This window comes from Bos grunniens, chromosome 2, assembly GCF_055505025.1.
Source record: "Bos grunniens cultivar Pamir isolate PY7600 chromosome 2, Bosgru_T2T1.0, whole genome shotgun sequence".
NCBI lineage: Eukaryota > Metazoa > Chordata > Mammalia > Artiodactyla > Bovidae > Bos > Bos grunniens.
This window is the reverse complement of record NC_141166.1, coordinates 121,166,224-121,310,402: the sequence shown is the minus strand read 5'-3', so window position 1 is coordinate 121,310,402 and position 144,179 is coordinate 121,166,224. Positions and strand designations below refer to the sequence as shown.

The window sequence follows — 144,179 nt, the reverse complement described above, 5'->3', positions numbered from 1 at the left end:
TTCAATGATCCAGTGGATATTGGCAATTTGATCTCTGGTTCCTCTGCCTTTTCTAAAACCAGCTTCAACATTTGGAAGTTCACGATTCACATACTGTTGAAGCCTGGCTTGGAGAATTTTGAGCATTACTTTACTAGTGTGTGAGATGAGTGCAATTGTGCAGTAATTTGAGCATTCTTTGGCATTGTCTTACTTAGGGATTGGAATGAAAACTGACCTTTTCCAGTCTTGTGGCCACTGCCCAGTTTTCCAAATTTGCTGGCATATTGAGCACAGCACTTTAACAGCGTCATCTTTTAGGATTTGAAATAGCTCAACTGGAATTCCATCACTTTTGCTAGCTTTGTTCATAGTGATGCTTCCTAAGGCTCACTTGAGTTTTCATTCCAGAATGTCTGACTCTAGGTGAGTAATCACACCATTGTGATTATCTGGGTCATGAAGATCTTTTTTGTATAGTTCTTCTGTGTATTCTTGCCACCTCTTCTTAATATCTTCTGCTTCTGTTAGGTCCATACCACTTCTAACCTTTATTGTGCCCATCTTTGCATGACGTTTCCTTGGTATCTCTAATTTTCTTGAAGAGATCTCTAGTCTTTTCCATTCTATTGTTTTTCTCTATTTCTTTCTCACGGAGGAAGGCTTTCTTATAGCTCCTTACTATTCTTTGGAACTATGCATTCAACTGGGTACATCTTTCCTTTTCTCCTTTACTGTTGGCTTCTTTTCTTTTCACAGCTATTTGTAGGGCCTCCTCAGACAGCCATTTTGCCTTTTTCCATTTCTTTTTCTTAGGGAAGGTCTTGATCCCTGTCTCCTGTACAATGTCACGAACTTCCATCCATAGTTCATCAGGTACTCTGTCTTCAGATCTAGTCCCTTAAATCTATTTCTCAGTTCCACTGTATAATCATAAGGGATTTGATTTAGGTCATACCTGAATGGTCTAGTGGTTTCCCCCTCTTTCTTCAATTTAAGTCTGAATTTGGCAAAAAGGAACTCACGATCTGAGCCACAGTCAGCTCCCAGTCTTGTTTTTGCTGACTGTATAGAGCTTCTCCATCTTTGGCTGCAAATATAATCAATCTGATTTCAGTGTTGGCCATCTGGTGACGTCCATGTGTAGAGTCTTCTCTTGTGTTGTTGGAAGAGGGTGTTTGCTATGACCAGTGCATTTTCTTGGCAAAACTTTGTTAGCTTTTGCCCTGCTTCATTCTGTACTCCAAGGCCAAATTTGCCTGTTCCTCCAGGTGTTCCTTGAATTCCTACTTTTGCATCCCAGTCTCCTATAATGAAAAGGACACCTTTTCTGGGTGTTAGTTCTAGAAAGTCTTGTAGGTCTTCATAGAACCGTTCAGCTTCAGCTTTTTCAGCATTACTGGTTGGGGCATAGACTTGGATTACCATGATATTGAATGGTTTGCCTTGGAAACGAACAGAGATGATTCTGTCATTTTTTGAGATTGTATCCAAGTACTGAATTTCAGACTCTTTTGTTGACTACGATGGCCACTCCATTTCTTCTAATGGATTCTTGCCACAGTGGTAGATATAATGTTCATCTGAGTTAAATTCACCCACTGCAGTCCATTTTAGTTCACTGATTCCTAAATGTTGATGTTCGTTCTTGCCACCTCTTGTTTGACCACTTCCAATTTGCCTTGATTCATGGACCTAACATTCTAGGTTCCTATGCAATATTGCTGTTTACAGCATCAGATCTTGCTTCCATCACCAGTCACATCCGCAACTGTGTGTTGTTTTTGCTTTGGCTTCATCTCTTCATTCTTTCTGGAGTTATTTCTCCACTGATCTCCAGTAGCATATTGGGCACCTACTGACCTGGGGGAGTTCATCTTTCAGTGTCCTATCTTTTCGCCTTTTCATACTGTTCATGGGGTTCTCAAGGCAAGAATACTGAAGTGGTTTGCCATTCCCTTCTCCACTGGACGACATTCTATCAGACCTCTCCGCCATGACCCGTCCATCTTGGGTGGCCCTACATGGCATGGCTCATAGTTTCATTGAGTTTACAAGGCTGTGGTCCATGTGATTAGATTGTTACTTTTCTCTGATGGCTTGCAGTAATTATCTTTTTTTTTTTTTCGGCCTGGCTATTGATTGTGAATCAAAAATGGTGGCTTAGACAGTAAAGACTCTGCCTTCCAATGCAGAAGATCCAGGTTCAATCCCTGTATTGGGAACAGCCCCTGGAGAAGGAAATGGCAACCCACTCCAGTATTCTTGCCTGGATAATTCCAGGCAAGGACAGAGGAGCCTGGCAGGCTACCATCCACAGAGTTGCAAAGAGTCAGACATGACTGAACGACTAACACACACACATTGATTGTGAAGACATCTTTTACTGTTGTAATTATGTAACTATTACTCACCTAATACTATTGTTGGAGAAGGAAATGGCAATCCACTCCAGTATTCTTGCCTAGAGAATCCTGTGGACAGAGGAGCCTGGTGGGCTGCTGTCTATAGGGTTGCATAGAGTTGGACACGACTGAAGTGACTTAGCACGTATGCATGCAATACCATTTTATCATGATGTACCAACAGAAAAATAATAGAAGTCTATTATCACCAAAACTAGGATCTAGTTGAAAAACCTGTAATCACTTTTTAAAATCCAGATGCATATCAAATTATTATCTTGAAATTTTTCAAAAAATAAAAATGCTTAGGTATTGCTTTTTTTCCCCAGAGCTCCAGACATGTTTCTAAAGAGCAGTCTTGTTTAAAAACAACTGTACTATATGATGATCTTTTACTTTTATCTAGTTTGTTTCATTTTTTTGTTTCATATTTAATGCTCCCATTTCATTTAGTTTATGTTTTCCAATTCCTTATCTCTTCTTTTTCCTTTTTTGATGTTCTTTATCAAAACTTTATCAAGTATAGTAGAATAGCTTTTCTATACATATATATAAATATGAAAATATATTTTAGAAAACTTATGAATTTTTGCCTAAGTAAAAAAGATTATGTCGTTTTCATTCCACTTGTTGGACTCAGTATGAATAGAATGCTAGATTTCTAATTAAAAAGTAGATATGCCACAAGCAACAAGGTTTACTGTATAGCACAGGGAGCTCTAGTCAATATCTTGTAATAACTTATGATGGAAAATAATTTCAAAAATAATATATGTATATTTGTATAACTGAACCACCTTGCTATGTGCCTGAAACAATGTACATCAACTATCAGTTCAGTTCCGTTGCTCAGTTGTGTCTGACTCTTTGAGACTCCGTGGACTGTAGCACACCAGGCTTCCCTGTCCATCACCAACTCTCACAGCTTACTTAAACTCATGTCCATAGAGTCAGTGATGCCATCCAACCATTTCATCCTCTGTCATCCCCTTCTCCTCCTGTCTTCAATCTTTCCCAGCATCAGGGTCTTTTCCAAGGAGTCAGTTCTTTGCATCAGGTGGCCTAAGTATTGGAGCTTCAGTTTCAGCATCAGTCCTTCCAATGAATATTTAGGACTGATTTCACTTAGGATTGACTGGTTACATCTCCTTGCAGTCCAAGGGACTCTTGGGAGTCTTCTCCAGCACCAGAGTTCAAAAGCATCAATTCTTTAGTGCTCAGCTTTCCTTATGGTCCAACTCTTACATCCATACATGACTACTGGAAAAATCATAGCTTTTAAACCAAAGGACTATACAGAACTTTGTTGGCAAAGCAATGTCTCTGCTTTTTAATATGCTGTCTAGGTTTATCATAGCTTTTCTTTCAAGGAGCAAGTGTCTTTTAATTTCATGGTTGCAGTCACCATCTGCAGTGATTTTGGAGCCCAAGGAACTAAAGTCTATCACTGTTTCCATTGTTTCCCCATCTATTTGCCATGAAGTGATGGGACTGGATGCCATGACCTTCATTTTTTGAATGTTGAATTTTAAGCCAGCTTTTTCACTCTCCTTCAGTAATATATATATATTTCCCTCCCCAAAAGAGCAAGATATTAGAGAAAGGTATATTCTGAGAATAAGAACAAGCTCTTGAAATACAGAAACAGAATAAAAGATTCAATAACAGATTGGAAAGCAATGTTGAGGATATATCTTAGAAACTAAACAAAACAAAAACAGAAAACATGAAAATAGGAGAGAAAAAATAAGAAAATAATGGAATCAGATGAGGAGTTCCAATATCCCTTAATAAGAGTTCCAAAAACTAATTCAGATAAAATAAACAGGAAATAAATTATTAAATAATAACTAGTATGTGATCAGGACTAGAATGGAAGTCGTTTCAAAGTGCTGACTTTGAGGAAAACATTTAAACTAATAGGTTAGCTCTGTGTTATACTATATTAAGACAAGTTTTAGATATGTAATATTATGGAAATAAATTAACAATAAGTGAAAAGTGAAGTCGCTCAGTCGTGTCCGACTCTTTGCGACCCGTGGACTGTAGCCCACCAAGCTCCTCTGTCCATGGGATTCTCCAGGCAAGAATACTGGAGTGGGTTGCCATTTCCTTCTCCAGGGGATCTTCCCAACCCAGGGATCGAACCCAGGTCTCCCACATTGCAAGCAGACAACTTTAACCTCTATGCCACCAGGGAAGCCCTTAAATATAAGAATACAGTCTCTCAGAAAACCCCCTATAGAGACACAGAACTTCAGATCCAAGTACTAACATCAAAGATTTCAAAGGGAGGAAAGGAAGCCAGGTTGAAAGAAGAAGGGGGAGGAGGTGGGGGGCGGGGGGTGGGCGAAAGGGGTGGCCTTACAGACGTCTCCTGCCACCTACAGATACCCAGGCATTATGGGACTTTTCCCTGGGCCTCCAGAGAAGGGAGGACTGGAACTCGGCCCTACCAGAAGTCAGACCAGACCAGAACCAGAATTCGAGTTCTCTGCCAAGAGGAGGTGATCAGTCTCCAATCTTCAGCTTAGGCTGAGGGCCCTTTGACCAGATTCCTGCGTCCAGGACCAGGGGACTAGAAAAACGGGGAAGGATAGGAAGTGTTAAGGAGAGGAAAGAGAGGGGGAAGGGGAGAGAGGTCAGTAAAGTCTCTTGTTCCTTACCGGTCGGGGCACTCTGGCCAGTTGTCTGCGTCAGGAGGAGATCAGGGACAAAAGGGTCCCAGTTGCGGCCGCTGGGTCTGGTCCATTGGCAGGCAAGCTGGCCCCTGAGTACCCTGAGTGGTCAGGATGTCAGTCTCAGCGAAGAAGAGTCCCCGCCAGAGTTGCCATTTGTTGCAGGAAGGCGGACCCCTTCCAGGGCCCAAAACTGGGGTCTTGTCTAACACTCGGAAATGAATTGTCCGAGGAGACACATGTGCTGACAAAGCAAGAGATTTTATTGGGAAAGGGCGCCCGGGTGGAGAGCAGTAAGGTAAGGGAACCCAGGAGAACTGCTCTGCCGCGTGGCTCGCAGTCTCCAGTTAAATTAACAATAAGAACATAGAAAACTAAGTAAACAAAATCAAATTGGACAATGGGGGGCAGTGAGTTGTATAAGAAAAGAAATTTAATTATAAAATAATATTGCTTACGCTCTCATAATAATATAACACTAAATATATATTTAACCCAAATCTGGCCCAGTTTATAGGGAATGGAATAAGGGAAATTTGGAGAAAGTACTGGAGGAGGTAATGCAAAGTTCCAACTTCCCTGGTAAATTGTTGTGTCAAGAGATAATGTCTCAAATTGGAATAGCAAGATGCAGCTGCAAAAATGTGCTACTGAAAACAGAGATTAAAACCAGAAAAAAAAGTAAAGAGTATAAAGTGAAAGCCTGAGGGAAATGAGAATCAGAAGGTGGGGGGGGGGGGGGGGTGGACCAGATGCCCAGGAAGTTCCTCATAAGCTTTGTACTACTGTTTTACTTTCACTATAGGTATATTCTGATTAAAAACTAATTTGAAAATGCATTGAGCAACAGGTTGGAACTGCTTGGGTCTACTTATATGCCAGTTTTTTTAAAAATAATCTGATTATTATTTTAAAAAATAATAATGATCCATGGTTGGTTAAATCCATGGATGCAGAACCATGGATATGGATGGCTGAGTATGATTTTTGAGCATCTTTGGATTTTGGTATCCATGACAGGCTTGAAACCAATCCCCCCACAGATACCAAGGAATGACTATATAAGTAATAGTGATCATAATGCACTCTGAAAAAATTCAAGCAATAAAGAACAGTCCTACCAAAAATGTAATTTTCTCCCCATCCCCCACTGCCCAAGGTGATGTATCCTCTCCAGTTGTTCAGTGTATATACTTCAGGTCCTTTTTTTTTTTTCCCCACACTTACAAATGTTCACCTAAGTAAAAGAAATATCTTGGGGGTAAGTAGTTGTTATGCTTAATTTTGTGTCAACGTGGTTATGACATGGTATCCAGGTATTTGGTTGAACACTATTCTAGAATAGTGAATAAATTTATTTTCAGTGAATAAATTTTTGAGGTGGGATTAATATTAAATCATTTACTTTGGGTAAATCAGGGGTGGGCCACATCTAATAAGTTGAAGACATTAAGGGAAAACGGACCAAAAGCCCTAAGGGAAGAAGAAAATTTTCCCTCTGAGCCTGTCTTCGAACAGAAATTGAAATTTTTTTCCAGGGTCTTCAGCCTGCCAGGCCACCTTGCAGATTTTGCCTTTGCTTCCATAGTCATTAGGACCTGTTCCTTAAAATACATCTCTCTTTTGATTGATATTTATCATCTCTTGTGTTTATAGACACACATTCTACTGGTTCTGTTTCTCTGGAGAATCTGACGAGTATAAGAGTGTTTTTAGGGATATACTGAGAGTAGAGTTGCAAGCTGAGAGGGATGAGTCTGAACTACGTAATATAGGACATGCTCTAAAGAAATCCTCAGCACAGAAAATGAAAAAGCAGAGATAAACTGACAGGTGTTTTGTGTGAATGCAGCATAGGGAAATGCATAAAGAGGATCATTAAGATGAAACATCTTTGTAATTTTAACAGTAACTTAAGAGATGACATGCTAGTGGTTATGTTCAGTGAACACAGCTGCAATTCTTCTCTCAGTCAAGCCACAAACTGAAGAAAAATTTGGAAGAGAAGCCAAAATAGTAGAAAGTAGTAAGGAGTCACACTAGCTTATTCTTAAATCCCTAAAGACAGAGTTGGTTTCAAATCTTTATTCTATCTTGAATTTGCTGTGTTGTCTTGGACAGGTTATTCAGCTCTCAAATCTTGTGTTCCCACATCTATAAAATGGGGATAATTATACCTCTCTCACAAGGTTATGGAGATAATTACATAAGAGAAGCTATGTGAATGTAAAATCCACATTATGTTGGGCAAGATATCATTAACCAGTAATGAATATTAGTTGCTTCCAGGGAGCACTGCAAAGGACACCAGGTCCTAAGTGACTTTTCTTGGCAGGGGGAGTTCTATTCCTCTCTCATCATCACAGGGGACAGAAGGGGGAGAGGAGAGAGAGGGGTTGGGGGAGGAGGGACCTGATCACCAGGAAATAAACCAGCTGCCATTTACAAAGAGTATGTAGGCAGTGTGTCGACGTTAGTGAGACATAGAACTTAAGCTACAGGGGAAGCTAAGAAAACCTGGAGAAAATACTTTTTTTCTCTAGTCCTCATTTGTCATACGTGCAATGAAGTTAACTTTTTTTAGGACTTCCACAGCTAGCACCAGAATTGCTCTGGGGAGAGAACCACCTTTGATCTGTGTTCTTCTTTCCCCCTTAGTGCAGAGCACCGTGGAAAGCAAGATGTCAGAGGACCGTGAAGCTGCTAAGCATGGGATGAAAAGAGGGGATTTCTCATTTGCTTTTCCCAGCTCTAAATGAAAGGGGGCAAAAGTGGGTAAAGGTCAGAGAGAAGGAGAGAGGAGAGCCAGCAAGACAGAAAACTGGGAAGGTGAGAGGAGTCAATGAAACCCTTGGTGGTAGTGGGTCTAGGGAAGGCCTATCCTACACTGCCCTGTTTTAAGGTATTTGCTTCGCTGCGATGCAAATTCGTATTGCCATTGTTTCTCCATTGGACTTCAGTGTGTGGTGGATGATGAGGGGCTTTCGTCTGTACGCTGGTGCTTTTACTCTCAGGAGCATATATTTTGAAATCCTCAGGGCAGAAGTTGTTGCATGCACCCCATAATCCTCAAGGAACTTCTTGTATTCAGTGAATTCACTTTTTCAACCTTATTTTCATTCCTTTTTTAAAATAAGTATTTTCCTACAATTATTTCTCAGCATACCATGAGAACATACCATGTTCTACCAAACATGCTTTTTTTCATGATAATGAGAGGTATTACCTTCCTTTCCTCCCACCTTCTGCTCCCTACTTAATTCCTACAAAGGTTCATTCAGCTCAATAGCCACTTCTTCCAGGAAACCTTCCTGATTAGTCCAGCCCAGATCCAGCCTCTTTTCTACCCACCCCACTCTCCAACATTAATAGGAACATTTCATGCAAAGATGGGCTCGATCAAGGACAGAAATGGCATGGACCTAACAGAAGCAGAAGATATTAAGAAAAGGTGGCAAGAATACACAGAAGAACTGTACAAAAAAGAGCTTCACGACCCAGATAATCACGATGGTGTGATCACTCACCTAGAGCCAGACATCCTGAAATGTGAAGTCAAGTGGGCCCTAGAAAGCATCACTACGAACAAAGTTAGTGGAGGTGATGGAATTCCAGTTGAGCTATTTCAAATCCTGATGCTGTGAAAGTGCTGCGCTCCATATGCCAAAAAATTTGGAAAACTCAGCAGTGGCCACAGGACTGGAAAAGGTCAGTTTTCATTCCAATCCCAAAGAAAGGCAATGCCAAAGAATGCTCAACCTACCGCACAATTGCACTCATCTCACACGCTAGTAAAGTAATGCTCAAAATTCTCCAAGCCAGGCTTCAGCAATACATGAACCGTGAACTTTCAGATGTTCAAGCTGGTTTTAGAAAAGACAGAGGAACCAGAGATCAAATTGCCAACATCGGCTGGATCATCGAAAAAGCAAGAGAGTTCCAGAAAAACATCTATTTCTGCTTTATTGACTATGCCAAAGCCTTTGACTGTGTGGATCACAATCAACTGTGGAAAATTCTGAAAGAGATGGGAATACCAGAGCACCTGACCTGCCTCTTGAGAAACCTATATGCAGGTCAGGAAGCAACAGTTAGAACTGGACATGGAACAACAGACTGGTTCCAAATAGGAAAAGGAGTACGTCAAGGCTGTATATTGTCACTCTGCTTATTTAACTTATATGCAGAGTACATCATGGGAAACGCTGGGCTGGAAGAAGCACAAGCTAGAATCAAGATTGCCAGGAGAAATCTCAATAACCTCAGATATGCAGATGACACCACCCTGATGGCAGAAAGTGAAGAGGAACTGAAAAGCCTCTTGATGAAAGTGAAAGAGGAGAGTGAAAAAGCTGGCTTAAAGCTCAACATTCAGAAAACTAAGATCATGGCATCTGGTCCCATCACTTCATGGGATAGATGGAGAAACAGTAGAAACAGTGGCTGACTTTATTTTTTGGGGCTCCAAAATCACTGCAGATAATGACTGCAGCCATAATATTAAAAGACACTTACTCCTTGGAAGAAAAGTTATGACCAACCTAGACAGCATATTGAAAAGCAGAGACATTACTTTGCCAACAAAGGTCCGTCTAGTCAAGGCTATGGTTTTTCCAGTGGTCACATATGGATGTGAGAGTTGGACTGTGAAGAAAGCTGAGTGCCGAAGAATTGATGCTTTTGAACTGTTGGAGAAGACTCTTGAGAGTCCCTCAGACTGCAAGGAGATCCAACCAGTCCATTCTAGAGATCAGTCCTGAGTGTTCTTTGGAAGGACTGATGCTAAAGCTGAAACTCCAATACTTTGGCCACCTCATGCAAAGAGTTGACTCATTGGAAAAGACTCTGATGCTGGGAGGGATTGAGGGCAGGAGAAGGGGATGACAGAGGATGAGATGGCTGGGTGGCATCACTGACTCGATGGACATGAGTTTGAGTGAACTTCAGGAGTTGGTGATGGACAGGGAGGCCTGGCGTGCTGCGATTCATGGGGTTGCAAAGAGTCAGACACAACTGAGCAACTGAACTGACTGAATCAATGATTAGTCCCTATTTTTTCAGATGCATTTACCTTAGTCTCTAGGTCACTGCAGGGAAGGGGCCCGTAAACTTAATGAAGTGAAGTGAAAGTCGCTCAGTTGTGTCTGACTCTTTGCGACCCCATGGACTATACAGTCCATTGAATTATCCAGGTAGAATACTGGAGTGGGTAGCCTTTCCCTTCTCCAGTGGATCTTCCCAACCCAGGAATCAAACCCAAGTCTCCCTCATTGCAGAAGGATTCTTTAACAGTGAGCCACAAGGGAAGCCCAAGAATACTGAAGTGGGTAGCCTATCCCTTCTCCAGTGGATCTTCCTGACCCAGGAATTGACCTGGGGTCTCCTGCATTGCAGGTAGATTCTTTACCAACTGAGCTATCGAGAAACCAAAACCATCAGTGTCATTGTTTAATGTTGTAGAGACAAATGACAAGGAAGCTGAGTCTCTCAACTTTTCAGCTATGTTTTAAGAATAACAAAATCTGGTTAATTCTCTTTTTTTTTTTAGATTTTATACTAATTTTGTGTCACAATCCTTTGGCTGATACTCTCAGATTAATCTTCATCATAATGAAAAGCTATAAAACATGTCATTTTGGAAGGTTAGGACTTGGGCTCCAGTGAGAAGAACACATCTATGGTGATTATTTATCAAATATTTATTGAGGTATCTCTCAAATAGGACTACATTTTCATACTAAGTATAGTTTTCTGGACATAACGCTTTTGGCTGAGGGTCTTCAATCACTGCCTCTCACAGTTAACAGCAAGGATGGGTGCATCCATCACATTATTTTATTGATCGTTCTATAAATGTAGAAACAATGATATTTTGAAGCCACAAATTTGTCCATAGAAACACTTGGCTTTGCTCTTTCTTGATCACTCTTGGTTTCATACGATACTATAAAAAAAAAATCAATGATGATGACAAGCTATGCTCCCTCCGGGGCACATTTTGCTTCTACTTTCACTGGTTGAGCATTGTTTGGGGATAGCCCAGCACATTTTACAAGTGCACTACTTGGAAGAAAAATAGTCTTGGCCAACTTCAACAAAAATCACCACAGACTACAACTACATAAATTAAAAAAAGGACAATGTCATGAAAATGAAACACCAGTGCTTTATAGAATATTAAACATCCCTCTCACCAGAGCATATACACCTTTAACCAGAAAAAGGCAGCGTTTTAGAAAGTTGTTGCTATCACTTAGGTATATTGACCATATCAAAGAGTTGGTAATCAGGAAAGGGAAGGGATGCAGAGACAAAGAAGGAACAGTCAACAAACAATAATGCAGCTTTGGGTCAGGGTCCTGGTTCCAAACTCAAGGGATACACATAGTATCTTTGAGCTCTTTACAGGAAAAAAACCTCCAACAAATGGGAGATGTTAGCATTCTACTTCCAAAGAAGATCAGTTTAATAACCTTGAGAAGCTCATCAGCAGATCATTTGAAGTCAGATTAAAAGACTGTAGTCCCTGCACATGCCCTGATCCTTATCAGCAACTATTGCTATAAAATTCCTCACCAAATCCTCCTGGGTGGGGAAACAGTTTTTCAGGGCACAAGCTGGCTATGTCCCCCTTTGCCTGGCAAAGCAATTCTTTTCTACTTCACCCAAAACTCTGAGATTCGATTCAGCACCAGTGCACAGAGGACTGGAGAAGGAAATGGCAACCCACTTCAGTATTCTTGCCTGGAGAAGCTCATGGACAGAGGAGCCTGGCAGGCTACCATCCATGGGACTGCAAAGAGTCAGACACTACTGAAGTGACTAAACATGAGCATCCATAGAGGCCAAGTTTATGGCATCACTTATAGAAAACAAGGGGCTTCCCTGGTAGCTCAGATGGTGAAGAATCTGCCTGCAATGTGGGAGACCCAGGTTTGATCCCCAGGTTGGGAAGATTCCCCTGGATAAGCGAATGGCTACCCATTCCCATATTCTTGCCTGGACAGAAGAGCCCGACAGGGCTACAGTTCATGTGGTCAGAAAGAGTCAGACATGACAGAGCAACTAACACTTTTACTTTCATAGAAAACAAATAAACAATATATATGGTTGTAGAAAAAAGTATTTCTAAGAACTTGTTCTTCCCTGTTCTCTTGGGAAGAAAGCCTCTGCTGTCTAGGACACAGTTGTAATAGTGACCTGTCTACCCACATCTCTACCAGCTGTTACAAACGTTAGAGTAGATTCTTGGATCACTCTGCAATAATTTGTGTGAATACATTTCGAGTTTTTCAAGTAGCCATGTACAGATGTGCTGCTGCTGCTGCTGCTAAGTCGCTTCAGTCATGTCCGACTCTGTGAGACCCCATAGACGGCAGCCCACCAAGCTCCCTCGTCCCTGGGATTCTCCAGGCAAGAACACTGGAGTGAGTTGCCATTTTCTTCTCCAGTGCATGAAAGTGAAAAGTGAAAGTGAAGATGTGACAGCTGGACAATAAAAAAGGCACAGCACTGAAGAATTGATGCCTTTGAACTGTGGTGTTGGTGAAGACTCTTGGGAATCCCTTGGACAGCAAGGAGATACAACCAGTCAATCCTAAAGGAAATCAACTCTGAATATTCATTGGAAGGACCGATGCTGAAGCTTAAGCTCCAATACTTTGGCCACTTGATGTGAAGAGCCTACTCATTGGAAAAGACCCTGATGCTGGGAAAGATTGAGGGCAGGAGGAGAAGGGGACAACAGAGGATGAGATTGTTGGATGGCATCACCAACTCAATGGACATGAGAGTGGACTCTGGGAGATGGTGAAGGACAGGGAAGATTGGCGTGCTATAGTCCATGGGGTCACAAAGAGTTGGACATGACTGACCGTCTGAACAAAACAAGCATTCTTACATTAACTTCAGCCCAGATGAAGAGTTGTGGAACCGCGCACGCTTTAACATACACTGCTTGGATCTTGGACAACATAGGGCCTATGCTCTCCATAGTGAGAAGTGGAAATAACCTTGATGGGTCTCCTGCCAATATTGTTCAGGACCTGAGCCAATCTGGGTTCTGAGGCTGTCAATCATGCCTGCAACAGCACCCTGCACTAGGGAAGGACAGGCTCTAATTTGAAAATTTCCAGTAAAGGAGGTTCGCTACATCAAAACAGGAAAACACTTCAGTGCTGTTGTCTGCTGGTTCAGTTGTGTGGATAAGTTTACATTAAATAAACTGCATTTGATGTAAATTGAGAAAGTCGGACTGGGCAGGTTGTTGCAGATTGAGTCCTTACAATGATTAATTTGGGGGGGGGCATTTCAATACATAGGATCATTTTTATTTTTGGGGTGCAGTGCTAGCAGCATAAGAAGCACCCTGACAGTGTGCTTTATGTTCTATTCTCTTTGGTGTAACAAAAGGTCACTGACTCTATAGTTGCTGGGTTCTGAATTTGAATCTTGGCTCTGCCACTTTAGTTTTGCAACTTTGGGCAAGATACTAAGTTCCAATAAAATTTCCTGTATTGAGGTTTATTAAGGAATCAAAGAAATCCTACTTGGAGATGGCAAGGCACAGCTGTGGTGAGTTCTCATCCTCTCTTCCTTCCTAATATTTCTTTTCCTGATTGACAGCATGACTATGTAGCAAGTCATCCAAACTAGAAGATTCAGGGTCATTTTAAAAAATTCACTCCCTTAGGTTCTTATCCAATTAGTCAGGAAGTCAATTAACTCTGCTCCTAGAAATCTCAGCAATGCCATCTGCTCTATCAGGCCTTTTAATACTTGATGCCTCCTCTATCTAGATTGTTCTTCCTCTTCTATGCCTCTACAGGAGGGTGATATATCCTGCTTTTACAGTGTCACACACCTTTGATCATTCAGTGCTGCACAGGCTTCCTATAGGTAATAACATTGCACACTTCGATCAGACCCTATAGTTCAGCTCTTTCTTCATTCAGATCCTGACTCTAGGAGTTTACCTTTTAACACAAGCTCTGGGTGGAGTCTTGAAGATGGTCATGATCCTTCATGTATCTATTATCTACCCCTGCTCTCTTCTGAGACTCTTAAAGCCTCAACAAAACAGTGCCCACTGCCAGCCTGCACCCTGCTGCTTACCCCTGAGAAAGGAAAAAGAAATCACCCCTTTCACAGGTATCTTAGGTCGGATAAAGTGAAGGCACTATTTTCATTTGACTTAAAGGAGTTTCCTGCAAGTGTGTATAACAAAGGGAGTCATGATAAAAAGAGCACCCATGCTAATGAGGAATGTGGCAGCTTAGAAAAAAATCAAAAGACATTTACAGAGAAAAAAAAATCTCTGAAAGTAGGGAAACCTGAATTATGGATTCAAGAAAGAAAAACATTTCAAATGATTTCTCTTGAAGCATATCTACTCCACCTCCCTACCTTGTGAGTGCAAGTCGCTCAGTCGTGTCCAACGCTTTGCGACTCCATGGACTATACAGTCCACAGAATTCTCCAGGCCAGAATACTGGAGTGGGTAGTATACTTTCCCTTCTCCAGGGGATCTTCCCAACCCAGGGATCAAATCCAGGTCTTCTGCATTGCAGGTAGATTCTTTACCAGCTGAGCCACAAGAGAAGCCCAAGGGAAGCATAAAGGAAGCCATAAGGGAAGTCTCCTTCTTTGGTTCCTCCAAATAGTTTCTGAAAGAGTACAACTATACAAAATAGGAAGTGATGTTGTTGCCTTATTCTTGTTGCTGCCAATTCCTAGAGCCAAGTTCTGAAAGATTGGATGCCATTTATTGAGAGCACAATTAAATACTCCGTGGTGGCAAACTTGGAACTGTCAGGAAAAGAACAGCAGTGCACACAGGCCCTAGGGACCTCTCCACTGTACATGGTCAGGAAATCTGTCCTCTATCGGGTTACACATATTTAGGACCAGACAACAGTGAAGAGATTTATTCAGACATTTCCCAAATACAAAACAGCCTCATGAAGTTACTGCAAGAAAGTGTTCTGGGATTCCGGCAGAGGCACGAATCCTTTTGTAACATCATGACAAGGAAGCTTTCTGTGACACTAGTTACCTGCTGCTTTATTATTCCATCTTTTTTTTTAAGTTCATCTGTGGCCAGAAGTGCTGATGCCAAATAAAGAAACAAGCCCCCTATAAGAAGGTGCAGTTAATTATGAAATTAGATAGAAAAAGAACTAGTTAATTTTCTGAAAATAAAATTTATGAGGAGCTTATCATACATACCAAAAACACAGTAACTGACACTGATGGAGCCCCTAATTCATGCTAGGCTCAAGTAGAGCTAGCTACAGTCCTAATGAAACCAAGAAGGACCCTGGGCTTCCTGAGCACGGAAGCCTTTCAGTCTCCCATTCCTAGTTTGTAGGTAACAGATTCCAGATTTCATGACCTTCCTGATTCTCAAAGGGCAGATTCAAACAGTTGTTAATCAGGGAAGGAAGGGGACACACAGACAAGGGAGAAACAGCCAAGAAATAATAGAGCAGCCTTGGGGCAGGGTCCGGCTTCAGCACTAAGGAATACATATAATAATATCTTTGACTTCTACAAGATCTATAATCTCAGAACCTCCAGAATAAAAACAATAATCACAGAAAACTAACTAAAAATGGTCACATGGATCACAGCGTTATGTAACTCAATGAAATAATAACCTATGCCGTGTTGAGCTATCCAAGATGAAAAGTCATGGTGGAGAGTTCTGACAAAACGTGGAGAAGGGAATGGCAAACCACTTCAGTATTCTTGCCTTGAGAACACCATGAACAGTATGAGAAGGAAATAAGATATGACACTGGAAGATCAGCCCCCCAGGTCAGTACATGGCCAATATACTACTGGGGAAGAGTGGTGAAATAGCTCCGGAAATAATGAAGAGGCTGGGCCAAGGCAGAAATCACACTCAGGGTGGATGTGTCTGGTCGGAAAGTAAAGTCCAATGCTGTAAAGAATAATATTGCATAGGAACCTGGAATATTAAGTCCATGAGTCAAGGCAAATTGGACACGGTCAAGCAGATGACAAGGGTGAATGTTGACATTTTAGAAATCAGTGAAGTAAAATGGACAGGAATGGGTGAATTTGATTCAGATGACCACTATATCTACTACTGTGGGCAAGAATCACATAGAAGATATGGAGTAGCCCTCAGGTTAACAAAAATGTCTGAAATGCAGTACTTGGGTGCAATCTCAGAAATGACAGAATGATCTCTGTTTCCAAGGCAAACCATTCAACATCACAGTAATCCAAGACTTTGCTCCAACCATTAATGCCGAAGAAGCTGAAGTCAAATGGTTTTATGAAGAGCTCCAAGACCTTCTATAACTAACACCAAAAAAGATGTCCTTTTCATCATAGGGGACTGGAATGGAAAGTAGGAAGTCAAGAGATACTAGGAGTGACAGGAAAATTTACACTTGGAGTATAAAATGAAGCAGGGCAAAGGCTAATAGAGTTTTGCCAAGAGAATGCACTGGTCATAGCAAATACCCTCTTCCAACAACACAGGAGATGACTCTCAACATGGACATCATCAAATGGTCAATACTGAAATCAGATTGATTATTTTCTTTGCAGCCAAAGATGAAGAAGCTCTATAAAGTCAGCAAAGATAAGACTGGGAGCTGACTATGGCACAGATCATGAACTCCTTATTGCCAAATTGAGGCTTAAGTGGAAGAAAGTAGGGAAAACCACTAGGCCATTCACATATGACCTAAATCAAATCCCTTCCAGGGGAGGTGACAAATAGATTCAAGGGATCATATCTGATAGAGTGTCTGAAGAGCTTAGATGGGAGTTGGCATATGGTCCCATCACTTCATGGCAAATAGATGGGGAAACAGTGGAAACAGTGTCAGATTTTATCTTTTTGGGCTCCAAAATCACTGCAGATGGTGACTGCAGCCATGAAATTAAAAGATGCTTACTCCTTGGAAGAAAAGTTATGACCAACCTAGACAGCATATTGAAAAGCAGACACAGTACTTTGCCAACAAAGATCCATTTAGTCAAGGCTATGGTTTTTCCAGTGATGTTGGTTTTCCAGTCATGTATGGATGCAAGAGTTGGACTGTGAAGAAAGCTGAGCGCCAAAGAATTAATGCTTTTAAACTGTGGTGTTAGAGAAGACTCTTGAGAGTCCCTTGGACTGCAAGGAGGTCCAACCAGTCCATTCTAAAGGAGATTAGTCCTGGTGTTCTTTGGAAGGAATGATGCTAAAGCTGAAACTCCAGTACTTTGGCCACCTCATGCAAAGAATTGACTCATTGGAAAAGACTCTGATGCTGGGAGGGATTGGGGGCAGGAGAAGGGGACGACAGAGGGTGAGATGGCCTGATGGCATCACTGACTTGATGGACGTGAGTTTGAGTGAACTCTGGGAGTTGGTGATGGACAGAGAGGCCTGGCATGCTGCAATTTATGGGGTCACAAAGAGTTGGGGACGACCGAGCGACTGAACTGAACTGAACTGAACATGGTACACCTTAGGAAACATCACTACGAACAAAGCTAGTGGAAGTGATGAAATTCCAGCTGAGCTATTTCAAATCCTAAAGATGATGCTGTTAAAGTGCTGTGCTCAGTATGTCAGCAATTTGGAAAACTCGGCAGTGGCCACAGGACTGGAAATGGTCAGTTTTCATTCCAATCCCAAGGAAGGGCAATGCCAAAGAATGTTCAAACTATTGCACAATTGCATTCATTTCACATGCTAGCAAAGTAATGCTCAAAATTTTCCAAGCAAGGCTTCAACAATACATGAACCGAGAACTTCCAGATGTACAAGCTGGATTTAGAAAAGCCAGAGGAACCAGAGATCAAATCGTCAACATCAAATTGATCATAGAAATAGCAAGAATTCCAGATGGACATCTACTTCTGCTTCATTGACTACACTAAAGCCTTTGACTCTGTGGATCACAACAAACTGCGGAAAAATTCTTAAAGATACAGGACTACCAGACCACCTTACCTGCCTCCTGAGAAATCTGTTTGCAGGTCAAGAAGCAACAGTTAGAACCAGATATGGGACAATAGACTAGTTTCCAAATTGGGAAAGTAGTACTTCAAGGCCATATATTGTCACTCTGCTTATTTAACCTATATGCAGAGTATATCATGTGAAATGAGATTGTATATTATCACCCTTCTTATTTCACTTATATGCAGAGTATATCATGCAAAATGCCAGGCTGGATGAAGCAAAAACTGGCCTCATGTTTGCAGGGAGAAATATCAATGACCTCAGATACGCAGATGACACTACCCGTATGGCAGAAAGAGAAGAGGAACTAAAGAGTCTCTTGATGAAGGTGAAAGAGAAGAGTGAAAAAGCTGGCTTAAAACTCAACATTCAAAAAACAAAGATCATGGCATCTAGTCCCATCACTTCATGACAAATAGATGGGAAAACAAAGGAAACAGTGAGAGACTTTATTTTGGGAGGCTCTAAAATCACTGCAGGTGGTGACTGCAGACATGAAATTTAAAGAACCTTGCTTCTTGGAAGAAAAGCTATGATAAACCTAGACAGCATATTAAAAAGCAGAGACATTATTACTTTGCTAACAAAGGTCCACCTAGTCAAAGCTATTGTTTTTCCAGTAGTCACACATGGATATGAGTGTTGGACCATAAAGAAGGCTAAGCACTGAAGAATTGATGCTTTTGAACTGTGGTGTTGGAGAAGACTCTTGAGAGTCCTTTGGACTGCAAGGAGATCCAACCAGTCATGTCAAAGGAAATCAATCTTGAATATTCATTGGAAGGACTGATGCTGAAACTGAAGTTCCAGTACTTTGGCCACCTGATGCGATGAGCTGACTCATTAGAAAAGACCCTGATGCTGGCAAAGACTGAAGGTAAGAGGAGAAGGGGACAACAGAGGACAAGATGGTTGGATGGCATCAATGACTCAATCGACATGAGTTTGAGCAAGCTCTGGGAGATGGTGAAGGATAGGGAAGGACTGAGTGACTAAAAAACAACATTGTACAAGAGGTGGTGACCAAAACCATCCCAAGAAACACAAGAATGAAAAACGGTTGTCTGAGGAGGCCTTTCAAACAGCTGAGAAAAGAGTGAAGCAAAAGGCAGAGAAAGGGAAAACTATACCCAACTGAATGCAGAGTTCCAGACAATAGCAAGGAGAGATAAGAAAGCCTTCCTAAGAGATCAATGCAAAGAAACAGAGGAAAAGACTATAATGGGAAAGACTAGACATCTCTTCGAGAAAATTGGAGATAGCAAGGGAACATTTTATGCAAACATGGGCACAATAAAGAACTGAAATGGCAAATACCTAACAGAAACAGAAGAGATTAAGAAGAGGTTGAGATTAAGAAGAGGCAAGAATATACAGAACTGTATAAAAAAAGGTCTTAATGACCCCAAAAACCACGATGGTGTGGTCACTCACCTAGAGCCAAACATCCTCAAATGTGAAGTTAAGTGGGCCTTAGGAAGTATTACTATGAACAAAGCTAATGGAGGTGATGGAATTCCAGCTGAGCTATTTCAAATCATAAAAGATGATGCTCTTAAAGTGCTGCACTCAACATGCCAGCAAGTTTTGAAAACTCAGCAGTGGCCACAGGAGTGAAAAAGGTCAGTTTTCATTCCAATCTCAAAGAAAGGCAATGTCAAACAATGTTCAAACTACTGCATAATTGTACTCATTTCACATGCTATCAAGATAATGCTCAAAATTCAAGCTAGGCTTCAACAGTGTGTGAACTGAGAATTTTCAGATGTTCAAGCTGGATTTAGAAAAGGCAGAGGAACCAGAAATCAAATTGCCAATATCTGTTGGATCATAGAAAAAGCAAGAGAGTTCCAGAAAAACATCTACTTCTGCTTCACTGACTGACTATGCTAAAGCCTTTCACTGTGTGGATCACAACAAACTAAAAAAATTCTTAAAGGCATGGGAATACCAGACCACCTTACCTGCCTCCTAAGAAACCTGCATGCAGATTGAGAAGCAACAGTTAGAACAGGACATGCAACAATGGACTGGTTCAAAATTGGGAAAGGAGTATGTCAAAGCTGTATATTGACACCCTACTTAATTAACTCCTATGCAGAGCACATTGTGAAAAATACTGGGCTGGATGAAGCACAAGCTGGAATCAAGATTGATGAGAGAAATATCAACAGCTTCAGATATGCAGATAATACCATTCTAATGGCAGAAAGCAAAGAGGAACTAAAGAGCCGCCTGATGCAGGTGAAAGAGGAAAGTAAAAAAAGCTGGTTTAAAATTCAACATTCAAAAAACTAAGATTATGACATCTGGTCCCATCACGTCATGTGAAATAGATGGGGAAACAATGCAAACAGTAGCAGGCTTTATTTTCTTGGGCTCCCTAATCACTGCAGATGGTGACTGCAACCATGAAATTTAAAAGATGCTTGTTCCTTGGAAGAAAAGCTATGACAAATCTAGACAGAGTATTAAAAAGCAGAGACATCACTCTGCCAACAAAGGTCCATTTAGTCAAAGGTATGGTTTTTCCAGTAGTCATGTATGGATGTGAGAGTTGGACTATAAGGAAAGTTGAGCACCGAAGAATTGATGCTTTTGAACTGTGGTGTTGGAGAAGACTCTTGAGAGTCCCTTGGACTGCAAGGAGAATCAAACCAGTCCATCCTAAAGGAAATCAACCCTGAATTTTCACTCGAAGGACTGATGCTGAAGCTCTGATACTTTAGCCACCTGATTTGTAGAGGTGACTCATTAGAAGATACCCCGATGCTAGGAGATATAGAACACAGGAGGAGAAAGGGTCGATAGAGGAGAGATGGTTGGATATCATCACCGACTTCATGTACCTGAGTTTGAGAAAACTCCAAGAAATAGTGAAGGATGGAAGTGTCGCATGTTGCAGCTCATGTGGTCCCAAAGAGTTGGTGAGGGCTTAGCTACTCAACAAGAACAAATGAACACAAGAACAAGTGCAGTTAGCATTCTTCATTCCAGAGAAGACCACCTGAGATCAGATTTAAAAAACTAGAGAAACTCATCAAGAGATTGCCCGAGACCAGATTAAAGGAGTGCAGGCCCTGCACACACACTCTCATCTTATCACTAACTCTGCCCTTCAACCACTGCTATAAAAGTCCTTATCAAATTCTCCCAGGTTGGGATACACAGTTTGAGAGCAGGAGCTTGCCGTGTCCCTTTTAGCCTGGCAAAGTAATAAAGCTATTCTTTTCTGCTTAACCCAAAACTCTGTCTCCAAGATTCAATTCAGCATTGGTACACACAGGCTACGTTTTCAGTATCTCTGACAACCTGTATCTCATTACAGCAACCTTAAAAAATAGGTATTACTGTAATGTATATCTTATAGATGAAAAATTTAAACCAGAGAAGTTAAGTAATTTACTCAAGATAAACAGCCCATGTAATTAACTGCCACACTACATGACTGTCTTACTGTGTGACATTGATAAACTTAACTAATCAAATTTTGTCTGCTCCCCATAAGCTAGAAAAACAAAACCTTGTTAAAAGCTTTAGAGTAGCAATCAAATCATAATTCTCTACTGAGCATAAAACTGTAACCAAGTAGGACCCTATGGAGCCTTCCAGGGACAGACTTCTACTCCATATCCTCTGCTCTAGCTTCTCTCTGCAGTATCTATATAAGAGCATCTGATACCCATCCCCTGAGTTGTTTTACAGATGCTGAAACCCTCACCATGTAGCCCCCACCTCCCCAGCCTACTGAAGACTAGGGATTGATAATATTAACCCCTGTGACACACTGCCCTGTTACCTCACTGCCAACATATCAGAGAATTGCCCATGAGCTGATCACATACCCTGGGATGCCCCTCCCTCACCTTGCCTTTAAAAATGTTTCGCTGGGACTTTCCTGGCGGTGCAGTGGTTAAGAATCCACCTTCCGATGCAGGGGACATGAGTTTGATCTTTGGTCTAGGAAGATCCCACATGTTGTAGGGCAACTAGGCCCATGTGCCACAACTGCTAAAGCCCACGTGCCCCAGAGCCAGTACTCCGCAACGGGAAGCCACTGCAATGAGTAGCCTCCACTCACCGCAACTAGAGAAAGCCTGCGTGCAGCAACAAAGACCCAGCATGGCCAAAAATAAATGTTGTAAGTAAGTGAATAAATGCTTTGCTGCAACCTTTTGGGGACTTCAGTGTTTCTGAGCACTAGCTGTCCTGGACTCCTTGCTTGGAGCCCTGCAGTAAATGCTGTAACTCCCTTCACCACAAACCGATGTCAGTAGATTGGTTTACTGCACACAGGCAAGTTGACCAAAGTTTGGTTCTGTCACAAAACTAAAGATTTAATTAACCCAGATTAAAAGATGATACTGTAAAAAATATACCATAAAGACAGAGGAAAGAAAGGTACTATCTTGATGAAAATTGGCGTGGGAAGAAGCCAAGCATGCTCTTAAGGTCTAAAAGAAAGTTTTCCTATTAAAGACAGAAAGAAATGGAAATGGTACAGACAGCCCAAGGATTTTTATTTCAAGTTCTTAAAACTCATGAAAAAATTTATATCTGCAACCCCCTCCCTCAAATAGCAATAAGGTTAAATGTAGAAACAAATTTGACGCAAAATATTTCCTTCACATTGCATTTTAAGGAATGCACATTTCTCAAGTCAAAAAGCCGCTTACCCTCTCTCACAGGAAATTATGCCCAGAAGTGGGAGACATGTGGCTGGCCAGGCGACATAGCTAGGACACAGCCTAGCTGATGCGCACACACCTCCCTGCAAGAGCTAGGACAGAACGCTCAGGCTGGCTTGCGTTGAGAATGCTAAGAGATAACTCATAGTTTCAGAAGCCTGGCTAGCAAGCTCCTTTGATGATGGGCTTCAGCAGAGGGGTGGGGAGGAGGTTCAACTTTACCAGGAGGAGCAAAATGGAAGCTTCAAGTCCCTAGGATGGAAGAAGAAAAATAACCTCAAATATGCTTTGTTCAGAAGATTTACTAAGGGCACAAAAATGTGTCCATCATTGTTAGACTGTGCTTACGGAAGAATGATGACTGTGTTTCCAAGGAGCCTACTCATAGTCTAGGGTGAGACAAACAAGATTTCCAGTAGTCTTTGGCTACAGAGAGCTGCCAAGCTCACCAGCAGTGGAAGCAGAAAAGTATGGTTGCGTGATATGGAGATGTTGCTTCTCAAGACTTAATAGCTTCCATCATGGAAGATGCAGGCTTTGTGTGAAGTGATGGCTCCAAGCACAGGGGGTTGGGGGCTGTGGGGCAGAGGCAGCAGCAGCCACAGCCCATAGGTTGCCAGGCTTATCGTAGGAATTCAGAGAGAAAAAATCAAAGCCACCATATTTTAACAGAAGGAAGACAGCAGCTAGAAGACTTCCAAGCAATCACCTCTCCTTTACTTGCACTAGAGAGACATTTGGGGGACCAAAGTACAACATTAACCATTAACACACATTCTGAATGGTCCCTGAGACTGATGACCTAGAGAAATAGTATCTGTTACCTGTGAGTTTAGAAAACTCTTTCATAGTAAATTACAACTAATAAAAGGGAGTTCTTGAGCTGCGAGTAAGGCATGCTCCTTGTGCACATGTGCTCAGAAGCACACGTGACAATGTATAGTCAAACAGACACACAAATAAGAAAATACCTTAATTACGGACTATAATGATTTCTGCTAATAAAAAAGCCTGCTTAAGGACAGCATATAACAAAGGAAATTGGCCTGTGTTGTTGGGTAAAGTTATCCCATTTGAAAGTCTTATAGTGAAAGAACAGTAGGTAACGTAATTGAATTATTAAAACTGAACAGTACCTAAGAAATCCATCCACTACAGTAAATGTCCTAGAGGTTTCTATAAATATGGAAGGAAAAGAAATGTGCTCTCAATAGATTTATTGAGATTAGCAGTGCTAAGCAGACCAGACTCTTAACAAGCAACATTTGACACATCTTATTACTGTCATTTCATATAATACATGTTGTTATGTAACTAAAGTTTCTTAGCTATTTCCAATTGTAATACTCAGCTGTGGCACAGGGTACTTTATTATTTATCAGTTCTCACAAATCTCCAATGAGCTAATAAGCTAACGCTCTTAAATGCATGCCCGCTGAGAAAAACTTTACAAGTCACAGCACACGATGGCTCAAAGAGAATAGCTACATATTAATAAAACTGATTTAAAGGTGAAAAAACCTCTATATTCAACATGCTTTAAAAATATTTTTAATATTTAGTTAATTTTTGAGACAAATTTTGATAATCCTTAAATTGAAGTAATGATTATTAAATACTGCTATATGAAGATTGAGGAACTGTAACCATATTTTCTCATAAGGATAACAACACAAAGATACTGGAGAAAAAAGAACTGATGAAAATGGAAAGGGAGCTGCTGGCTGCAAACAATAATCTAAGTTTTGTATTTTAAGCTGTTTCAATAATAAAGACTGAAATCTCTTTCAAGTTAAAATATTTTATGCATGTTGTTGTTTAGTCACATCTGACTCTTTTGTGAACCCACGGACTGTAGCCCACCAGGCTCCTCTGTCCATGGGATTCTTGAGGCAAGAATACCAGAGTGGGTTGCCATTTCCTTCTCCAGGAGATCTTCCCGATTCAGGGATTGAACCTGCATCTCTTGGTTGGCAGGCAGAGTCTTTACCACTGAACCACCTGGGAAGCCATTTTATAATTAGCCTCATCTTTATCCTTTACCTTAGCCATAATATAATAAGCATTGTTCTAAGGAGACAAGAAATTTAAGAAGTTTTTTCCAGTAGTCTATGAATGCTTTTTCAATGTACTTTCAGTGTTTAATTCTTAAATTCCAGAAACAAAAAACAAACCAAAAAAACTAAGAATTTCCAAGTTCTTAAAATATCTCTATCAAAGTTCTTAAGAGATTTTGCCAAGAAAAGCCTGCTACATTTAAAACAGTATCATTCCTAACTCCTGCTGAGCATCTGTCAGTAGGTTGTGGATTTCAACCAATTCAACCCACCATGGCCAGGAAACTGACAAAAATGATTTTGAGGTTCTATGCCTACTGAATTTCTGTTCTTTATCCTCCTGATACCTTGGCACACAAGCCATCAATAAAAAATCTTGATCTTCCTGTGTGACTAAGCTTAAAAAGACAAGAAGGACACCACCACGAGAGACTGAACAGCAGATACTCCTAGATGATACATTTTGGAAACCAGAGTTTGCTGGGCTCATCTTTGCAGCATGTCAGAAAACGCCCACATCTTAGAACTTCAGCTTATGCTGGGACATCATATTGGCTGCTTTGCCAGGGTTGCAGACGCTGCCTGGAGATATGTTGTCTAAAGCTCACCACTCAAAGTCAGTGCCAGGCAGCCAGCAGTTGGAAAAGCAAATTCATGGCCTTCCACCAATCAGAATCTCTGACATAGGGCCCAGGAATTGGCTTCAAGGAGCTCTCCAGGTGATTCCCATACTCGCTGAAGCAACAACTTTTGGACCCCTGTGTGCTGGATGTGGAACTTTAGCTAGAGACCAACAGGAGAAATGAAGTCCCTCCACACCAGCAGCAAGGACCTCACCTGGGGAGTTTGCAATGAAGACGGTCCTGCTCAGCCCTCCAATGACTCAGCATGTTAGTTAATAGATCTCCTCTGTTCTCTGAAGGGTACTGCCTTGGGCAATCAGCCCCCACCCCCTCCTCCCTGCCCAGCCTCTCAAATAGTAGCTAGAATGTTCTGGGCTTCTTTTTGATCTTTCTCTTCTCAAAATCCTCATTTACCCAACAACTTGCTTCAGCCAGGTGTCAGGGGTGAGCAGTGGTTTTCCTGAGCTAAGAAGCTATAGAGTTCCTGATAAAAATTCAAAACAGAATGAAACAAAACTGATAAAACTACATGTTATTAGTTTCTGTACTATCAGTAACGAAAAGCAAAGATTTCTGGAGATGCCTGTATTTTAAGCCCAAGAACGAATCATATAGGCACAGGGGGAAACTGGTAGAGAGGATACAGGTTTTGTTGTCCACTCCTGAGAAATCTGTATGCAGGTCAAGAAGCAACAGTTAGAACCGGACACAGAACAATGGACTGGTTTCAAATTGGGAAAGGAGAACGTCAAGACTGTATATGGTCACCCTGCTTATTTAACTTATATACAGAGTATGTCATGAGAAATGTTGGGCTGGATGAAGCACAAGCTGGAATCAAGATTGCTGGGAGAAATATCAATAATCTCAGGTACGGAGATGACACCACTCTTATGGTAGAAAGCGAAGAACTAAAGAGCCTCTTGATGAAAGTGAAAGATAGTTAAAAAGCTGGCTTAAAACTCAACATTTAGAAAATGAAGATCATGGCATCCAGTCCCATCACTTCATGGCAAATAGATGGGGAAACAATGGAAACAGTGGCAGACTTTATTTTGGGGGGCTACAAAATCACTGCAGATGGTGACTGCAGCCATGAAGTTAAGAGATGCTTACTCCTTGGCAGGAAAGTTATGATCAGCCTAGACAGCATATTCAGAGAAGGCAATGGCACCCCACTCCAGCACTCTTGCCTGGAAAATCCCAAGGATGGAGGAGCCTCGTGGGCCGCAGTCCATGGGGTCGCGAAGAGTCAGACAAGACTCACCAACTTCACTTTCACTTTTCACTTTCATGCATTGGAGAAGGAAATGGCAACCCACTCCAGTGTTCTTGCCTGGAGAATCCCAGGGACCGGGGAGCCTCATGGGCTGCCATCCATGGGGTCGTACACAGTCGGACACGACTGCAGCGACTTAGCAGCAGACAGCATATTAAAAAGCAGAGACATTACTTTGCCAACAAAGGTCCATCTAGTCAAGGCTATGGTTTTTCCAGTAGTTATGTATGGATGTGAGAGTTGGACCATAAAGAAAGCTGAGCACCGAAGAATTGATGCTTTTGAACTGTGGTGTTGGAGAACTCTTGAGAGTCCCTTGGACTGCAAGGAGATCCAACCAGTCCATCCTAAAGGAAATCAGTCCTAAATATTCACTGGAAGGACTGATGCTGAAGCTGAAACTCCAATACTCTGGCCACCTGATTAGAAGAACTGACTCATTTGAAAAGACACCGATGCTGGGAAAGATTGAAGGTGAGAGAAGGGGACGACAGAGGATGAGATGGTTGGATGGCCTCACCGACTTGATGCACATGAGTTTGAGCAAGCTTTGGGAGTTGGTGTTGGACAGGGAAGCCTGGCGTGCTACAGTCCATGGGGTCACAAAGAAGTGGACACGACTGAGCAACTGAACTGAACTGAACAGATCAGGTATGAGGGAGGCTGAGCTGGTCAGGTCTCCCTCCTGGATTCCTTACCTTTCTATTTAACAAGAACTGATTGAACAAAGAGTTCACCTCCAAATGGCAATCTAATCATCTCCGTTCACCTAGGTTTGTTACAACCATTTAATAACTCTGGCCAACCATGAGTCAAGTACTCAAGGTGTTTTAGGCTACATTTTGGTGGCTCCAGGAACCCAAACAATGAACTCAGAGGGCATTCCTGGGTTGGGAGTGACTTTGAAGGCCCTGCAGGCACTAGTACTTTGCAACACCCTGAAAAGTCCTGGTATTGTACACGCTTGCCTCCACCTACCCATTCCACCACCAAATCTGGAAATCTGTGACTACAGGATGGGGGTGGTAGCTGGGAAATGAAGTTTTTACAAAGTTTTCTAGGCAATTCTGATACACATGCCTGACTTTGCCAATGGATAATCAGAGATGAGTTGTCTAAGTTTTACTATTGCACATTAAGTTTTTATACATAATTCAATGGTGGCTATGCTGTGATTACTGAGACATGTGATAAACATGTGATAAAATCACATGTTTTCTTTCACATATGTGAAATGTTATTTAATGCCTCAGTTTGATCTATGCATGGTTTGATACAGGTTCTCAACCAAAACATAGGTCTAAGCATGCAAAATCAATAGCTACTGTAATTTTTAATTTTGAAAATCTCAAACTTTACTGGTAACTCTTTTAACCTTGCACCATTAAAATGAAAACACAAATTGAAAACAGCTACATTTATTAAACATTTTTTCATCAGTATGAATACTGGCAATGCACTGAACACTGCAGCAAACAGCCCGCTGGGATGGGCAATCATTTATTTCACCTATACACAGTAAAGTTCGAAAATATGTACTTCTGCCGGTTTAACCCTGGTTTCTATGATTAAAACATTTGAAGGAAATAAACTCAACTATACCTTTTGAATTTCAGCTGTATACAACGCACCTCTACTGATAGGAAATAAGCCTATCTAAAGTGGCGACTGTGGTGAATTTTTACAATAAAAACCGTTTTCTCTTTTTATTTATTGTAGAAACAATATTACCACATAAAGAGAAAATTGAATTTACCCATAGTCACATCACCCTAACTTGCCATTTATGTATTTTTAATCTTTATCCACAAACATAACTTTTACAGTTGTAACTTATGTATTTATACAATTTTGAGAAAATCACTTAAGTCTTAATATACAGGATTTTATGTATATTCCTCTTAAAGAAAATTATACAGTGAAAAACCTACAATATGCAGTTATGTCCATTAATCCCATCATACCCAAGAGCTTCAACCTTCCAGACCCAATTATAATTGCTTTTCCTCCTGCACTTGAGCACATGAGCTAAGACAAGGCTCACACTGGTCTGAGTTCACCATCTGTAAAACAGCACAGGTAAAATATTGCTAGGATTTTCTAAAGTTTTCATCTAGGTTGTTCAGCATATTTTCTTTGTGCAGTCTTTATAAAAACTTAAAATTACATCTGAAACACCCCCATACTAATCGTATCAATAATCTTCGATAATTGTTAACTATTATTCCATTTTTCTTGAGCTTGTTTTTAAGGCAAAGCAGTTAATATACATGATAAATAAAGGGCATCTGTATCTAAGTACACAGGTAGAGTAGATTCTGTGATGGCAGAAATACCAGCCTGGATTTATTCAGACATCGTCTATGTGATCTTGAGCCAATCATTTTGTCCCCTTGCTTTACTTTACTGTAAAATGAAAAATGAATATTTGCACTCTATCTCTTTGGGGCTCTTACGGCAAAAACCAAAATATAAGTAAAACATTTTGAAATCCTCAGATGAAAGGTACTAAATTTTTTAAAGAGTTTATTTTTATTACTATTCATTGACAAATATAATTTATTAACCTGTATACTAAAACTTGTCTGTAGCATTCTGATTAAAAAGCTGTTTCAGTAACAGGTCAGGAGAGTGTGCTGGTTTCATTTGGTGACACGCTGACATCTAGTGGAGATTTATGGTGTGCTACGGAGTACCACACACCCCACAGTAACCACAGTTCCAGTGAGGACAGACAGAAGCCAAAGCACCTTTGGGTCTTTATGCAACGCATCAAGAAAATATACAAACAAATTAAAAAACAGGCATACTTCCTGTGTATTTTTCACTTGATCAATTAAAAATATTGGCAGATTCTCAAGACATCTAGTCAAAAGTAGTAGGAGCATGCAGATGGGGGTGGAAAAAGTCGTTTGTTCAGCACTGCAGTTGAGGGAGGTCTTCCAGGATGTCCCACTAATCCAGAGTTTAAAAGTGACAACCTAATTATGTGCTCACCTGCTCTTTTTTTTTTTTCCCCCAGCAATGAAGGCAAGCAAGACTGGAGAGTGGGCTGGAGAAGAGGAGGAAAGGGACAGGAGGGGAGGGGAGGGAAGGAAAGCATGCGGGAAGCGTTTTCTAGGGTTTTCATTACATTTATGAATTACATTTTGTACCTCTGTGTACCAGAATTTTATTAAATCCAGAGGGAAAATGTCTTCAGCAATGTATGTGTAAGATTTCTGGCTTATCACTGAACATTTATCTAAATATAATAACACTGCACTTACTTTGGAATAAAAATATACAATAAAATGTTTCTACTATTACACCTAGCTTTCATCAACATCTAATCCCATCATTAAAGCATGGCTGTTTCCTTGCCATCCCTTCCAAAGACTACAAGACGTGTACGCCAAGTGGCCTTGAAAGGAAGTAAATTTGACCCTCACATTTTTAACACGCGACTAAATTAAGATAAACAAATACTGACTGGAAAACTGTCACAATCACATCAGATCAGCTTCAGTACAAATGTAAATGTTGTCTCCTCACCCCCGACCCTCCTTAGTGAAAGTGCGAAGATCTGAGTCAAGTTGTTCCTACTGGATCTAAACCCGCCTGCTTCCTGGTTTTCTACTGAGCTTCAACCAGTGGATGACGGTTCTTGACACCATTGCTTAACAGCTTTAGTCCAATGAACAGGAAAGGCTGAAGAGGATGCATTCTGGAAGCTGGAATAAAGAATTTGTTTTACACTGCTGTGTGCTTAGCCTCTGGTTCTGGCAGACCCTTCCACCACACCTCTTCTGGAAAAAAAAAAAAAAGTAAAAACATCTTACTGTTGGCCTGGAGGAAAAATGGAATTAAAAGAAACCTCAAGGATTAGGACATGTGTGATTTTTCTCTAGAGAAGAATGTGCATGAGTTTGTTCCCACCACACCCAGAATGATTCTAAATTCTTTTAACTCCTCTCTTTGTGTCTGAGAATCAGAAGAGTCATCTAGAAATGATTAGACCAGACCACCTCTCAAGTGTAAAATCTAGAAGAATATTATGGCAGCTACATTACTTAAATTATAATTGAACACTCATATAAATATGTATCATCAGTCTGTTAAATTAATAAAAAAAGAAATATACTCACTTATGTCCTTCTTGGCAATTAATAGTAAACTTCAATCTTCAGAGCCCAGAGACAAAAACAAACAAAAAACAACAAAAAAAGATGCGACACAACCTATTAGCACAAGCAAAAACAATGTTCTAATAGTGAAGCTTCATGCTGTATTCAAACATGTAATTATCCATACAATTTGCAACTGTATTGTTTTACTGCTTAAAGTCTTTCCAGATACTTTACACTGCCCAGTGTTTTGCTACTAAACACATTTTCCTCATCACTACATTTCTGCAGTGTTGTTCACTGTTTTTTGTTCTTTTAGATAATTGAGAAAATTCAGGCCCAGCGAAGTAAAAAAAAAAAAAGTTCTACTTATAGAATAAAACAGTACACAGAAAATGTGAGTTTAGTTACTCCATCACAGGCTGATAGGCTGGTAGTTATTTTGGCTCGAGTTCAGAAACTGAAGATCCAGGAGAACTGAAGTAATTTACTATTGGAATGTTTTACTCACAAAGAAACTATCGTAATATATCAATGACCTTTAATTACTCTAAATGATAATACACTGAAAATTTAGAAGTTGTGATCTTTCTATTCTTTCAAAAGTGTCGAAATGTGTCAAGGTGGCAACTCTTGGTAATTAGTTTATATTTTATTCAATGATAAAATGTTATTTGATGACAACATTTTATTAGAAATGATGATTTTAAAGATTCCTAGTCTAGAGGGGACCTGACCTCAGAGCTAAGGTTACTGTCCCTGTGTTAAATAAGCAGATGGCAGTGATTTTTAGGCATGCAACGAGTCACTTGGGTGTGTACATGTCCTCCTAAGGCACTCTTCTAGTTCCACTGTCCCATGTACGCCACTACGCAATAGACAGGAACTAAGCTCCCAGGTGTGTTCAAAGTTCAGACGGTGAAGAAGTGACTCCTAAAGAGATCAGTCCATGGATGTGTTATATGAAATCAATCTAGAAAAGTGGTCAGAGTACCCTTCACGATACATTTATTGTCAGAAAAGAATTTACATTAGAGAATCAATAAAAATACAGAATGCCCCTTTATTTGTGATCTTGGTTTCCCTGGATATGTAGAAAAAAGAGAGACAAGTTTGACTTACAGAATCTGAGGAAACTTTTTATTGATCTCTTTATCCTTTCAGCATTGAGAGAGCAGGCAAAACACTACTTTTAACTCCGGCTCAAACGGGTAAACCTTTTCCCAAAGCTTAAATGAGGTGGGTATTTTCTCCACATCATAGCACCCTCTGCTAAATTAACCATCAACATCCTCCATCCATCAAAACCCCAAACCCAAGGCTGACTGCAGAACGACGGTGCCACTGCTGTCGGCCTGTAGACGGCCCCGTGGGGCGTTCCCGTGTTGCGGGCGACTGGGGCTGCTGGCTCCCCAACACCCAGTCGTCCCCTAATGACCACAGAATTATGTTAAGTCCTCCTTTGAAAATACATGGAGAAAAGACATTTCCAGCTAATTACTGAGAAAGCTCTAACAAGCTGCAAATCAAAAAGAATACAAAATGATTTCTAATTTAAGTAACAAAACACAGGGCTCTAAAGATGCTATTCTTTGCAATCCTCTAGCCAGGCCTTAAATAAGGAAACTGCTGTCTTAGCAAGGTACCCGAGGAGAGGTGTTACCTGGGGCAATCACGTGAAACTGGGGAGAGATGACCCACAAAAGACCTAAAAGCCTCTTTCTTCAGACTCACTTCAGTCACATTCAAAAATCCTCCCCTTGGATGTTAACTAACATGAGCCTAACTAACAGTTAACTTTAAACCTGGAAAGTTTTGTGCCCATGTTTAAACGTGGCCGAATACTTGTTAATCTTCCTAGGAACATCCCTATAATGAAAATAAAAACAAGTGTTGCCATATGCCAAACTGATATAGTACTTATCCACTGATAATGTACTTGCCTATGCTTAGAATGTCACTTTATGAAGGCGCTCACATATAGTTAATATGTAAGCTAAAACACTTGCAAATATTCAAATCCAGCAAAAAAAAAAAAAAGTACAAAGTTGCCCACTCATCACTGAATTATTCTGGATTGAACAGAAGGCTCAATTTCAGTACTGCCAAATGCTCTTAGCCTCACAAGCAATGAACCATCTGTCTTGAAGCACCAAGTATATCAATTCGGATTTAAAATACTGGTGTGCCTAGCAAAGTATCTTAAGCTATCCATCCATTTTCTGATGCTTAAGACTTACCACACAGCCAGCAACAAGGTTATATGCATCAATACTTTGAACTGCTTGTAGTAAAAGAAATTATAAAAATGTCAGACCATCAGAGAGTTATAGCCCCATAAGCAGAAAGTCTTGAAGAAGAGTCAGAAGATTAAGGAAGTTTTCTCAATGAGTCACTATTGCTATTTCTCTGACAAAATATTTTTAAGTTATAGAACGGCTGCCATTGGCAAGAATGATTCTGGTATTTCACTAAAAACAAGTGTATCTGAACCTACTACTGAAATAAATACTGCTTCATCATGGGAGCATACTGATGTCATGACAGAAAGCTGGGCTTCAAAGGAGTCTGGACTTGATTCTGAAAACAGTGGGCAACCACTCAAGTCTAAGAGCAAGGGATGTGCTTACTCTTAAGAAGATTAATGCCAACAGCAGCATGAAGAATGAGTAGGAGTCCTTTGGATGGATGAGAGGATAACTTAAAAGGCTCCTGAAGATAATGGGCCCGAATTAGACCTAGGACTGGAAAGGAGAAAATAGAACCCAAACATGACATCTGTCAGACACAAGGAAAAAAGACAGCAAAGATCAGCTTGTAAAAGTGTAAGATAGTCTAAAGAATATTATATGATTAATTTAGGTTAAAAAGTCACACCCTACTTCAGTTCAGTTCAGTCGCTCAGTCGTGTCCGACTCTTTGCGATCCCATGAATCGCAGCACGCCAGGCCTCCCTGTCCATCACCAACTCCCAGAGTTCACTCAGACTCACGTCCATTGAGTCAGTGATGCCATCCAGCCATCTCATCTTCTGTCATCCCCTTCTCCTCCTGCCCCCAATCCTTCCCAGCATCAGTCTTTTCCAATGAGTCAACTCTTTGCATGAGGTTAGGTTCAGGTAATTAGTAGAGTTGGATTTAAATGTGCAATAATCACACAGCAAAAGCACTGTTCAGCAAGACTCAATAAAGAGAAAAGTTGACAAAGTATCTCTTACTTCCTGACTCTCTAGGCAAAATTGAGTGGTGAGCCAATTGGGTCTGTCACTGACCAGGTTTTCAGAAAAAATAAGCTAAATATGCTCCATTTCTTCTGTATGAATCTTGGGAAGCAGGAAGTCAGGACAGGAGCAGCGAAAGGCAAACAGGGCATGAGACCCGGTCCGTAGCTCATTGCCCCATGGGTTCTCTGGAAATGAAATTTGCCTTTCAAATTCCCTACTACCAAGAGTAAGGTAAAAACAGAAGGCCTGGAACCGGGAGTGTCCTTCCATGGAACCAGGGCGAGAAGTGAGTAACAGGAGTTGGCATCTCTATGTCCTTCTCTCACCACTATGTCTACAAAGTAGACTTGCTCTATTTCCTAGAATCACCTGAATGGGCAAGAAAGGATTTTTGACAAGCCATCTTCCTGAAAGCTCTCTGTGCTTACCTAGGACATCTCTTTTCCTGACTAGGCTTTGATGAGCTCTTTAGGAAATTTATTTTCCTCTACTTCCAGCATTTAAGCAGCACTAGTTATAAATACTTCGGAGAAGGCAATGGCACCCCACTCCAGTACTCTTGCCTGGAAAATCCCATGGATGGAGGAGCCTGGTGGGCTGCAGTCCATGGGGTCGCTAAGAGTCAGACACAACTGAGCGACTTCACTTTCACTTTTCTCTTTCATGAATTGGAGAAGGAAATGGTAACCCACTCCAGTATTCTTGCCTGGAGAATCCCAGGGACAGCAGAGCCTGGTGGGCTGCCATCTATGGGGTCGCACAGAGTCGGACACGACTGAAGCAACTTAGCAGCAGCAGCAGCAGTTATAAATACTTAAATCTGTTGATCTGAATTTTTAAATGTAGTTAAATTTGGTGTCAAGGTAAGATTCTTCAATGACAAGGAAAATCACCTGAAGGGAAGAAAATATTAAGGTGCTTAAGATTCAACTCAGCTAACAGTTGCTAGCCATACTTGAGGAAAAAGAAGAGTCATTCCAGACACTAAGGAAATTTTGATTACTTGTTCACTATATTGCTTATTCACGATTAACATGTAACTATAAAATCACAGGCTCATCTAGACAGACAACTCAGTTAACCATTCGTTTATTCTCTCAAAAATAAACAACCCCTCTCCTGGGCATGGAGGACTCACACAGACACATGCGCTTTGGTCACCCCATCCTCCCTTTCGGCCAACAGCCACTTCCTAATTAATAGAGGTGTGGAAGTCACAGGGAACTTCCCACTATCACATCTACCTCCAGCCTGGACCTATCCCCTTGCCTTCTGCTTGTTCTACTACTATGGGTGGTATGAGATGTCACGTTCCCAGCAAAGAACAGCCACTTCACGTCTATGCTAGATCCCATCTCCTTCTGCCTAAGTAGGACAGCTCGAGTTCAGTGAAGGCCAATACTGCTTTAAGTGGGGATACGCCCCTCAAGAGCTCCTAGTGTTGTCAGGAAGAGAGAGAGATCCAAGGGGAGTGCAGAGAGCTTTGGAAACACCCCGAAAACAGTGCAGACAATCTTCTCTAGGACACTGCTTCTCTGCCCTGCTCACCCATTTCTCCCTGTTCATCTTCCTCATCAACATACAGTATAATTCCCCCCATCTTAAATAAAGGAAACTACCCTCCATTTCTCTATTGCAAAACTGTCAGAAGTCTACAGTTTGTTACCTTCGGCACCTACTCCAACAGAGCTTTTGATCTTGCCACTTTTATTAGTCACTGATGACCACTGCTCATCAGGTGGGAATTAAAATAGCCACATTCTGCATCTTAGTTCGGAGAAGGCAATGGCACCCCACTCCAGTACTCTTGCCTGGAAAATCCCATGGACGGAGGAGCCTGGTGGGCTGCAGTCCATGGGGTCGCTAAGAGTCGGACAGGACTGGGCAACTTCACTTTCACTTTTCTCTTTCATGCACTGGAGAAAGAAATGGCAACCTACTCCAGTGTTCTTGCCTGGAGAATCCCAGGGACAGGGGAGCCTGGTGGGCTGCCGTCTATGGGGTCACACAGAGTTGGACACGGCTGAAGTGACTTAGCAGCAGCAGCAGCATCTTAGGTGGATCCTCAGTCACATCTGAAGCTACAGATCATTCCCATCTCCAGGAAACTCTTCACTTTCTTTTTGGGTCCCCATGCTCTCCTGGGGATGTCCTTCTACTTCCTGGGTTCTTCTGCTGATTCCGTGTGTCCTTGGCTTCTGAAACTGGAGTGCCCAGACTTCTTTCTTCTCTAGCAGCACTCATTTCCTTGATGATCTCATCCAATCCCATAACTGTAAACATCAACTATCCACTCATGAATCCCAAATGTATGTGAATGACCCAGAACTAACTCCCAAATCTCAGATCTGGATATCCGCTACTCTGACGTCTCTCTATGGACATTTCATAGGCACTTTGAATTTAACCTGTTAACATGAAGCTCTTCATCTTTCTACACTCCTGCTCCACCTCCAGACTCATCTTAATTAACTACAATTCCAGCCTTCTGGTTTTCTCAGGTGCTAAACTTTGACTTTTCACACCACAGTTAAGTCTATCAGCAAAACTTATTAGCTACCTTCAACCAGAATCTGATGATTTCCTACTACCTACACTAATGCTACCCAGGTAGATGTCAATCTCTAAGCCAGCTCTAACCCACCAAGTCTTTTCCCTAACAGTAATCAGAAATTCTAAAACATGTCGTAATTTCATCACTGTTTGACTACAACACTCCAGTGGCTTTCATCTCATCTGGAATACCCAGACTCCTTCCAAGGCACTATTAACACACTAAATGGCCCTATGTGACTTGTCAGCAGTCAGTCTTGACTTTGCCTCTTACTCTTCTAGTTGCTCACTCTACCCCAGCTTCTCCGGGGTCTTGCCGTTTTCTGCAAGCATTGAGCATGCTCCTGGCTCCTGGGTCTTTTCATCTGCTATTTCCTTTGCCTGGAATTTCCACACTCCTCCTCCCCCTTATCCTTTACCATCTTCAGCTCTTGGCTGACATTTTTGGCTAAGCCTTCTCTGATAACCCTTTTACAACTGGCCTACACCCTCCCCTTTCTCCCTCATGGCACACATTGCCTGCTTTACTTTTTGACATAGCACTTACCATCATATATATATTATGTAATACAAGGGCTTCGCAGGTGGCACTAGTGGTAAAGAACCTGCTTGTTAATGCAGGAGACATGAGATGTGGATTCAATCCCTGGGTTGGGAAGATCCCCTGAAGAAGGAAATAGCAACTCACTACAGTATTCTTGCTTAGAGAATCCCATGGACAGAGGAGCCTGTCAGCCCACAGGGTCCCTAAGAGTTGAACACGACTTAAGTGACTTAGCACATATTATATACATACAACACTCCCCCGCAAAAAAACCTGTTTGTCACCTTGAACTGGAAAGTAAACAACCTACGATAGGGATTTTCATGTGCTTTGTTCAATGCTAATCCTAAGCACTGAAACCAATGTTGGCCTGAATACACGACCACTAACTTACTGAGTGAAATGAACCTGATCCCTGATTTGTAGGGGCTCATGATCAAGTAAAAGGTAACTAACAAACAAATAAAATGTGTGTCATTAAAAAAAATTACAGAAGAAAAAAAGCTGTCCCACATGACTCAAAATGACCTTTACCATTTGGGGGTTGTGTAGCCAGGGAAAGAGTTTAGCAGTGGGCTAACACGCTCCTAAAAAATAATGTAAGAATCAAGCAAGGGGTGCCACTAATACCCCTGCAACTCCCCGTATCCCTCATAATTACTCTTCTTCATCACTACATAGCGTGAAATGCTCGTACACTGACTTGCTATAAGCATGCCTGTCTCAGTCTTAGAGAATCTCTAACATTCCTCACACACTTGCCCCTTGAGTATCAGGACTTCCCTCGGTGATCAACAGTGCTCAGTAACCTGTTTCTCCCTGGGTTCATTCTCCACTCTGGGTGTGAGATGGGCCTGGAGTGGTAAGCAGACAACATACCTGAATTTGCTCAGCCGACTTACGAAATACTCACGTTGTAAGAAACTGGAATTAACTTCTGGAATCAAGGGATCTTTTACCCAGTCCACACACAGGGCAATAAACGTAGGGCAATAAAGAAAAAAAGCGACTCATTTGATTCTTTATCCTATTCTATTCCTCTTTTCTCACAAAGATAGAAATGGGAAAGAAAAACAAAATGAAAAGATTTGGATAATATTTCAATGACTGACTTTCAACACTCTAAGACTGCCCCTCTCCATACTACTATAAGGGTACACTTGTTCCTTTTCCCTAAATTATTTCTCTTAAGAGAAATTTTTTCGAAAGTTACCATTTTCATTTTTCTTACTAGATTTCCGTAACAGAATTACTGTAAGCAGATACATATATTCCACTGTGTCCTTTGCCTTCTTACCAGTAAAAAGGAGCGGGAGAAATATACCAAATAAGATAGTAATGATAATGGGAAACGATGAACACTTTGTAGGGCAGAGAGCATTTTGGTATAATTAAGGCCTTTTAAAATTACAAGATTAATTCATTCTCCACTTTAAACAAGTAGATACTAAGTAAGTTACGAAAATAACCCATTGCTACTTCTCACACTTCAAGTTAACAGGAATATCCAGTATCTACCAAGTATAAAGCACTGAATCAGCATGACAGGGAATTAAAGGCAACAGGACTGACATGCTTCACATGGATGGTCCCTGAACAACCTTACAGAGATTACACCCATGATATCATATGCATTCATTCAGTAAACATCTATCATGGTACAAGAGATACTGGGCTGAGACACAGAGACAAGGACTACAGATATTATCCTCCAAAAGCTCACTATCGAGAAATATACAAGGTGTTAAACTGAATATTAACAACAAAACGCATACTAGAGATATTGGGTATTCAGAGTAGTTTGAAAAAGAGTAATTATTTTCAAAGCATCAAATAGTATTAAGAACGTTTAACATCATATAGATTAGATAAAACTTACCAAATTATTACACTAATATGTTCATAGCTAAATCAGCTGAGACATTTGTTTTAATTTCTTGTTCAGTAGAAAATGAATACACGTTAACAAAGATATGTTCTCCTCTGCTAAGAGGGAAAATCTATTTGGACAGAAAAAGGATAAACTATTTAAGGATGTATTCATCTCTGCATGTATTACAGTGCCTGAAAGGACCTTCAATAAGCAAACTTAATTTGTAGAATAAACTCGCAATGGAGGCCAGTTGGTATATAGCATAACCACCCCCCGCCCACCCACCCCATCCAAAGGAAAAGAAAGAAAATGAGAAACAGACTGACGGACTAAAGTTACACAACAGTAAAATGGAAAGGTTTCATCAGAAGAGCTGAACTTCAGAAAAACTTCTGCAAAGGTTTCATCAGAAGAGCTGAACTTGAGAAAAACTTCAGGGAACTGGATTTGGGGGAAAACTTGTTTTTTATGTTCTGTGTTAAAAAGACCTGAATAATTAACTGGCTTTAGCCTCATTGGACTTCAGCAAGATAACCTATAGATGTAAACTGAATTTATATTTCTCTAAATGTACTCATCAGTAGAATCTAGGTTCATTCTGTCTGACAAGGTTTTAACGCCACTTAATCACTGTTGGCAACACAGTTTATAAACCAGTCCCCCAAATTCATTTCATAACCACTTTGAAAGGACTATCATTCCACTGTGTAGAAACACCCCATTACACACTGGAGCAGTACCTTTAAATCAGAGAATAACTTGACCCCCCAGAAGTTAACAAACTAGTTACCAAAAACTGATGTCTCAAAAAACACCTGCCTATTAAAATTATGAATTATTTTCTATTATTTGGGCATTACTTGAAAAACTTGGTAATTTAGATAGGAAGCAATGGGTTTATTCATATATTCTATTTATCTAAAGAAATACTGAAACACAAGAGGATAATTATTGTAGAATCATTATCTCAGCCTCTTCAAATAACTTGCAATAGTTTTATGAAAATAATGCTTCAAATCATGCCATAATTCTATCAAAGACCATAACATAAAAGTCAATGAAAATGTGTACGGGATTAACTTGACTACAATCTTGGTTAACAGGTGAAGCCACACGCAGGACTGAAACTGGCTCGAACTTTACTATATAATCATTTTTGTATTGTTACAAGAATATACTTGGGCAAGTAGTGGACTGAGTCCAAGTACACAACACCTCATGGTTCTTGTTAGAAAGAGTAATGTACACACAAGGCCAAGTCAAACCTCTAAATTTTATCCCCATGATACCTGATTAAATTAAAAAAAAAGAGACAATGTCTAGACAACTAATACATCTTATTATTTTGAAAAGGCTCATCATTAAATGATAAAATTTATCAATACAAATTTTTTCATGTGGCGATGTGATGGCATAGGTAAATAAATTTAAAATATCATCACTTATCTCATTTTCCAAATTAAAAAACGGAAACCAGTGATATTGAAAGTATTCTTATGACAAATATCTAAGAAGATAAATAAACGTACCTCATATTCACTGGAATCAATTAATAAAGCGCTATTTTGTAAGGTTCCATTTGAGACTAAAATAGAAGATTAAAATAAGGATTGACTAAAATGCAAAACTGTACTCACAGATTACCTTTCAGAAGTTTTCAATTAATCTATGTATACCTGCTTTTACATATAAACATATATATTCAATATTAACTGTAACACTATGAACAAAAACACTTAAGCCTACTGGTGAAGAATGGGGATTGTACCTCCATTCACATCATGCTGGCTGTTTAATCTGCAGCAAGTATTTAACCTGTTCATCTATTGGTTTTATTCTGTCAACTGAGGATCATCAAAGCACCTCTCTCTGAAAGCTTTTTGGGGTGATACTGAACGAGATGAGGCACCTCAGTGACTAAACGGAGCCCGGCATGTGCTGCACAGGCAGGCCCTGAGGGCACAGAGTGAAGATGAGGACACTCCAGGCTCAGCAGGGTATATGGTGCCAGGGCTGCTCTTGCATACTACTACATTTGAACCTGGAACTTGTAAAACTTGCTCTTAATGAATGAGGGAAAAAACCTAGTTTCACCTCCAGAGCAAAGTTTTATGAGGAAAAAAAAAAATCCCCTATTTGTAGTATACATGGATGGACACCTATGTAACTGGGAAGTGGATCAGAAATAGAAAAGATTTTTACAAATTTAGAATTTTAAGGAATCCAAGTGATGACTTATTTTTCAGTCCACTTGAAACTGTGGCCTGTTCCCTGCAAAAGAAAGCAGAACATGCGTAACAAAATTTTATAAGATTAGAATGACTGAGTTTAAAGACTAAGAGAGAACAGGGAAATAATTAAATTAACTTGTATTTTACAAAAAAAAAATTGAAAGTGTCTTATTTAAGGCCACAAAGGTAGTTCGTGGAAGAGCCACAAATATTTTTATGTCACCAATTCTTTCCACTCTGTCCCAGGTGAGTACTGGACAAAACCTGCAAGTAAGCAGGTTGATGGTAGTAAACAGGCTCATAGCAAATGAAGGAAGTTCAAGAATCGCATCCCCCAAATATCCTGATATTCAGTATGATGAACACTTTTCTGGCATCGAGAGTTTATTAATCTAGGGTACAGGACGTACAATGGTGGAAGTGGGTAAAAACTACTTTCTACCCTTCACCTACATAGAAATCCTCAAGAGCTTACATAAAAAATCCCCATTCTCATCACACTGACTTGACTCCAGTTCATATTATTAGTTACTGCTTTTAATATTCAAGGCTCAGAGGTTTTCACGGGCCTAAGCCTGTTTGGTGTACTTTTGTAACGAGGAGTTATTTGGAGAGTAGGGGTGTTAAGTGAAAGCGTGATTTTATTTTACGCTGGTTTAAGACTTCTACTGACAAGTACTCTAGCAGGAGTCCATCATTCTTTGTAAGGCTATGTACAATTCGAAATGCTTTGCTTTATTATCTTGGAGCAACGTACTTCTATGCTAAGAGTTTCATTCTACACATTTTAAGATGGTACTCTATTTCCAACTTTTGGAATGGATAAGACATATCCCCATATTCCACAAACCTGCAGCATGACCAGGAAATTACCTTAATAACTATCCCAACCAGAGGAAAACATTTATACTCTGCTGACCAATCTAAATATTGAAAAGTAAATTAACTCCTGTAAGAAATCTAGTATTTAATAATTATAACTAGAAAGAAGAAATCCATATAACCTGTAAACCCTTAAAATTCTCTATTTTTTCAACTGAGAATTAATGCTACATCTGCACACTAATCTGGAATACTATTCTACCTTCAGGATAGACGAAAGTTTGTGTTCAACCAGCTATCTCTGCTTGGCAAGTGCCATAATAAGTATGATAATATACACCAAAAAACACCATGAAAACTCAGGAACAGGATAAGTTAAAAAAAAAAAAAATGCATGAAAGACACAGAAGGGATACCGGATTAAAGTTATTTGACAATATTGCCCAATGGTGGACAGAAGTCACCATTTTGGATATCAAATCTTTTAAGCCAGGATTTTATGTTATTTTGATGTCACATCATCAAAGTAGAGCTTTATGTGTTTTTGAGACCAATGGTTAAAAATGTATTTCTGTATATTTAAGCTCATGTATTCTCTCATTAGGACTTAGAGGACAAAAACTCTACACATTTATAAGATTTGAAATGTTTTCCATTTAATAAATGATTTATTTGTACTAGTCCTTCGTAGTCAATCTTCATATTCACATTTTTATTTCAACAACAATCATCTCAGACACGCCTTCTAACAAAACTGACTTAAAATATTACGACAGGAAACTATGCCTTCAGGAGCATGTTTATTGTGTTTGAGATGATACATCAGGTGCTCTCTGAGCTACAAAGGGTAAAAGGAAATCCTCTCGTTACAAACTGACAAAGGTAAAAGGTAAAACATTTTTCACAACAGCATGAACCACATACTCAGAAATAGATCTGGGTTTAATACAAATGACATAATTCCTAATCATCTACGGCTACTTTTATAACTTCATACAGATAATGAATTAGGCTAAAATGCACTATAATATTTGGTAGACTTCAGGACCAGTATCCTTAGTACATCACAAAATACATTTTGATATCCCAAAGAAGCAAGACTTGCAAGTAGGCGTTTTAAACAGAACTAATCTACAGCTACAAAGTTCTACTCTTGATAGCATTTACCTTTTTGGGGAGTCTCCCAGTCTCCAAAGGATAAAAGCAGAGAGTAGAATCAGTATAACATATACACAGAAGTCCGTATTGTAAAGGCTATAAAGATCTGCAGCACAGTGGGAAGATGCCTTCTGCTCCTTCACACTGCATACAAATTATGTGAATTATGTTGCGTATCGCTTGGTCCACTGTCTGGCTATCCTGTCATGTTCTGCTCTGTTGGTCAAATACTGAGTGGCTATGCTTCCAACCAGAGGATCCGCTGGAAAAGTGGAAAGAACATTAGAAGATATTATACAGTGTCTTAACGATTCAGTTCTAGCAGTTTGGAACTGAAATGTTGATTTTTCAGCAGCATCTTGATATATAATAGCTAATTTCTCAAAAAGAAAAATGCTTAAAGTAACATAATCATCTTTATATTTTAATATTCAAATTAGAAAAGCCTCTTTAAAAATAAAGTTAATAATAAAGCTTTTAAAATGTGTGATTTTTTTAAAAAATGTGTGCATCTTTAATATATAAAAACTATTTTTCACCCTTAGCATTTTACTGAAAAGTAAGTGTGCCAGTATTTGTCTTCCTATGGATACTTAAAAATTAATTTTTCCAAATGCAGATCCTATGATGCAAGGCTTTTCAGAATGAAATATTTCTTTTATTCTGTACAATAATATGATTTAAATCATCATCCTTACCTCCATTTGAAAACTTACTTGCCATTTTGTTTTAAATAATATTCTGAGCGGGAAACTGAATCTGAGACGTAAATTTTATTTTGAGCTTGTTTTTCAAGAAGGTCCACTATGTAGATGTGGTACAAAATTTGAAGCATATCAATCAACAGCCAGTAAAATGTAAAAAAGCTCTCTTCCTTCCTGCCTCCAACTATTTAGAAGTTTCTCTTCCTGGCAAATGATTTATAGCATCTCTACCCAGAGACATTATATGTATTTATAAGCATTTAGAATATTATCGTTTTGCCTATTTTTCAGTGCTGTGCTTTTTTAGCTTAATGTATCTTCGAGAGTTTTCTCCATTAATTCACACAGAGCTACCTCTTTAAGCTACATCCTCTGCTAATGGCCATGAAGGTTGTTTACAATCTTTTGCTTTAATAAATGATGCCACAATGAATATCCTTCTACATATCCCTATACTATCTCTCTCTCTCTCTATGGTACATATGCAACTGCTGGGTCTAAAATAACAGTAATAGCCTTTGGTGGTTGATTAAATATTTAGGAAAAAATAAGTCTATTTGTTTACAAGATATCACATGTGAAATCCCACACTTATACATTACTTTTTCAAGTCAGCTACCCACATGAAAGATCGTGTGTGGCAGTTAAGCATTTCTTAAAAGTTACACACTAATGACTTTATCCCTGAATTTTAATAATCATAATCTAGTCTAACTCTCTCATCAGTTATCATTTTAATATCCACTATTACCACATCTAATAAAGCTAACCATAATCCAAAAAGGATGGAAGGGAGAACAAGGAGCCCTTCATTGCTGAGCAGCTGACTGCATGCAAGCACATGACAGCAGGGAAGGAGCAAGAGGAGATGCTGTCAGAAACACTCACATCAGAAGGGGTCTGCACAACTCTGTAATTCAGAAAATAGGGAGTTCATCAATGACAGGGAGAAAATAATTACAGGGTAGTAAGCCATTAACAACGGCTTCCCTTGTAGCTCAGTAGGTAAAGAATCTGCCTGCAGTGCAGGAGACCTGGGTTCGATCCCTGGGTTGGGAAGATCCCCTGGAGAAGGAAATGGCGACCCACTCCAGTATCCTTGCCTGGAAAGTCTCATGGACAGGGGAACCTGGTGGGCTGCGGTCCATGGGGTCACCAAGAGTCGGGCACGACTGAGTGACTAACACTTACTTACACCATTAACAAACTAAAGAAGTTATTGTCAAACTTTTGGTCTATTCTATTTGAAATGGCATTGATAAGCTTCTCAAAAAGTGTTTTTTGCTGATCTTTCTACCAATAGCATTTACTTCTTAAATTCACCTTAGGCCTTAAGCTAACTGAGAAAAATGCACTGATTTTTGGAACCTCACTGAATGTGTTAATAAAAATCTACTTACCAGGGTTGCAGTCTGTCAAAAGAGAACAAATTGACAGCAAAACCTTTGAAATAGTCAAAGCAGGACTCCAGTTGTCTTTAAGGATGTCCAGGCAGATGACTCCCTGACTATTGATGTTGCAGTGATAGATTCTGGTGCGGAAAGTAACCTAAGGGCAGCGACATTAAAAACAGATAAGCTTTATTACCAACCAAAACTCTCACTAGCAAAAATGAAGTGGAACATGTTACAGATCATAGCAAATAGCATATAACTGAAGAGCTAATCAAACACTAGTTTTTGTAATAGCAAAATTAAATTATTTTCTTTAATTCAGTTGCAGGAAGTTTTGTTTTTATCCAGTATAGCAGGAACTACATTGCTTTTAAAACAAAGCGAGGTGCAGAATTGTTTAAATAAATGATACAGTAATTCAATATATGTATGTGCAGGCATGTACACATACACCCCTGTTTAAAAATAGGAAATGAGGGAGAAAAGAAACGTTTTGGTGCCAAAAGTGAGAGAAAGTAGTGACGAATTTTTTAAACATAAAACTAAAGTTACATTAGTAAAAAAAAGGCCATCAACTCATCACTAATCTTTTGCCATGTGTCAAAAAGTACTGCAGAAGGTTGGTGAAATCACCAGTGTTTCTATTTCTCAGACTTTAATTTCCCCAAATGGCTCACTGTCTTGTTAGAATAAGACAGTCAAACAAAACAAGTAAGGTCTTAAACTACTGAATAAAGGAAAACCATTATATCCTTGAAACATGTGGAAAAGAAGAGAATAACTCATAGAAACAATAGTGGCAAATTTCAAAACAATCACAAATTCAGTGGTTAATTCTTAATTTAGAACTGCAAAATAGAAAAGATAGTTCCCGAACCCTTGGAACTGGTAATCTCCCAAGTGGAGTCTGGGAAGAAAATGGGTAAAGCCCTCAAATGTGTATTTCTGATAAGGATGCATAATTAAAAACACTGGTGTAGTGGGGAAGGAGGAGGAAAAGACTACAGTAGTACCCATTTTATCTACACTTTTACCCTCCACAGTTCCAGTTTTAGACCCCTCAGATCAACTGGGATCCAAAGACATTAAATGCAAAAGTTCAGAAATGAACAATTTAGAAGTTTTAAACTGTGCTGTTCTGAGTAGCATGATGAAGTCTTGTACTGTCCTGCCCTGCCTGGGTGTTCAGCACAATCCTGCCAGTCACAGGCTACTAAGTAGCATCCTGGTTATCAGCTCAACGGCTGCAGTACTGCAGTGCTTGCGTTCAAGTCACCCTTACTTTACTTCATAATTGCCCCAAAGCTCAAGAGCAGTGATGCTGGCAATTCAGATCTGGAAAGAGAAGCCATGAAGTTCTTGTGTTGAGTGAAAAGATGAAAGTTTTCAATGTAACAAGGGCAGGAAAACAAATTCTACTCTGAGGTTGCTAAGATCTATGGTAAGAATGAGACTTTTATCCATGAAATTCCAAAAAAAAAAAAAAAGGCAGGGGAGGAGCGGGGGGAACTTGTGCTAGTTTTGCTGTTGTACCTCAAGCCTCAAAAGCTACAGCCACAAGTGCTTAGTTACAATGGGAAAGACATTCAATGTGTACAAGATATTTTGAGAGGGACCACAATCTTGTAACATTTATCATAGTACATTGCTATAGGTATTTATGCATGGGAAAAAAACAGCATTATATAGAGTCTGGTATTATCTGTGATTTCAGGCATCCATTGAGGGTCTTGGAATTCTGCTTCTGAGGATAAGAAAAAACTACTGTATATAATTCTAGAACTGTTCTAACACAGTACATACTAGTTACACAGAACTCCTAAAATGTGGCTGGTAAGAAATAAGATGGGCTAAAAGTATAAAATACACACTAGATTTCAAAGACTCAATACCAGACAGAGAATGTAAAATAGGGCATTCATGATAATTCTACTGATTACATATTGAAATGACAGTATTTTTGGACATGCTGGATTAAGTAAAATGTTATTAAAGTCAATTTCACTATTTCTATCAAAAATGACACATGTAGCCTGCATTATATTTCTACCGGCTCTGCTCTAGAATATGGGAATAACGTATGTTCATATCATTGACAGCTGACTACTCAATAGAGAGCTTACAAAACATGATTAATATTTTGAATACTTTCAGCTTTTAAACAATGAACAGAAAAGAATTAAATTTCTATTATTCTTCAAGAAGAACAACACCTTATCTGAACTTCAAAAATAAGCAGAACTGTAGAGAAGCAATTATACCTAAACCAAGATAACAGCAGAAGTTTTATTCTTTTTCACTTGTCCAACTATAGATCTGAAGAATGCTTCAAAACACTATATAAGATATCTTAGGGAAGAGGAAGGAATCAACATTAAGGGCTAAAAAATAAAAATATTGAGACTTTAACAAAAAAATTAACGTGCTAAGTTAATAAACACTGTATTAACCAAAACAATGATGACAAATCAAATATATGTAACTATGATAGTCCATGGAGAAGGCAATGGCACGCCACTCCAGTATTTTTGCCTGGAAAATCCCATGGACAGAGGAGCCTGTCCTCTGCAGACCCTGGGGACGTGAAGAGTCGGACACACTGAGCAACTTCACTTTCACTTTTCACTTTCATGCATTGGAGATGGAAATGGCAACCCACTCCAGTGTTCTTGCCTGGAGAATCCCAGGGATGGGGGAGCCTGGTGGGCTGCCGTCTATGGGGTCGCACAGAGTCGGACACGACTGAAGCGACTTAGCAGCAGCATGATAGTCCATTTCTATTTTCATTAATAGATGCTAAGAAAAATGTGTTTTCCTTTAACAAATTATCCCTCATGTATAAAAACAATTTCATAAAAACTAAATATTGTAAATTTTTTTCTGCTAATTTTTCTACCATGTTAAAACCAATTTCCAATATGAAAAATGAGGCAAGTAGAAATAAGCATTACTACAGATACAGTCATGAGCTATTCTGCTAAAGTTTTGCTTTCCTGTATCATACAGGAAACTTAAGGACTTAAGGCAAACTAAATACTTAATGATATGCTGGAATTTAACATGTGTCATTCTGAGTATGAATACAATCTTCAGTTTTATTAACATGAGGGTTTTGTCACTGTCTTTGACTGATTATCAAGAGATACTAGACATACTGGAGAACATTAAATAAAACAATTAGTTAAAAATCTTAGATGCTGATGGGACCACTTAGGAAAGCTCTCAAAAACTGACAGCTATAGTTGTGAGCAAATACCTGTAGGTGATAAGGAACCCTGGTATCTGCAATTTGAGGTAAATACCACTAGATGGAACTGTTGTTACCTTATTCAGTGAGGGAATAAAAAAAATTATTTTTACACACACACGTAACAGGCAGGCATGTGAGCACAGGCTCTAAATCGTTACACATACTTTAAATAATGGAAGCAATGTAAGGAACTACATTGAAAAGAAAAACATTTCATGAAAGCTGGCTTAACATTTCTCTACAACATCTTACTGCCTTCTCCGCTTATAAGTCTAACTACAGCATCATTAGACTCACACTTAATACTGATGCTAAAAAATGCTGGCTTGACCATTTTACAGGGAGAAGTCAGAAGAAGAAACTAGTCAAGTAACTGCTATGTTTAAGACTTTAAAAATAATTGTCAGTCATTACAAGACACAACTGAACCCTTTTCGCTGTTATCCACATAATTCATACTTAGCCTCTCTCATTCTCTCATAATTCTCACTCAGCCTCTCTCTTTCTCATTAATGCATCATACTTACAGTGGGCACAAAATAAATATATTAAATAGTATTAGTTCCCTCTTCTTTGTTATAGGTTTCTAGTTTTTGCTTATCTATAAAGATAGGGTATTCAGCAAAAAATTCAAGATACCTAACTCTTATTTCCCAAAGCTGTCAAATTTACCTTTTATCCCAACAGGTTTCTTAAGTAAGGTTCATATGCTATTTTCTCTCATACCATAATTTATTTGCTTATTGATATGCAAAGTGGCATACCTTTATTTACATTTAACACACTCTCCACTGATTGTATACAAAGCTATTTGTAAAACAGAAGTCAATTACCACCACATTTTAAAAATCATTGGTTAGAAGAGTTTCCACATAATCCATGAAAAACAGTAACTTCATCCACACATTAACTCTTATGATAAATGATTCTGGAAAAGAGTAAGTATTAAGAATGCAATTCTAGGTTCTTACCTTTGGTGGCTTAAATGGATAATCGGATGAAAATGTGATATCCAGAAAAAACACACCACCTTCATATACAGAACCTGGTGGACCAAGTATAGTCGATCTCCATTCATAAATGTTATCTCCTTTAGGCCCAGCACTATTCAAAAGAAATTAAAAATCAATGTGTGTATCTGTGATCTATGAATATTAGCATCTTAAACCAGTTAAGTATCAAAGGTAAATTACCAACCTAGAACAGTACGAGATAAATATAAAAGAAATAAGCCTCAACCAACTTGTGCAGGGATGTGTGAATAAACACATTTGCAAATAGTTCTAACTTACAGAAAAATCACAAGAACGAAGAAACTTTATCCAGAATTCCACTTTGCTCATTTGCTTTAGTCAACTCCTTTTCTCTTTCTCCACCCCCTTCTAAATTACACGCACACACATGCACACACACACAAGTGCTTTTTTTCTACGCCATCTGAGAGAAGGTCAATGTATCAGTCCTTTCAGAATATTTATTCTGAAATAAATATTTCAGTATCATTTCCTAAAACAATCTAATACAACTGCAATATAGCTACAACTTCAATAAAAGTAAAATCTGTACAATACCTACAATCTGCAAAATAATGTCAACTGACCCAATTATGCCTTACAAAAACCCTCAATTTTCATCCAGATACAGGATCCCAGTCTTGAGATTGACCATCTATGTCCAGTGTCTTTAGTCTCCTTTAACATAGAGCCTTTCAGCCTTCCTTTGCCTACGACAATATTGGGCATTTTTGAAGAACACAGTTCTTATTTTAATAAAATGCTCATCACTATGAACTTGTCTGGTGTTTCCTTGCGATTATATGCAGGCAGTACATTCCTGGCTAGAAGAGAACGTAAGTGATGCTGCGTTCTTCCCAGGGTGTCATATCCAGAGGCACATTGGTGATGGTAATTTTCATTATCCAGATCAAGTACTACGCGACTGCAACCAAGAGGCAGTCTTTGGAAACTCAGCCTGTGTGCTCAGTTGCTTCAGGTATGTCCAACTCTGTGACCCCATGGACCACAGCCTGCAAGGCTCCTCTGTTCATGGGATTTTTCCCAGCAAGAATACTGGAGTGGATTGCCATGCTCTCCTCTAGGCAATCTTTCTGACCCAGGGATCGAACTCGAGTCTCCTGTGTCTCCTGCATTGCAGGCGGATTCTTTACCGCTTGAACCAACAGGAGGGAAGCCTAAGACTGTGCAAATATACCACTCTTCATCAGCACTTCTATCCTAGATTTAATATCGACTTGTGATTCCTGGCTAAAGTGAACTTTACTATGATAGTGATAAAATCATAATTTTCCAAGGTCAGCATTTCCTTCACATCTGTGCTTGAACCCTCTCTTCTCCTATCTGTATGAACATGTGTATTATTTTGGTGAGGTCTCATGGATTCTTGGAGAAGGCAATGGCACCCCACTCCAGTACTCTTGCCTTGAAAATCCCATGGACGGAGGAGCCTGGTAGGTTCCATGGGGTCACGAAGAGCTGGACACGACTGAGCGACTTCACTTTCACTTTTCACTTTCATGCATTGGAGAAGGAAATGGCAACCCACTCCAGTGTTCTTGCCTGGAGAATCCCAGGGACGGGGGAGCCTAGTGGGCTGCAGGCTATGGGGTTGCACAGAGTCGGACACGACTGAAGCGACTTAGCAGCAGCAGCAGCATGGATTCTTATCTGTTTTCCTAACGATTTAGAATTCTTACTGCATTTAATTATTTTGATGCTCAAATTATCCCAGAATTGGCCAACGGGAACATCTTCAAAATGACCCTTGTATCCTTATCATAGGCCACCATCATTTTGGGGGAAGCATTTTCTTACTTTTTAGCATTACAGTATGTTCCAGGCTCCCATCCTTGGAATCTGCTACTTCTTCAAGGAGCCCTGGTTCCCTTTAGTGCGAATGTATCTCAAGTTCTGAGTGCTAGGTGGTGCTAAATCCCAAGTACATTACACTGTGTTCAACACCATCATTTCATTTATAAACTACAACGACAGATAAATAAAATCTAAACTCACAGTACTTTTCAAATTTACCTTACAGACTTCTGTTTTGCTCTAACCTTACAGACTAACTTAACTTTCTGCCCTAAAGTAGATATAATGTTTTTCTTCTTTTAGCGATTGTCAGTTTAGAAATAATCCGCATGTTTGATTTAAAATAAGTGCAAACCAACATTGATAAAGCAATGACATTAGGACTTTTAAACATACATTAAATGATCTGACCATATCTTAATTCAGAAAAACATACACTATAGACTGTAAACATTAAGCAAGCAATGCTATCAATAATCACTCTGAAAACAGTTCATACAGAAAGAGTGGAGAAAATGTGATGGTACAATCAAAATGTTTATAGTATGTTTCAAAAACCTATTTTTAAGGTAGATATACATGAACTATAAAATCTTACTATTATGGCCTATTTTATGGCCAAAAAAGATGTCCTTTTCATTATAGGGGACTGGAATGCAAAAGTATGAACTCAAGAAACACCTGGGGTAACAGGCAACTTTGGCCTTGGAATACAGAATGAAGCAGGGCAAAGACTAATAGAGTTTTGCCAGGAGAATGCACTGGTCATAGCAAACACCCTCTTCCAACAACACAAGAGAAGATTCTAAACATGGACATCACCAGATGGTCAACACCGAAATCAGACTGATTATATTCTTTGCAGCCAAAGATGGAGAAGCTCTATACAGTCAGCAAAAACAAGACCAGGAGCTGACTGTGGCTCAGATCATGAGCTCCTTATTGCCAAATTCAGACTTAAATTGAAGAAAGTAGGGAAAACCACTAGACCATTCAGGTATGACCTAAATCAAATCCCTTATGATTATACAGTGGAAGTGAGAAATAGATTTAAGGGACTAGATCTGATAGATAAGAGTGCCTGATGAACTATGGATGGAGATTCGTGACATTGTACAGGAGACAGGGATCAAGACCATCCCCATGGAAAAGAAACGCAAAAAAGCAAAATGGCTGTCTGGGGAGGCCTTACAAATAGCTGTGAAAAGAAGAGAAGTGAAAATCAAAGGAGAAAAGGAAAGACATAAGCATCTGAATGAAGAGTTCCAAAGAATAGCAGGGAGAGAAAAGTAACCCTTCCTCAGTGATCAATGCAAAGAAATAGAGGAAAACAATAGAATGCGAAAGACTACAGATCTCCTCAAGAAAATTAGAGATACCAAGGAAACATTTCATGCAAAGATGGGCTCGATAAAGGACAGAAATGGTATGGACCTAACAGAAGGAGAAGATATTAAGAAGAGGTGGCAAGAATACACTGAAGAACTGTACAAAAAAGATCTTCACGACCCAGATAATCACAATGGTGTGATCACTCACCTAGAGCCAGACATCCTGGAATGGGAAGTCAAGTGGGGCTTAGAAAGCATCACTATGAACAAAGCTAGTGGAGGTGATGGAATTTCAGTTGAGCTATTTCAAATCCTGGAAGATGATACTGTGAAAGTGCTGCACTCAGTATGCCAGCAAATTTGGAAAACTCAGCAGTGGCCACAGGACTGGAAAAGGTCAGTTTTCATTCCAATCCCAAAGAAAGGCAAGGCCAAAGAATGCTCAAACTACTGCACTCATCTCACATGCTAGTAAAGTAATGCTCAAAATTCTCCAAGCCAGGCTTCAGCAATACGTGAACTGTGACTTCCAGATGTTCAAGCTGGTTTTAGAAAAGGCAGAGGAACCAGAGATCAAATTGCCAACATCGCTGGATCATCAAAATAGCAAGAGAGTTCCAGACAAACATCTATTTCTGTTTTACTGACTATGCCAATGCCTTCACTGCATGGATCACAATAAACTGAGGAAAATTCTGAAAGAAATGGGAATATCAGACCACCTGACGTGCCTCTTGAGAAACCTATATGCAGGTCAGGAAGTAACAGTTACAACTGGACATGGAACAACAGACCGGTTCCAAATAAGAAAAAGAGTATGTTAAGGCTGTATATTGTCACCCTGCTTATTTAACTTATATGCAGAGTACACCATGAGAAACGCTGGGCTGGAAGAAGTACAAGCTGGAATCAAGATTGCTGGGAGAAATATCAATAACCTCAGATATGCAGATGACACCACACTTATGGCAGAAAGTGAAGAGGAACTAAAAACCTCTTGATGAAAGTGAAAGAGGAGAGTGAGAAAGTTGGCTTAAAGCTCAACATTCAGAAAACGAAGATCATGGTATCTGGTCCCATCACTTCATGGGAAATAGATGGGGAAACAGTGTCAGACTTTATTTTTTTGGGCTCCAATATCACTACACATGGTGACTGCAGCCATGAAATTAAAAGATGCTTACTCCTTGGAAGGAAAGTTATGACCAACCTAGATAGCATATTCAAAGGCAGAGACATTACTTTGCCAACAAAGGTCTGTCTAGTGAAGGCTATGGTTTTTCCTGTGGTCATGTATGGATGTGAGAGTTGGACTGTGAAGAAAGCTGAGCACTGAAGAATTGATGCTTTTGAACTGTGGTGTTGGAGAAGACTCTTGAGAGTCCCTTGGACTGCAAGAAGATCCAACCAGTCCATTCTAAAGGAGATCAGCCCTGGGATTTCTTTGGAAGGAATGATGCTGGGGCTGAAACTCCAGTACTTTGGCCACCTCATGAGAAAAGTTGACTCATTGGAGGGGACTCTGATGCTAGGAGGGATTGGGGGCAGGAGGAGAACGGGACGACAGAGGATGAGATAGTTGGATGGCATCACTGACTCGATGGACATGAGTCTGAGTGAACTCCGGGAGTTGGTGACGGACAGGGAGGCCTGGCGTGCTGCGGTTCATGGGGTTGCAAAGAGTCGGACACGACTGAGCGACTGATAGGATCTGATCTGATCTGAAGTACCAGTTTTGTTTATAAAAAGAAGACATTTTAACCTGATTCAATGACATTTCCTTTTCTAAGTTAATTTTTCCCTTGATGACTCAAAGTAATCATTATAAAACTATAGTGTGAGACTTTTACAGTGTAGCTGCTTTACTAAGCTGCTTCTAAACCATACAAGTTCTCCACACACTGACGACAATAATGACAGTGATAAAAGCAGCAGCTAAGGTTTACTTCATAAGAAGCCAAGCATTTTTCAAAGCACCTAGTACACATCTCACTGAATTCTCCTTACGAATCTATAAAACATACAATTATTATATCACTATTTTTTAGATGAGGAAACTAAAGTTCAGAGAGTTAAATAACTTTCCATATATCCCATAGCTATAAAACATTCTGATAGAATTTGGATGAAATCTGAATAAATCTCTATTGACTTCAATGGTTTTGCTATACATATATTTCTTCTTATAATTTCTGTGCTACTATGTGTAATTTAATCTTCAGTCAAATTTCCCAAATATTTGGGGAGCAATACAAGGAGAGCTATTCTCCAAAGAAACTGAATGAATATCCTCAGTGATACTCTTTGGTTTTTGGCAGAATTATGTTATGCTTGAGATGGCTGGGGATTACTATACTTTAGTGATTCACAGAATTTCAGCATGAAAAGGATCTGGTTGAAGCTCAACCCCTCCATTTACACTTGAAGAAACCAATTCACAGAAAGTAAGTCTTCCATCTCAAATCCTCTCTTCCAGGTGGTAGAAGAGCTGGGACTCCCACAGCAAATTCCTGGTTCTTAAGTTTGCTTTCTTCTCAGTTAGGCTATTTCTGCTACAAGACACTAAGGCTCTGGTTATGACAGCAGGATATGAAATGTGGTTTTCCCCACTGTATTGGTGGAGAAGAAAACAGCAACCCACTCCAGTGTTCTTGGCTAGAGAATCACATGCACAGAGGAGCCTGGTGGGCTGCCATCTATGGGGTCGCACAGAGTCGGACACGACTAAAGGGACTTAGCAGCAGCAGCCACTGTCTTGCATGGCTGTGTTCTAAGAACACCTAGCCTAAGGCACAGGACTTAAAGGAGATGTGGGTTCGATCCCTGGGTTTCGAAGATCCCCTGAAGAAGGAAATGGCAACCTACTCCAGTATTGCCCTGAGAACCTCATGGACAAAGGAGCCTGGTGGGCTACAGTCCATGAGGTCACAAAGAGTCGGATATGACTGAAGCAACTCAGCACAGCACAAGGTAAGTTAGGGCTAAAACTCAGCCCTTGTTGGCTGCCCTATCTGGAATAAGGGCCTCCTTTCCCTCTTCCTTTCTCACAAAGGTGCCACCTGCTAACCAAGATGTAGGTTAGCGGGGAGGTAGATGGAGTCAAGGGTAGGTGGCAGGGGCATGCTGGATATACGACTGACTTCAGTCTAATTCAACCACAACATTTTACAGGCTAGTAGCTGACTTGCCACTGAGGCGTCATAACTGAGTAGAAAAGGGGTGCTAAATGCTGGCAATCTCAAGACAGGTCCTAACGACACCTTTCCACTAGTTCTTAGTCTCTCTTTTCCAAAAAGAACAACACTCCAACAATTCTATACTCCATCCTGGATCATCAGTTTTTCCCTCTCTGGTGAATCATGCCCACAAGAATACTAAGATGCCATTTCCTCAATCTTTGAGCTAACCTTGATTCCTCTACTGCTTCCAGCTCTCATTTCAGTTACCTCTAACAGGCTCTTACCCCACCACCACCACCACCACCACCCCACTGGAACGGCTCTCACCCAAGGTCACCAGTGACCTCATCATGGCTCTAATTGCTCATTTCTCAATCTTCATCTTATAGACACAGTTAGTCACTTCTTCCTCCTTGATGTGCTTTCTCTGCTTCACTGTCCTTCCTGGTTTTCCTCCTAACTTTCTTGGCCCCTCCTTCTCAATCACTAAATGCCATTATCACTATGGCAATCACTATTGCCATTCCTTATCTCCCTAACTTCTAAATATTGCCAGTCCAGAGCTCAGTCCTTAAACTTCTTCTCCTTTCTACCTACATATACTCTTTTGTTGATCTGCTACTTTATGGCTTCCAATAGCAACAGTAAGCTCTGAACCCACCAATTTGTATCCCTAGCCTACATTTCTATACTGATTTTCAGGGCTATAAATCAAAATGCCTACTAAACAGTCTTTATTTTGAAATCTAATATTTTGAATCCAATAATTTTGAAAAGTTTAACATGCCCCAAATTGAATCCCTGATCCCGATTCCTCTTACAAGTTTCCCTACTTTGGCCGATGCTCAGGGCAAACGCCTAGACCTCACCCTTGACAGCACTCATCTCTATCCCACATCTGTAAATTCCATTGATGCTATCTTCAAAACATACCTCAAATTCTACTACTTCTCCCGATCACCTCAACCCTGACTGAAAACACCAGCATCCATTGGCAGGGTAACTCCAGTAGCCTCCTTGTTTCCCTGTGGGACCCTAACCCCACCACGGTAGTCAATCAGCTCACGTAACTGTGGTCAAAACCCTCCCTGATAAGGCTTCCCTTCTTGTTCTGTGTTAAAGTTCTATGACCTAAAGGCACTGTATCATTTGCTGCTATCCTTTTTATCTGCTCCTCGTTTCCTTGTTCAGCTGGCTATACAACTCTTTCTTCAACATATAATGTACATATCCACCTTGGGGCCTCTGCAGCAGTGTCTCTCTGCCTGGAACACTCTTCCTCAAATATGCACATGGTTTGTGCTCCACCACCTTCTTAAGGTCTTTGTTGACTCAAAAACCACCTCTCAGTGAGGCTTTTCTTGGCCACTCTCATCTAAAATGTCACACACAATCTCCACACGTTTCATCCTTCTATTTTTCTCCATAGCATCAGTCTCTAACATGTATTTATCTATTCCTCTCACTTACTATTTATTGGTCTGTCTCCCACTAGAATATAAGCTCCATGAGGCTGCAAGATGTGAACCAGGCTCTTTAACTTTCAGTGGGCTGGGCTTTTTATGCCCTGAAAAGCAGATGTATTTTAATCATTCAAAGTGACTACAGTGTTATGCGATCTGCCCAAGCGGAGATGAAAGGGAGATCTTGGAGCATGTTTAATGGCAGGAGAAAGGGAAAGAAGAAAGTGAAAAAGGAACTTTTTCTTTATACAGGTATCCCCTACTTTTTAAAGATTCACTTTATGCAATTCTTATGCCACTTTATGCCTGCTCTTACGAAAGACCTGCCTGTTTTCATCAACCAAAAGAGACCTTAAGAGGATCTTTGCTTTTGCAAAAAAAGGTGAGAGGTGAAAATAGCGAACAGTCTTCACTTGCATTTAACACGGAGGCGGCACGTCCTGAGCAGTGAGGGCAGCACCAACAGCTGCCTCCCCCAGGAACTACACTCTGAGTCTCAGCATCAAGCTTTCGTAGCTCTGATCTGTGAGTCTGTGGGCATCTGTGCTTTATTTTGATTTATTTTGTGCATTGTGAGCAAGACATGTCCTAAGGTAACTGCTTCTTCACTTGATGTCATTTAGGCTTACCAAAGGTTTCCTAGGAGCACTCTACTTTCAAATAGTGGGGTAAACCTGAATTAATTTCGAAAGAAAAGGTTCATTTACTTAGTAATTTACTGATACAGCGAAAGTAAAATCCATTTCAGTTCTGAGTCGAATTATGCAAAATCAGAGACAAAATTAACAGGAACTTTGTTTACTGAAATCTCACTATTTGCTAACACCAAAAAGAAGATGAATTGTTAAATTCCATAATTAAGGACTTAAATTTGTTTAAATACTATTAAGAAAATGAGAAGTACTTTTATTTTATTGTTTTTCTCCTTTCCTCCCTTTAAATACCATGTTTCCCATAAGTTATTACATCTTCTACACAAAACAAACAAAAGTAAAAAGCAAGTGGAAAGTTAAGCGTGACAAACTCGCACCTGGGAATTTTCTGTTACCAGCTGTTCTTATTGTTAACGACTGACATTATTTTAAACATTAGCAGCAGGAAAACTGATCTTAGCAAAATCCATTTTCTCATCGCTTGAGTATTAATTTAGCAATTACTGTTACTCAAGGGCCATAAACACTAGCCTTTCACAGAACTGGAGTGCCCCATAAGAAATTTCAAATGCTTAACAATAGATTCAATTTTATACATATCCCTTTTTAAAAAAATACAATTCTTTTATCCACATGGCTTTTTAATTCCATACTAAGCCAAATGCAAAGATCTGCACTAAAATCTATATGGTTTCTATCCCTATGGCCATCTAAAAATAAGCTGAATTAAATTCAAGGAGATAAGACTATCAACAATGACATAAGACGGACATAACTATGAAAACTAATATAATGGTGAGCGTCCCATTCTAAACCATTAAACTGATAAATATACCTGCATGTAGTACACATTTAAAATTTAAAAATTACTAATACAAAGTTCTTACTTAAGCATGGGTTTAATTTTATGTCTACAAGAATGAAAGAACTTGAACTAAGACAAAGTGAAAGTGAGGTCGCTCAGTCGTGTCCTACTCTTCGCGACCCCATGGACTGCAGCCTACCAGGCTCCTCTGTCCATAGGATTTTCCAGGCAAGAGTACTGGAGTGGGGTGCCATTTCCTTCTCCAGGGGATCTTCCAATCCAGGGATCAAACCCAGGTCTCCCGCATTGCAGGCAGATGCTTTACCATCTGAGCCACCAGGGAAGAGTGAACTAAGAAAACATGTTCATATAACCTGAATAGACCTATTTGAATAGACCTTATCTACCATGACTAAATTTTAAAACACTACATTGATACATCTATTATAAATACAAATAAAACCAAAGAAGAACTAAATAAATGGAAAATACTCTATGTTCATGGGTAAGAAAACTCAATACTGTCAAGATGTCAGTTCTTTCCATCTACAGATTCAATGCAAACCATCAAAAAATCCCAGCACATTACTCTGTAGATATCAACAAACTGATCATAAAGTTTACATGAGACACAAAGACCCAGGAAAGCCAACACAGTATCAAAGGAGAATGAAGTCAGAGGACTGACACTATCCAACTTCAAGACTTACTATACAGCAACCGTAATCCAGACACTGGGGAACTGGCAAAAGAATAGACAAATGGATCAACTGGACAAAAACAGAAGCCAGAAAACACACCCACATAAAGTCGAGTGACCTTTGACAAAGGAATGAAGGTAATACAATGCAACAGAGATAGTTTTTTCAAAAAATGATGCTACGGACAACTCATCCATATGGTAAAAAAAATAAAATTTGGACACAAACCTTACACCCTTCACAAACATAAACTCAAAATGGATCACAGATCTAATATAAAATGTAAAGACATCATTAGGGAATTCTAAATTAAAACAAGATACCACTACACCCCGATATGAGTGGCCAAAATCCCAAACACTGACAACAACAAATACTGGCGAAGATGTGGCGCGACAGGAACTCTTATTAACTGCTGGTGGGATGCAAAATGGTACAGCCTCTTCAGAAGGCAGTTTGACCAATTTCTTACAAAACTAAGCATATACTCTTACCACACAATCCAGCAACTGTGCACCTTGGTACTTAATGAGCTGAAAACTTGTATCTATACAAAAACCTGCACATGGATGTTTAGAGCAGCTTTATTCATAATGGCCAAAACTTTGAGGCAACCAAGACCGCCTTTAGTCAGTGAAGGGATAAATAAATTGGTATTAATATATTCAGATGGTAGAACATTATTCAGTGTTCAAAAGAAGTAAGCTATCAAGTCATGAAAAAACACAGAGGAAACTTAAATGCATATTCTCAGTGGAAGAAGCCAATCTTCCACTCATAGATGTTGTATGATTCCAAATATATGACATTCTGGAAAAAATCAAAACTATGGAGTTTGTAAGATCAGTGGTGGGTAGGGTTTAATGGGAAGGATGGGATGAACAAGCAGAACACAGAGGACCTTTATTCTGTACTGACTGGGTGTGCACTCAGTCATGTCCGACACTTTGTGACCCCATGGACCCCAAGGACCCCCGCCAGGCTTCTCTGTCCATGGGATTTCCCAGGCAAGAACACTGGAACAGATTGCCATTTCCTTCTCTAGCGATCTTCCCAACCCAGGAATTGAACCCGAGTCTCTTGTGTTTCCTGCATGGGCAGGTGGGTTCTATAACACTACCGCCTCCAATACACGGTGAACACATGTCATTGTACCTTCATCCAAACCCACAGTGAACCCAAGAGTGAACCCTAATGTAAACTAAAGACACTGAGTGATGACCAGGTGTCAAATGTAGGTTCATCAGTAACAAATGTATCAGTGTGTTACGAGATGGTGGTGAGGAAGCTATGTATGTGAGGACAGCAGGTGTTATAGGAACTCTCCATACTTTCTACTCAATTTTGTTATGAACCTAACACTGCTCTAAAAATAAAGTTTATTGATTAAAAAAAATACAAATAAAGTTAAGAACAAGTAAACATTTCCATATTAAAGCAACTTAGTAGCCATTTCTTTAACTGTTGGTTTATGAAAAGTTTCAAACTTAAAAAGGGATGCATACTCTTCAAATCTGTTTTAAAATCAGTTAATTTGGAACTTGGGTCACATTTTAACCATATTAATACAACTAGTAGTTTCAATGCTGGCTCAAAAGTCAGTTTAAACAATTTCCCCATAACTTTAAATGAAGTACTATATGTGTGAAGATCCCAGACTTTTACTAATGAAGACATCATGAATATCTATTATTCCCTCCAAGTTGTTAAGGCAAACACTCACCACCCTTTCTCCTCCTAGTCCCTTCCACTCTGTTGGCTGAAGACTATAGAGTTCTACCTTCCCTGTGACACTGAAGTGGAGTGTGGGGGAGAAGGTAATTTCAGTGATCAATGAGTAACTCACTTTAACAAGGTTATCTATGGCGATCAGGGCTTTGGGATATTCCTGGCATGTAGAAAAAATTTAATTACATTAAGTACATCAAATGCTAAATGGACATGTGTGAAGTAGACCTAGCAACCTTTGTATTGGGAAAGTATGTCCGGAAAGGAAGAGCTGCTGCAACAACAACAGTAACCACGTGCACTGACTGAGAATTTGGATGCCGCTGATACAGCCAAGGGTCACTGCATTAAATGCTGTGTATCTCATTTAAGCCTTGCAACAGTCCTGTGAGATAAGACCCCAGCTCCCCAAATGAGAAAACCAAGGCTCACAGCAGGTAAGCAGCTCTGCCCAAATTCTCCATGGCTAGTATGGAGGCAGACAGAACTCAATCTTAACCATACCTTTATATTTCTTTTCAAACTTCAAACATTTGTTTTATAAGTGAACAGGTGCTACTCCTGACTGCTCTGGGAAGTCATATTTCTCTAGATGGAAAGTAACTATGAGTTTACTATTAGGGAGAAATGATATAAGACAATGGGAGAGGGGAAATGGCTTAGAAAACTAAAATATAGACCTAGCAGTCTGTCAGCAGTTCACAACTATCTTCCCATTCCCCATCCCCAGAAAGTTTGCCTCTTTCTGGTAAATTTAAAGCCTTGGGAAGTCTGCAGCATTATTAAGCCATACTGTGTCTTGCTCAGTATATGAGTTCACTTTGAACCTGAAGTATGTGCTTGAGCTTTTGCAAAAGTTTGCACACTTCACCACAGTTGACTCAATGGAGAAAATGGAAACAAAGTCATTCATTTACTCATTAAAGATTTGAGGGTCTTCTATTCTGTGCTAAGCACTTATGCAGAAAACTAAAGATATAAAGGCCACTGCCTTCAGGGAAATTACTGCCTATCTGGGAATATAGTGAGTAACCAAACTAACGCCCACCTGTGTGCATGCGCGCACACACACACACACAAAGGAACAGAGAATGTGCTACAAAGGACAAGTGTATTTGCTGAGTGACAGGAGGATGTGGCCTAGTTAGGAAGCACAGGGAAGATCTGCAGAGTAACCGACGTTTGAGATGATATTTGAAACGCTCAGTGGGGGTTAACTAGAAAAGGTTAAAGGAAAGAGCTGGGGAACACTAAACAGCATATGTAAATGCCCAGAGGTGTAAGGAGCAAGGTGAAAGGCAGGGCCTGGAAACAAGCCTAGTGTGGTAGACGCAAAGAGAACAGGGGAGAGTGCAGTGAGAGGGGAACTGAAGAGGGAGCAGGACCCTTTGAGCTATATTATAGATCCTGACATCAAAATATTTTAAGCAGGGGCAGGGCTGTCATACTACTATTTACATTTTGAAAACATTCCTCATATTTCTATATGGAAAATGATCTAGAAGAGAACCAGAAAGCCTGTCAGTGGACTACTGTGATAATTCAGGTGAAGATGAAGGCAGACTGGACTAAGGCAGTATTAGAGATAAAGAGAAGACAATGTATTCGAGAGAGATTCAGGAAGGAAAAATCAACCAAACTTGTGTTTTTTGGAATATAGGAGGTAAGGGAGAAGGAGGTATCAAGAACAGTTCAGTTTTCTGGATGTGCAACTGAGATGCATACAGATACTAGGATAGAGACAATGGAAAAGAAGATGGCTTTGGACATGCTAGGATTAAGATGCTTTTGAGATGCACAAGAAATACACAAGAAATAGATGTATCACAATGTCAAAGCCTTGTCTGTGTGAAATATCTACAACTCAGAGTAGATACAAATGTCAGACCTGAGTGCACAGGTGGTAACTAAGGTCCTGAAGATGAGGATAAACCAGAATATGGAAAAATACAGGGATGAGGAGATGACACTTAGAAAGAGAAAACCACATATAAATCATGATAATATACAGCAGACCATGACAGGTATGTAATAGAGTGACAAAAAGAGTAAATGGGAGCAAAGCAAAAGAGATTAATTAATACATGAAGAGCTATGGGGGGAAATGTGGCTTTGAAAGAGAAGACTTCATCTGCTAAGAATATGGAGACCACACCAACTCACAGTGAGGAAAATAAAAACATAATTTGGAAAGATCTGCAAGACATGTTAAATAGGGTGGGTGGGGGAACAAAAAAGAAAACGGAAAGTACAGAGCAATGGATACAAATACTTCTATTACAGGTGTAAACTACAACGGCTATCTGCATGTGCATGTTGGCAATATAAACAGATTCCTTCTGGAAAGATATACAAGAAAATGCTAATATGTTTTCCTCTAAGAAGAATCTGGTGCTCTGTAGTAGAAAGGAAACCTACTTTTCACTGTATACTCTTTTCTATTCTAAATTGTTTCCTATGTACCAAAAAAAAAAAGTTTTGCCTTTTTTTTTTTTTACTTAATTAAAAAAAAATAAGGGGGAAAAGAACAACCCAGTGAGTTTTATGTGACTAAAGTACCAGACCACAGGAGAAAATCTAAACCACGCAGGATTTTAAGCAGGCAGAGTGAATTTGTATGATATGTTTGTTTTCCTCAATCCTAGCACTTGGGCACCTGAGACACCCTAATTCTGGAATAACAAAGATTCAATAAGAGCTTTTAGATGTCTTGAGTAGAATGACTTACCCTTTCTTAAGTAGCATCCTTGCCCCCATTCCTTGTACATTTTAAAGTTTGGAGCAAAGCAAAAGAGAGATTAACGTCCAAAATTAATTTACATTCATTTGTCCAAAGTTTAAGCTTTGCCATTATACTGTAAATCTGTATCATGTTTCAATCATATTTAACAGATCGTCTCATTTTAATTTACCATCCTCTACTGAATACTTTAGGACAGACTATGACTGGGTGAAACACAACTAAGAGATGATAAATGGACCAAGCTCTAGTCTAGTTTATCATGAAGGTTAAATTAAGCACACATCTGTCTTTTAGTTTTTCTGTATGTTTTGTTTTAAAATTTGAGCACCAAGTATGAACTGTTGGTGCTGTACGCTCCATTTTCCTTCAAAACTTTATGAAGCCCACACTGAATCCCTGACCTGCAAAAATCTTTCAAAATTAAATAAATCTATTTCCTGCTTACGTTCTATTTTATGAAAATCTTTTTCCTTAGTGGATAACATAATTATAAAGCTTCATAACATAGGTAGTACATATAGATATAAAACAGTAAGCAAGGTACTTTCAAATTCAGTGCTAATGGCCCATTTTTGTAACATTTACTGAGCAGCCACTATATGCTGGGCACTGTTAGGTACTGAAAATAGTGATGAACAGAAAAGACATGATCTTTGCCCTCACAGAGGCTGTACAAACACGGCACAAATATCACAAAATTATGAACATGAAATGAAAAGAGAAAGTGATGTTGCTCAGTCGTATCCAACTCTTTGCGACCCCATGGACTATAGCCTACCAGGCTCCTCCGTCCATGGGATTTTCCAGACAAGAATACTGGAGCGAGTTGCCATTTCCTTCTCCAGGAGATCTTCCCGACTCAGGGATTGAACCCAGGTCTCCTGCATCGTAGGCAGATGCTTTACCGTCTGAGCTACCAGGGAAGTCTTGAAATATGAAACATGAAATAATGCTGGTTAAATGCAAAGTCATTTACACAAGCAGGTTTTCTCCCAAAAAGAGTACTTAACGAACTAGTCCTTTGTTTTATGTTTTGTCCTAACACATCTAGGGAATGGACTATATTCCTTTCAGTTAACACTGGTTCACTCAAGTAATAAAGGGAGAGGGAGGGGAGGAACATTGTGGACTAAATCTCCCAGGTGATTTTAATAAGCAACATTCTTAAGAACAGAAGCAGAAGATATTAAGATGTGGCAAGAATACACAAAAGAACTGTACAAAAAAGATCTCCACAACCAACATAATCACGATGGTGTGATCACTCACCTAGAGCCAGACATCCGGGAATGTGAAGTCAAGTGGGCCTTAGAAAGCATCGCTACAAACAAAGCTAGTGGAGGTGATGGAATTTCAGTTGAGCTATTTCAAATCCTGAAAGATGATACTGTGAAAGTGCTGCACTCAATATGCCAGCAAACTTGGAAAACTCAGCAGTGGCCACAGGACTGGAAAAGGTCAGTTTTCATTCCAATCCCAAAAAAAGGCAAGGCCAAAGAATGCTCAAACTACTGCACTCATCTCACATGCTAGTAAAGTAATGCTCAAAATTCTCCAAGCCAGGCTTCAGCAATACGTGAACTGTGACTTCCAGACGTTCAAGCTGGTTTTAGAAAAGGCAGAGGAACCAGAGATCAAATAGCTAACATCCGCTGGATCATCAAAAAAACAAGAGAGTTCCAGAAAAATATCTATTTCTGCTTTATTGACTATGCCAAAGCCTTTGACTGTGTGGATCACAATCAACTGTGGAAAATTCTGAAAGAGATGGGAATACCAGACCACCTGACCTGCCTCTTGAGAAACCTATATGCAGGTCAAGAAGCCACAGTTAGAACTGAACATGGAACAACAGACTGGTTCCAAACAGGAAAAGGAGTATGTCAAGGCTGTATATTGTCACTCTGCTTCTTTAACTTATATTCAGGGTACATCATGAGAAATGCTGGGCTGGAAGAAGCACAAGCTGGAATCAAGATTGCCAGGAGAAACATCAATAACCTCAGATATGCAGATGACACCACCCTTATGGAACAAAGTGAAGAGGAATTAAAAAGCCTCTTGATGAAAGTGAAAGAGGAGAGTAAAAAAGTTGGCTTAAAGCTCAACATTCAGAAAATGAAGATCATGGCATCCAGTCCCATCACTTCATTGGAAATAGATGGGGAAACAGTGGAAACAGTGTCAGACTTTATTTTTCTGGGCTCCAAAATCACTGCAAATGGTGACTGCAGCCATGAAATTAAAAGACGCTTACTCCTTGGAAGGAAAGTTATGACCAATCTAGATAGCATATTGAAAAGCAGAGACACTACTTTGCCAACAAAGGTCCGTCTAGTCAAGGCTATGGTTTTTCCAGTGGTCATGTACGGATGTGAGAGTTGGACTGTGAAGAAAGCTGAGCCCCGAAGAATTGATGCTTTTGAACTGTGGCTGCAAGGAGATCCAACCAGTCCATTCTAAAGGAGATCAGTCCAGGGTGTTCTTTGGAAGTAACGATGCTAAAGCTGAAATTCCAGTACTTTGGCCACCTCATGGGAAGAGTTGACTCATTGGAAAAGACTCTGATGCTGGGAGGGATTGGGGGCAGGAAGAGAAGGGGACGACAGAGGATGAGATGGCTGGATGGCATCACCGACTCGATGGACGTGAGTCTGAGTGAACTCCGGGAGTTGGTGATGGACAGGGAGGCCTGGCGTGCTGCGATTCATGGGGGCTGCAAGTCGGACATGACTGAGCGACTGAACTGAACTGAACTGATTACTATATCTGAAGCCATGGGTTGCAACCTTGGCTGCCAAGTGGAATCAACAGTGGACCTTTAAAAATTACTGATCCTTAGGCTGTAGCCCCGAGAGATTTTGACTTAATCAGTGTGAAGTATGGGGTGTGGCCTGAGCTTAAGAGAGATTTAAAGGGTCATCAGGTGATATAAAGTGTAGCCAAAAACATTCTGATACGCAGGAAGAATGGGGAAATACTCAGCTATGACATAATTACCTAGGCTCTGTACTCCTATTGTGCAGACAGATGTTAATAGGCTACAGTAACTTCTTGCCAAAACTCATTATCATCTTGGATCATAGTGAATTTATGAAGGTGATGCTGTTCTGTTGGGCTCAGCCAGGGGCATGATAGCCTCCCTGGACAACTCCTCCATCACCATCTCCAAAAGCTACAATATAACCAGCAAAATGTGTGCTCGTTGCTCAGTCATGTCCAATTCTGCAACCCCATGGACTGCAGCCCACCAGGTTCCTCTGTCCTTTTCCAGGCAAGCAATGTTAGTTGCTCAGTCTTGTCTGACTCTTCGCGATCTCACGAACTGCAGCCTGCCAGACTCCTCTGTCCATGGAATTCTCCAGGCAAGAATACTGGAGTGGGTTGCCATTCCCTTCTCCAGGGGATCCTCCCGACCCAAGGATCAAACCTAGGTCTCCTGCATTCCTGCAAGGATTCTTTACCATCTGAGTTACCAGGGAAGCCCAACCAACAGAATACAACAATTTTTAAAAGTGTGGTCAAATGAGAAACTGTGTCAAAAACATTCTTACTCACACAACACACAAGTAATTTTGCCTATACATTTGTCTCTAAAAAGTAAAATGTTTTACGATAGTTTAAGATACCTGCTCGTCCTGTTCTCTGCTTTCTTAACATTTCCTTCTCCTTCTCTGACTACAAAGCAGAGGCTGACTTATAAGTATCAGGCAGAGCAATCATAGATGGGTAAAATAGTATTCTAAATCCTATTTATATTTAGTAATTTCTCTAAGTTCACTCTGTAACATCTAGAAAATTCCACATAATTTGGGAAAACACATTATTATAATGATTATTAAATCTAGAACACTAACCAGTAACATCACTAGATATTATTATGACCATCAAGCTTTATAAAACACTTTTAAAACAGACCTGCAACTATCATTCAGGGACTTAAGTAACATCATCTAAAAGAATATACACAGTAAAAGATTCACTAAAACAATCAAGAATACATTAATCTATGTGACACAGAACAGTTCTACTAGCATAACACTGCATACTGACACCAGGTTAGAAATGTGAAATTACAAAAGTAGCTGCTGCACAGTAAGCTAAAATCAAATACTCCTTAAGATAAGACGGTATAGAAACCACAATCTTCTACTGATGAACACTGGCCTTCTGTCACCTTGAAAGATCCTTTTTATCCCACTTCCATCTCTTATTATCTGTATATACCCTAAAGTTCAGTCATACATACCCTACTTCTTGATATACATATATACCACAGATATTATTACACATACATTCTCTCTCTCTATATATATATAGCTTTGAGATAACATTTCACAGAAACTACATATAGATTGTTTCTAAGTCTAGAACTGTAGTACTGTATATTTTGCATTTACTGAACGTCATAATTATCTGTCCAACTGTCATCTCAAACTCAACAAGGTCAAAATAATCTTCAAAACACAACCTGGCCCTTGTAAAGACCAAAAATTATAGTACTTGATAGCAAAAGTGTGGGAGGAACAGTCATGCTCACACATTACTGATGGGTGGAGAGAGAAGTGAACTTTTTAAAAGGTCTTTAGCCACAGTGTCAAGAGCCATTTGGTCAAGTAATCCCACTTCTAAGAAGCTGTCCTAAGAGAATAAACAGAGACGTGGACAAAGATTTTTGTATAAGGAGGCACAAAGCAAATTAACAATGAAACGCAAATGTCCAACAAAATGGTTAACAGTTAAATGAAGAGGTTTTCAATGAACTCTAAAATCGTCACTAAAAATCATGATTCTGAAGATTATTTACTGACATGGAGAAATGCCCGTAACAGATTAATGTAGAGAAGCGTCACAAAACTGTATTAGTGGTAATCAAAATGTATAAAAAATAGGTGTATATATCATATTTTAAATAAGTTAGATGAAAACATTAAAAGTGGCTATGTCTACAATGGAATCATAGTTGATTTTTATTATGCGTATTTTTGCTTTTGTGTCTTATCAAATATTCTGTAATAATTATACTGTGATAATCAGAAAATAATGTTATTTTAAAATACAGCACTTTCACTCATTGTTTCAGTTACACAGACTTGAGTTTTAAGCTTCCTTCTTCTCCAGGCCACGTATCCAATCATTCAATGAACCCTTTTAAGCAACTGTTCTGATAACACAAGAATGGAAGGAGCCAACTAATTGTACTGGGAAGGCTCAGAAATCCTCTGGAATCCTTGGAAACATTCCTAACGACTTTGATCATGCCATTTCTCCTACCTCCATGATAATCCCTGCCTCTTTCAATATACTTTATTAGAAATAATTAACAGAAAGGCCTCCCTAATGCTATAGAGACTTCTCCCCGTTGAAGTCATCTAATACTCACTGCTGTTCTGTTTTTTGGTTAGGTTAACACAGATGGGGGATCAACTGGAGGAGAACAGAGAAGCTTGAGGTCAAGGCAGATAAAAACATTAAACAACTCCTGAAGGCACCAAATGGTAACATGCCACACAATAACAGCCTTGAGCTGACAAGACTGAGTGATGTTCAGTACACATTCTCTGCTTCCTAAAACAGGCGAACGAACATTAATTTTCAAACATCTGAAAAAATTAAATTATTCTTGAAAACTGGTATGTTAGAACAAAGACATATGACAACTAAATGCACTGTGGTATCCTGGACTGGATCCTGGCACCAAAAAGAAAAAAAAAAGAGTATTAGTGGAAAAAAATTTGAATAAAGCCTACAGTTCAGTTATTATTAATCTTTTTAGCTTTGACAGATATTACAGAAGCCTTCACAAATATTTTTCATTTCTGATGGCTTTTTCTTGCCTAAGGGATAGGCACCTAATATCAATAGTACTAAGTCAGCGCTAAGGTCTGCCCAGATGAGAGATGAGGTCTTCTGCCTCACATTCCGATGCTCTCCTAAACGACACTGCCTCATGTTCAAGTCTTGGTTGTCATTCAATCCACCGAGTGAAAGCACCAGCCATGGAAAGAATATATAATAAATCTAGTATATAGACAGACAAAACCCATCACAATTTGCACTATTAAGAATCTTTGTGTTTCACGGCACTCACAGAAAACCGTACATCTATTTTAACAACTAGTATTGAGCTATACCAATCACTGATATAAAAGACATTTCATACTAAGCTTCCATTACCGCTCAGTGCTCCTATGAGGAGAGGTGAAGACCTTTGTCTCAAGTGCCATTAAGCACTGTACAATCTACTTTAAAAAGGAGAAAAAAAAATGCCAGTGAATCTCTGAAGCATTACTTTTCACTGTACTTCTTTATAAAGGAGAAGCATCAGAAGGAGCCTCTAAGAGTCTACGTATGAAAATTCAAGTCTCTGTGTTCTTCCAAGGTAAAGACTATTTCACTTACTGCACAGTCCAACTCTTTTGATTAACCTAACAACGTGACAATAAGGAGAATAGTTTTATAAAAATCTCAGAACTGTTTTGTTAAACATTTAAGCTATGATTACTCTGAATATTACAGCTGCTGAAAAGTGACTTCCTTTATCGTCAAGCTAAGTATTTTCCCAGTATTTTACCCTACAGACTACGCGACTGAGCACATGTGCACACACGGAAGCACTGGTGACTGCCCACCCTCACCCTTTACACCACACTTCACACTGAAGAGAGGCTACAATTTCTTCTAACCATGAAAGTTCAGATGTTACAGCGTTTTTATACGTCCCAAAGCAGCTAGTACAATGCTTTCCACGTAACACTTAATAAATGCTTGCTGAGTAAATGTCAAGCATGATAAAAGGCATCATGGCAAAAGACTGATTCTTTACAAAAATATTTTTGTTCCATCCACCAATATTTTATTTTACGAACATCAAAAGTCAGGCACTGTAGACCGTGGTAGAGACAAAAATAAAGAGAAATAAAACATCATACATCTAGATTTACAGAATGGTTATATGCCAAATAGCATAATGTGCAAAACTATGTCTCACGGAAGGTTCAATGTCCCATGGAAGGATGGAGGAGGATGCATCAACTCTGCTTAACTGTGTAGAACAGAAGACGCTATGCATGCCTGAATATAAGGCAATCCACCATCTTCCCAGTACAAAGAGATAAAAAGCTTTTTGCTTCCAATCTAAACACATCAATTTTTAGGAAAGTCAAGGAAACTGTTAAATGATCATTTAAAATAATTACTAGCTTACAGATATTTAAATCACCTAATAAGAAATTAATTTGCAAATAATGCTTTTGCTTTTCTTCACTCTCATATTCAGTTAAAATTTTATTCAACTCTTTGACGCCAGGGTCTTCATCATCACCAGAATCATCTCTAGAATACATGAACTCACTTTTAAGTTATTGAGATACAGCTCTTCTTGATTGTACAACTGACACTGCTCTCAAAAATTTATGCTGGCCAAAAGTACCATCTGTATGACTTTAAATGTTTTTTTTCATTCAACTTAAAAAGGCATATTCACTATATACTCAATGGAACCATTTATTATATTCCTTCTTAAATGTATTAATCAGTTTTCTTGCGTCACTAAGTCGTGTCCAACTCTGGGACTTCATGAACTGCAGCACACCAGGCTTCCCTGTCTTTCACTATCTCCCAGAGTTTGCAAACTCATGTCCATTGAGTCAGTGATGCCATCCAACCATCTCGTCCTCTGTTACCCCCTTCTCCTCTTGCCCTCAATCTCTCCCAGCATCAGAGTCTACTCCAATGAGCTGGCTCTTCACATCAGGTGGCCAAAGTATTGGAACTGCAGCTTCAGCACTAGACCTTCCAATGAATATTCACGGTTGATTTCCTTTAGGACTGGCTGGTTTGATCTTCTTGCTTGTCTGCTGAGTTATAATTTATAACACAATGTCACATTTTGAAGTGGACAACTGGTTAGGTTGCAACATCAACCACAATCACCTTGTAATATCACCACAATCACCATAGGGAACATTTCCACCACCCAAAAAGGTTTCCTCATACTCCTTGCAGTTAATCTCCTCTCCTCACCCCTATCCCCTAAGAACAACTGTTTTGCTTTCTGTTGTCACAGTTTTCCCTTTTCCAGAATGTTGTATCAGTAGTAATAGAGAGTACACAGAACTTTGTGACTGTGTTTACACATTCAGCACAATCTCTTCAGACTCATTCATGTTTTGGTGTGAATCAATAGTTCCTTCTATTATACAGATATATCACAATTTTTATTTACTCATCCAGTTTGTAGACAATGGGTTGTTTTCAGCTTTTGGTTATTAGGACTAAAACCACTATAAATATTCAAAGCACATCTCTGTAAAAACGTTTTCATTTCTTTTAAGTAAATCCCAGTAAGTGATACTGGTGGGTGTACTCGTTTCCTAGAATTGCCATAACAAAGTATCATAAACTGAGTAGCTTAAAGCAACTGAAATGTATTCTCTTCCAGCTCCGGAGGCTGGAAGTGTAAAATCAAGGTGTTGGTCAGGCAATGCTCTCTTGAAGCTGCTAGTAAAACCTAGCAGCTAGAACATGCCCATGTCTTTTACTTAGCTGATGTGTCTGTAATCGTCAGAAGTACCCCCTCTTGCCTCCGTACGCTCCCTGTGTCTCTCCTCTTCTTCGGAGAAGTGCTGGATTCATACTAGACTAAGTCATATTGGATTAAGAACTCCATACTCAAGTAACGTTCAAAATTTTCCAAGCCAGGCTTCAACAGTACGTGGACTGTGAACTTCCAGATGTTCAAGCTGGATTTAGAAAAGGCAAAGGAACCAGAGATCAAATTTCCAACATCTGCTGGATCATCGAAAAAGCAAGAGAGTTCCAGAAAAACAGCTACTTCTGCTTTATTGACTATGCCAAAGCCTTTGACTGTGTGGATCACAACAAACTGGAAAAATCTTCAAGAGATGGGAATACCACACTACCTTACCTGCCTCCTGAGAAACTTGTATGCAGGTCAAGAAGCAACAGTTAAAACTGGACATGGAACAACAGACTGGTTACAATCAGAAAAGGAGTACGCCAAGGCAGTATATTGTCACCCTGCTTATTTAACTTCTGTGCAGAGTACATCATGAGAAATGCTGGACTAGATGAAGCACAAGCTGGAATCAAGATTGCCGGGAGAAATATCAATAACCTCAGATAATGCAGATGACATCACCCTATAGCAGAAAGTAAAGACCTAAAGAGCCTCTTGATGAAAGTCAAAGAGGAGAGTGAAAAAGTTGACTTAAAACTCAGCATTGAGAAAACTAAGATCATGGCATCTGGTCCCATCACTTCATGGGAAGTGATGGGGAAACACTGGAAGCAGTGACGGACTTTATTTTTTGGGGCTTCAAAAATCACTGCAGATGGTGACTGCAGCCATGAAATTAAAAGACGCTTGCTACTTGGAAGAAAAGTTAGGACCAAACTAGACAGCATATTAAAAAACAGAGACATTACTTTGCCAACAAAGGTCCATCTAGTCAAGGCTATCATTTTTCCAATGGCCATGTATGGATGTGAGAGTTGGTCTATAAAGAAACCTGAGCGCCGAAGAATTGATGCTTTTGAACTGTGGTGTTGGAGAAGATTCTTGAGAGTCCCTTGGACTGCAAGGAGATGCAACCAGTCCATCCTAAAGGAGATCAGTCCTGAATATTCACTGGAAGGACTGATGTTGAAGCTGAAATTCCAATTCGTTGGCTAAGTGATGCAAAGAACTGACTCATCTGAAAAGATCCTGATGCTGGGAAAGATTGAAGGCGGGAGGAGAAGGGGACGACAGAGGATGAGATGGTTGGATGGCATCACCGACTCGACGGACATGAGTTTGGGTGAACTCCGAGAGTTGGTAATGGACAGGGAGGCCTGGTGTGCTGCAGTCCATGGGGTCGCAAAGAGTCGGACATGACTGAGCGACTGAACTGAACTGAACTGACTCAAGTGAGGCCTTGTATTAAGCTGCAATGACTACTTCTAAATAAGGTCAGATTCTGATGTACTAAGATTGAGCACTGAGCCATACTTTTGGATGGGGAGGGGTGGGAGTAGGCACAATTCAAACCCCAACAAAGAGTCATACGGTAAGTGTATGTTTATAACAACCAATTGCTAAACTATTACTCAAGTGGGAAGACTAGAGATCTCTTTAAGAAAATTAGAGATATCAAGATTTCATGCAAAAGGGGCACAATAAAGGACAGAAACACTATGGACCTAACCAGCAGAAGATATTAAGAAAAGGTGGTAAGAATACACAGAAGAACTATACAAAAAAAAAAAAGATATAATCACTTAAAAATAGTTAAGGACTCAGATAAACACAATGGTGTAATCACTCACCTAGAGCCAGACATCTTAGAGTGCAAAGTGGGCCTCAGAAAGCATCACTATGAATAAAGCTAAAGGTAGGGGAGGTGATGGAATTCTAGCTGAGCTATTTCAAATCCTAAAAGATAATGCTGTTAAAGTGCTGCACTCAATATGCCAGCAAATTCGGAAAACTCACAAGTGACCACAGGACTGGAAATGGTCCGTTTTCATCCCAGTGCCAAAAATGTTCAAACTACTGCACAACTGCACTCATTTCACATGGAGCAAAGTAATGCTCAAAGTTCTCCAAGCTAGGTTCCAACAACAGTACGTGAACTGAGAACTTTCAGATGTTCAAGCTAGATTTAGAAAAGGCAGAGGAACCAGAGATCAAATTGTGAACATCAAACTGATGATCATATAAAAAGCAAGATAATTCTAGAATAACATCTTCTTCTGCTTCATTGACTACACTAAAGCCTTTGACTCCGTGGATCACAACAAACTGTGGAAAAATTCTTCAAGAGACAGGAGTACCAGACCACCTGATCTGCTTCCTGTGAAACCTGTATGCAGGTGAGGAAGCAACAGTTAGAACCAGACATGGAACAACAGACTGGTACAAAATAGGGAAAGGAGTATGTCAAGACCGTATATTATCACCCTGCTTACTTAACTTCTATGCAGAGCACATCATGCAAAATGCCAGGCTGGATGAAGAACAAGCTGGAATCAAGATTGCTGGGAGAAATATCAACAACCTCAGATATGCAGATGACACTATCCATATGGCAGAAAGCAGAGAAGAACTAAAGAGCTCGTTGATGAAGGTGAAAGAGGAGAGTTTCACTCTGGCTTAAAACTCAACATTAAGAAAACTAAGATCATGGCATCCAGTCCAATCATTTCACGGCAAATAAACAGGGAAACGACGGAAACAGTGACAGACTTTATTTTTCTGGACTCCAAAATCACTGCAGATGGTGACTGCAGCAATGAAATTAAAAGACGCTTCTCCTTGGAAGAAAAGCAATGACAAACCTAGACAGCATATTAAACAGCAGAGATGTTACTTTTCCAGCCAAGGTTCATCTAGTCAAAGCTATGGTTTTTCCAGTAGTCATGTATGTATGTGAGAGTTGGACCATAAAGAAAGCTGAGCACCGAATAATTTATGCTTTTGAACTGTGATGTTGGAGAAGACTCTTGAGAGTCCTTGGACTGCAAGGAGATCAAACCAGTCAATCCTAAAGGAAACCAATCCTGAATATTCATTGAACAGACTGATGATGAAGCTGAATCTCCAATATTTTGGCCACCTGTTGTAAAGAACCGACTCATTAGAAAAGACCCTGATGCTGGGAAAGATTGAAGGCAGGAGGAGAAGGGGACAACAGAGGATGAAATAATTGGGTGGTGTCACTGACTCAACGGACATGAATTTCAGCAACCTCTGGAGATGGTGAAGGACAAGGAAGCCTGGCTTGCTGCAAACCACAGGGTCAGAGAGAGTTGTACATGACTGAGCAACTGAACAACAATCTATGTCTATCTCCATATATATAAATACATATCTCCTTACATCATACAAATCACAGAATAGCAGGTATCTTAGAAATTTTTCACTTGCAGGCTTCACTTTTAACTCCTGAAAATAGTTTTGTCCCTGAAATAATATACACACAAATACTGAAATGAAATAGCTCTTTTGCTACAATAAACACAAATTAAAAGTTCGGAATACTAAGTCGTGATTTTGTCATTTATCTAAATAAAATTTATTTACCTGGAATTATATAAAATACTAGTGTTTTCCTAACCCCTTTCTCTACTTTTCATAAATGACAAATCTCAAACCAGGTATTATTATACATCTAAATTTAGTAAAAATTTCCATGACAATGATAAAGCTGTATTTCTATTACTAAAATCATTTCACCAGTTAGAAGCCACATTTTGTTCCTCTCAGTATCTCCTTTGAAACTTCAACATGAATAAAAATGAAAGACAGTTCTAATACATACTAAAATTTGAGAAGGGCATAAAATAATATTGAGACATGCTACCTCCAAGAGATTTCAGGTAGTCTTACCTAAAATTATGTGAAACATCTGCCTATAAATTACAGTGTTTCTGAATCATAGTTGAGAATAAGGAAGCACACTTAAAAATTATATTGTTTCAATCTCATTTCCTTTGCATGTCCAAATTATGGTGATACACTTGAAATTTTTTCTTTCACATTTTCAGAGACTGAAAAAGAAATACCAGGTAAAGAAGATTGAGAGTTAATAAAGAAATGCACACAAATGAGAAAATTCTAAGATGCAGAGAACATACTGAAAAACAGCAAATGATTCCCCCTCCAATATTTTTTGGAACATCATTATCCTATTTATATTATCTATGTTACAGAGGTTTCCTTTGTTAGGGGTCATCTGAATAAGCTAGTTAAATGGTTTTTTCTGTAGTCTCTACATATGAAAGAATAATATAATCTTTATTAGATAGCAGAAGCCGACTCTGAAGAGAAATAAATGTCACCAATTAAAAATTAATGTTTAATATGTTATTTCATACAATTGCTACTAGATGAATGAGTAGGGTCATGTTCTATTTTTCTTTTCCTTTGAAATGAGGTTTGCTTTAGCTTTTGTAAGATATTACTTCAATAGGAGAATTCATTTTGTCAGAGATGTCTCCCAAGGAAAACTGGATAAGGTACATGCTCGAAGCAGCACTGGAAGCTTCTGCTGCTTCAGAGGCGAAAAACCTCAGAAGACTGATTATCAGCAATGTTGGGTTTCCAGATTTTGCTAATGGACTCCCTTCCCTGGTGCAGGTTTCCCACTGCAGAAAATAACTCTTGGATGGTAAGCACAGGTTACATGGCATTTGCAAAGCTGCATTTGTGAGCCTGGCAAACTCTGAGTTAGAAACAATGGAGTTTTAAAAATCTTTTAAGTCTGGAACCATTTCAAATCTGAAAAGGAGCTGATAGGAGTTAAAGTGTTCCACAATCCTCGTGCTGTATGAGAGGGTGTCTACTTTTTCAAGTAGACATGGTTTAACGTTTCAAGGGAACTATAAGAAAATAATGTGTGTATCTTCCAAAACTAGATAAAGAGGCAAAATATGAGGAAAACTGACTCACTGGAAAAGACCCTGATGTTGGAAAAGACTGAAGGTTCCCTGAGGGGGAGCTGCAGTCAATGGGGTTGCAGAGTCGGACATAACTGAGCAACTGAACTGAACTGATAAAGAAAAAAAGAAACTAATAAGCCTGTAAAAAAACCTTCAATAAATTTAAAAAGGGAGAAAGAAGTACAAGAGGTAATAGTGAGACAGGGACAGGAAAGGACAGAAAAATGGGAAGTCCTAAGTAAACGGTAGAAACAAACCCCAATTCCAATCAATATAAATAATTACTTTTCAGAGATCGTCAAACTGAATTTTCTCTCTCTCTCTCCCACCATACAGAGAAATAAGGTATTTTTAAAAGACAAAACTCAAAAGCTGTAAGGATAAATGCCTCAGGGAATTCCCTGGCATGCCACAACACTCGATGCAGACAAATAAATAATTTGAAAAAAAAAAGTTTTGGACAAGACTAGCAAAATATAAACACCTCTGATGAGACTGAAAAAAAGGGGCACAAACAATAAACATGGAAAAAAAAAAAAAAAACTTAGACAAATGGTCCTACTCCTAGAAAAACATAAATTATTGAAAGAAGCAAACTATGAGAATATAAGAGGTAATCTCCACCTTTCTGTTATGCCAAGCCACTCCAAATATAAAACTACCAGGTCCAAATATTGTTTTACGGAAGAGTTTTATTAAATTTTGAGCACAATATTATTCCAACTTTAAAACTTTTTAAAGAACCAAAAACTTTCTTCTGAGGCCAATATAAACTTGATATTAAAAATAGGCTAATAAAGTAGAATTTTTTTTTAAAGTTAAAAGCTAATCTCACCAATGAACATAGATGCAAAACTCCTCATAACAAACCATCTCCAAAAGTGTTTATATCATGACCAAGTTGGGAATGCAAAGCTAGTATGACATTAGAAAAATATACAAATGTAATTTCTCATATTAACAGATTAGAGAAAAAACACAACTTTTTTTGAAGCATAAAAGCAGATAAGCATTTGATGAAAATTTTAATACCCAATGAAGAGTTTACATAAGAACACCACAAACAAAAATATCATCTTAGAAAATTAGAAAAAAGGATTTCATTAAGTGATATGATCAACAGTAATCTTTCAAACATACACATCAAACATCATTTTTTAATTTTTTAATTGGAGGAAAATTGCCATACAATGTTGTGTTGGTACTGTGCTACAATGTGAATCAGCCATAATTACATATTTATATATATAGCTAAATGCCATTTTTAAAGATTAAAATTTGCAACACTTCAATGTCTCAATTAAGACAGGAAACCCACATATGACCTAGTGGATATTACAGTGAGATAAAGAACTAAAAGGAAAGGGAATTTTTTTTAAAAAAAGAAAGAAAATCATCCTTTAGGGATAATAAAAATGAATAAATATAAAGCTTAAAAAACATAGAAGCAAATTATTAGATTTGATAAAAAGAGTTTAGGTAAGGTTACCAAACACAAGAACAGAAAAAACAATCAACTTAATTTCTAAATGGAAGAACAAGAACAAATTGAAATGTTTAGATGCTATAATTTATAATATCAAAAATACTAAACTCTTAGCAATAAACCTATCAAAAGATGTACAATACTTACATGGACCAAATTATGAAACAGCAGATCAAATAAGTTCTAAATTAATGGGATAGTGTATATATTAATGGACAAAGAGAGTCAACACTTTTAAGAATTCACTTCTGATTTGACAGATTCAACAAAATTTCAATCAAGACCACAAAGAGAATTTTTCAAGAATCTGATAAGCAGATTCTCAAATTATATGGATCAGTCAACAGCTCCTGATGAAGAAGGTATAGATTCTTGCCATACCAGATAAAGATTCATTAGAACTTTAGTAGTTAAAACAGTGGGGATTCCCAGGTAACACTACTGGTAAAGAACCCGCCCGCCCATGCAGGAGACTCAAGAGACGTGGGTTCGAATCCTGGGTCGGGAAGATCCCCTGGAGGAGGGCACGGCAACCTACGTACTCTTGCCCTGCAGGCTACAGTCCACAGGTTTGCCAAGCGTCAGACATGACTGAAGTGACTTAGCACAGCACAGTACAGTTAAAACAGTCTCATGTAGTATCTGTGTAGAGACAGAAAATCTCATCGACAAAAGAGAAAAGCCCAGCCTGGAACCATGCAGAGAATCATGAAATGACAGAGGTGGCACTCCAGTCACTGGAGAGGTTATTCAATAAATGGAACCAGAACAGTTATCCACATGGCGGAAAAAATGCAACTGGACCAAGAACTTACACTATCCAAAGAACCAACTCCAAACAGATTTAAAATAAATACGAAAGAGAAGCCTTTAAAAATAAAATACTGATAGTATATTTATGATATTATACAAGGTAGAGAGTTCTTAACCATGATATAAAAGTTCTAACTATACAAGAGAATGATACAAATGAACTAGGAAAAAAAAAAAGAAAACTGCAAAGCATCAGTACTGATAAGCATATATAGCAAAGAGAATTACAGCACTCTGCTGATGGGACCAGTATATAATGGTGCATGACCAACTTAGCATTATCTTGTACAGACGAATGTACACACACCCTGTCATCCTAATTCTGCTCCTATACACATACATAAACTACTCACACATACCAGAACACACGTTAAACAAGCACTGAATTAAAAGTGTTCATGACAAAACAAAACTGAACACCCAACACTCCCTACTACTAGCAGACTATCAAGGTGCACGTGTGCGTGCTAGGTCACTTCAGTAGTGTCTGACTCTCTGAGACCCTATAGACTGTAGCCCACCAGGCTTCTCCAGGCAAGAATACTGGAGTGAGGTCACCATGCGCTCCTCTGGGGATCTTCCCACCCAGGGATCAAACCAATGTCTCTTGTGTCTCCTGACTTGGCAGACAGCTTCTTAATCATTAGCACCACCTGGGAAGCCCATCAAGGTATTTTCACATAATGAAAAGTACGTAAGACTAAAATGTAATGAACTATAGCTACATGCCATGACTCAAATAAATCTTGACATGTGATTTAAGAGACAAACGGGTTTCACTTTGAGATGGTAACATTTAAGGACTGTACCTAAGAGACAGGCCCACTAAACATCAGCTTTGTAAGACAGTGGGGCATATGGCCGTGAGACCCACAAGGCTATACTGAAATGAAAATCAGGGTTTAAACAGACTCACCAAGGCTATTCCACAGGGCCCAGCACAGAGCAGCTGACTGAAATAACCTGCCTTTCCATAGAAGAGGTCATCTGCTTATCTTGAAAGCTTCTACCTGAGGGCAAGCCTCTAATTTAAGGCACATCTAAGGGCCTACAGAAGTTCTCTCCAAACAGGAAGCCAACAGGCCATCATCTTCACTCTCTTTCTACTGGACTCCAAGTTGTTGGCATCGCCAGTCTACAAGGAACTTGTGCACAAATCTGGTGTCCCTCTCATGCCCTGGTTCTGATGGCCAGCAGGGCTTGGGTTCAACAGATCGTAAGGGTTTCTTAACTGGATTTCATCCCAGGGTTCAGTTCAGAGAAAGCACACAGCAACACTCAGTCTTCCTCTGAATACTTTAAAAGATATACTACCTGAGAATTTAGCTTCCAATTTGCCTGAACCTAGGGGCTGATTCAACCTGCTTATTTAACTTATATGCAGAGCACATCATGAGAAATGCCAGGCTGGATAAAGCACAAGCTGGAATCAAGATTGCCGGGAGAATATTAATAACCTCAGATATGCAGATGACATCACCCTATGGCAGAAAGAGAAGAGGAACTAAAGAGCCTCCTGATGAAGGTGGAAGAGGAGAGTGAAAACACTGGCTTAAAACTCAACATTCAAAAAACTAAGATCACGGCATCCAGTCCCATCACTTCATGGCAAACAGATGCGGAAACAACGGAAGTAGTGAGAGACTATTTTGGGGGCTCCAAAATCACTGCAAATGGTGACTGCAGCTATGAAATTAAAAGACGCTTGCTCCTTGGAAGAAAAACTATGACAAACCTAGACAGCATATTAAAAAGCAGAGACATTACTTTGCCAACAAAAGTCCATTTAGTCAAAGCTATGTTTTTTCCAGGAGTCATATATGAATGTGAGAGCTGGACTATAAAGAAAGTTGAGTGCCAAAGAACTGATATTCTAGAACTGCAGTGTTGGAGAAGACTCTTGAGAGTCCCTTGGACTGCAAGGAGATCCAACCAGTCAATCCTAACAGAAATCAGTCCTGAATACTCATTAAAAGGACTAATGCTGAAGCTGAAACTCCAATATTCTGGCCACCTGATGGGAAGAACTGACTCACTGGCAAAGACCCTGAGGCTGGGAAAGATTGAGGGTGGGAGAAGGGGATGACAGAGGATGAGATGGTTGGATGGCATCACCGACTCGATGGACACGAGTCTGAGCAAGCTCTGGGAGTTGGTGATGGACAGGGAGGCCTGGCGTGCTGCAGTTCATGGGGTCACAAAGAGTCAGACAGGACTGAGCAACTGAACTGACTGAGGTGCTGATTAAGAGCCTTCCTTTTGAGATACTGACACACCCTGAATTACTTGGAGCAACTAAGAACAAAGGCTGCCTGGTACTATCTCAAGGTTTAAAAGACAACTAAGAGGTATGGGAGAGTTTAACAATAAACAATAAAGTTATTCTACTACACTAGGTCACTACTCCTTTAAGAGACGGCTGAATAATCTAAAGCATAGAAACCAACACAAAGTCAAGGAAATGAAGAAACAAAGGAATATATTCCAAACAGAAGAATAAGATAAAATGTCAGAAAAAGACCTTAATGAAACAGAGGTAACTGATTTACCTGATAAAGAGTTCAAAATAGCTGGCATAAAGATGCTCATGGAGGTCAAAACAACTTATAAACAAAGCAGGAATTTCAACAGAGATAGAAAATATAAGAAAATACTATGCAGAAATCAATTTGTAGTTCAGCCACTCAGTCGTTATCTGACTCTTTGTGACTCCATGGACTGCAGCACGCCAGGCTTCCCTGTCTATCACCAGCTCCCGGAGCTTGCTCAAACTCTTGTCCATCGAGTCAGTGATGCCATCCAATCATCTCATCATCTGTCATCCCCTTCTCCTCTTGTCCTCAATCTTTTCCAGCATCAGGGTCTTTTCCAATGAGTCAGCTCTTCCAAGCAGGTGGCCAAAGCACTGAAGCTTCACCTTCAGTATCAGTACTTCCAGTGAATATTCAGAGTAGAGTTCCTTTAGGATTGACTGGTTTGATTTCCTTGATCTCCTTGCTGTGCAGGGATTCTCAGAAGTCTTCTCCAGCACCACGGTTCAAGGCATCAATTCTTTGGTATTCAGCCTTTTTTATGGTTCAACTCTCACATCCATACAGAACTACTGGAAAAGCCATAGTTTTGACTATATGAACCTTTGTAGGCAAAGTAATGTTTCTGCTCTTTAATACACCAAGTTTGTCACAGCTTTCCTTCCAAGGAATAAGCGTCTTTTAATTTCATGGCTGCAGTCACTATTTGCAGTGATTTTGGAGTCCAAGAAAATAAAGTCTCTTACTGTTTCCATTGTTCCCCCATCTATTGCCATGAAGTGGTGGGACTGGGTGCCATGATCTTCGTTTTTTGAATGCTGAATTTCAAGCGTGCTTTTTCACTCTCCTATTTCACCTTCATCAAGAGGCTCTTCAGTTCCTCTTCTCTTTCTGCCATACGGGTGGTGTCATCTGCATATCTGAGGTTATTGATATTTCTCCCAGCAATCTTGATTCCAGCTTGTGCTTCAACCAGCCCAGCGTTTCTCATGATGTACTCTGCATATAAGTTAAATAAGCAGCGTGAGAATATACAGCCCTGATGTACTCCTTTGCCAATTTGAAATCAGTCTGTTGTTTCATATCCCATTCTAACTGGTGCTTCTTGCCCTGCACACAGATTTCGCAGAAGGCAGATCAGGTGGTCTGGTATTCCCATTTCTTTAAGAGTTTCCCACAGTTTATTTTGATCCACACAGTAAAAGGCTTTAGCATAGTCAATGAAACAGCAACAGATGTTTTTATGGAATTCTCTTGCTTTTTCAATGATCCAATAGATGTTCACAATTTGATCTCTGGTTCCTCTGTCTTTTCTAAATCCAGCTTGTACATCCAGAAGTTCTTGGTTCATGTACTGTTGAAGCCTACCTTGGAAGATTTTGAGCTTTGTTACCAGAAATCACAGAGCTGAAGAATACAACTGAACTGAAAAATGCAATAGATGGGTTTCAACAACAGACTAAAGGAGGAGGATGAGTAAACTCAAAAGGAAGCACTGAAATCCATCTAGTCAGAGCAGCAAAAAGAAAAAAAAAAAGGAATACAGAAGAGTGATAATATAAAAGAGTGAGAGTAGCTTATGGGACTTACAGGAGATACTCAAGAGGATTACCATAAATATCACAGGGGTCCAGAAGGGGGAGAGAGAGACAAACGGAGAGAAAACGTTTTTGAAGAAATAATGGCTAACAGAAATGTTTCATTTCTATATATTATCAGGAAGAGGACGTTTTTAAACATTTAATTTAAAATTGCATCAAAAAGCATAAAATACCTAAGAATTAACTAAGGAGGTGAAGAACTGTACAATGAGATCTATAACACTAATGAAACCAACTGAAGAAACAAACAGGAAGGTATTCTGTGCTCAGAGATTGGAAAATTAATAGTTTAAAAGTTCATATAGTCCAAAGCAATGTAAAGACTCCACACAATTCCTTTCAAAATTCCAATGACATTTTTCACAGAAACAGAACAATCCTAAGATTTGTTACGTAACCACAAAAGACCCTGAATAGCCAAAATACTCTTGAGAAAGAAAAAGAAAGCTGGAGTTATCACACTTCCTGATGTCAAACTTTATTACTAAACTACAGTAATTAAACCAGTATGGCAATGTCATAAAGACAGACACATAAAATAAATGGATCAGAATAGGGAGCCAGAAATAAACCCATACGCATATGGTCATTTAATATGCAACACAGGAGCCACAGGGAAAGGACAGTCTGTTCAAAATGGTGATGGGAAAACTGGACAGTCCCATGCAAAAGAATGCAACTGGCCCACTGTCTTACACTGAATACAAAAACCAACTCAAAATGGATTAAAGACTTAACAGAAGACCCTGAACCATAAAAAGCCCAGAAGAAAACACAGGCAGGAAGCTCCTCCACGTGGATCACCAAAAGCAAAAACAAACAAGTGGACTTACATCAAAAGCAAAAGGAAAAAAGCAGGACTATATCAAACTGACAGGAGTTCTGCACAAAGAAACCATCAACAAAACGAAAAGACAACCTGCAGAATGGGATAAAATATTTGCCAATCACACATCTGACAAAAGGTTCGTATCCAAAATATATTTTAAAACACATATGATTCAATAGCCAAAAAAAAATATGATTTAAGTATGTCAAAGGCTCTAAGTAAACATCTTCCCAAAGAAGTCATATACGTGGCAAACAGATACAAGAAAAAGTGCACATCGTCACCAATCATGAGAGAAATGCGATTCAAAACTACCATAAGCTATCACCACACACCTGCTAGAACGTCTACCGTCAGTAAGACAAGGGATAACAGTTGTTGGCATGGACGTAAAGAAAGAGGAAGACTTCTGCACCTCTGATGGCACAGCAAATTGGTGCAGCAACGGTAGAAAACAGTACGGCAGCCCCTCAGAAATTCAGAAACAGAACTACCATATGACCCGGCATTTCCACCTCCGAATATTTATCTGAAGGAAATGAAAATACTGACTCAGAAAGACATATGCACCAGAATGTACACCACAGCATCATTTACAGTAACCAAGACATGGAAGCACCCTAAATGTCCACCGATGGGTAAGTATATAAAGAAAACATGGTTTATAAATATAATGGACTGTTATTACTCAGCCACAGACAAGACTGAAATCTTGCAATGGACGGAACTTGAAGGTGTTAAGTCAAGTGAAATAAGTCAGACACAGAATGACAAACACTGAATGATCTCACAGGTGAAATAAAAAAAAAAATGATACAGAGACTAGACTGGTGGTTGCTGGAGGCAGAAGGGATGCAGAGTGGGCTAAATGGCTGAAAGTGGTCAATAAATTCAAACTTTCAGTTATATTTAATCTATAGCATGTTGATTACAGTCATACTGTATTTTATATTTAAAAGTTGCTGAGACAGTAAATCTTAAAAGTTATCATCAGGAGGAAAAAAATTTTAAGTATGTGTAGTTACAGATGTTAACTAGACTTATTGTAGTGATCTTTCATAATATAGATATACATAAATCAAATCACTGTTATACACCCAAAGCTAATATGTTAACCCTCAATTATATCACACTAAAATTTTTTTTCAAAATATCAACAAAACAGAAACAGAAGATGGTAGAAGTCTAATCAGACTTAAATCGAAGAAAGTAGGAAAAACTACTACAACATTCAGGTAAGACTTTAATCAAATCCCTTAGGACATACAGTGGAAATGAGAAATAAATTTAAGGGACTAGAACTGATAGAGTTCCTGATGAACTATGGACAAAGCTCATGACATTGTACAGGAGACAGGGATCAAGACCATCCCTAAGAAAAAGAAATACAAAAAAGCAAAATGGCTGTCTGAGGAGGCCTTATAGCCATGAAAAGAAGAGAAGCAAAAAGCAAAGGAGTAAAGAAAAGATATATCCATTTGAATGGAGAGTTCCAAAGAATAGCAAGAGATAAGAAAGCATTCCTCAGTACACGGTATTCAGTGCAAAGAAATAAAAGAAAACAATAGAATGGGAAAGACTAGAGATCTCTTCAAGAAAATCAGATACCAAGGGAACTTTTCATGCAAAGATGGGCACAATAAAGGACAGAAATGGTATGGACCTAACAGAAGCAGAAGATATTAAGAAGAGGTGGCAAGAATACACTGAAGAACTGTACAAAAAAGATCTTCACGACCCAGATAATCACAATGGTGTGATCACTCACCTAGAGCCAGACATCCTGGAATGGGAAGTCAAGTGGGCCTTAGAAAGCATCACTACGAACAAAGCTAGTGGAGGTGATGGAATTTCAGTTGAGCTATTTCAAATCCTAAAAGATGATGCTGTGAAAGTGCTGCACTCAATAAGCCAGCAAATTTGGAAAACTCAGCAGTGGCCACAGGACTGGAAAAGGTCAGTTTTCATTCCAATCCCAAAGAAAGGCAAGGCCAAAGAATGTTCAAACTACCACACAATTGCACTCATCTCACACACTAGTAAAGTAATGCTTAAAATTCTCCAAGCCAGGCTTCAACAATATGTGAACCGTGAACTTCCAGATATTCAAGCTGGTTTTAGAAAAGGCAGAGGAACCAGAAATCAAATAGCCAACATCTGCTGGATCATTGAAAAAGCAAGAGAATTCCAGAAAAATATATCCTTCTGCTTTATTGACTATGCCAAAGCCTTTGACTGTGTGGATCACAATAACTGTGAAAAATTCTTAAAGAGATGGGAATACCAGACCACCTGACCTGCCTCATGATCAGGGAGCAACAGTTAGAACTGGACATGGAACAACAGACTGGTTCCAAATAGGAAAAGGAGTACATCAAGGCTGTATATTGTCACCCTGCTTATTTAACTTATATGCAGAGTACATCATGAGAAATGCAGGGCTGGATGAAACACAAGCTGGAATCAAGATTGCTGGGAGAAATATCAATAACCTCAGATATGCAGATGACACCACCCTATGGCAGAAAGTGAAGAAGGACTAAAGAGCCTTTTGATGAAAGTGAGAGAGGAGAGTGAAAAAGTTGTCTTAAAACTCAGCATTCAGAAAATGAAGATCATGGCATCTGGTCCCATCATTTTATGGCAAACAGATGGGGAAACAAGGGAAACAGTGGCTGACTTTATTTTGGGGGGCTCTAAATTCACTGCAGATGGTGACTGCAGCCATGAAATTAAAAGACACTTACTCCTTGGAAGGAATGTTATGACCAACCTAGAGAGCATATTAAAAAGCAGAGACATTACTTTGCCAACAAAGGTCCGTCTAGTCAAGGCTATGGTTTCCAGTAGTCATGTATGGATGTGAGAGTTGGACTGTGAAGAAAGCTGAGCGCCGAAGAATTGATGCTTTTGAATTGTGGTGTTGGAGAAGACTCTTGAGAGTCCCTGGACTCTTGCAAGGAGATCCAACCAGTCCATCCTAAAGGAGATCAGTCCTTGAGTGTTCATTGAAAGGACTGAGGTTGAAGCTGAAACTCCAATCCTTTGGCCACCTGATGTGAAGAGCTGACTCATTTGAAAAGCCCCTGATGCTGGGAAAGACTGACGGTGGGAGGAGAAGGGGATGACAGACGATGAGATAGTTGGATGGCATCACCGACTCAATGGACTTGAGTTTGGGTAAACTCCAGGAGTTGGTGATGCACAGGGAGGCCTGGAGTGCTTCAGTCCATGGGGTCACAAAGAGTCAGACACAACTGAGTGACTGAACTGAACTGAATTATATTATAGTACCAAGTATATAACCAAAATGAGGGCAACAGAGATTAAGATGGTTGGATCTTATCATGGGCTCAATGGATATGAATTTGAACAAACTCTGGGAGACAGTGAAGGACAAGGGAGCTTGGTGTGCTGCAATCCATGGGTCACAAAGAGTGAGATACGACTTAGTGACTCAACAGTAACAAAATATAACGCTCTAGAATAAGCAAAAGATATGGCTCAGAGGTAGAGAACCTGCCTGCAATGCAGGAGACCTGGGTTTGATCCCTGGGTGGGGAAGACTCCCTGGAGAAGGGAATGGCTGTATTCTTGCCTGGAGAATCCCATGGACAGAGGAGCCTGACAGGCTACAGTACACAGGGTCACAAAGAGTTGGACACGACTGAAGCGACCGAGCACTCATACTGTTTTTAGAAATATACAGAGAACCTGTATTTTTAAGGTAGTAAGGAAATAATTTTTTAAAATCTCAGAGTAAGGGGAAACCTTTTTCCATGCATTATGTGTATGAATACTCAATTAACAGTATACTTAAACAAGCAAAATAGCAGAGTATACTTTTTCTGCAGAAACAGATGACTAGGAAAGCAGAGTTACAGCAATGTTTGAGTAGGAAACCATAAACAAAACCTAGCTGAACTACATTCAGCTGTAATAATTTATTTAAAAAGTGATACTAGGAGAGAACTTGGGCTTTTAAGTCACTCTAAAAGCCTTTAAAACATACAATATGCTAAAACTTGTCTTTCATCTCATAATTATATAACACTTCCCCCTCCCAGACCTTAAAAAAAGTGTGGCCTACATAATGTTCCACTGACAAACCTTTTTAAGGCTACCCATAAAAAACTGTTTTTTTTTAAGTCAAATCTCAGAATTAAATGGTTTTACATCTAGAATTCCTGGTAATCTTTTCATTTAATGGGTCAGATGGGTCTATTTTCAAATTTATTTAGTATTTTAAATCATGGTTAACCATGACTATCATTTCAAATAAGAGGTCTGGCTAGCCATGAGGCATATATGAACATCTTAACCAGAGAAGCAAAAAGCAAGATACTGTTACTATAAAACTAGCCTACACTTTTTGTTGAAGTCCACCTTATATACTAAGATTTAATTTGCATACATATGCACATACATAAATAAACACATGTGTATATTTGCTATAAATTTGAAATTAATGTGACTTATAAAAATATATGATCTTTAATTTCAAAGGTTGCAGTTAACATTTAAAGGAGTACAGATTACCTAAGGAGTTCTGAATAAAGTTTTAATAAAAACAATGAAAGATTTCATAAATGAGAGATTTCTGACTGGTTCCATGCGTGTGTGCTAAGTTGCTTCAGTCGTGTCCAACTCTTTGTGACTCTACGGACTGTAGCCCGCTAGGTTCCTCTATCCATGGGCTTCTCTGGGAAAGAATACTGGAGTAGGTTGCCATGCCCTATTCCAGGGTATCTTACCAGCCCAGGGATGGAAACCGAGACTCCTGGGTCTCCTGCATTGGCAGGCGGGTCTCCACCTGGGAAGTCCTTCTGACTGGTTAGTAAAATCCAAATGAAAACATTTAAAACACAATTTCCTAGGTAACTAGTTATCGATTTTATGTTTATAATACCACAGAAATTATACAAAATGTTACATGTTGGACAGGAATTTCAATCAATATCAAATACAAGTTCAGTGACAGTTTATTGATAGACACAGCAGGTCCAATCCTAGTACTGCCACAGGTTCAATTAAACATAACCAGACTGATCAACACAAAAGGAGAGAGGCAGTCCAATCAAGGTAAGGTGATCTGCCTGAAGTGATGAAACAAATGTCATACACAAACATTTAAATTAATGGCTTATTAAACACAAATCCATCCCACTTAACCCCTTTGATATGCAACTTTACCCCCATCTCTCTCTCTTTTCTCAACGTTTGGAGGGCATTTCCCCAGGATTATCAAACAATGGTTGAAAGACCCAATATCTGCCTCACAGAAAATACATACCCACAGAGGTGCCTCTTTCTTATCTTCAGACAAACAAGACAGAAAAAGTACCAGAAACAAAAATTCCCTATAGAGCCCACAGGTGTCTTTTCGCAGAATTTAATTGAAGAAGTTACTTAGCTTTATTCTATGTCGTCTTAAATAAAATCAGTTTACAAGAGATTGCCAAAACAATCTATAGAGTATATAATCTACATTTGCTATCCTTAAAAACTTGTCTTTCTGTTTCTGTGAAAACATCTCAAGTATTAGCCTCAAATTATTACTCACAATTTTTGACTAAATCTCACAAAGAATTTGAGTTTGCTATTTCAGTTTTTCTGCCGTTTTAATTAAAGCTATTCATTATACCAACACACTTGATCCTATAGCAAAAGTCTCTTCGGTTGTATCATTTTATTAACTGCTCTGTTGAGCCTCTACATAAAATAAAATTACTTCCTGGTATTCAAATTTTAACATTTTGAATATTAAAAATAATTTTTATACATTTTACATAAAATTTGACTACAACTTTAAGTACAACTTTCCTTAATCCATTTCCTGCTCTCTTGAAATATCTTAAGAGTTTTAAAAATAAAGAAGAGCTGTACATTGACTTTAGAGTTATTTATAGAAGATAAATTGTAAACTTGATTTTTCCTTTTTTTTCTCTTTATTATTAAGTCTAACAGACTGTCACTAAAGTAATTCTTTACTGGTAACTTATGTAGATGTGACTCTGGAAGATTATAACAGATAATAATATGATTCAAATCCAGAATTAATTTAATATGATGACCCTATATTTCTATCATTTCTGAGACAAGTTCAGTAACATAGCATGTCTGTCACTTAAAACCAGAAAAAAGTGACTAGTAGCATTTAACAACTATGATTAAAGGTACCTCTTAGATAACTGTTTAATAATCTTTAAATGCATACATTCCAGGCAATTATATCTGTTTTCACAATAAATACTGAAGGAAACTATTGAAGTTAACTTGCCCAACAAGGCTGAACACAACTGAACATCAACTATCAGGGGCAAAAATTGGGAACATCCTCGGTGATGAAGATCAACACGATGATACCATGCAAACTGTACTTATTTGTAAATAAAATACTAACAAAAATGAAAACATTTTCAAAAAGTAAACACTACACTGTTTTATATACTATTAAGAGTAAGGTTTCTGGTCTCCTTAGGAGTTGTTATTTAGTTGCTCAATCATGTTCGACTCTTTGAGACCCAGTGGACTACGGCACACCAGGCCTTCCTGTCCTTCACCATCTCCCACAGCCTGCTCAAACTCATGGCCATTGAGTCAGTGCCATCCAACCATCTCATCCTCTGTCATCTCTTTCTCCTGCCTTCAGTCTTTCCCAGCATCAGGGTCTTTTCAAATGAGTCGGCTCTTTGCATTAGGTGGCCAAAGTACTGGAGCTTGAGCTTCAGCATCAGTCCTTCCCATGAATATTCAGGACTGATCTCCTTTAGGATGGACTGATTTGATCTCCTTGCAGTTCAAGGGACTCTCAAGAGTCTTCTTCAACACCACAGTTCGAAAGCATCAATTCTTCGTTCCTCAGCCTTCTTTATGGTCTAACTCTCACATTTACTTCGGAGAGTGTTTAGCATATTGAGCAAAGTGATCTGATCTCTATAGACTACTGCCTAGACCCACCCTAAAGCCAAAACTGCATCTCAAAATACTGTTGACTCTAAAAATTACTTGATGTTTCTTACTTCTGAATACTTCCAACTTTGATCCCAGAACCCATCCACCTGTTACTAAAGCCACAAAAAATGATTATGCTGGACGCTATAAAAATTTTTATTAGCAATTTTAAAAAATTGGCTATCCTATCAATGGAATCATGAGAATTATTTTGCTATTTTTCTGCTTTTACTAGTGGAGCTGATATAAAATAATATAGTAACACATCAGAAAGACCTATTTTTGAAATTAGTCCATCTGAATTAGTACAATTTAAGCAAATTACCCTAAGTAAACCAGATTGCATATTAAAAAGCAGAGATATTACTTTGCCAACAAAGGTCCATCTAGTCAAAGCTATGGTTTTTCCAGTGCTCATGTATGGATGTGAGAGTTGGACTGTGAAGAAAGCTGAGCGCCAAAGAATTGATGCTTTTGAACTGCGGTGTTGGAGAAGACTCCTGAGAGTCCCTTGGACTTCAAGGAGGGCCAACCAGTCTATCTTAAAGGAGATCAGTCCTGGGTGTTCATTTAAAGGACTGATGTTGAAGCTGAAACTCCAGTACTTTGGCCACTTCATGCAAAGAGTTGACTCATTGGAAAAGACCCTGATGCTGGGAGGGATTGGGGGCAGGAGGAGAAGAGGACGACAGAGGATGAGATGGCTGGATGGCATCACTGACTCGATGGACATGAGTTTGAGTGAGCTCCAGGAGTTGGTGATGGACAGGGAGACCTGGCGTGCTGCGATTCATGGGGTAGCGAAGAGTCAGACACGACTAAGCAACTGAACTGAACTGAATCCTAAGTAAAAATAAATAGACACCTTTAAGTGGTGGGCATACAAGAAGTTACTACAGAATTTTTAGCTTTGCTGTACACTTAAACATTTTCATAACAAAATGCTGAGAAAAACTAGACATAACACTGACTCCTATCTATACAGTAGCATATCACAATTACAACTTTATAATATTTTATACACAATAATATTGTGTGTATATATGATGTGAAGTCTGAAAATAAACTGAGGGGAAAAAAAGTATAATTTACAGTTCTATAACTCTATTTTATTGGAGCTTTACCTAATCTCGTTATTGCCTGTTCATTTCATGACTGTTTCTAAATATTCCATTTAGAATGGAATAGTTTCTAAAATATTTCATTAAATGTTTCTTCCTATTGAAAACTTCTCTGCATTACTTTTCATACATGCTGAATGACTGTAGGATGGTAGGACAGAAGGATGCAGTCTCTCACTCCTCCCTGATCAACTCTTAACATAAAGAGTCAATCTTTTACACACTGTCAACCATTTTCTAAGAACAAGTCAGTCAAAAGACTACTCTCAGGAGAAGAAAGATGAACATATTAATAAATATAATATTTTTAAATAATCCTTTGGTGACTCATTGCTAAAGTCCCCATGTCAACTTCTGGCTCATAATGGAGGACTGAACATACATCTTTCTCTCTTCCCCTTTCTAACCTCTTACAGAAAGAGGGTAAAAGGGTAGGGAGTGACTAATCAGATGGATGATACACAGGAGTGCTGGGAGAGGTTACAAGTATGACAAATTATCTACAAAGGACAGGATTTTCAATTGCTCTATATCACTCATGACAGTGAGGGGCAGCAAGGAATAAAAAGGGTGTCCTTAAATTAAGGATGATAATAGTAATCATAAATGATGACAGCTAACATTTACTGAGCAGCAACTTAAGTGACAGGCACTATTTTTAAGTATGTTCTATGTGTTAGTTCGGGGCTTCCCTGGTGGCAGTAAAGAATCCGCCTGCCAGTGCAGGAGATGCAGGTTTGATCCTTGGGTCAGAAAGATCCCCCAGAGAAGCAAATGGCAAGCCACTCCACTATTCTTGCCTGGGAAATCCCACGGACGAAGGAGCCTGGCGGGCTACAGTCCATGGGGTCGCAGAAAAGTCAAACACAACTTAGAGACTAAACAACAATAATATGTACTGGTTTGTTTAATTCTCATACCTAAATCATGATTGTATTATTAATTTCATTTTAAAAAAGAAACTGAGACACAAAAACTTAACAGAACTAAAGTCACACGTCTAGTAATTGATCTTACCGAGAGAGAGTCCATGCTCTTAATCCCCTTGCTACAATGAATGTCTCTGATTTTATGCCCACAATTACCCAGAGGTTATCAGAGTGGAGTTGTTTAGCTACTGCTAAACAATCAGTCCTTCCAATGAATATTGGAAGTCGAGTATAAAGGCTGCCTGCACTATTCACGGGGCCAAAGCCCTCTGTCATCTTTCTGATGGCACACAGCATCTCCTGATTCTGAGTAGCAGATTTAGCATCAGATGAAAAGGTAAAACATTATATTATTTGTTACAAACACCATTGGTAATGGATATTCTGTGGCTATATTATTTGAGAAATCAGGAGACAAAGATAGAGGATGTAATATTTATCATAAACATAAATTTTAGAAATTAAGACAAATGATTTTCATTTCTTAACTTTAGCAATTAAGACAGATGGTCACTTATTCATGGATTCTGTATGTGAATTCACCGACTACCCAAAATCAACACTAGCTGTGTTTCTGCAGTCAGTCAAGGCATGTGCAGTAGCAAATTGTTTCAGCTAAGACAAAACAAGACAACACCCTGCCTTCCTGCTTCAGCTCTCATGCTGTAAACAAGTCCTGTTTTCATGGTCTATTTAGCACCTATTTTTCCTATTTTTTGCGCTTTCCGGGGGGGTCCCTTGCTGTTTGAAATGGCCCCCATACACAGTACCAAATTCTACCTAGTGTCTATCCCTAAATACAAGAAGGCTCTGAAATGCCCTAAGAAAATATATGTGTAAAATACACTTGCTTCAGGCATGAGTTGCAGGGCTACTGGCCATGGGTTCAAGGTTAATGGATTAACACTATAGATAAGGTTATCTTTAAATAAAAATACAAAGTCATGCATTCATCTGTTGATGAAAATGTAACCAGAGGTTCCCGCAGGAACCTAACATTGTATTTCCTTTAGGAACAGTGGTTCACTATTCACTAATTCAGTGTTTGCGGCAATGCTAAAGAATATAACCACTGCAAATGCTGGAAACTGACCAAATTTCTTTTTCAAACCATCTGATAAATCTTCCTGAAATGGATGAAACTAGTAAACTTAGTCTTATTTTAAAGACAATCTTAATGAAAAGGTTAAAATTTCACAACCATCATGTAACTATTAAATATTCATTGTTTTAAAAAGCAGTCCGTAATTCCTAGATTTACAGTATATTTACACCATAACAAACGTTAATCACAGGACATCACACAGGACATTCTCACTTAAGTTCTAATATCATTAATAACATCTTACTGTGTTATACAATTTCCAAAATGACACACACACTATTATTTTATTTTTTACAAAAGTGGTGAGTGAGACAGGGTAGCTTTTACGCTTAACAAAAGAACTGATCAAAAGAGAAAAACTAGTGATTTCACACGTAAGGAAGACCAAGGTCATGGATTCTCGGGACTGTTACTCTGAACCTGCAGATACACTTAGAAATCATTTAGGTTAAAAAAACAAAATCCAAAAACAATTCCCAACCTACATATGAACTTTGAAAAAAAACATAAAGTATAAACTAACAGAAGCAGATAATTAATCTACAAGAAGAAACCCATAGCCTCAAACACGACTGAATTTACAACAAAACATTACTGAATTCCTTTATTTGGTTCCATGACCACAGATACAATAGAAACAGCACATCTAAGAAGAAAAATTGTAACTAGGGGGTGACTGGGGTTTGCAATTATGTGAATAATTAACTTTAAGAACTTGAGTAAGGATAGAAAAATGTACTTTAAATGAATAAATAATTTCAAGAGGGAGAACACCACTCCACTGGGATTAATATCCTGTTGCCAGTAAACACCACAATCTTAACCAATCTCAGGTTTTTTAAATTCCGACTATGTTATTATATGTGTAAGTCCACAGAGTGGTATACTGCTGTAGCAATTAACTACTCCATATTGCTGTACCCATTAAACCACCTTTCCTGAAATAATTACTGTTTCTTATGCACAGAAGTCTATAACATTACTGACACAGAGTATACAACAACCCTTCCATTAGTTTCAAATGCTCATACGTTAAAATACTGAAACATCCCCAAGTATGATACTATGAAACAGGAAGGACAAAATCCCCTTTTTCTTTTCCACATTTTATCATTCTCTGAATCTAAAATTTTAATTAGGATTGTAATCTACCCTGTCAGCTACAACCGTATCACTAGATTTTATACTCACATCAAAGGATTCCCGATATGTTAAGGATACCTGGATATGTTAAGAATTCCTGTATACGTTAAGATGAATTTAAAGCTTTCTACTTCCTATGACTACCTAATATTGTTTTCTTGTGCATTATTTACTTCTAACTATTCACCTTCTGTTAACTTTATATGAAAACTAGTTTTAGCATTTCTCTGAATCTACAGTTAAGCCTTTTATTTGTTCTTAGATACCAGAACCAAAGGGAATTCATTAACATTTGCTCAGCAGATGGAAAGGTGGTAGTGGCAATGTTGAAAGATTTATGAAATAAGGAGCAAGACAACAATAATCTGGTTTTAGTACATTCATACTTACAATCATAATCTTATCAACTATTATGCGTTGAACTTTGCCCCCATCCCTATATGTTGAAGTCCTAACCTACAGTACCACAGAATAATCAGAAACAGCCCTCAGAGTGGGAGAAAATAGTAGCGAATGAAACAACTGACAAAGGAATAATCTCCAAAATATACAAGCAGCTCATACAACTCAATACCAGAAAAGCAAACAGTCCATTCAAAAAGTGGGGAAAAGACCTAAACAGACATTTCTCCAAAGAAGACATACAGATGAAAAGATGCTCAACATTGCTCATTATTAGAGAAATGCAAATCAAAACTACAATAAGATATCACCTCACACCAGTCAGAATAGGCAACAAACAATACTGGTTGTAGAAAGTCTACAAACAATGAATGCTGGAGAGGGTGTGGAGAAAAGGGAACGCTCTTGCACTGTTGGTGGGAATGTACATTGATACAGCCATATGGAAGACGGTATGGAGAGTCTTTAAAAAACTAGGAATAAAACCACCATATGCCCAGGAATCCCACTCCTAGGCATATACCCTGAGGAAACCAAAATTGAAAAAGACATATGTATCCCACTGTTCACTGCAGCGCTATTTACAATAGCTAGAGCACTGAAGCAACCTAGATGTCCACTGACAGATGAATGGACAGAGAAGCTGTGGTATGTACAATGGAATATTACTCAGCCATAAAAAGGAACCCTCTGAGTCAGTTCTAATGAGCTAGATGAACCTAGAATCTATTATGCAGAGTGAAGTCAGAAAGAGAAAGATAAATATTGTATTCTAATGCATATACATGGAATCTAGAAAAATGGTACTAAAAAAAAAAAGAAATAGTCACTGCAGAAGTAATTAGTTAAGACAAAGTCATACTGGAGAATAATGGACCCTAATTCCATATGGCTTCTAGCGTTTCGAGAAGAGAAGAGATACAGAGACACTCAAGGAAAAGGTGGCCGTGTGATAATGGAGGCAGAAATTGAAACGATGCATCTGCAAAAACAAGGAAGACAAGGAATGCCAAGGATTGCCTACAAACAGCAGAGACTAGGCTAGGCAAGGAAAGAATCTTGCCTACAGATTTCAGAGGGAGCATGGTCTTTCCTACTTCTTGTTTTCAAGAACTTCTAGTCTCTATTGTCTCTGTTAGACAATAAATCTGTGTGTAAAGTCACCCAGTTTGTGATATTTCTGTTACAGCAGCCCAAAGAAACTAGTATATCAACCTTAAAAAAAAAAAAAACAGTAAATAGACTAAAAAAAAAAAAAAAACTGGTACACTGCACCCTCAGATGAAAATAAATTTTTATATAATTATAAATGAAGCTCCCTACTCCTAAAAGTTCTGTAGTTACTATGATTCTTTCAAAATGCAAAATGAAAATAAAACCCATGCTGTGCTTTCTAAAGTAACAACTTGAAACAAGAAGTTAAAAAGGCCACTGCTCAGTGCACAGTGCATTTTCAAAGTTTGAAAGTATACACTGTAGACAGGAAAAAGAGATTAATGAAAAGTTAATGTTTCTGAGTGACATTTACGGGGAGTAAATTTTTAGCAACAGCTGAACATGTTCCAATGATTTAATGTCTGTCAACTAAGAATTTCACACAAACCCATATACTCATACATTTCAGAGCTACAAAGAAACTTCAGAGTTTTAATAGTCCCAACCTCCTCATTTTACAATGAAAAAATCTGAGACCAGAGAACCCAGATCTCTCCTGCTTCTAGCCCAGATAATCGTCTATCTGGAAAATGATTCTCCCCTATGCAAGAGGCATGAGCTTTTCTAGATCCTCCAGATACTAGGGGAAAAAATTATATATGTTGTATTACCACACTATGTCCATTAATTGATTACCATTGTTATCAAATCAAAGATGAAGAATCCTAACAAAAGGGAATATCAGAATGAAAAAGCCCTAACTCCTGCAATTAAAAAGACTTCCTTCAAGCAGTTCAGAACGTTCTTATTAAAAGATCTAATAAAAGAACAAACATAAAAAAAAAACTGAAACAAAATACAGAGCTGTCAGCATGTAAGACAGGCCCACCGTTTTAACTGTCTACACTCCCCTGGGTCCTTCAGCACAGAAGTTAATAATGAATGGATCATCCACACTGAAGTATGTGCATGTGTATGTGGGTGTACACACATACCCACATCCAACCCCTAAAGATACACAGTATAGACACTATGTCTTCCTATAGGTCAAATATGTATGTGTATAGATGAAAATGTTAACCACATGTGTAAACATGGGTGCTTGTGTGTTTATATATGCATGTACATCACATGTGCATGTATATCACAGCCCTTTGAGGGACAGAATCTTTAAATATAAACAGTGTTCTTTAGATTTTACTGACATAAAGTACTAGTATAATACAACCTTTTTTTATTAGTTATTTAAGAATATTCATTTTAGAGGAGATAACCAACCAGTACCAAGAGCAAAGCAAATGAAAGTCCAACAGGCATGAATGAAACCAAAGCAAAGCCACTGTGGAAGTCTCATTATGAACAACAAAATCAACTAGGGTGATCTTCCAGGTACAAAGAGAAACTAGAAAGCACAGATACTGTTGAAAGGAAATGGAGAAAAAAGTAAACCCAGCTTGCAAGTTGGAAGACTATAGTTGACAACATGAAAGATGGGATTCCTTCATGAAAATCAGCAGTAAGGCAGCAGTCAGGAGGGCTCAGTCTGACGGGTCAACTGCTTTTTCGCAAGGCAGCCCAGGTCCCATATCCTCTAGCTATTAAAGCACCATTTCTAGTTGGGAGCTGAAAGATGAGGCAAGTTGAAGGAGTACCCTATATATAATTTAAACACGATATTAAAAAAAAAATTTTTTTTAATTTACCACTTTTTAAATAAGTAACATATGAAACAAAAGCATAAGTACTTCTACACAAAACAGACCAAGAAAGAACCCAGACCTGAAAGGGACAGATGACTCAAATCTAGAATCAGTCACCATTACCGAAAGGGTAGTGTATATGCTATTACATATACAAGTGATAATTTTGGACTGTATTCATGTTGAAGAATTGACGCTTTTGTACTGTCGTGTGGGAGAAGACTCTTGAGAGTCCCTTCCCTCAACAATCCCCTTGTTGAGGACAACAAGGAGATCAAACCAATCAACCTCAAAGGAAATCAACCCTGGATAGTCACTGGAAGAACTGATGCTGAAAATGAGGCTCCAATACTCTGACCACCTGAGCTGACTCACTGGAAAAGACTCTGATGCTGTTTAAGACTGAAGGCAGGAGGAGAAGAGGGAGACAGAGGATGGGATGTTTGGATGGCATCACCGACTCAATGGGCATGAGTCTGAGCAAGCTCTGGGAGACAGTGAAGGACAGGGAAGCCTGGTGTCCTGCAGTCCATGGGGTCTTAAAGAGTCAGACATAACTTAGCAACTGAACAACATGCCAACTATCTCCCCTTGGAGAAAACTGCCCAAACTGCAGAATCCATGGTCCAGTCTTAGCGGAAAACTGTTGGCCTCATACAAGAGAGACTCATACTTGGTTTCCCATCCTAACCCCCGACTTGTCCCAACCTGAGATGCACCCACCTCTAAACTTTCATTTCTGAGCTCTCCTCACTGGTCCTACCCTTACTCATCCCATGGGACCCCCTTGGGCCTCAGACTTCACCTGAACACTTCCTCAATCTCCTGAGAGTCCTGGCCACTGCCCTGCTCTAATCTGAGCTCCCAGTGCTACGCTTCTTCCAGATTTCCCAATTCCTTTGGCCCTCCTTTAGGCTCTATGCTTTCTCCCTGTCCCAGGGAGAGTTCCACCCTCAGTTCCAGGCTTTCCTATTATCAGGGCTTTTGAACTGTGGTGTTGGAGAAGACTCTTGAGAGTCCCTTGGACTGCAAGGAGATCCAACCAGCCCATTCTAGAGGAGATCAGTCCTGGGTGTTCATTGGAAGGACTGATGCTGAAGCTGAAACTCCAATACTTTGGCCACCTCATGCGAAGAATTGACTCACTGGAAAAGACCCTGATGCTAGGAGGGACTGGAGGCAGGAAGGGAAGGGGACAACAGAGGATGAGATGGCTGGATGGCATCACTGACTCCATGGACGTGAGTTTGAGTGAACTCTGGGAGTTGGTGATGCACAGGGAGGCCCGGCGTGCTGTGATTCATGGGGTCGCAAAGAGTCGCACACAACTGAGCGAATGAACTGAACTGATCCCTGGTTTAATTCGGTCTTCCACCCTAAGCTCTCTTTTGAATCAGACCCAGGTGTTCCTCACTCTCTCCCTCATCTTCTTGTTTATCATGATAAAGTCCTAAGATGGGATCCAAGTTGCTAGTCCCAAACCCACCTCTTCTCTAAACTGTCCTGGTATTTCCAGACTCAGGCCTCTAACACAAAGAGAATTCTTTCTCTCTGGGCCCTTGGTTCATCCTATCTTTTATACATCTTTCTAGATTACTAAATAAACATTTAAAGTGTCAAATCTTTTCCATTTAAAAATGAAAATTTTTAATAAAAAAAAAATACAAAAAAACTTTCCTTCATTTTCCTCTACAGCTACTGGCCCCAGCCCCTCTCCCCTCCTCCTAACCATCCTTCTTAAAAGAGCTGCCTCGTCAGACATCTCCACTCTGCCTTTCCCATTCACTTCTCACACCACTTACAATGTCTCTTCACTTCCACTCCTCTCCAAAAGGAATTCTGCTAATGTCACCTCCGAACAGCCAATTCCACAAAACATATTAAACCCTCAAGTTACTTGACCTTTATGCACTCTTGAAATACTATCTTCCTTAGACTTCCTTAACATACTCATATGCTTCTTGTTTTCTTCCTATCTCTCAGGCAAGTCCTTTCAGTCTATTTGCTGATGCTGTCTCTAATCGGTCATTCAAAGATGACATTCCTTAGAACCTTTCCCCCACCTTTTTATCTTCTCAGTTTACATTTACCCAAGTGAACTTAACCCATACCTTTTGCAATCTATATACCTGAAATTCTCAAATATTTATTTCCAGCCCAAACTGCTTCTCTGAGCTAGACTAGCAGCATTCCATTCCTGATGAATGTCCCTCATCTTATCACTCAAACTCAAAACGCTTAGAAATGAACTTAGAATCTTCCCAACTCAGTCCATCACAGCCACAACCCCTGAAAACAAAATTTCCAACCCCTCACTTTGGTCTTCATACAAGATTTCCTATCCCAGAATACAGCACCACATCCACTTGACTGTTTACGTCTGAACACAGGAGTCTCTTTAATAGCCCGTCTTTACCATCCATAGCTTTTCAACCATTAGGTTCTGTCCATCCTCTGGGCATATCTCTTACATGTACTCACTTCTTCCCACCCACACTGCCACTACTATTATCTCCCTCCTGGAAGTGACGTCACCGATCTCTCAGTGTCCTCTCCTCCTCTCCCTTCTGCAGCAGACTGTATTTTTCAAAAATGACTCCATCGGTGCTGTAGTCCAAATACTTTTTCCAGAACCCTCCCATTCCCCATTAAGAGGTATGGTCTGTTTCTCTTTTCTCGAATTTGGGTAGGATTTTGAAACTACCTTGATGAGCAGAATGCAGCAGAAATAATGCTGTATGACTTCTAGGTCAGAAAAGGCAATGTAGCTTCCATCTAGAGTTCTCTCTCTCTGCCTCTCTCTCAGAATGCTTGCTCTTGAAACTCAGCCATTATGTTTTAAGGAAACCCAGGCCACATGGAGAAGCCACACTCCAACTCCCTCCCCCCATCGCTTTTCCTGCAGGCAGTGAGCTGCTAAGTTATAAGGAATCTAAGCAGCCTATAGAGAGGCCTATGTGGTGAAGAACTAAGGCCTCCTGCCAACAGCTATATGAGTGAGCTATCTCGAAAATGGGTCCTCCGATCTAATCAAGCCTGCAAATAACTACAGCCTGCTGATACTGCAACTTCATGGAAGATTTTTAACCAGCCAGAATCACTCAGCTAATCCTCTCCAAATTCTTGACTAGAAAGAATGAGATAATCATGTTTGCTATTTTAACCACTGAGTTGTGGGGTAATTTATTAAGCAGCAATACATAACTAACAAAACGCCTATGGCATCTATCATATTTTTCCCTTATTGCGCTTAACACATTTGCAATGAAAAACTAATATATATGTCTTCCTGACTAAACAGGAAGAAGCATACAGACGGAGACAAAGCCTGACTTGTTCACTACTATATTCTCAACACCAAGTGATGTCTAATACCATAGTAGGGACTCCAGAAATATTCAGTATGAGAAATGTCAATGTTAATATCTCTAAATTCATAACTACAAATCTGTTATTAGATAATAATAAAACTTTATGCTAAAGTGTGACATCACCAAATGACTTAAGACCTTAATTCGAAACAGAGATATTAATTACATACATATGTATATAAAACATACATACTGATATGGGGTATGTATGTGTGTTTATCAAACTATTAGTATACATAGAATATACTGCATTTTTTTTTTTAAACTGGTCAGATCTTCCAAACTGTCTTCAGGCATAACAAAGAGATATTTTTGCGCTGTTAAACGTTAAAACCTCTGTGCGCTTATCTGACAATGTGTAGTTGTAAGACAAATGACTTAAAATCAATTATAGACACATAAACATGAATCTATGATCGTGCACACACACCTGTATGTTTGTGTATACAAACACACCCACCCCTCCCCCTACCATAACCATGATTATTTGTTTAAAGGCTAGTGAAGTACCTAAATATACAGAAAACTACTTAGGAAATAATGTTCATCAGCAGACAATACTGATTCAAATGACAACTATAAGGGACAAACATCTTGGCTCTCTACTCAATAAGACAAAATATGTGCCTGACTTATGCCTGAAAATTCCTAGCATACACTATTATATGTAACATATATGTTAAAAACCCAATCTAATTGATGTTGTTAATCTAATCAGGATTGCCTCACAAAAAAGGAATACATATACTATTAAAAACTGTCATTCTTGACAAAGGACAAAACAAATCTGTAGCTGGTAATCACACTCCTTTCTCTCAAAAGAAGACAATAATTAATTTCTCCCCTCCAACCTAATAACTGAGTCCTTTACCTCACAGTGGAACAAAATAGAGCTGCCCTTACACATAAAATCAAAGTTTAATTCTGAAAATACTAAAGGAACAGGAAAACATGATGCATTCTATGGAGTCCACTTTTCCTAATAAAACTCTCTCAGGGAATTTAAGAACAAATAAACAGAAATCACTGTCCATATTGTGAAATTAAATAGTTGGAAAAAATGTTATAGCCAATCTTTATTATTTGTTCTTCCTAAAAGCAGTTAAAAGTAAGATACATGGCTCATTCACTTCAAACAAATAAAACAATAAATAATGGTATGATACAATTTTTATAACACTACTTGCCAGAGGATCTCAGTGATTAAACTGTTATAGCTCATACAAACCGGCATTCAGAAGAAAGCTAAAGAATGGAAGAGCATTACCTGACAACTAATACCGGGAGAAATGATGTTTCTGTATCATGCTTTCTTTGCAGCTACTGGGTTATCTTGCTGAAAGAAAATTTTGCTTGAGGAACACTAGAAAGAACACTGGTCTGGAGCTTTTGTTTTGGCTCTGATCAAAAAATGAGACCTCATGCCAAGTCACTAAATCACTCCTTGATTTTATTCACTAACAACATTGGGGGCTAATAGTAGCTAAGTCCACAAAGGCCCTGTCTTTTATGATGTGCAGTTGAAGTAGTAAGTCTTCAGTAGCAAGTCCTAACTCAGGGCACTCACTAATAAAGAAATCAGTAGGCTCACTTCTGCAGAGGTACCCAAGACACACAGCAGTCTGAGACAGATATGAATATTGCCAATAAGTGCATCCATGTAAGATGCAAAAAGAAGAGAATACAACAAAAACTACACACAGGAGGTACATATAGTCAATCCTCTTAACATCACACTTTTTATCAGAAAGGGCCGTTTTCCCCCTAAAACAGTCAAAGGCCATTTTATTCTTAAATCCCACTAGGAAATACTATTTATCCAAACAGAGAAAAAGGAAAAATAGAACATGATATTGAGAAAAAGTCTAGTAGCTACTGTTTTCCTTTTATGTCTAACTGTGAAAATCAAGTTCACATGTAACTTCTGAAACCATTCTTGGGAGCCACAAAACAATGATCAAAGCTAAAACAATGCCAATCCTAATAACATTTTTACACCACAGTGAGGAATATGTTCACTCTGATAGAAATATTAAAAACCTGCATAGCTCCTGCAGAGGATCTCCCTTTTAGCAGTAACAGCAGTGCTATTACCGAGGAGCACACGGAAGGATTCAGAGCAGGCAGGCAGGCACACCTGGAAATATGTGACCACCCCTCTGACTTCTTCAACAGCCAAGAGTATCAACCACTCCTCTCATCTCTTTATTTTAAAAAGAAAGCATCTAAAAGCAACCACCTCAAATATTACAAAGGATAGGACAAAACAAAAAACAGTAGTATAATAATATGTTAGTGAACAGCTCTAGGGGCTTTCCTGGTGACTCGGTGGTGAAGAATCCACCTGTAATTCGGGAGTGGTTTGATCCCTGGGTCGTGAAGATCCCCTGGAGAAGGACATGGCAACCCACTCCAGTATTCTTGCCTGGGAAATCTCACGGACAGAGGAGCCTGGATGGCTACAGTCCACGGTGTCGGAAGAGTTGCACACAACTTAGCAACTAAGCCATTAACAGCTCTACGGCACTGACTCTTCTACTGGTCTCTGAATGAAAAGAAGAACTATATAGAGAAACGTACGTAATAATACACAAGAATATTGTCTACCACAAATACATATCCTCTAATTATTGTACCAGCACCATGCCAGGATTAATACTTCAGCAGACTCTCACCCTACTGTTCCTAGTTGGTGAAACATCATCAAGATTCAAAAGGCATAGAACTAAAAAAAATGAATGTGACTGTAACCCCATTACAACCATGTGTCTGTCTAGAAGAGAACAAAAATAGTATTTACAACATGAAAATGCAAATACGTTGAGAGGACAACTGATGAACAAAAATATATCAAAGAAACTGGAAAGTTAATTTAAAAATCATAAATTGTATTTTTATGATAAAAAAGCATTTATAAAATAGTTAACTGCCAATTTCCTTTATTAATACCACCTTGCAAATCCTTAAAATGCTGTTTCTTACATTTCCTAAATAAATGAGTATTAGCACATACTTTACAGTACCAGAGTCAGAAGGAGCGTTCACAATCAACACTTGAAAAGAGAAACGCTGAAAGGAAGTAATTTATATTTGTTCATGAATTCAGGCAGGTATATACTACAGTAGACTAAGGCAATATGATAGTAATTTAGAGTGGCTCTGAAGATAAATGGAGGAAAATATAATTCATTTTTCATTCACTTATTTTATAATGTGCTCAATCACTCAACATTAAAAATATTACATGCCTAGGAAAAATATCACATTGGTATTAATTACTGAGGAAAATCAGGAATTAGATAAAGCATTCTTTCAAAAGGAGCAGACAGGTGACAAAAAAGTCAAGAGTTGGATAAAAAAGGGAATTCCCTGGTGGTCCAAAGATTAGGACTCTGCATTTTCACTGCTGAAGGCATGGGTTTCATCCCTGCTAGAAGAACTAAGATCTCACAAGCTGTGCAGAACCCACGAGGTATGGCCAAAAAAAAAGGTTAGCTAAGAGAAATAACTTCTTCCTTCATTTTATACAAATAGTATAAAATATACTGTTGTAGAACAACCACCTTTAACACTGCTATGGTATTTTTTTGCATTGCCGTAGTATTTAATGCATCAAGACCCAATGTTGTTCTATTCAACTAGTTTTACATTTCCATTGGAAAATAAATCAAATTATGGCCTAGTCTGAGGAGGAACAAGTAACGTAAGACTGAATGACTTGTCAAAGATGGTCATAATCCATCAAATTGTTATTTTAAGTTTAGCTTTCAAGAGGTTAAGCTGCCACCTCTCAGTAACTATTTAATGTCTCCTGTAAGAAGCCGACTTGCCTTAAAAATGCTCGGTGCCCTCTGACCCGCTTTAAGTACACTTTCCCCAACTTAAAGCCTTGAGTAATTCCCTTCCCACTCCACTGCCCTCCTCACCACACGAGCCAGGCCCAAGCTACCACTTGGTCAGAACCCAGAGCTGCCCCAGCATTCATTCCCCTCAATGGCTGAGCACTGGGATACCTCTCCTTACACAGTCAGCTTTGCAGGACACACACCTGAACCTCAGCTGGAACTAAGCGCGCGTGTTCCAACAGTACTCAGTTTCCACACACAAACAAAACGTCTACAGCCACTTTAACAAATTACAAGAGCAGTGCCGCACAGCACTTAAAGAGCATGAGCTCTGGAGCGAGCATGCCCGAGTTCAAATCTTGGTTTTATCATCTTTTATCAACTGTGTGATCCTAGACAATTATTTTCTCTCTCTGCCTCAGTTTTCTTAGTGATAATAACATCCGTAAGACTTTTGCGAGACTTGGAATAACGCACAGCAATAGTTAATTGTTCAAGAAACCCAGCCAAATCCCATGCTGAAAAACAAAACCCTGATAACAAAACAACTGCTTGACTGGTACAGCAATCATATTTATCTATACTGTAGAGACCCATGATGTCACAACTGCTGATTTTATCACTAAGGCCAAAGTTTAAATTGATTATATCTTGACCTGTCAACCCCTACTTTAAACAGCCAGACTAGAGACTAAACACACACTGTACTTTATTTTCAGGATATGCTTGGGGAACAAACACAAACTGACATGTCTATTCCTGAAGAAACTTAAAGATTGAAGACTCCATTCACTATGGTAGCCACTGGCAACATGCGGTTACTAAAATAAAAATAAGCAAAACTAAGGAGGGATATAACTATGCCAAAGCCTTTCACTGCATGGATCATAATAAACTGTGGAAAATTCTGAAAGAGATGGGAATACCAGACCACCTGACCTGCCTCTTGAGAAACCTATATGCAGGTCAGGAAGCAACAGTTAGAACTGGACACGGAACAGACTGGTTCCAAATAGGAAAAGGAGTTCATCAAGGCTGTATATCGTCACCCTGCTTATTTAACTTATATGCAAAGTATATCATGAGAAACGCTGGGCTGGAAAAAGCACAAGCTGGAATCAAGATTGCCAGGAGAAATATCAATAACCTCAGATATGCAGATGACACCACCCTTATGGCAGAAAGTGAAGAGGAACTCAAAAGCCTCTTGATGAAAGTGAAAGAGGAGAGTGAAAAAGTTGGCTTAAAGCTCAACATTCAGAAAACAAAGATCATGACATCTGGTCCTATCACTTCATGGGAAATAGATGGGGAAACAGTGGAAACAGTGTCAGACTTTATTTTTTGGGGCTCCAAAAATCACTGCAGATGTTGACTGCAGCCATGAAATTAAAAGATGCTTACTCCTTGGAAGGAAAGTTATGACCAACCTGGATAGCATATTAAAAAGCAGAGACATTACTTTGCCAACAAAGGTTCATCTAGTCAAGGCTATGGTTTTTCCTGTGGTCATGTATGGATGTGAGAGTTGGACTGTGAAGAAAGCTGAGTGCCGAAGAATTGATGGTTTTGAACCGTGGTGTTGGAAAAGACTCTTGCGAGTCCCTTGGACTGCAAGGAGATCCAAGCAGTCCATTCTAAAGGAGATCAGTCCTGGGTGTTCACTGGAAGGACTGATGTTGAAGCTGAAACTCCAGTACTTTGGCCACCTCATGCGAAGAGTTGACTCATCGGAAAAGACTGATGCTGGGAGGGATTGGGGGCAGGAGGAGAAGGGGACGACAGAAAATGAGATGGTTGGATGGCATCATCAACTCGATGGACATGAGTCTGGGTGGACTCCAGGAGCTGGTGATGGACAGGGAGGCCTGGCATGCTGCAATTCATGGGGTCACAAAGAGTCGGGCACGACTGAGCAACTGAACTGAACTGAAGGAGGGGTAAATTAAGAATTCAGGTTTAACAGATACACATTACTTTATACAAAAACAATAAACAAGGTCGCATTGTATAGCACAGGGAACTATATTTAATATCTTTTAGTACTCTATAATGGAGAAGGCAATGGCTCCCCACTCCAGCACTCTTGCCTGGAAAATCCCCTGGGCGGAGGAGCCTGGTAGGCTGCAGTCCATAGGGTCGCTAAGAGTGGGACACGACTGAGCGACTTCACTTTCACCTTTCACTTTCATACTGGAGAAGAAATGGCAACCCACTCCAGTGTTCTTGCCTGGAGAATCCCAGGGACAGGGGAGCCTGTTGGGCTGCCGTCTATGGCGTCACAAAGAGTCTCGGAATCGACTGAAGGGACTTAGCAGTACTCTATAAAAGAAAAGAATCTGAAAAAGAGTGTATGTGTGTGTAAAAGAATCACTTTGCTGTACACTGGAAACACTGTAAATCAACTATACTTCAATTAAAAAATAAAGTAGAATTAAAGTACAAATTCAGTCCACCTCTCTTACAAGCCGTCTTTGAAACAGTCTCCATATGTGGCAGATTAAGTACTCCAACCATGGTAGGAAGGTCTTTCGGAGAATGCTGGTACAGCCAGAGCCCTGCAGCAGCAGCACCGCTCCGAAGGCCTCAGCTCACCATTTTGTGACGCTCCACTCATCAGTATGGCACAAACATGTTAACCCAGTGCACCTCTAGGAGAGGAAGAGCTGGAGACTAGAGCTGACCCAATGCAAGGTCCAGCAGACTAATTAATTCCAGTTCCAATTTCCATCTCATCAGAGAATAATGTTCTACAGCTATTAGCCCAAGTAGTTTCAAGCATAAAGCAAAGAGGAGATGATCAATTTTTACTAAGTTAACAGCTTTACTTAGTACACAGTTTTACTTCACATTCCACTTCCTCTCCTTTCCCTCAGTTCAGTCTACTCTAAAATAAAGGGACTAGGAAGTTTGTTTACCAATGGCAAGTAACAGCTGGGATTTACTAAGTAGCTATGTGGCAAGCAAGCTGGCCATGGTTCTCCCCATGCTATCCTGCCAAGATGAGGAAAAAGGCAAGGAACCTAGCTGCTCCAATCTGACCCAAGAACTCTGAAATCCGCAAGGGTCCCTTCCTTTCTCTTTCTCATTTCATTCAAAGGTGTGGCAGGCAAATCATAATTCCACAGTTATGAAATCATGACAAACTATTAGAAAAGATAGAACTATAATCTCTCTTGCCAAATCTGGGTCAAGGGAGTTGTAACAACTTTAAAGGACTGAGCTATGAAAGAAACCTGAGAATACCTGGCTCAAAATGTTACCTGTTCAGAGATGCCTCAGGCTAAATTAGTTTCACTGTTTCCTAACATTTCCAAAGCAGTATCCTGCATAACTTTTAAAGTAATTTTATTCTGCAGTTTTGAAAATGTTGAAGTACTTTTAGTACTAGTATCATACATCAAACATTATTCCTTCAAAAATCAATCCTCTCTGAAGTATTAGAGGGCCCCCAAAAGATTTTTAACTAGTATTTATTATTAGCAAAACACAACTATTTTGAGGTCAGGCTGCTTTATGATGAAGAGAGACCCAGAGAGAGTTGTCAGATTTAGCAAGTAAAAATGCAGAATGGTCTCTCAGAATTATTTTTCACAACTGCATATGAATCTACAATTATCTCAAAATAAAAAGTTTATGTGAAGAAAAACCCAGGATACCCAGTTAAAATTGACTTTCACATAAACAAGAAATATTTAGTATAGCCCAGGTATATGTGGGACATACTTACACTAACAGGTTATTTGTTGTTTATCTTAAATTCAGATTTAATTAGGTGCCCTGCATTTTATCTGGTCACCCTAGACACCAAAGGATTAGCCTTAATGGCATCTGGAAAGGCAAAGAGTGGAAGTCCTCAAAATCTGAAACCACATCAATATGGAGAGGGTAAATATAGACAATGGGTGGAGAGGTGCCTGTAAAACATGTAGGGGCGTGCCTGAGGGCAAACCTTAAGGCTCTGAGAGCGCAAGAGAATCCTGTCAGAGGAACTTTCTTCTGCATTAATTGTACTCAATTCTAGATCCCAACCTGTTAATTTTAACCTGTTGACACAAATCCCGAACAGTGCCACAGACTTGAGCCTCTCCACCCTGCTGGGTTCTGGCTTGCTCTGAGTGAGGGACTCTAGAAATGCCTCTGATTCTGTTCCTACACAAGAACTAAACTTTGAACCTCTTCCTTCCAACTGTGGCAGGCCATCCACTGTTTAGATGAGTAGTGCCTGGTTTAGTTCTATTACATAAGCCAAGACCCTGGCTATACGGTCTCTAAAACAACTGCTATACACAGTTAAGATTATCCAGTTGAGGTTTAAAAATTGGTTCTGGTAGTCATTTTAAAAATTTAACATTTGTAAACATCTTTGCCATTCCATAAATCAAACTCAAATGTACTTTCCTATTCAAAAACTTTTAGTCACAGATATCTCAAAGATTAAAACTATAAAAATAGACCTGTTAAACTGAATTCCAGTTAAAACTGGATTTTAAGGAATAGGGGAAAAATACACATTTACATAAATATTAATATATTCTTCAATAATTTCTGATAATGGGAAGCTATAAACCAGAGGAATTAAAACCAAATACTCTCAAGTACCAAGTAGGTAATGTAAATTACTTAATGAGCCACCAACGTTGGAAAGAGTGTTATGGTGAAATAAATATCTATCACCCCAAAACTGATACACACTGGTTTTGCAACTCAACCCCACTCACCTGACTTGTGGTAAGCCACTTAACATTTGCAACTTTTCTCATAACCTATACACCGACCTGATATACCAGGGATAGGCATGAACCGTAAGTGCACAACATTTCACACTTACTCCACTCACCCCACTGTGATCGATTCAATGATGATCTCAAATGATTAAAGAGATACAGCTGGACCTCTGACAGAACAACTCAAGCCAGGAATCTCACTCTACTTCCTACTGCACCTGAACCTACAGGATGCAACAGGGAGGTGGTTATAGTTATTCTATAACCACAACGAGAAAGTGTGTCCAATGCTGGAGTTAGCTAAAAGGAAGCAGAGCTGGCAGACGGAGAGGTGGCCAACTCTACCGTGAACTTCTCAGTTTTTTGAGACAACTTATTTAGTTGTGCCATTATTCAGTTAATGCCAACAAATAAACGCTTTTCTCAAGCATTAATTTTTAAAATTTTCTACTATTGCAACCAAGCGAGTCCTAACACAGGCATTCAAAGTCCGTTTTCTAAAACAGTTCAGACAAACACACGGTGCTGCGTTTGGCTTAGGGGCTGCCAGTGTACAAGCATATGCGGATGCCAACCCTGTGGTTTTATTTATGTTCTTTACAAAATATTTTCATTGTAAGATACAGTATATCTTAACATTTAGTATACCACTACTAGCCTTCAAAACTACATGTAACAAAAGGCCAAGAAGCAACAGCAGCCTTGGTTGTCACTGTATAAGATACATAGATAAGGGGGACCCGAACAAACTTTTTGGCCAGCCTAATACATACACTCACCCTTGCTTTAAAGGTGTTAATGTAAAAAATTAAACTTATAACAAATGACATTTCAACTTAGAAGGGCAATAAAAATACATTTTAAGTCCTCTGTAACCTCCTTACTAAATAAACTCCTCCACCTAGGAATCCTAATTAAACCAAATACACTTCCTGTTACAAAAGTGATATTCAAGATAAACTCCCCATTCTCAAAAAGATCCCTTCTCAAACAAAAAGTAAGCACATACTACCATAAGACAGCAATAGTGAAGAATCACGGGCAGAGAGATGTATTTCAAGGCAGAATCCCTTGGAAAACAGCCTGCATTTCTACACTGGGTACTGAGCTTTCTTTAGGACCTTTCACATCTGATTACCTCCAGCCAAGAAGGGTTTTTAATCTTCCTTTTACAAAGTGGGGTGTGCCCCAGTTCTTGAAATCTATGCATAATAAAAAGTGGTGAGAGGGAGTAAAAGACAAGTTAACCCATGACAGAAAGACACGGCAAACATTCTAAATCCATGCTGCCCAATACAGCAGCCATTAGTTATATGTGGCTATTAAGGACTGATAAAGTGGCTAGTCTGAACTATGCTGGAAGTGTAAAACACAGACCAAATGTCAAAGATATAGTATATATTGTTTACATGTTGAAAGAATAATTTTATATATCTGCATTAATATAAACTTTAAAATTAATTTCACATTGCTTTTTAATTAGTAGTATTGCTACTAGAAAATTGAAAATTACATTTGTAGCCTGCATTACATTTTTATTGGACAGCACTGTTCTAAGTCATAGCTTTTAAATCTGAGTTTAGAGTATTTTCTTCATTTGAAACCATTTCTAAAAGAGATAAGCATCTGCCAATTTACATGACCTACATTTTCTGTCACACCTCCATACTTCTCATACAATCTCTTAGGACTTGTTAATACCAGTGAACAATACAAATCAGAATAAACGTATTAATATATAATATAGATTACACTTGAACATTATGCTGTTGCTAATACATTAGTGCTTTGTAATGCATATCGTTAAAACAGAAATCCATTAATACAAATCCATTTCAAGAAGTGGTTAATAAGCCAATCATAAAGTCAACCTAATTCCTAGAATTTTATTCGCCAGCTAGGTATGGAAGGCCACATGTGGTTCCAGCTAACGACAACTGGGCTTCTATGATACTGTAATTAATGCCTGTTGCTTGTGATATTCAAACCCTTTGAATCCCCAAAGTGCAACAGCCAGAAAATTACAGCTTCCTTGTAAACTTCCATTATTAAAACACAAAAACATAGACAAATATCACTTTTTCTAGTCACTGAATATACAAAAGTGAGATAAGCACTGTCCTACAGGAGGGTTAAAAAGGTAAAATTATAAAATCTCATTCATATTTGAAAGTAATATATGAATAGATTTGAAGGATGAACTGCATCCAGATCATTTCCCCCTAGAACCATCCATTTGTCGATCAGTTCCAAGTCTCTTTAACCACTACAATTCACATTACAGGCTTATCTGCTACACCTCTAAACACCAACACTCTGCAGAGATTTCCTACTACCATTGCAGGTCAGGATCCTTACCTTCAATTTTGAGTCTCACCAGGCTAATCTCTATTTTCTTCTCTACTTTTCTGCCTACTTCACTACATTGTGCTGGAACAAACCTACTTTTATCTCGTGCTCCATTAACCCATCCCTTCTCCAAATCTTCTCTTTTATTGTATTCCTACTTCCTGTTCCCCCACACATTCATAATGGGGAAAGAGATTTACACGACTCAAGACAAAACACGATTTTATTTTTCTTTTCCCCAGCTATTTAAGAAGCTCTTTAAATTCAACTTTCAACATGCAAGCTCTCAACTTTCAAAAGGGTATAAAGTTATTTCTCATCCAACTATCTTTCCTGAATAAGTAACATATGTTTCCTCATACTAATTTACATTAAATGTAATAATTCATTTCTAAAACTCTAAAGTTTGGAAAGAACTTTGTGGTCCCCAAACTTCCTGAAATGTTCCTCCTGAAATGTTACGCATTAAGTATTTTTCTGCAGGCTTTCAGCACGTCTTTGAAGCAGCCCAAAAGGGCTTCCCAGGTGACTCAGTGGTAAAGGATCTGCCTGCCAACACGGGAGACACAGGAGACATGTGTTTGATCCCTGGGTCAGGAAGATCCCCTGGAGGAGTATATGGCAACCCACTTCAGTATTCTTGCTTGGGAAACCCCATGGACAGAGGAGCCTGGCAGGCTAGTCCATGGGGTCATGACATGCATGCACAAGGAGTGCCAAGCCCTCTAACAATGTTTCTAGTTTTTGCTTCTTTAAGAACTTAAGTTCATATCTTTCACCTAACCATTATAAACCTTGGTTTACATCAGTATGATTTTTATTTTTGTATTTTTATTACTGATATGATCTCTTTATGAATAAACACATAGCCTGTAATGCCCAGGTAAACATTTTCCCTGTGTGTTTAAAGTTTCATTCCTTTTCACAGCACAAGAGTTTTTACTTAACATACTGTAATTTCAATCATCTCCTTTACACTTTTGCTAACGGATTCAAAATTAATCCTTACAAATCAACTATACTTCAATAAATAAAAAAAAAAAAAGGAAGTTAATTTTCAGGTCTAATCACAGCCACTGCACTATACAACCCCAGAGCTTTCCATTTATCCTGAATACAGAGTAGTACAGTGTGAATGGTATCCCTGGAGTGGTACAATGTGGATGTTCTGGTTCAACCAACAATACAGATGCCCATTTTACAAAGTAAAACCAGTTTGACTTTTCATGATATATTTAAGATTTTCACCCATCTGGAGCTTATAAAGTTGTGACTGACAATTTAAAAAATCACTATTCATTTATCCAAACTTCACTTAGTAAGTAATTGTGATTTCATGTTTTGGAAAATTTAACAGATTTTTTTAAGGTATCTGTTAAACTCACTGTCAATCTGAGCTTCTATTCAACAAAACTTTAAAAAATACATATATATCTTCCTTGTGCTAGAAACTGGGCTAAATGCTGATAATGAAGATTGCAGAAGATGATTGCTGAACAAAAAAATCTTAGTCTTACCAGAGAAATAAATCAATGACCATGCTGTATATTTTCTTACTCTGTCCTACTCATCGTTGCTATTTGTGGACTAGCACTATTTTTTGTTACATTAATTGGTTCTAATACTTCATTTTGTCAGAATGTCCTTCCATAAACAGACCTGTTTATTTTTCCATATAACTACTACTTACCATTACATGTAACAACTACTTACCATTACATGTAACATATACAAGTTATATAATATCTAGCTCACTAAAAAAAAAAAAAAAAAAGATGAAATTGCATTATCCGCATTCTGAGAAAGGAGTTAAATAACTTGCTCAAAACCTCACAGTTAATTTGTGGAGCTGGGACTTGAACTCATATTTGCCTAACTGCAAAGCCCTTTATCTGGGTCAGCTGGACTTCCTGGCTATATACAAGGACAGTTTGAGCTTGCCTCCTCTGTGCTGGGGGCAAGGGGCTGGGGCGGTGGTGATCCAGCTCTGCTTTTCCAGTATGAACTTTGTATTATAGTCACAGTTAGTACCTAATTACAATTCAGGTACCTTGGTTCCCCCCACCCCTAATTTTAAAATAACGGTTCACAAGTATTTTCAACAAATAGGATAACTGGCTTTCTGTTAACGGGGAGTATATTTTATTTTTTTAAGGAAGAACTCTCTTCTACCTCACTGTTTGAGAATCAGTTAAAATACACCAGATGGTGCTCAACATCACAAATGAAGGCAAATCCAAGCTACCAGGAGATGCCACTTCACACCCACTGGAATGGCTCTCATAAACAAACAGACAGAAAGTAAGAACGGCAAGGATGTAGAGAAAGTTGAGCCCTCATACGTTATTGGTAAGACAGTAAAGTGGCAAAGACTCTGTAAAAGGAGTTTGGCAAGTGTAAGACATCGCAGTTTCACTCCTAGGAATACCCTAAAGAACTCAAAACAGATATTTAAACAAATGCCTGGACACACAAGGCCAGCAACACTATTCACAACAGGCGAAATGTTCAAACCACCAAAACGTCCATAACTGATGAGTGGGGAAAATGTACCAAGTGCTTTTATTTCATATTGTGTGTTTCTTTTTTAAAAAACTGAATTGCAGTTGATACACGGTATTATATAAGTTAAAGGTGTACAATACAGTAACTGACAATTTTTAAAGGTTATATACTCCATGTACACTTTTAAAATGCTGGCTACATTCCCTGTATGTACAATATATCCTTACAGCTCACTTTACACATAATAGCTCATACCTCTCAATCCCCTACTCTTGCTGCCCCTGCTCCGTAACCATTTATTTGTTCTCTATTACCAGTCTGTTTCTTTTCCTTTTTTTTGGTTATATCATACTATGCATTTCTTGAAATGCTCAATAACTTTTCTTCTTTAGCCTACTGTTGTGATGTCAGACGGCTGGGAACATTCTTCACAGTCTTGCAACAAACTTCCTTTGTTTGAGGGGTACTGAAAGTGAAAGTGAAAGTCGCTCAGCCGTGTCTGACTCTTTGCAACCCCATGGACTACACAGTCCATGGTATTCTCCAGGCCAGAATACTGGAATGGGGAGCCTTTCCCTTCTCCAGGGTATTCTTTCCTAATAAGTGAATTCTATTTGTTTTTATAATTTTAATACTCCCTTCATCAATGAAATTAGAGCATTGTCATTTTGACAGTACTGGTATCATTTAGATATATTTGCCTCCAAACACATTTAAGGTAGTTTATCTTCTTTTCCTATGCTCTAACCATGGTAAACAGCTACTATTTGGAAGTTTAAAACATCTTACATATAAATCTACAGAGAAATTTATTAAAAGTATAAAGTATTTTTTAATTTTAAATTTTTTAAAGTTTTTTTTTTTTAACAAATAAGCTAATCCATGTTTTCAAATGAATCATCCTTTGTCAATTAGTTTAAGAGGTTGCTGTTGAAGTTTTTTCCTTTTTTAAAATAAAAACACCTAGTAAGATTTAGGGATGTCTCTGGTACTTATAGCTCATGCCATCTTCCTCCGAAGTTGTAACTTACTGAGTTCTGATTTACTTCTATTTTCAGCTGTTTGCATTAAAATTTCATGCCCTCATTAAGTCACTAGCTACACACACATACATACACATATGGCCCTGATTTTGCACACATCTCCCACAGGCTTTACTAATATTTTGCACTATGACACAGCAATCAAAAGTACAGAGGGTGCTTACATTAAGAAATAGCTAGTCACTAAAAATCAAGACCACGATCTTAACTGTTCTTCTCTAGCCTCATAGAGATTAAATGGTATTTCATTATCTCCTCTGCCCCTTCCCAATTCTCCTCATTCCAACAATGACCCCAAGCCTCAGAGCACCACTTCTCAAAAAAACTGATTAGAGTGCAGCTAGCACCTAATACTAGGACATGCTTCTCAAAATGCACATGCTCAGAACACCCTTGGACCAAGAATTAGAATCTCTGCTTTGGATAATGGTTGATTACAAAAAAAATCTCCTGATTCACCAAGTCTAACCAGAACACTTCCCACATATATACTATCAGGGTTAAGGTAACCCTACAATTTATCATACTAACTGGGGTATTTCTGAAAGTGAAAGGAAATGCCATTAACAATGACACTAAGACAAAAGATAAAAACCAGGATGTATGGTCAAAATAGGTTCCTGTGTTATGCCGCACCTTTGAAAACTTGGCTAGTTTCAGTACTACTTTCAACTTAGGAGTTCACTAACATTATCCTAAAATGTAGTACAAGAGTATTACACTAAGAGTTGAAAATATAAAGAAACATAAGATCCACACCCAGTCCTGGTGCCCGGTTCAGCTGGGAAGAAAGGGGATGTGACAAGACGCTCGAAGTACCAGGGAATAAATACAAGTCTCTCAAAAGACAGATGTGCACCAAAAGCTTTTCAAGATGTAGGATTTAAAATGGGTCTCAAAGGAGCACTATTGATTGGTGGATGAAAATCACTCGAGACCTTGAGAGAAGGTAAACAAAGATGCAGCGCCTAGAAGCCCATGTTATGGCCAGGGGATGGGAAGCAGACCACTTCTGCTAGAGCACAGCTTTTATACATTAACAGAAGATAAAGATAAGTTAGGAACCAAAGGAAGAACATTTTGATGGACACCCACTAAAATTCCTGAGGAAATTCCATGATCAAAAAGCAGCCGTGGGACTTCTCTGATGGTCCAGTGGTTAAAAACCTGCCTGCCAATGCAGGGGACAGGGGTTCGATCCCTGGTCTGGGAAGATTTCACATGTAGCAGGGCAACTAAGTCTGTGGGCTACAACTACTGAGCTGGAGCTCTGGAGCCAGCCAGTTGCAACTACTGAAGTCTGCACGCCCTAGAGCCCGGGCTGCAACAAGAGAAGTTACCACAGTGAGAAGCCTGCACGCCGCGCCTGGAGAGCAGCCCCCAGTCACCGCAACTAGAGAAAGCCAAGAGTGCCCAGGGGAGATGAGAAGGGAAAAAGACACAAGGGTGAAAAAAGAACACGCACTCCACCAACACAGTCACACCAGACATTTTTAAAAGGAAACACTAAATGGAAAGAAGAGTCATTAGGAGAAAGAAGAAACACTTCAGGAATGTCAGCAAGAAGCTGAACATAAAGAAATATAAGAAGGAAGGCACTTAAAAAATAAATTAAAAATAAGTCACACGAAGAAAACATTAACAGCTAGATTATCAAATAGCCTTAGAAAATAAAACAGAAGAGAAAAAGACAGATTACAAACAGATGAAAAAAATACAAAAAAAAGACAGAAAAGTGGGAGATATGGTTCAGTAAACTAAACATAAATGGGCAGACAGATAGTGGATAAGAAAAGATGACAGAATTCAATGGGCTTTAAAAAAAAAAAAAAACACCTCTCAGAAACAGCATGAGGTTAATAATTAGAGACACAAGATAAATGAAAAGGCCCAGTTTGAGGCAGTGGGCTAGCAGAAAAATCCCATTTTTATTTTCAGATTTTCCTGTAAATAAAACTAAACTCACTAATAATGAAAAGATCAAAAGAATATGTAAAGAAACGTATTTGCCGGAGAGTGTGTATATGCACATGTTAAGATCATACAAAAAGCTTAAATTCAGTATAAGATTTCAGAGTTTAGGGGGAAGTATAAAAAAGTAAAACGCTACAGGAAAAAAATAATTTTTGTATAAAAGACAATTTCATATGTAGTAAAATCATACATATTTGGTCATAATAGATTTTACATAAGAAGTCTATTACAAATTATATATTACTGGAAGCAATGCTACACAAAAATATTTTTATTAAAATATTATGATTGGATATCATTACAGTGTCGAATCTAGACCAGGAATTTGCAACTGGAAGTGTTAATCCTTTCCCACTGCTGTTGTTCAGTCTCTAAGTTGTCTCCGACTCTTTGTGACCCCATGAACTGCAGCATGACAGGCTTCCCTGTCCTTCACTATCTCCCAGAGTTTGCTCAAATTCATGTCCACTGAGTTGGTGATGCCAACCTACCATCTCATCCTCTGTTGCCCCCTTCTCCTCCTGCCCGCAATCCTTCCCAGCATCAGGGTCTTTTCCAGTGAGTTGACTTCTTCCCATCAGGTATCGGATACTTCCCAAAGTATCGGAGCATCAGTCCTTCCAATGAATATTCAGGGGTGATTTCCTTTAGGACTGACTGGTTTGATCTCCTTGCAGTCCAAGGGACTCTCGAGAGTCTTCTCCAGCAGCATATTCCAAAAGCATGAATTATTTGGCTATCAGCCTCCTTTATGGTCCAACTCTCACATCTTTACACGACTACTGGAAAAACCATAGCTTTGACTACACAGACCTTTGTCAGCCAAGTGATGTCTCTGCTTTTTAATACGCTGCCTAGGTGTGTCATAGTTTTCCTTCCAAAGAGCAGACGTCTTTTAACTTCATGGTTGCGGTCACCCCCTGGACATTTGGAGAAGGGAGCAGGAGCTGCGTCCTGGTGGCCACAGTAACTGGGAGAGGCCCTGCCAGCATGAAGCCCAAAGATACTCAGTGTCTTCTAAAGCAAAGCACGTGCTGCTGCGCACCAAGTTGCTCCAGTCGTGTCTGACTCTCTCCAACCCCACAGACTGCAGCCCACCAAGATCCTCTGTCTACAGGAGTTTCCAGGCAAGAATACTTGAGTGGGTTGCCATTTCCTTCTACAGGGGATCTTCCTGACTCAGGGATCTTCCGCGCATCTCTTATATCTGCATTAGCAGGCATGTTCTTTACCACTAGTGCCACTTGGGAAGTCCAAGGCAAAGCACAACGCAGTCCAAAATGCCGAAGGGGACACTGATAAGAAACACTGTAGATGGACAGAGAACACTGCTTTTCTTGTATATTTAGATAAAATAAAGTTCATTTTTAAATTTAAATCTTGTGATTAATTTGATTCTGATAAAGGTCTCTGCATTCCACCTTAATCTATTTTAATTTAAAATTTAAAAACAGACATATAGTTCTAATATAGGAATTTCAGTTACTAAGACATTGATTATCCCTTCACAAATTAAGATAGGGCCAGGAGAATATCTTATGTTTAAAGCGACAGCTTCAAGAAGTATTCAGTTTTCAAAATAATACCTAGGGCAATGGTTGAGTTGAATAACACCTTTGCATTGTTACCACCAAATATGTCCATGCAACTCCTATGCATGCAAAGTTTCCTAACAGCGGCCATATACTGAAGGACCGCAATTGAATGAAAGAGAACAAATACAAGTTCATGAATCAGAAAAGGATAGGTAACCAACTCACTATTTTGAAAAGGAGCAAAAAAATAAATCTGATAAACGAGAGGAAAAATTAAGCACTTATTCTGCCTTCACTATAGAACTTACCAGACTGGTAACCAAATAGAAGATGTGGGCAAGTTTCTCTTTAGACAAGTATTCCAGTGGCTACCAGCATCACAAAAACACAACCAGATTTTCAGGTGTTTCCTGATGAAATAGTTCACTACCACCTATGAAGCAGTTTTGTCAAAAGAAAAAAAAAGGGGGGGATGGTAATCAATCCTGAATATCCAGTACCTAACTCCCAAATTTACAGGAAACGCTGAACAAAAAGATACTAAACTTTGCCGTCAGAGTGCAACAAGCAAAATCCAGACTTAAAAACTCAGCCCTGTTTCATTTAAATAATCTGCAAAAATGAAAAGGGGAAACACAAAAACAAAAACAGAAAGAATTTAAAGATTGGATGATATATAAAACACATCAACCAATTACAACGTGTCTATCTGGATACTGATTCAAATTACCTTTGAAGAAGGAAGGTAGACAATCCTTAAGACATTTGTAAATTTGAACATGACTGATTTAAGAATTTTGATGACATTTTTAGATGTGTTAGTGGCACTGGGTTAAATTAAAAGTCTTTATCCTTTGGAAATGCACCTGAAATATCTGTTCTTTAAAAATTCAGATTAAATGATGTCTGAGATTTGCTTAAACATGATATAGGAGGGTGAAATGATTGGGGTTATAGATGACATAAGATTGGCCAAGAGTTGTTAACAATTGAAACTAGGTGAAGGCTACATTGCTATTTATCACACTAACCTGTTTACTTCTGTAGATGTTCCAAGTTCTCCATAATAAAAGTTAATTAAAAAAAATTAAGAAACCTCAGCAGGAGGGAAAAGTGATCATTTGCAACATGTTTATTTAGGGCTTATAAAAGAAAATGAATACTTAGCATAGTCCTCTAATGGATATGGGGATATAAAGCATCTGGGAGGATATAACAGAAAGGTCTTTAAAAATTTTAAACAGACACTGGTGTAAATAAAATAAAGAAACTCTAAAGGTACACTAGTTAAAACTGTCATTGAATTCCACATGGTCACATGCATCTAAAGTTGTGTTCAAACCATTCAAATGCCACATTTTCCCCTCTTTGTGATTGAAGGTAAATTTACTTCAAGTATACATATTACAAATCCAACAAATATCACCAATCTCCTTAGAAACAAGTGTGAAACAGAAAGAAAAACATAAAGCCAAGGCCTTAAGATGCCCTCTAAATTTTGTTGTTACTACTGTTTAAATTGAGAAGACTACAGAAAGCAGCATGAAGCCATAAAAAACATGTAGCCACAATCTTCTGAGACGGATTCTCTTGGGGACCCTAAATAAATGGATTCTTGACCTACTAAAATTTAATGTAAAAAAATGATCCATTTGTAAAGGACCCATAAGACTGTAAATGGCAAACAAACTACAAATAACCACCCTTAGAAAGGGAATGAATGGTGTTTATAAAAAGCAAGTCCCGTGGATGTAAAGGGAGAATCATCATGATGATTTATAAGTAAAGGAAAATAAAATAAAAAGGTAACAAAATTCATGTTTCCCTAGGCCCTTCACTCAGACCAAAACATGTGGAGCTATAGTCCCAAAAGCAATTTCAGACTAGAGATGTCTTTATTTTTCCCCAGACAAGCTAGAAGTTAAACAGAATGACAAAGTATATTTACTCTGGGACAGTGAAGCAGGAAAGAAACTTCAGACTGGCAGAACTGGTCCAAATCCCTCCAAAATAGGCAGAGAAAAAAAGAGAGGTAGATTTAAAGTCATTCCTTTGCTCAAAGAAAAGCCTTACACAAGGAACTACGAGTCAGATAACAAAGATGTGCCTTCTCTGTTATGATCATATTCATTCCCTGACCTTCTTCCTTACAAGGAAAGAGAGAAGAGAGCTGAGCTGGCAACTTGGGGAATGCTCCCTAAAAAAGAAAATGATTCTGTCTGAATGATTAAAAAAAAAAAAATACACTAATGCAAGCCTAGCACCCCCAAGGCAAAGAAGAAAACTCTTCTTTCTCCAATTCACCAACTGAACCTCATTTGCCAGGTTCTAAAACCATGGAGTATGCTGGATCCTTCAAGAGACTATAAGCAAAAAGACGGGATACACTCACACTAAGAATGCACCTACAGACCATGAAACAACTCTGAATGCTTTTACCAGATTTCTCAAGCAGCAGTGTACAGAAGCAAAAAGTGCTTACATTTACGTCAAAACTAAGCCTAGATTTTTGCCCTGGAGCTGTTAAGTATATATATGCACTACATATGTGACAACTCTCAGATTACCTTTTGAAACCTTAACAAGAACGATACTTCATAGGATTATTTTGGGAATTAAATAAAATAGCATATTAATAGGCACTATAGTATGCAAATCCAGTACAGTGTCAGGCTGGGTGCTTAATTATTTCCTCTTTCTTTTTCTGAAGTGAGAATGAAAGTTGCCTGTTCATGAACAACATACAGTTTGTACAAAATATAGGCAGAGAAATTTCTCTCTAAATATCCATATGCTCCCCAACATTTTCCAACCACCTTGAGGTCACATGATTAAATCCATATCTTACTTTCAGACCAAAGCACTTACAGCCAGCACATGACCCTCCAGTTATCCTGCCTGGACATGTTGAAAATGGCAGAGCTACAAGTTGTAGGCTGCATAGATACCAGCCAACACATGGAAGAGCTACCCAGGAGCCCAACATATGTTGAAGTTAATGCAACACAAAACAGCTTAGCAAAATTTAATATCTCCTTTTATAGCCTGCCGCTACTGCTAAGACACTTCAGTCGTGTCCGGCTCTGTGCGACCCCAGAGACAGCAGCTCACCAGGCTCTCCCGTCCCTGGGATTCTCCAGGCAAGAACACTGGAGTGGGTTGCCATTTCCTTCTCCAATGCATGCAAGTGAAAAGTGAAAGTGAAGTCGCTCAGTCCTGTCCGACTGTTAGCGACCCCATGGACTGCAGCCTACCAGGCTCCTCCGTCCATGGGATTTTCCAGGCAAGAGTACTGGAGTGGGGTGCCATTGCCTTCATATGCATACATAACGATGGCGAGTCCTATGCTTAGGTATCATGGGCTTCCCCAGCGGTTAAGTGGTAAAGAATCTGCCTGCAATGCAGGAGCCCCAAGAGGCATAGGTTTGATCCCTGGGTGGGGAAAATCCCCTGGAGAAGGAAATGGTAGCCCACTCCAATATTCCTCCCTGGGAAATCCCATGGACAGAGGAGCCTAGCAGACTATAGTCCATGGAGTCTCAAAAGAGTCGGACACGACTGAAGCAACTTAGTATGCATGCATGCTTAGGTATTAAAGGATATCTTCCTTTCTGTGTAATTTGGTATGTCCAGAATGAACAGAATAGTTAAGAGAGAATACTGATAGCAAAGTAGAAAAATAATCCAACATACACAGAATAACTTAGAAACCAATACTTATAGTTTCACCTCAAAAGGAGAAAAAAACTCTAAAATCAAGAATCTAAACTCTTTTCTGGTTAATCATACAGGTTAGACAATTAAAAAAAAAAAAGCAATGATCCAAAAATAAAAGCTGAGAGACTAAAAACAGCTATGAGGAAACAGGTAAAAGAAAGAAAAGCAGAACAAGCCTTTAAACACCCTTGCACCGTGTAGTAAAACAGCTGGCGTCACTTGTCACTGTCACAGTAGCAGTACAGGGCCACAACTGCTCACCCAAATCCTGCAATATCCCAAAAGCTCTCAAAATCAAAGACTGAAAAATAATTTGGCAGCAACACCAAACAGGAACTAACCTGAAACTATCTGTAGTGCCGATTTATCCCACTTAGTGAGAACATTCATACAGTCTGGGTGTAGAAATATGAATGTGTTTGATTATGGAGTGCTGCCCCAGATCCCACTGGCAGTGTTATATAAACCACATCACATTCCCTTTCTAAAATCTGAAAACTTTCACATTCTGAAACATTACTGGCCCCACAGGTTAGAAATAAAGGACTGAGGACTTGTAACAATAATAGGATAATCTCTGTATTGTCTTAATGATAAAAATCAAAATCAGATGAAGAGCATGGCTTTCTAAACTGTTTGCAGTTCAATGTATGGTATCAAACTGAATTTTGATGATTTCCCAATGGTTATTTACACTCGATGATACTTCAGTATTTCTAGTAGCACACAGATATAACCAGCCTAAACCTAAATCATGAAGAGGGTATAATGAACGAGTAGGAAACTAGTTAATTAATTTAAAATATTGCTATAAGTATTTCTGGCCTCAGTAGACCATACTTTAAAAGGTATTCAGTGTAGCCATAAACTACAGCACAAGAGCAGTGGAAGATGGGGCTACCAGCTCTCAGGAAAGTACAGGAGAACGTATATGCACTAGGCATCACTACTGAGACAGGAAAATAATAATAATGAACTATGTAAAACTTAAAGAGGCAAGGTATTAGAATTAACATCTACAGCAGGATTTTTCAACCTCTACTGACATTTTAGGCCAGATAAAATCTTTGTTGGAGGGGGTGACCTAGGTATTACAGGGTATTTAAGAGCATCCCTGACCTCTATTCACTAAATTATTAATAGCAGCTCCTCTTCCCCCAGTTGTGAAAAGTCTCTAGGCATTGCCGATTGTTCCATAGGACAACTGGAGTGCAGTGTGAGAAGAAGAAGTCAAAAATCGCCCCCAGTTGAGAACTGGGGAAAGAGAAATATTAAAGGTTTAAAGATGTTTCTTCTTCTTGATTCTAAAATGCCAAATAAGCTACCCTGTTAAAGCCGTATAGAAAGGGGAAGGAAAAATCTTTCTAGTTCTCTAGATCTACAGGTGGTTTTATTCTGTTTTTAATCTTAATTTTATAAGAAAGCCGAGAATGGCAGATCAAGATCCACTGGAGCACCCCTGTACTCTAAGGAACAATGACTTGTTGATCTTCTTATAACTAAACATATCCATCTGTTGTTACAGCTACTCATTCAAGGAGGGAATATATACCAGCTGGTTATCTATAGAAAGGAACAAAACAATTTGAGTCTTGCACGTAGCTGCAAAGTAACCACGAAACTTTTTAAACGCACAGTTTTCACCCACCTTCTGATTACATTATCTGCACTGAACTTAACAGATCCCTAATAAAAATGTGACCTGTTGAGGGCGAAGAATATTATTTTCAATTATACCATTCCTTTGGAAAAACTTTTCAGTCACAAAGTACTGAATCTTTCTGCTACACCGGCATGTATGAGGGAAATAACGAGCTTTACTGCAAACCAATTTCTTTTTAATAATACAAATGGCAGCCAAATACCTCTGAACAATCATATTAAAAATATGGGGATTTCCCCAGTGGTTCAGTGGTTAAGACTCTGCCTTCCAATGCAGAGTGTGCAAGTTCAATCTTTGGTTGAGAAACTAAGATCTCACATGCTTTAGTGTGAAGCCAAAAATTAAAACACACACAATTATGAAAAAGTAAAGAATATATGGGATATTTCATAGATCTCCAATCCAAAGTCATTATTTTGTCTAGAATTTCTATCCCTGTCAATTTGACAGACCAGTTGTAAAACACCTTCAGTCAGAGTAGTTCTGTACTTATCTATTTTACAAACTGAGCATCCAACAAAGATTTAATTTTTATAAAAAGGCCATTACAGGATTTTTTTCAAGAGTTGAAAACAAAAGGGCTAGATGATTAATGAAACAATTTTGTTTTATGAAATAGAGTACCTTCACATAGCACATTTTGGCTAACATAAACAATAACAACCAATGTAAACATAAAAAAGAAAAAGCAATCTATCCATATGTGTGGGAGGATTTAAAACCAAGTATTATATAAGCAACCAATCTATGTAGATTCACATGTCACTTTCATCATGACCTGCCTTCATATGTCAACTAGAGAAAGCTTCCAAAATCTCTTAGATCACAGAGAAGGAAAGAATGTTATGTTCAGATAACTAGCAAATTATATCAATTCAGAATCAATTTTACAAAATTATTGATATAATCTCATTCTCAGTAAAACTATGAATTCCTATAATGGAATACTAAAAAAGAAAACATATCACCACTATTTAAAAGTAGTTTATTATAATCCACTGGACAGAACATTCCCTGCTGAATTAGGTTTCATTAACCATTAGCATATTTCTTTAAAGAGGATACACTATTTGTTCAACCCTGCCCAGTGTTCTTAGGTTTATTTTCTTTTTTACTCAAGTTCCAAGGAACTGCTTTTAACTAGCTCCTGACACTCCCAATAGGTGCAGAGCTGATTAAGATAAAATTATTCCAATAGTTGGATGCTGATGCACTAGAGAAAATGCCAGCAAAAGTGAAGACATACTGCTAAGCTAGCTCTTTAACCACGCCTCAACCACTTTATCGACCCAATTCACATTAAGGAATTTCTAAACATATAAATTCATCTAATCTTCACAACAAATTTATAAAGGGGGTATAATTTTAACCTCTTATTATAGAGATAAGACACAGAGAGACAGAAATATTCCGTAACTTATATAAGGTAATACAGCTATTAAGTGCCAGAGCAGGGACTTGTACTCAGTCCAGCTCAAGCACCAGTGCTTTTCAAACCTTAAAATACACACAATCCATCTGGAAATCTAGTTGAAATTCAGATCCTGATTCAGTACTTTTGCAGGGCGGGTACGCAAGATTCTACAGTTCTAAAATCTCACCTGTGACGCAGATGCTACTGGTCTGAAGACCACCCCTGAGCAGCAAAGTTCTATCTTCCCTAGAAATGGTGCAAGGTGGTAGTAATCTGCAAAAGGAGGCAGAGCTCATCCACAGACAGTTGGCTTATGAGTAAATCAGGGCTTCCCAACTACTGGTTTAGAACTTAATTGCTTTTGTTCATTTTTTAGAAAGAAGGAAATGAGCAAAATTTGCAAGCATCATAGCACCCACTTTCAGGTTCCGCATGTTAATACAATAACTTGGTACTGTAACGCCTCCCTCTCAATAAGGCCTTTCTAACATCCAAAAACTATTTACAATGTCCCTGAATGTCTACTTTAATATGGGTTCAATCTGAACATATTAAAGCATATTTTTAGAGCATATTTTTGTACTGTCTCAGATAGGAAAAGAATTAAAGAGATGAGTTAAAAATCCAGCACCTTTCTAAACTTCCACCACCTGTCAAGTCCTGAAAGGACACCCTCTGGGGAACAGATGGAACATAAATGTCTTATAGCACATCACTCAATTCTACTTAATAACTTTCTCTAAAAACAGATAAGGAAATGCACATAATACAATCTCCCTTCATTCTCACTGGTGCATCAACTCTTCACACTCTAATCTAGAATAAAGAATATAAATTGAAGCCACTAAGTGTTATATCTGTAAATGCTTTGGCCTAAAGCATCCAATACCTAAAAACTGAAATGCCATCAAATCATTGGAAATAACATTTTATCACATGTTTATACTATCAGGAAAAGAAATATCAAAACTACCCAAATATATTTAGACAGGTTAAAGCCACACACTTAATTCAGTAATTAAGTCTATCCTATGATCACCCTGGGTGTATACATATTTGACACAGCTTTATAAATACCTAAAAAATATTTTATTAACTAAACACAGGAAAAGATTTAAGAAAAAATCTTGTCTGAGTAATTTTGATTTTGTTGAGTTTTCTTGTATTTCATTCAAGTTTTTTTCTCAATGTACACAGACGTACTTTACATTCTTCTCTGAAAAATTAAAATGTATCACATACTTTGACAAGCTTGTAAAAATCATATTCAAAACCATAATGGAATTCTGATTAGTTAACTACACATGAAAGTCAAAATAATTAGGTTTCATAGATTTCGGACAATATGAATTCACATATTTTCTAGAATTTATTAATAGAGTCCCACTAGTAATTATAACATAAATTAACAAATTTAAACTGTACAATCACCATAAAGCTAAAATTCTCACCTGTGAATTACAAGAACACCACGAATACGTATTTGACACAAAGGTAAAAATAAATTAGCTGTCAAAAATCCTAAAAATGTCTCCACTAAACCTTACTATTCCAAACTCCTGCTCAAGAACAAGACCTAGATGTTCTTCCACCCAAAAGAATCTGAAGACTTACAGAAAAACACATAAAAATATGTGAATATTTCACTTGTCCAGCATATGAAAGAAGACTGTCCCCAAACTAATAAAAACAAAAACAACTTCTCCGGTCTCCTACTAAGACTGATATTTTCTTTTTTTTTTTTCCCTCTATTAATCACTCACACAGTCACAAAAGAACTCATACATTAAAAGCAGCAGAGAACTGAAAGGTGTCATTTGCAGTAGTTAACAGTGATCGCAGGTTGTGAGGAGGGAAAGCACAGATTATATATGTGTGCCAAGTTACTGCTCAACGAGCAAGCCCAAAGGATGACCATTTCACCAGTCTAATCACTAAATGTGAAGCATTATTTCATGGACTGAAAGGAAATATGGTATATAAAGAGAAAAATAAAAGCAAATTAAACTAAACTTTCTGTCTCTAAGACAGACTATACTTCCTCTCCAATAATCGTCAGTGACCTTGTGGAAACATTCCTGGGTTAATGGGCAGAGCACATTTCAGCCACTGCAGCACTACTGCTCGCAGGGCATCCAGCACGTGTCTACTGGGCTGACCAGATTCACACACAAACACTATTTAATAGTTTGTGCCATTTGCAGAAAATCAACAAAAACCTTTAAAAAATGTTTGACCTTATATGTAATTTTAAAACAATAAAGACTTTTGAACCCATAGATCTTTACATCTTCTACAATGAGAAATACCAGAATACACTCTCCATGTTAAATAATTCTTCCAGAGAGCAAATTTAACCTGACCTCCCTAAATGGCTACAGATTTGACACACCATTTAGAAGCCTGAAAGGAAATACTGATTTATTTATTCTCTAAAGCAGTGCTGTTCAACAGAAATACAACATGTGCCACATATGTAATTTTAAATTGTCTAGTAACCGTATTAAAACAGGAAAACAATAAATTAATTTTAAAACATTTTACATACCGAAATAACCAAAACCCAACATATCAAAATATTAGTATTTCAACATGTAATAAATATTTTTTGAAAATCAGTAAAATATTGTGCATTCCTTTCTTCATATTGTTTTCAAAATCTGATGTGTATTTTACACTTACAGAACATCTCATTTTGGACTACAACCGAAGTGGTCAACAGCCACAAGTGGTTAGTGGCTGCATTATTGGAGAGCGCAGCTAGCTCCTGAGTACTACTTTGATATCTGACATACTACTATCTGTTTAAAATTAGCTCACATTCATGTTTCCGTTTTGAACTGAAATGTCTGATTACAAATATTAATATAAGCAAATAAACATCAGATCACCTTATCAGAGGACCCAGTTAACATACACAGTAAGAAGCGGTTGGGTTATATCCTATTATATCTCAAGTAGATTTCAGAAATAGGTCTGATCACCACTAGTGAACACAACTTGTAGAAAAATATAGGTAGGACAAGAAAACACTTTCATATCAAACTGTAACACTGCTTTATTTCTAGTAGCCATTCTGGTTTCTGAGTACCTATCTGCATGCAAATTATCTACAAGACAGTTTTTCTAAGTTTGATGAATTTTGGAAGTCATACAGTCACAGATGAAAAACTGAGCGCTAAGAGGAATTTAAATAATATTTCAGGGAAACAATTCAAACCAATTACTTTTAATGCACCTTATACCAACCAACAATCTTAAAGCATTCTACGTGAGTTTCACTGAAATGACTTCTTCCCACAAATTCCAACTCATTCACTATCTTTTATACACATATTTCTAGGACCAAAAATACTAAGGATTTTCCCAAGTAATTAAACCATCTGATTAAAATGTAAATAATTCCAACAATGCATTTTCTAGAAAACAGCAGCTAAAACCATTAGCTTAACACATAAACTCTGTCCTAAAGGCAAGTTACTGAATAAATCAAACAGAAACAACTATACTCCTGTTTACTGCATTTACATTTTTGTAACACTACATTCAGCAATTTCTAAATTTGGAAGGTCAGTTCAGATTGCACACAAGCAGTAACTTTAAAGCTTAGCAAAATTTTAGAAGTTTCTGCAATATACTTCTGAATAAACATACTACAGAACTATTACAAGAGAGTAAAAATCAGCACCGTTCATACTAATCCCAGCAAGAAGCAAAAATCAATATATTCATAAGTTCAAAACGTATGATACACTCTAAAAAGGTTTTTTTTTCCTCCCAAATTTATTTGATTCACCCAAGACAATTTTTGTTCAATACACTTGCAAAGCTGAAAAGAAGCAAGTGTAGTCTCTTCTGCAGCACAAATATCCAACAACGATACATGAATCTCTGGATATTTTTCCACAATTTGAAAATTAAAACAACACAATTTGTTTCTTACCTGCAGTTAGGAGGAGGATCAAGGGTTATTTCAGCTAGCTCCTTCTGAATTCTGTTAGTGAAATGAGAACAGACAAAAAGGATTTGAGAGTCTACAGAATAACCGGGGAATCACACTGCCCTCTACCACCATGCAGTTAAATGCAAGGCTGGCTGCGCCCTCAGTAATGCTAACATGGCTGCTCCCTCTTTGTTCTCAGAGGCATAACCCAAATCCCTTAACAGAAACTTCGCAGCTTTTTTTCTCACTTGCTACTGTAAGTAATTAAGACATTCACACCTGATTTGAGAACTAGCCCTCCACTTGTACTCAGAAAAGGAGGTAGAATGTATTTTAAAGCACTTTTTACCAGAGAAATTCTCTTTTCAAGCTTATATGCAAATGAGACAAGAAGGGAGGAGGGAAAGCACTAGAATATTTGACAATGACTCCAAGACACTTTACCAAGGTAAAAATTAACAAGCTACTGCAAGTGCACATTAATAATTTTGACAATATTTTACCTGTCAGAAAAAAGTTTGAAATTTACAAATATTTTTACCAGTGAAAAACTTTCAAAGAATTCTGATATCTGTATTGAAGTAAATCTGTTTCTCCCCTGACCTTAAGTACAGCACTTAAATTTAATAAATTTGGGAGAAAAGATAGACAGCCTTGAGGTAAGAGGAAAAAGAGCAGTTCTTATTTTATTCAAATTTATAATGCTTTCAAAACTTAAGATATGTTTAATATGTTCATCAACAAGATTGTAAGAAACTGAGGAGGATTTTAAATTATCTCATGGACTGCTGTTATTTCATAAAATATTCTAGTTATTAACACTTGATTATTGATACAATAGAGGTGAAAATCCACAGACTCACTAACACAAAGCCAACATTTGATCAGCTTTTATATTTTCTTTTTCTTTTGGTTGAGATCAACAAAAATCAATAAAATGTCGATATCGACTAATGCTATAGGCACACCTGATGTGTAATTACTAAAATTCACAGGTATTCCACTTACTACTACCATTGATTGGAGTCCCATTGACAGCATCTTATTTTCACTATCACAGAAATATAAATCAACAGAAAACAAATGATCTTTCACTTATACCCAACAAAATATGCTTCTCCTGCTGTTGAGTATTAACATGTCAAGCATATCCACAAATTTTAGAGTGAAGAGGCATAATGGCAAACTTCTCAATCACCAAGCGCCACCTAACATGTAAAGGGCTACTTTTCAGTTTTACCTACTCTCACGAGGACACAGAGGTATGACCATAGCTTAATTAGAAAAAGTAAAACCTGAGATGAATGACTTAAAGTCACGCTTCTAAAAACTGAAAACAGACCTGAAGTACAATTTTAAAATCTGCCTTCAAACACAGCCAAGGCCCTGAGTTGAAAAATTTTCTAGCAAACATGACCATTTCTGATCATTAAGTTTCATGAAGAGAGGCACTGATCTCTCGAAGTGTCACCTTCAATGAAGATGAATATAACTCATAAAAAGACAACATCCTCAAATGTACCAGCTAATCTGGGATCACCAAATTTTCCTTGCCAACTCCTTAATCTGTCAGATGTTACTCCAATCTCTACTCAAGGACACTCTCTCTGAAGTTACCAAAGCACAGAACAAGTTTGCTTAAAAGTCTAATTCTAGGGAGGTGGCTTATGTACCACCTAAAAAGAATGACAACTCATTCAAGTCCAAACAACACCGACAGCAAAGGAAATATTTTTGAACTACTGCTACTGATGTTAAATCAACAAAAGCGTCCATTTGGAAGACAAACGGACAACGTGCTTAGTCCTTTTTTTAGAGGTTACCTTTTAGCACTAGTGGATAATTTAGCAGTGGTTTTGCTAGAGAGTTTGGTGTTTTTCTTCTGCTGGGTGGCAGAAGGTTTTCTTTCTTCTTGTTCTTCAGGCTCTGGAGCGGCTGGGTCTCGCTGGTCTGCATCTGAGCTACCGCTGCTGGTGCTGGGACTCTCATCATCGGATCTCTGCCGATCACTGGACATCTTGGTGAAGTTATTTCTTGGAAAACTTTTTAAAGAAAAAAACGGGGAAAGAAAGGAAATGTAAGTCTAAGGAATAAACCAATAGCATTTTCTTCTCTTAATCTTCACCTAAAATCGTGTTTTAATGAAAACGCTTCAAAAGTGTTCACACTTATCTCATCGTACAGCAAGGTTACAGGGGAGGTGATGTGTCTCACAACGGCAGCGTTCAGGGATTTACCGAACTCAAGTTAGAAAACCCACTCACATTTTTTTCCATCCCTTGGACAATCTATCAATTGTCTACTTTCTCAGAAGGCATGAAACAGATTTGCCAGGGAACTTAGGGAACGAGCATTAATAACATATGACACACTGTAAATAACAGATCTCGCTGAGAAATGTTAAAAAGTCACTAATAACGTCTAAATATTTATACACTGACATTGGTCAAAGCTACCAAATTCCTTTTCCGAGAGGAAAACATACCCTGTTAATCGCCCATATGCTTATTTAAGGTGGTGATTCCTCCTCTGTGCACGTAAGCCTTTAAATACAACACTTAGGAATTTAAAAAATCAACTAACAAGCTGTTCTGGCCACGGCTAGCAGCGAAGATTCATCCGGCCAAGACCAAGCTGCCACCCTGGGAAAAGCAGAATTCAAACTGCACCTTCTGCAAAGCTCCCCATGCCATCAAGGTTCCTCGCTCAATTTTTACATCACGGACCGACATTTTGTCCAAAATAACCAAAAAAAAAAAAAAAATTTTTTTTTTCAGAGGAAAAACAAACAAACAAAGCCTCAAGAAGTGCAACAAATTTCCGCGCCCGCCGAGGCGAGCCGCGGCCGGCGGCGGCCACGCAGCTCGGCGGCCCTTTGTGGGGAGGGCCGCGCGGGGGCCGCGGGCAGCGCTCGCCGCGCCGGGCGCCAAGTGATGCGAGCAGCCCGGCCGGCCCCGCGGCGGCTCGCGGACACCGGCGGCGCGGGCGCCCGGCGCGAACAAAGCTGCCCGCCCCCGCCCCCTCCCCCACCGCCGCCGCCCCGGCCGCCCCCCACGCGGCCCCCCGGCCCCGCCGCCTTACCTCGGCCGCCCGCCCGGCCCGCTCGCGCGCCGCTACGGTGTGGGGGAGGGAGAGAGAAAAAAACCCTTCCTTAAGGAAATGGAGGCAGCTGGGGGGGGGGAAAGGGGGGGGAGGGAAAAAAAGAAGCCGAGGAGGCTCTGGCCGGGGAGTGTGGAACATTGAAAGTCGGAGGGGGTTGTGCAGTGCCGGGCTCCGGCCGGAGGGTGGCGCCGCCCAGCGCCTTCGGAAAAAAGGGGGGGTGGGAGCCCGGCTGGGCGAGGGCGCGAGCTCCCGGCGAGGCTGAGGGGACGCGGGAGACCCCCGCGCGCTGTGGCCTCCCGCCGCCGCCGCCCGGCTCGGCTCCTCCCGGCCGCGCAGTCAGCAAGTTCCGAGGCGAGCGCGGGGGGAGGGGCGGGCGCGGCGACGGCGCGCGCTCTCGCTCGCTGCTTGCCTGGCGGAGGGGCGCGCGCCGCCGGCGGCCGGCGGGCGCGAGCTGTTCCCGCGCGCTCCCGCGCGGTCTCTCCGCGCCTCCCTTCACCCGGGGGGCGCACGCGTCCGCCCGCGCGCGGCCCGGACAAAGAGCGCGGCGGGGACCCGGCGGACTGGCCCCTGCCGCCCTTGGCCGCGGAGCCCTTGCCGGAGAAGGCGGGGGCGCGGGCGCCGTCTCGCGGGGCCGCTGTGCCGCGGGGTGGCTTCCGGCCTGAGCCCGCCTCCGGAGCGAGGCTGCCCATTGGACTACCCGCCCCCACAGGCTGGAGCTGGGGTCATGCCCGGGCTGGCCCACTCCCCTCTTCCAGCGCACTGGCCAGCGTAGTCCACGGAGACCCCATGCCTGGGCAAGGGCCTGGGTCGCGTGGCCGGTAGTCCCCCACTGCTCTGGAAGATTGGAGACTAATGGGTGTCGTTGACTAGGCCAGGTACGGAAGCAGAGGAAAGCTGCCACCTGCCCCTCCTGAGAGCTCACGGGGCAAGATGAGGTCTTGGACACTGAGGGAAGAAAAAAGGATTTCGAGACCAGGTGGTCAGCCTCTGTTTCTCTTTGGCCCTCGGCCTTCCAAAGAGAAAGGTCCTATGGATGCTTTCAAAACTTAAAAATTCAAAACGATCAAAGTGAAGAGGAACGTAAGGAGGGTTCATACCTGATGCTTTGCTAGATTCTCTTCTAATGTGCATACTAGATACCAGTTCTGGAGAGCGAAATCCCTAAGTGGTACTGGGTCAGAATGTCCACACAGAAAAGCTGCAGATGGGGGATAGTGAAGGTTAGTTTTGTTCTGCCATTCTCAGTCTCCAGGTGGACTCTGCAGCTTTTGCCTCAGGGAACAAAGTGGCCAGAAGTACAGAAACTTCCTGTTTGCAGCCCAGACCTTCTCCAGCTCCTGAGAACTTGCTCCAATGATGGAGCCCCAAAGGAATTTGTGGATTCCTCTCCCACAAGTGTCAGGGGCAGGGGTGCTGGGAGAATGTGGAGTTCACAGAGAATGGCAGAGTCATAACAGATGAAATAGAATTAAAGGAAAAAAGAAAAAAAGGCTGAGTGAGCCAATATGCTTATTTTTCCTCCAAATAGAAAAGTTTTGGTAAAGGATTGCTTAACAATTCTAATGAGTAAGTTACATTTCTGTGATTTTTCCTAAGACACAATCATTCAGTGAACATTTTGGAGGTCTATGCCCCAGGTGCTGGGCGCAAAATTTACTCATTCAACTACTGTGTGACTAAAGCCACATCTCTCTACTCTGTGTTAGAAGCAACGGATCCAGAAGGGGAACAGGTAATTAAAGTGCACCAGGTTGGCTAGAAGGAAGGACACTAGTCAGAACGAATATGAAGTCTCAGATGTTGAAGACAGAGCATAGTGTGTGTGTTGACAAGCAGTTTGATTGGGCTGGATTAAATTGTACTTGTGGAAAGAGCTTGTTAGTGAAAATACCGGCAGAAGGTTCTCCCAACTTTTACACTGTGCTAGCAAAAGCCAACCAATTTGGAGTTTGGATTTTTCTCTGTTTGGAATGTGAAGTTGTGAAAGGAAAGCTATATATTTAAAAAAAAAAAAAAAAAAAGGATTGTTTTAGGAAATCTAATATCACAGAAGTAGACTGAAGGCCCAAAGGCCATGGACTGATGAGGTTTGGGTGGAGCTGGGAGATAAAAGATATTTAGTTATGTTTTGGTAGCATTTTCCATGATAGAAGAAACAATAGTGAACTGAAAAGCAAGGCAACTAGATTCTAATCTCATTTTACTGGATTCATGTGACCTCAGGCAAGTTACATTTTCCAATTAAATCTTTCTCCTCTCATGGCTCAAAAATTTCATGATTCTTCAATGTGTTTGAAGTCATGGAGTTCCACACAATACTCACACAACAGAATACTTAGGAACTACCGAATGCTAAGAAATTGGAGTGAAATAGAGGTGCTGCCCTTACTGAGCTCATTGTATAGTGGGACAGCCAGAAATGTAGACTACAGAATGAGAAGAGCTACATTAAAGGAGTGAACAGAATGAGTGATGTATTAATAATTATTAATTAAAAATTAGTCATGGAATAAATTATTAAACTTGAGGTTATGTATGGGTCAAAAAAAGTAACAACGAACTGGGCCTGAAATGATCATTAAGTGATAATATAACCAGTGCTCTGGGCAAATTATCTAGGACATAATAAGTGTTCAATAAATAGTACTCAGGAAATGGCAACCCACTCCAGTATTCTTGCTTGGAGAATCCCATGGACAGAGGAGCCTGGCAGGCTACAGTCCACAGGGTCGCAAAGAGTTGGGCAGGACTGAAGCAACTGAACATGCATGAATGCACAAAATTGTTAAAGTCACCAGAAAGAAAATGAATGGTTCTGTCGAGGTTAGGGACATTAGGGGCATGCCCCTACAATAGTAGGTAAGCAGCTGCTTTTACCCTTGAAAATAGGAACCATGTCTTATATGCATCATGTCGGCATACAGAGTTTGCCTAATGCAAATTATTCTATAAAGTATGCAATAAAAATTTTCCTGTATGACCCCTCAAAATAGTACGACAAAGTAGACTTCAGCTACTGCAAGAAGATGGTTCCCTCTTGGTTTCCTCTTTTTCTGTTCTTGGTATGGGGTCCTGCCAGCTTCTAGCTCACAGCTCTGAGAAAGTCAGAAGAGGAAAGATACAAAATTCAATATTGCCATGAAGACCTCTTCTTCCCTTCCTCTCACAAATGCCATGACCTAAAGTAACTGGTCATTACGAGGAGAGACAAGGCAGGTTCCAGAATCCTTTAGACTTCCCTGATTTGGGAATTGCTTTTTCCCATGCTTTTCCCCATGCTTTTCAGTAGGTCTCAGTGTTATACATGTACATAAGTATGTGTGTGTATAACCAAGAATTCTATAGGAATACACATTTGATTTGCTTAAGTTTCTGAAATGAGTAATTATATAAACTATAGAGGGGCCACAGATCTTTTAAAATCACCCACCACGGCCAACAACATACCTTATACACGGATGTAGAATACTTGTTACTTTGCTTTGCTGCTTTCATTTATTTCCTTCCGCACAACAACCTTTCTCAACATCCTTTCCTTTTACCCTTCTTTTTTTTTAGGCTGTTTCAGATGTTATCCAGTTATGTGCATGCATTTGTCCTCTGGCTATAAAATTATCTTTCTCTATCCATTAAAAAAAAAACAAACAGATTTTGGTTTATTAGGAAGTCATTTCTTGGCCTGAGCTTAGTTTAAGAAGCCAAGGTTGCCATTGTTACTCTCAGTGTCTCTGGGCCTCCAGAGTCCAATGTGCCGATTGGCATCTAGTGTGCCCCCATTGTGTCGTGCGTACAAAACCTGCCGTGTGCCATAGGCTGGACTGGAACCTGGAAATGGGAAGACGGCTTAAACCTCTATTTGACTTCAGGGCACGAAGCTCAGTGATCATTTTCTCCTTTCCTCCTTTGACATAAGTCTGAGGAAGAGTATATATACCAAAAAGGGCTATGTCTTTATTCCATAAAGAGCTTGTCCACATGAAATGAAAGCATAAGCACCTTAATAAGGCAAAAGGCATGAACAGATAATTGTTTTTTTTTTCCTTTAGCCACACCGTGGGGCTTGTGGGATTCTAGTTTCCAGACCAGGGATCCAACCTGGGCCCTCTGCAATGGAAGCGTAGAGTCCTGACAACTGGACCACTAGGGAATTTCCTGAACATATGAATTTTAAAAAGAAATACATTTATTTAACCTTATTTAAAAAACACACACCCACACCACCATAACATTGTAAAGTAATTGTCCTCCAATAAAACACACATATACAACTCAATCTCGCTCAGTTCAGTTCAGTTGCTCGATTGTGTCTGACTCTGCGATCCCATGGACTCAACCTTGCTAGGCAGCAAAAAAAGGGAAAATTAAAATGAAATACCTACCAACATAATGAAAACAATTTTCAGTGTTTACAATTATTGCTGGCAGATTCATTAAAAAAAAAAATTCCCATTGTCTATTTTCAGTAGCATGAGAGTTGGTACTAGCTGTTTCAAAAACAACTTCAAAGTTTGTGTCAAGTCTTAAATATGTCCATGTCCTTTAACCAAATTACTCCATTTCAAGAAATGTATCTTAAAAGGTACTCTAACTACAGAAAAAGTAACATTGAAAAATTGGGAGTTCTCTGGTGATTCAGTTGGTAAAGAATCTGCCTGCAGTGCAGGAGACCTGGGTTCAATCCCTGGATCAGGAAGATTCCTTGGAGATGGGAATGCAGCCCACTCCAGTATTCTTACCTGAAGAATTCCATGGACAGAGGAGTCTGGCAGGCTACAGTCCATGGGATCAAAGAGTTAGACACAACTGAGCAACTAACACACAACTATAGAAAAATGACTATAGAAACTGATTCACCCAATGAAATTTGCAGTTATTACAGTAATTCATATGAAGATTATGCAAAACTACAAAAACAGATTATGATAACATCATTTATTATTATAATAATAAATGAAGGCAGGATTTGTTTATTTTGTGAAACCAGAGCTTGACTTAATGCCTAGGAAGAAAACTGGCAAAATAAGTGCTCAGTAAATATCTGTGCAAAATATGGCACAAAAATGAATTTGTACATATCTTTACAACTAGCAAGACCAAAATATATGAAAGGAATGTACTCTAAAAGGTTAACTATGCTTATATTTTAGAGCAACTATGAAAAATCTTTTAACTCTTTTTTTATTAATTTTCTTCTTTTAAATAAGCAGGTACTACTTTTATTACAAACCTGTATGCAGGTCAGGAAGCAACAGTTAGAACTGGACATGGAACAACAGACTGGTTCCAAATAGGAAAAGGAGCACATCAAGGCTATATATTGTCACCCTGCTTATTTAACTTCTATGCAGAGTACATTATGAGAAATGCTGGGCTGGAGGAAGCACAAGCTGGAATCAAGATTTCCAGGAGAAATGTCAATAACCTCAGATATGCAGATGACACCTCCCTTATGGCAGAAAACAAAGAAGAACTAAAGAGCCTCTTGATGAAAGTGAGAGAGGAGAGTGAAAAACTTGGCTTCAAGCTCAACATTCAGAAAACAAAGATCATGGCATCCGGTCCCATCACTTCATGGCAAATAGATGGGGAAACAGTGAAACAATGTCAGACTTTATTTTTTGGGACTCCAAAATCACTACAGATGGTGATTGCAGCCATGAAATTAAAAGACGCTTACTCCTTGGAAGGAAAGTTATGACCAACCTAGACAACATATTAAAAAGCAGAGACATTACTTTGCCAACAAAGATCTGTCTAGTGAAGGCTATGGTTTTTCCTGTGGTCATGTATAGATGTGAGAGTCGGACTGTGAAGAAAGCTGAGCACCGAAGAATTGATGCTTTTGAACTGTGGTGTTGGAGAAGACTCTTGAGAGTCCCTTGGACTGCAAGGAGATCCAACCAGTCCCTCCTAAAGGAGATCAGTCCTGGGTGTTCATTGGAAGGACTGATGTTGAAGCTGAAACTCCAAAACTTTGGCCACCTGATGCAAAGAGCTGACTCATTTGAAAAGACCCTGATGCTGGGAGGGATTGGGGGCAGGAGGAGAAGGGGATGACAGAGAATGAGATGGTTGGATGGCATCACCGACTCAATGGACATGGGTTTGGGTGGACTCCGGGAGTTGGTGATGGACAGGGAGGCCTGGTGTACTCCGGTTCATGGGGTCGCAAAGAGTCGGACACCACTGAGCAAGTGAACTGAACTTTTATAATGAGAAAAAATGATATGAATAAATACAGAGGGAAACATTTGGTGAAGATTGATACTGTTTTAACAGTTTTCTAATTTGTTATTTTTATAAATTAAAAAAATGAAAATTCAAGTGGACTTTCAGATTGTCAAAAGTTTTTAGGTTGATAGAAAAAATAGGAAAGACCATTTTTAAAACTGTTAAAAGGCTGTGAGAGAGGTTGTTGTTCAATCACTAAGTTGCGTCTGATCTTGATTTATTTCCTTGCAGTCCAAGGGACTCTCAAGAATCTTCTCCAGCACCACAATTTGAAAGCAACAATTCTTTGGCACTCAGCCTTCTTTATGGTTGAACTCTCACATCCTTACATGACTACTGAAAAAACCATTGCTTTGACTAGACAGACCTTTGTTGTTAAAGTGATGTCTCTGCTTTTTAATATGCTGTCTTGGTTCGTCGTAGCTTTCCTTCCAAAGAACAAGTGTCTTAATTTCACGGCTGCAGTCACCATCTGCAGTGATTTTGGAGACCAAGTAAATAAAGTCTCTCACTGTTTCATTGTTTCCCCATCTATTTGACATGAAGTGATGGGACCAGATGCCATGATCTTAGTTTTTTGAATATTGAGTTTTAAGCTAGCTTTTTCACTCTCCTCTTTCATTTTCATCACGAGGCTCTTTAGTTCCCCTTAACTTTCTGCCATTAGAGTAGTGAAGTGAAGTGAAGTGAAGTTGCTCAGTTGTGTCCGACTCTTTGCAACCCCGTGGACTGTAGCCCACCAGGCTCCTCTGTCCATGGGATTCTCCAGGCAAGAATACTGGAATGGGTTGCCATTTCCTTCTCCAGGGGAATCTTCCCAACCCAGGGATCGAACCCGGGTCTCCTGCATTGAAGGCAGACGCTTTAACCGCTGAGCTACCAGGGAAGCCCATTAGAGTAGTAGCCTCTGCATATTTGAGGTTGTTGATATTTCTCCTGGCAATCTTGATTCCAGCTGGTAATTCATCCGGCCTGGCATTTTGCATGATGTACTCTGCATATAAGTTAAATAAGCACGGTGACAATATACAGAGTTGATGTACTCCTTTCCCAATTTTGAATTAGTCAGTTGTTCCATGTCTAGTTCTAAGTGTTGCTTCTTGATCACATACAGATTTCTCAGGAGACAGGTAAGGTGGTCTGATATTGCCATCTCTTTAAGAATTTTCCACAGTTTGTTGTGATCTACACAGTCAAAGGCTTTTAGTATAGTCAATGAAGCAGAAGTAGATGTTTTTCTGGAAGCCCCCTGCTTTCCCCATGATCCAGCAAATGTTGGCAATTTAATCTCTAGTTCCTCTGCCTCTTCAAAATCAAGCTTGTACATCTGGAAATTCTTGTTTCACATACTGCTTGAAGACTAGCTTGAAGGATTTTGAGCATAACCTTACTAGCATGTGAAACAGGCTCAAAGAGAACAATGTTTGGCATTCCCCTTCTTTGGAATTGGAATGAAAACTGAACTTTTCCAGTCCTGTGGCCACTGCTGAGTTTTCCAAATTTGCTGGCATATTGAGTGCAGCACTTAACAGCATCATCTTTTATGATTTTAAATAGTTCAGCTGGAATTCCATCACCTCCACTAGCTTTGTTCATAGTAATGCTTCCTAAGGCCCACTTGACTTTACATTCCAGGATGTCCAGCCCTAGGTGAGTGACCACACCATTGTGGTTATCCAGGTCTTTGAGACATATCTTGTATAGTTCTTCTGTGTATTCTTGCCACCTCGTCTTAATCTCTTCTGCTTCTGTTAGGTCCTTGCCATTTCTGTCCTTTATCATGAGCGTCTTTGCATGAAATGTTCCCTTGGCATTTCCAATTTTCTTGAATAGATCTCTAGTATTCCCTATTCTATTGTTTTCCTCTATTTCTTTGCATTGTTCACCTTAGAGGGCCTTCTTATCTCTTCTTGCTATTCTTTGGAACTCTGCATTCAGGTATATCTTTTCCTTTCTCCCTTGCCTTTCAGTTTTCTTTCCTCAGCTATTTATAAAGCCTCTTTGGACAACCACTTTGCTGTTTTGCATTTCTTTTTCTTTGGGATGGTTTTGGTCACTGCCTCCTGTACCATGTTATGAACTTCTGTCCATAGTTCTTCAGGCACTCTGTCTACCAGATCTATCCCTTGAATCTATTTGTCACTTCCACTATATAATCATAGGGATTTGATTTAGGTTATACGTGAATGGCCTGGTGGTTTCCCCTACATTCTTCAATTTAAGTGTGAATTTTGAAATAAGGAGCTCATGATCTGAACCACAGTCAGCCCCAAGTCTGATTTTGCTGACTGTATAGAACTTTTCCATCATTGGCTGCAAGAACATAATCAATCTGATTTCAGTATTGACCATCTAGTGGTGTTCGTGTGTAGAATCATCCCTTGGGGTGTTGGAAAAGGGTGTTTTCTATGACCAGTGAGTCCTCTTGACAGAACTCTATTATCATCTTTGCCCTGCCTCATTTTGTACTCTTAAGTCCAAACTTGCCTATTACTCCAGGTATCGCTTGACTTCCTACTTTTGCATTCCAATCCCATATGATGAAAAGGACATCCGTCTCTCTCTCTCTCTTTTTTATTTGGTATTAGTTCTAGAAGGTGTTGTAAGTCTTCATAGAACTGGTCAATTGCCGTTTCTTTGGCATTAGTGGTTGGTGCATAGACTTGGATTACTTGTGATGTTGAATGGTTTGCCTTGGAAACAAACCTAGATCATTCTGTTGTTTTTGAGATTGCACCCAATTACTGCATTTCAGTAGCTTCCCTGTTGGTTCAGATGGGAAAGAAACTGCCCACAACATGGGAGACCCAAGTTTGATCCCAGGGTCAGGAAATCCCCTGGAGAAGGAACTGGCAACCCACTCTAGTATTCTTGCCTGGAGAATCCCATGGATACAGGAACCTGGAGAGCTAGAGTCCAAGGGGTCACAAAGAGTCTGACATAACTAAGCAACTAACATACACACACACACTGCATTTTGGACTCATTTGTTGACTATGACAGGGAGGCCCGGCGTGCTGCAATTCACGGGGTCGCAAAGAGTCAGACACGACTGAGTGACTGAACTGAACTGATTGACTATGAGGACTACTCTATTTCTTCTAACTTATTCTTGCCCATAGTAGTAGATATAATGGTTATATGAGTTAAATTTGCCCATTCCCATCCATTTTAGTTCACTGATTCATAAAGTGTCAGTGTTCCATCTTGCCATCTCCTGCTTGACAGCATCCAATTTACCTTGATTGATGGACCTAACATTCCAGGTTCCTATGCAGTACTCTTCTTAAAGCTTTGGACTTTACTTGCTCCACCAGACACATCCACAACTGAAAGTTGTTTCTGCTTTGGCCCATCCACTTCTTTCTTTCTTGAGCTATTGACATGACTTCTGCAATGCCCAAGTGGCGTATTGGATACCTTCCAACCTGTGGGGCTCATTATCCAGTGTCATATCTTTTTGCCTTTTCATACTCTCCATGGGGTTCTCCAGAGAAGAACACCAGAGTGGGTTGCTGTTTCCTCCTTCAGTGGACCATGTTTTGTTAGAACT

At 39.2% G+C, this 144,179-nt stretch overlaps 1 protein-coding gene and 1 long non-coding RNA gene across 10 annotated transcripts; both read right to left on the bottom strand.

Moving 5' to 3' along the window:
* Positions 1-28,105: 28,105 nt before the first annotated feature.
* Positions 28,106-40,589, bottom strand: LOC147378669 (uncharacterized). 2 transcript variants are annotated; one of them, XR_015153019.1, is made up of 4 exons: positions 40,532-40,589; positions 30,831-30,866; positions 30,238-30,491; positions 28,106-28,766 (listed from the first exon to the last, which is right to left on the bottom strand). It is a non-coding gene; the product is annotated as an uncharacterized LOC147378669 (long non-coding RNA). The 2 variants fall into 2 exon arrangements; XR_015153016.1 differs by lacking the exon at positions 40,532-40,589 and having other exon boundaries at positions 30,831-31,126.
* Positions 40,590-42,836: 2,247 nt separating this feature from the next.
* On the bottom strand, positions 42,837-134,991 carry UBE2E3 (ubiquitin conjugating enzyme E2 E3). Of its 8 annotated transcripts, none has more exons than XM_086371161.1 (7): positions 134,805-134,991; positions 133,779-133,935; positions 133,117-133,335; positions 131,294-131,344; positions 49,533-49,665; positions 45,318-45,465; positions 42,837-43,475 (listed from the first exon to the last, which is right to left on the bottom strand). In XM_086371161.1, exons 3-7 carry the CDS (start codon positions 133,308-133,310, stop codon positions 43,378-43,380), a joined length of 624 nt encoding a protein of 207 aa, XP_086227287.1. In that variant the 5' UTR covers positions 133,311-133,335; positions 133,779-133,935; positions 134,805-134,991; the 3' UTR covers positions 42,837-43,377. The 8 variants fall into 8 exon arrangements, with proteins under 8 accessions (XP_086227287.1, XP_086227307.1, XP_086227277.1 ...); XM_086371181.1 differs by having other exon boundaries at positions 133,877-133,935; XM_086371151.1 differs by lacking the exon at positions 134,805-134,991 and adding an exon at positions 134,375-134,733.
* Between the last annotated feature and the right edge of the window lie 9,188 nt (positions 134,992-144,179).

Bases quoted from the DNA above. Each gene is read 5' to 3' on its own strand.
- UBE2E3 (XM_086371161.1), bottom strand. From the start codon at position 133,310: ATGTCCAGTGATCGGCAGAGATCCGATGATGAGAGTCCCAGCACCAGC. The intron at 49,666-131,293 runs GTAAGAAACAAA...TCTTTTGAATAG, and splicing joins GATCCTCCTCCTAACTGCAG to TGCTGGGCCTAAAGGAGATA. The intron at 45,466-49,532 runs GTAAGAACCTAG...CGCTGCCCTTAG, and splicing joins ATCCATTTAAGCCACCAAAG to GTTACTTTCCGCACCAGAAT.